Source organism: Pituophis catenifer, unplaced genomic scaffold (assembly GCF_029215685.1).
Source record: "Pituophis catenifer annectens isolate HBS135680 unplaced genomic scaffold, rPitCat1.0.hap2 SCAF_3, whole genome shotgun sequence".
In the NCBI taxonomy this organism is placed as follows: domain Eukaryota; kingdom Metazoa; phylum Chordata; class Lepidosauria; order Squamata; family Colubridae; genus Pituophis; species Pituophis catenifer.
The window spans coordinates 37,763,265-37,907,443 of NW_027256883.1; the positions used below are offsets into that span (position 1 = coordinate 37,763,265).

The following is a 144,179-nucleotide window of genomic DNA, read 5'->3' on the forward strand; positions in this document are numbered from 1 at the left end:
GTGGACCCTCCGTTGAGGGTTGAAACTATAGATGGGCGGGAACTCGTGGCGGGGCCCATCAAAACCGCTACCCAGCCCTTGCGCCTCGCCATTGGAAACCACGAGGAGGCGATCCAGTTTTATGTAACGGCGGATCTGCACTTTCCCTTGGTCCTGGGGATGGCCTGGCTTCGGGCGCACGACCCTCAGGTGGCGTGGTCGAGAAACGCCATCTCGTTCCCAAGCCTGCAGTGTGTCGACCACCTTCGCCACACCTGCGCCGGCCAGGACGTCTCTGCCCCAAACGTCTCCTTGCCTCCGGAGCTGACGCCCTTCGCTGACGTGTTCAGCGAGAAGGAGGCGGACCGCTTGCCCCCGCACCGACCCTACGACTGTGCGGTGGACCTAATGCCCAACGCGCCCCTGCCATCGGGACGCCTGTACTCCATGTCGGAGCCCGAGCTGGCCGCCTTGCGGGACTTCCTGGAAAAGAACCTGGCCCGTGGGTTCATCCGGCCTTCGACCTCCCCGCTCTCGGCCCCGGTCCTCTTCGTTAAAAAGAAGACGGGGGACTTGCGCCTGTGTTGCGACTACCGGCGCTTGAATGCCATCACAGTGCGAAATCGCTACCCCCTGCCGCTGATCCCGGAGCTGATGGAGAGGTTGCGGGAGGCCTCGATCTTCACTAAGCTCGATCTCCGAGGGGCTTACAACCTGGTGCGCGTGAGAGAGGGGGACGAGTGGAAGACGGCGTTCGGCACGCGGTACGGACACTTCGAGTATACCGTCATGCCGTTCGGGTTGACCAACGCCCCCGCAGTCTTCCAGCACTTGATGAACGATGTGTTCCGGGACATGCTGGATCGGTTCGTGGTGATCTACTTGGATGACATTTTGATCTATTCCCGGACCCCGGAAAGTCACCTCCAGCATGTCCGCCAGGTCCTGCAGCGCCTGCGGGAGCACCAGCTCTATGCGAAGTTGGAGAAATGCTACTTCTTCCAGACTTCCATAGAGTTCCTTGGGCACATCATCACCCCCGAGGGCATCGCGATGGACCCGCACAAGGTGGAGGCCTTGCGCAGTTGGGAACCCCCGCGTCGGGTGAAGGACGTCCAGTGTCTGTTGGGATTCGCCAACTACTATCGGACCTTCATCCCGGGCTTCGCCACCCTGACCTTGCCGTTGACCCAGCTCCTTCGAAAGAAGGTCCCGTTCCAGTGGGGGCCCCCGCAGCAGCAGGCCTTCGAGGTCCTCAAGCAGGCCTTCCTCACGGAGCCAGTCCTGAGGCACCCCAATCCACACCGTCCGTTCGTGGTGGAGACGGACGCATCCAACATGGCGATTGGGGCGGTGCTGCTACAGGCTCCGGTGGATGGCGGCACTCTTTTTCCCTGCGCATACTACTCCCGGAAACTCAACCCTTCCGAGCGCAACTACACCATCTGGGAAAAGGAGTTGCTGGCCATCAAGGCCGCGTTCGAGGCTTGGCGACATCACCTCGAGGGGGCCCGACACCAGGTGGAGGTGCGGACGGACCATCGGAACCTGGAGCACCTCACCACGGCACGGAAGTTGAACCAGCGGCAGATCCGGTGGTCGTTGTTTTTCGCCCGGTTCAACTTCCACGTCACCTACATTCCGAGCAACCTCAACCAGAGGGCGGACGCGCTATCCCGTAAGCCGGAATACTTTTGCCCCAAGGACTCCCTTCCCCCCCGGACGGTGCTGCCAGCGGACTCCTTGGCCGCGGTCCAGGAACCGGTGGACCTGCGGGCTCAGGTGCTGGAAGCGCAGCGACGGGACGACTGGTCGCAGCAGCGGAGAGCGGACGTCGGCCCCGGGTCCCCATGGACTGTGGAGGAGGGCTTGCTCAGACATCGGGGTCGGCTGTACGTGCCCACGAGTCCGCTCCGAGCCCTCGTCATGAACCAGCGTCATGACAACCCCGCGGCAGGGCACTTCGGCTTCTTTAAGACTTTGAACCTGGTGACGCGGACTTTTTGGTGGCCTCGGGTACGGCACGACGTGCACGCCTACGTGACGTCCTGTGTGACGTGCCGACAGGCCAAAGCCGCGTCCGGCCCCCCTCCCGGACTCCTCCAGCCGCTACCGACACCGGAGAGACCGTGGGGAGCCATCTCCATGGACTTCCTGACAGACCTGCCCCGTCCGCTACGTACACGACCGTCCTCGTGGTGGTGGATGCGCTCACGAAGATGGCACATTTCATCCCGTGCCGCGGCCTGCCCTCGGCCCGCACCACGGCTCGCCTGTTCCTGCAACATATCTTCCACCTCCACGGCCTGCCGGACCGGGTGGTTTCGGACCGCGGGGCCCAGTTCACGGCTCGCTTCTGGAAAAGCCTGATGGCCGCGCTGGAGGTGCAGGTGTGCCTGTCATCGTCGCACCATCCGGAGACTGACGGGGGCACGGAGAAGGTCATCGGCATACTGGAGCAGTACCTCCGCTGTTTTGTCAACCAGCAGCAGGACAACTGGGCCGAGTACCTTCCCCTGGTGGAGTTCGCTTTTAATAACTCCCAACACACCTCCACCCAGATGACCCCGTTCCATGCCAACGTCGGATACCATCCACGGCTTTTCCCGTTGACCATCATGGACTCCCCTGTTCCCGAGACCCGGGACTTCCTCTCAGAGCTGCAGGCGGTGCAGCAACTGGTGCGGCGGCAGCTGATCCGAGCGAAAGAGGATTATAAACGGTTCGCCGATCGCGCCCGCCGGGCGACGCCACCGCTGGAAGTAGGAGATCGGGTGTGGTTGTCCACGAAACACCTCCCCACGGACCGGCCGGTACGGAAACTGGCCCAATGCTTTATCGGTCCCTTCCCTATCGAGACGGTCATCAATCCGGTGGCCTACCGGTTGACTCTACCCCGCTCCATGCGGCTCCACCCTGTTTTTCATTGGTCCCTCCTGGTCCCTGAGGCCCCCGCGAGCCATCTCCGCCGCCCGCCAACGCCTGCCCCCCCAGCCGCAGCCGACGAGGACGACGCCTCGACGTACGAGGTGGACAGTATCCGGGACTCCCGTTGGCTGAAGGGGCGCTTCCAATACCTCATCGCCTGGAAGGGGTACAGGCCCGAGGATTTCACCTGGGTGAATGCGTCTGCCGTTCAGGCCCCTGACCTGGTGCGGGCTTTCCACGAACAGTTCCCGTCCCGACCCCATCCCGACCGTCAGACCCGGGGGAAGGGCCCTGCGGTGGGGGATAGTGTTGTGGCCCCGCCCTCTGAGCCTGTCCCATCGGAGGAAGAAAGCTCCGAGCATGAGGAAGAGGAGTCAGCCAGGCCTCCCTCTCCAGGCCCCTCACCTCTGGCATTGTCTCAAGTGCCGGCCGAGGGAGAGGAGACAGCTGATTCGAGTCAAAGTGATAATGACACATCATTCCTGGACGCACGCCTCCGAAGGCGTGATAAACGTTTGCAGCAGCTTGGGAGGCGTGCTAGGGATTAGAACTGAGTCACTGGACCACACCCCAGAGACCACACCCCAGAGACTATATAATAGAGAGTGGTGGTCAAGGATCTTTTGTGACGAACAAAGCAAAACCTTGGACAGTCACTAAAGCCTCGTCCGGAACTGCTGGGAGGAATATTATTTCTCTTTGGACTTTCTTGAACGTTCGTATCTTATCTGTCTGTTTGTGAAAATAAAGTAACTTGGCAGACGGTGTGTCTATCGCTGCCAAGTCGGAGATAAGAACTGGGTGCGTTCCAAAGTGTTTCCTTAACCCTCGACTGGCTGTGTGTGTGTGTGTGGGGACGGGGACAGATCAACAACCGCAGTGATTCACTGAACAACTGTGGCAAAAAAAGTGGTAAATGGAGCAAAACTCGCTTAACAATTGTCTTGCTTAGCAACAAAAAATAGCAATAGCACTTAGACTTAACGTATTTTTTGCTCCATAAGATGCACCTGACCATAAGAGGCATCTCGGTTTAGAGGAGGAAAACAAGACAAAAAACTTTCAGGCAGAGCCCGAGAGGACCACAGATAGGTGACTTCTCATGTGCCAGCTCTGCCTATTGACTCCTGCACTGCGGAAAAGAGACAGAAGAGGTGGGGTTCAGCACTGTAAAAGGACCCCGCCGTGGCCCAGCTGCTATTCACCAAAGACGCACAGTGATTTCCACCCACTTTGGGGGGAGGGGAGTGTGTCTTATGGAGCGAAAAATACTTTACAGCCCTTTCTAAATGGTTTACAGAGTCAGCCTATTGCCCCCAACAAAAGTTTGGGCTCAGTTGTGGTCATGGTCAAGAACTACCTCTAGTTTCCCCCCCCCCAATTCAGTGAAGAGTGGACAGCAGTAGGAAAGAGCTATAACTAGATCAACTGGCCTAATTCATCCATTGCTAGCATAGCTCAAGTCAGTAATATTGCTGAGCCGGACCGTAAATGTTTGCCCTTGAGAGAGGTTACTGTATTTGCCAAGGCCCTGTTGAGGGTTTTTTTTCCCCTGTGTTGTATTTTTAAATATTTTTGCTGGATTTTGTAATCTGGAGTAGGCGGCTATAACAATTAATATAGTAGTAATAAGATGCTGTTCCGAGATGTGTTTGCCTTCCTAGCATCGGCTACCAGCTCGTGGAGTTCCAGCTTGCTACCTTTACGAGCCCAAACTGGCCGCCTCTGGAACTACAAGTTCCACAATGCATCGCGAGCCTGTATATTTTCAGGGCCGATCCTACCGCGAGAGGTCGCGCCGTTTTCACGAAGAAACGAGTGGTTGGCTTGTTCGTTAAAAGCGGCCTAAAAGAAATGTCGGAAAGTATCCCATGTCATTTGTGTTTGTAAACTCGTCCTGGACGGCATTAAACTTCGGTGCTATATGGACCTATCAAATCGATGAGGAAAAAAAATAATAAATTCGGCCCACCCAGGCCCGAGGGCGACCCCCCCCGAATCACGTGACCTTCAAAAGGACCGTTGTGGCTCCCGCTCCTCGCGAGACTTGACATGTGGCTTCGCCGCGTGGTGAAGGAGCCCCGCGCGCCCGCTTCGCTTAGAGTCGGCTGCGGTTGAGAGTGCCCTCAAGGACGACCGGGTAGGCCTCACATTCCCTCCGTTTTGGCAGGTTCGTCCCCGGAACCGCTGGGCTCCTCCGTTCTTCTGACCCGAGAAATGTGATGAAGCAAAGATACGCTCCGACGACCTTCTAGCGGACGGCGCCGAGGGCTTGAGAGGTAGACATTTGGCAGAGGCGCGATCGCTTCGCGTTTTCCTCAAACGGTTGCTACGCCGGGAAATGGGTCTTGGGCGGGAGATTCTTCGGAGCCTCTCGGTCTGATGTGGGTGGGCGAACGGAAAAAGAAAGACGATGGCGCCCTCCTCAAGAAACCACAGCACTCCTCCTTGTTCTTAAAAATAGACCGAGCTTTGCGCCATTTTGTCCATCTCGGCGGAGGGGCTAAGCCTCCCGAGCTCGTCGGAGACCAAGTCGTCTCTTTAGGAGAATACTGGTGTGTAAGGAGGAGCACTGAATTAGTTGTTCGCCAAGGTTTAGAAAAAAAGGGCTTGATGCTCTTTTTAATAATTCGCCCTTAAAATCACTAGGCTCCCCCGGGGAGACTTTCTGCCTAATATGAATAGAGGAGTTTAAGCTTTGATCGCTTTTGCATATTGTACTTGCTTCTATCATTACTGGCCTGCAGAATCTCAAAACTTCTTTTATGGAGTTTACAATGTCAGCTCCTTACTGGACTATTAACTAATTTGCTGATTGTACTTTCTGTCTAATAACATGGCCGGGAAGATTGGATTTGCTGAGCTGAATCTGCTTTGTTGTGATGTGCTATTGGGATTGAATGGAAAAATGATTGGGGATGAAGCAGCTGCTCCTTTAAATCCTTCGAGGTTGGGGCAGTGACTATTGGGCTAGTAGCTATTAAATCTACCACATGGGACAACAGATCAGTTTCTCATGTCAAATAGTGATAATCAATTCAAGGAGAACAGATGAGATAATTTAATTGTAACTTCAAAAGAATCTAAGAAAAATAGCTATCTAATCTTGAGTGATTATTTATTTAATCCAACAAAATTTGAAACAGACTGACTTTGACAGTACTGGAATCTGCAAAATATTACTGAATTATGCTGGATTACATTTTTACATTTGCCAAACTGAACAAATTATTAGTGCATTTTCTAGTATAGTGCTACTGTAAATTTGCAAAGTAGCACAATTTTTTTTATGCCAGTGATGAATGTTGAAGTGTTTCCAGAATTTATTGACTACATTATAGGACAGAGGCTGAGATGACAGACTTTGGGGAGAAAGAAGGGGGAAAATCAGAACTGCGGTACTAAATATGAAAGGATAGCTTAGAATAATTGAACCTACATGAAAGAATGACAATATAAAACATGGCGGCAACATTGAAGGTCTCAAGCTTTTTTTTTTGTCTAGAACCTGTATATTTTGTTTAATAATCAGATACTACTTCTGAATTTAGTGAAGTTGTTAGTACAATTCAATATATTTACATGGTTCTATCCATCAGCTAATTAAATAGAAGGAAGAAGTATTGTGTGTGCTTGCCACCTTGAATTATTTACAAAATATAAAGGCAGGAAAGTTCTTAAATAGTACCTTGGTTTGCTTCAAAGCCTCCAACTGTCACAAGATGGAGCTGTTGTGCAAAAGGGGTACAGGTTATCCAGCAATAATATATGATGCTATAATGTATTGTAGTTAAGGTAAATTATATTCTTAGGGTAGTGTACATAGAAAAACGGATGTGATTATCATTATTAGAATGATTATTTGGAAAAAAAATATTCACTTTCAGATTTTTATCTGTGATGGCATAACATATTACATAATTACACATAAGTAATCTTGCTATTACAGAAGCAGTAAAATAGTTTGATGAAACAACATATCTCTAGTGTTACGAGTCAGATAAAGAGTTCTGAACTACTACATAGATTTTAGCAGAGAAACGTATTGATAGTAATTAGGATTTACAGAGTAATTTCTCTGTAATTGATTTTGATCCTGAAGTACAAGTTGAGCTTGTCATAAACCTATACATAATACAAATGGTAACCAAATTCTTGGCTGTGCTATTATGTCAAATGAGGAACTACAGAAAAGATACAGAATTAAATTTGGAACGTTACAGAATATTAAAAAAAAAAACACCTATAAAACTAAACCTGAAAACTCACACTATGCGTGTGAAGCAATAAAAAACTTTCTAGTTGTGCTAAATTGTGAAACAGTAATTTGAAAGCATTTTCCAAATATATTTTGGTAGACAAAAGGATATTTTGAAATATATCTGTGCAAAGAAGATAATCATATTTTTTAAAAATATTATTTTAGGCATACTTCTTACACTCCTTGTAATTACTTCTAGTGCATAATTTGGTTTCTCCAAACTAAAATTAATAAAAACTAGAAAGAGTTTACAGATTCTTCAGAAGAATTGATTTGGAATTCACATTTTTATAGGAGAGTTTTTGAAATTGTTAAAGCTGATGCATCTTTCAGGTTTATTGTATAAGAATGCTTTCCCAGCTTTCTGCATGTTGCATTTCTGTGTGTGGTGAATCACCTCCATTGAAAGATTTACATAACTAATGCAAGAAAGGATCTTGTGACAACACAAATAGCTGCACCAGTATTGAGAGACTACAGAAGCAGAAAAGATATTTTAATTATTATTGAAATAGACATTCACTAGGAAACAAGTTTGGTGATAACTTCTAAGTTGACTGATTTCAAGACAGCCTGTGGCTATTGTTTTCCATCTGCTTAGTGCAGAGAAAAACTATAGAATAGAGCTTCCCTTTCAGAAGCTTAAAATAGCTGTAACACTTCTTGTTTTGCTGCTATCCTCTTTTAAAATCATATCCAGCTTATTTAGATCTTCCTAGGAATTTATTTTGTCCCATTTTTCTTGACCCAGACCTGCTATCATGCTATGAAGTTGATTATGTGCCAAGTTATTTTCAATTATTACTGACCACATAGATTTTCTCTTTGACAATCTGTCTCTAAATTGTTCTTTCAAGTCTGCCAATGGTGCATTCATTGCCATTGTAAGATTTATGCATCTTGCTGCTGGTTGTCCTCTTCTGCTAGGTCTTCTCATAATATGTCTGCAGAAAGATAATTTGAGCCTGGTCATTTGTGCCTTGAGTGAGAACTCTGGGTTGATTTGTTCAATGATATATCAGATTGTTTTCTTGGGTGTCCACGGTATTCTCAGAGTCTTTGTCTATCTATCATGCTATATAGATAGGGACCATTGATAGTTCCATTGTAACTTGTTACCATGGTACTCATATCCTCACATTTATGACCTTTGCAGGTCTGTAAAGCAAAGTAGTAAGTAGAAAGAAAGATCATAAACACAGTAACTGTTTTGTTTAATGACAGCGTTGCTTAATGACCAAGTTAGTCTTAATTGTGGTCACTACCCTTACTTGAAGTTTAATGTGTTGTGTTTATGTTGAGCTTTCTAATTTTTTTTTTTTTTATTTGGACAATAGTGCTTTTTGCTGATTTGATTCAGGCAGAAAAATGACAGGAGTCTGCTATCGTCGTAAATGTAACAAACCATTTCCAATATTACTTTCATTTCCCCAAAACAAAAAATAAAGTGTTTGCTGTGCATGAGATATTGTGTGATGTATTGTAAACTACAGCAGAGTTTCATAAAATTCATAATATATGATAAATATAATAAAAGAATGCCTACAAGAATAAAAAATCCTTTTCAAAAAAGTGCCCATTATAATACATAGGACCTGAGGTTTTTGGTTGGACATAAAGTTTTACAACCCCTAGAGCAGACAATAAATTTCATTTTTGAAGCATATATATGTGTATGTGTAATAGGCATTTTAATGCATCTGTCTTAGTTGTGTATAAAATTGCTAATTCCTGGTTCCATTTGTGTATATTTTCTAGAATTTGGTGGCTTTTAATTAAGATTTTCAAGAAACTGTAGGGAAAATGTACTTCGAGTATTGATTATTTTGAGTTATTTCCACCCTGCCAAGCTGTCTGAATAATGATGAATTGTGCAAGTAGTGATCATTACTGCAGTTGATGTCTTCATAAATCAGTAGCATCAGCTAAGATGTCCCTGTTCTAATGATTAATTGCTTCTTTGTCAGTGCAGGGATTAGCTAGAGAGTCATCTTGGAGCCATGACCTCTGCCCTCTTTACTCTGTAACAGTAAATTTAACCCAAGGAATACCATTTTATTGAGACTTCGATGGTTTTTGGGGGTGGGGGGAGTGTACTTAGCTCTCAGCCTGAACCAAGTCTGTAGGGAATATGTTTTACTAGTTCAGATAGCTGGAGTCCCAAAGAGTGGAAATTGTAAACCTTAACCTTAATTTCATTCTTATTAAACAAGAGTAACTGTAAGATTCATTCATTAGAATAGTGAATGAATAAAATAGTTTAATTCTGGGTTAACTCTTCCTTTGTAGTTTTCCCATAAGTTTTGGAACAGCAACAGCCCAAATCAGTCCATTGTAGAATAAAGGCCTTTTCAGAATTTGATAACTACTTCAACATACTGCAAGTTATTTTCAGTTATTGTCTTTGCAACTGAGATGTTTCATTTGCCAGCACTTTTTTGGGCATTTTGGGTGTTTTAAAGTCATGGGGCATTCAGCTGCTGTTGCCCAGTTTTAGTAAGCTCCTTGTACAGTGTAGCCAGCTCATGACTATTTTCCAGTGCGCTGCTCCTACAATCCATGGATGGGTATTTTCATTAACTCTCTTATGAAGTGGCAACATAGGAATAGTAAATTTAGAGAGTAATGTTAATAATGTATTCTTTTGAGAGAAAAAGCTTCAAAGTACATTCAAGGGGATGATCCAGTGTTTTAGCTGTGCTTTGTTTTTGTTTTTTAAAGATAGTATAGAATGAGATCTCCTACATACTTGCATACCAAGCAATTATAAGCAATAAAATGCTTTTATTCATAAATATATTTTATTCATAAATGCAAAATTTTAAAAATCCTAGATGCTTCCATTTTATTACATGAAAAATAGTATTATACTTAAATATTGCCAACCGTTTGATTTCTTTTTTTGTTGTTTTGTTTTGTTTTGTTTTGGAGCACTCAGTATGCCTCACTGGATCCCATATTAAATGGTGAGTATTGCTCTTACTATATAAAGAGTAAGAATTGTGATTTGGATTAATAAATGCACTTGGAAAGTTGAATACATATTTCTAGAAGATTAAAGTTACATGAATGCTTGTTTGTTTTACTTTTCCCTCTTTAAAATAAATAAAAATATTTGCAAATCAATGATAAAATGGAAAATATTTTAATACATGTTTTTATTAATGGGAAATATATTTTATCGCTGGCACAATGATGATTTCCTTTAGCCGTTTACCCATCTGAATGTGTGATGTGTATTTCCAATTCTGAGGTGCCAGTAAAGCTTTAATTATACCATGTAAAGTATTTACTTAGAATATTTAAATACTGTATATTAAAATGTCTTTCCAAGTGATTTAATTGGCATATTTCCCCAAGTAGTCATGAACTGCTGTTCAGACTTAACATTTGTGTCATTTGAGATCCTTACTGAAAATTATAAACATTTGCTAATTTGAAAATAGCTTTATCTAATTTGAAAACAATATTGACAGCTTTGAATGAACCTTTTTTATTTAATATATTACCTTAATATAACATTTGCTGCTGTTTAATGTGCTGTTGTTTAATGTGATATACTAATCTCCCTATTTCTTTGCAGGATATGACAAGACAAACGGAAGAGTGATCGTTTTCCAATATGAAATTAATTTTAAACAAATACTTTAGTTTGATGTTGATGTAATTCTAAATTAAAAAACATATATAGGACAATTACCACTTCAGCATTTTCCTAAGGATATTTTTCACCATATTTTTTTCTCAGATTTCCGGGAAAGGGTAACTTTTTTTCAGTTAGCTTGTTTTCTTGTTTCTGCATGAAGATTGGGAGAGGAAAGCAGACTTGCCATGATAGATAACATGGTTATACAAAGATTATTTTCCTACATCTTTGTAAAATCCAATCTCACAACCATGGTTGACTTTTGTGTATGTATATCTGTTTTTAATGTTATTGTAAGCCTTAGCACTGAATCAAATTGAAGTCTTTACTAATGAACTGTCATTTATTTATACTATGTGGGAGATTGAATACCAGCCTGTATATTTTTGAATTCCATTAAATTTCATTTCTTGTTTTATATTATAGAACGTGATTTTAATTTTTGGGGGTGAGAGTAAAATCCTATGTGAAGAATTTGAATACAATTTCAGTAACAGAAAATTTGATGAGACAACTAAAACAAATGTATCTATTTTCCTATGCTTGTTATAACATTCAAAATAAGAAAAATCTAATAAGATATAGGGGAAAAAACTACTACTGTACAGCAAGAATAGAATGTTAGCTTTAGCTGAAATGCAAGACTTTTTTTTTAAAAAAAAGGTTAAATTTGAAACATTACAGCAGGGTTGTCAAACTCAAGGTCCAGGGGCCTGATCCAGCCCACGGGGTTCTTAGATCTGGCCTGTGGGGCCACCCTGGAAACAGTGAAGGACTGGCCTGCAGTGCCTCTGCCAGCGAAAACTGTGCTCGGGAAGGCCACACGCTGGCAGAGGTTTGCAGGAGGAGAGCCTGTTTTCTCTGGCAAAGCGCTTGGGCCACCACAGGTGCCCCCGACACGAGTGACGTTGAGCTGGCAATGCTCACCCTGGCCATGCCCACCCTGGCCCCCTGAAGTCAAACACAAAACTGATGCAGCTCTCAATGAAATTGAGTTTGACACCCCTGCATTACAGCATTAATTGAGTCATTACAGCATTAATGTATTCTATAACATAACTTGGAACGGCAAAGATAGGCTAGACGAATGAATTAATTTTCTTGAGAATTGGATTCAGTATTGTGTATTGTTAAATCTCACTGCTGAGAACATGTGTCACAGGCCCATATGTAGCAATGAATTGTTTCAGTTGTTGGTGGCACTCCGTCAAGTAAATATCCCTTTGATTCAGGGAGTTCTCAGAATTGAGTTCATATGGAAAAAGTGCATTAGGAGCCACACAAAATACAGACGCACCTGTATAAAGAAAATTAATCTTTAAATTAATTAATATTTTAAAATCACACGTTTATCTAGGAATTTGTTTTTGAGCATAAATTTGCAAAAGCAAATTATAAATTTGTTATTTGAAAAGTTGCTAGTTAAATATCCTTTTATATATGAAATATAATTGCAAGATTAGCCTTTTGGAAAAATGCCTGTCCATTTATCTTTAAAATTACCTATACCGTAATATCAATCTCTCTATGCAATAGATCAATTCAGACTGCTAATAAGCTATCTGATCTGCAACCTGTTGTTTGGAAGAGAGGATACCAAGAGAGAACAGTAATGATATCCCCTCTTGGTTTTGGATTATCCCCCAGGGAATGTTTTTCATCAGAAAAAAGGTTCCAAATCATGCCTTAAAGAAACCTTACTTAAAAAGCTGTAATATGGATTACATAGTACCTGGAAATGGAAATTTATTATTATAACCACGGAATAAAAGTTATCTTAATGCTTGATGATTCAAATTTTTGCATTTGCTCAATTTCCTATGTCATTAATTTGGAAAGTGATTACTTATATAACTATATTTAAGAATAATACAAACATTTATTTACTTTCTACCTCAAGAATAGGGGCTCAATAGCTATTCAGATGCTAAAGTATTACAGGTTTCATAAAGTTGAACCAGAAAGATTGTTAATAGTTCAGCGATAGCAGAACAGATTTAATTTTCCAAACCAACCCCCCCAAAGAACCCCACACATAACAAGCTGTGTTGAATCAATTCTGAAAATTGAAACATGCTACTAGAAGACAAATAGTAAAATATCTCCTACCATTACTTTTCAATAACATTATTTCAGCCAATTGATAAGAGGAAAGAGGATAGAAATCTCATGAGTAGCATTGTCTGCTATTTGGCATCTTCGGCCTCGTGTGTTCAACTATATGTGTGAAGTCTCCTGTTAAGTATCTTATGTGATCTTACTTGGATTTATGAGCAATTGCTTGGCTTAATTTTTTTACCATATTTTAAAGTAAGAGATGATTCAAATAATAACACTGCAATTAAAACATCTTGTTCGAGTACTTTTGTCCTTAGACTCAGCTTAGCATGCGCTTTAGACAGCGAAATCCTACAAACAAAAATAAAACTTTTAAATCCATTGTACATTTCAGATGACTAATTTTCTCATTGAAAATCTTGCTTTTATGACTCCAACATGTACATAATATACATGTATAGCCACTATTTCACACACACACACACACACACACACACACACACACACACACACACACAACCAATTGCTGAACAAATAAACTGATAAAAGGATTATATGTCTGTCTAGTGGCCTTTTATGGTAACTATTAGAAAACTGGATAGGAAAAATCCAGGGGTCTACTCTGATCACTAGCAGAACGTCTTGCAGTGAAATGACTCATTTGCTTTGACTTAAAAACCCGCTGAGCGGAATCTGAACAGTTACTAGGGATAAACAGCTAAATGCTATCTGAAAAGACATTGAATATGTGGATCAAAGTGGACAAATCTTTTTTGACCAGTGCATGGGACAGCACACTTGTACAAACTAGACAAACCTTTGATGTATGTTCTAAGCAACAGTGCTTTGATGTTTGGACTAATATCTGGATAGAGAAAGCATAAAGATTACTATGCAGTCTGAAGCACATTTATGGATACATGTTTGAATGAGATCAGGAGTTGCTAATTAGTGCATCTCTTAATTTCATCTATTAGTCCAATTTAAAGCCAAAATGGGCAGTATTTAATTAGCATGTGTCAATTTACAACTTACAAGATTTTTAGTGAAGTTGCTGAGAGATTAGGTCCGTTCATGAGCTGTGTTCTGACTCTTCGACTTGCTAGATAGTAGCCATGAATTAACTTTTCTGATTCGGGACATAATTCTACATGCAAATTCTTTGAAAAAGCAAGAAACTGAAATGACAGTATAAATTATGATTTATGAAAAAACACTAATATATTTAGTGTATATTTAATAATTAAATATTAATATTTTAATAAAATGTTTGTAATTAAAAAGTTTCTTTTTTGTTGTAATTTCTAATAACTACTTACTTCCTCATAATCTTGGGTTTGGAACTGTTGGGTGGTAGTATAAATCTCTTCTGAATCAATAGATTTTTTAAAAATGAAATTCGTAACAGGAAATGGAGACTGACAACATGATGCTTCATTGCAGTATATCAAAAGTCCAAATGCATCTATAAGAGTAGCTGAAATCAAGCTTAAATCCTAATTTTAAAAAGTAATTTAGAATAAACTCTTAATATTTTAAAAATATTTAAAAGTAGAGATTCTAAAAATGCAAGATTCAGTGTTTTTCACAAAGGAACATTCAGAATATTACTTGATGCACTTACTGCTATGGTAGTAATTTCTTGGATATTATTTATGCTGTTATACCATGATTTTTATTTAATTTGTTTATGGTATTTGAGTGATACCAGGTGTTATAGAATGATGAAAATATGTTTCTTGACTGGGAAAATTAACATGTTTTAGAAAATGCATGCTAACTTGGCATTTTATCTATAGTGCCTTTCTAAAAGGTATTACTGTTCCTAATCAATATTGTACAATATTGTTTTAAATATAGACTCACCAACTGGCCAATTACAGTATTATCCAGTTGTATATGCTTTTTTGAAGATGAATCCACATCAATAAATGACCAGAAACTTGTTTGAATTGGAAAAATAACTTGCTGATCGCTAGTTTCTCCATATTTCTTTCCTGGAATGAATTTAGTAATTGTCCTGCTCTCTAGTACTAGTCAAAACAGCAAGAAGAAAAATGCTACTCAAAATATGGTGATTTATATAACTTACTTTACTGTATGTGTTAAATCATTGCTTTTAAAGGAACTTGGATATTAATTGCATATTTCCCAATTTTAGAAATGTTCTTTCTATAATGCTTCTCTCTCAAAAGTATCATCCAAAAGGTTTACATGGATTGGATCCAGCCTCTCTTGATGAATAGAAGAATTCATTCTATTTACTAAACGAACAAGCATTGAATGGAGGGCTCCTGTTAAAGAAATCGGGTATTCCCATTCTGTTTCAGATAATTCAACAGATATTATGGGGATTATTTTGGTAATGAAAATAGCAATCTCTACAAGTGAAAATTATTTTAGCCCAGCTCTGCTGGAACTGCCAGAATCTAGAGAAAACAAGATTAGTTTAGGCTCACTTTTGAACTATTGTATGTGTAGTTTTATATGTATATTTATGTATCAGGCAATGAAGCTTGACATTTCTCTCTTACACCAATGTATTTCATTTTGCAATAATCTCATTAGGACAATACAAAAATCACAGTATGTATGTACCCTTCATGCAAGAAATCTCAAGGTCAATTCTTGATTTTAAAATAAAAATAAATAATGTGAAAGAACTCTGCCTCATAACCCTGGAGATCTTGTCAGCCAAACATGCAGTAGCAATTTTAAGTGCTATCATAATCCAACATGAAAACCCAGACACGGTCTCAAGTCTGAAATCTCACAAAAATCACCAAATCGTGAGATGTTTTGCATTTTTATATGGGGCATTGCCAGTATTGCTTCCAGGATACACATACATCCTAATATCTGAAGATGTCAGGTACCAGATTGAAAAATTGGTATAAAGCAGATTGCCATATTTTTAAGAGTGCTGCAAGGAGGCATTATTAGCTCTATGAAAGCTTATTTGTATGTCCATTGTAACTGTCAGCCAGAATATAGTGGAATGAACATACAGCATGATATTTCCAAGGAAATTTTACATATAACTTTGTAATAGAAAAATATTGATTGTACAGTACTAAAATTGACTGGTATAGAAATATCGCTAGTGATTAAAATAATTTCTCTAGGATTTCAAAGCTGCAAGGCAATCTAGCAGAAATATTTAAAGTTACCCTTGGTTTTACAAATACTTGCTAATTGCCGTACCTGCTTGTAGTTGTTCAAGTTTCTCTTTCTTATATGAAGTCAGCTCTCCAATAAAGCATATTCCATTTTTAGCCATTAAAGCACTACCAGCCTGAATAATAGCACTTCCGGTCCCATGTTTATCTTTTGATATAGTTGGAAAAACTTCACCAGATGGAAAGTGCCGAATGCCTCGAGGCACAAGACATATACTATAATTCATAATTCTAGATGATTGAAGAAAATAGATAATTCACTAATGAATTTGCAGTATTTCACCATGGCATGGCATTCACCATGGCATTGAATTTCAGTTGAATAAATCTATGCAGAAAAGGGAGTTATGCATAATTCAGATTACAGCAACATCTGTTACTGATGATACAATAAAACACAGGTTGCTGAATTAAATTGTGTGTGTGTGTGTGAGTGTGTGTGTGTGAGAGAGAGAGAGAGCACTTTCCTACTGGGGAAAACTAATAACATCACCATAAGAAAAAGAATAATTACCTCTCCAGTATAAGAGAATCATTTGTTATTACCAGAAGATCTAAGTAGTCTGCTGTTTTGTCATCTCCATCAATCGTCTGTACTAAGCTCAACATTATGGACAATTTCAGAATATTATAAATGCCAGATGGAAGAACATTTGAAGCAAAGCTATTAGCCAAAAGTGCTGTAAATTTCCAACACGAATTTGAAGTCAAAGAAAGCAGGTACTTAAATTTTTCACTGATGCAAGAAGGCCCTGATACAAAACAAAAATAAGATAGATACCTTAACATCTACAAGGATGAAATTCGGTGGTTGGTAAAGGTAAGATATAAGTGAAACTGCTGCTACCACTAGAACACAACTCTGGATTCAATTCATTGTAGGTACATCAGGAAACAATATAAACAAATAGCACTAAAGGAATATCAGGTTCCAGAATTCTAGTTCAAAGGGAGATAAATTCTCGAATTCTAGTAAGAAAACGAGTGGACCTGAAAGATTTCAATTTCAGGGAATACAAGATGAATATAGCTAAACTAACAAAATTAGAGCAGAAAAAGATTTAGGTATAATTGTCTTTGTTTTTGAAGATTGGGATACTATGATTCTGAAATTGAAATTCATGTTAATATCCCTTCCAGTACAAAACAAGAAGAGATTATTTATTTATTATTTATTATTATTTATTATTTAGTCATTTTTTATTCTTTCCAATCCAATGAAACTGAACACGATGGAGTCAAATTTTGTGTAGGGAAAAAGCTGACTAAAGGAAAACCCAAGTTTGAAAATAGATCAGACGTGGGGTGGGATATCTATGACAATTTGCCATGGCCAACTCACCATGGCACAACTTGTCACAGCCAACTTGCCACAACTCATTGCGGGACGAGTTACACTAATATCAAAGAAATGGTGCAATAGAATCATTAAAGAAAGGATGCAAAAGATGGGAGAAAATGAAATGTGAATGACAAAATTTAAAATATTTTTTCTTTATTTTAAATAATTATTTATTTATTATTTAAATTTTTATACTGCCCTTCTCCTGACAGACTCAGGGCGGTGCACAGCCACAATAAAACACATATATCCATAAAATTTAAAAACAGTTTAAAACATATTAAATAATTTGGCCCTTATATTAAAAAACTAAAACACCCATTAAAATTCATTATTTAAGCCAGCCCAGCCTGTTGAAACAGTAAAGTCTTAAGGGCACGGCGAAAGGTTCATAGGCCAGGGATCACATGTATCTCCGGGGCAATTCATTCCAGAGGGCAGGTGCCCCCACAGAGAAAGCTCTCCCCCTGGGGGTCGCCAGTTGACATTATTTGACCGACGGCACCCTGAGGAGTCCCTCTCTGGGACCGTATTGGCCGGTGGGAGGCTATCAGTGGCAGAAGGTGATCTTGTAAGTACCCAGGTCCTAAGCCATGGAGCGCTTTAAAGATGGTAACCAGCACCTTGAATCGCACCCGGAAGACCACCGGGAGCCAGTGCAGCTCACGCAGGAGAGGTGTTACAAGGGTGCGCCGTGTCGCTCCCATAATCACCTGTGTGGCCGCATTCTGGACCAGTTGGAGCCTCCGAGTGCTCTTCAAGGGGAGCCCCATATAGAGAGCATTACAGTAGTGCAGACGGGAAGTGACGAGGGCATGAGTGACCGTGCGCAAGGCGTCCTGGTCCAGAAATTAAATTGTTAAATTGTTCCATAGTGGTGAGTTCTCCCGTGTCAAGTTGTTGACGTGGTGAATTGGCTGCAGCAAGTTGGCTGTGGCAAGTTGGCCCATTCCGCTCTGGGTCTGCAGAGTAAAAAAAATCCCAGTGCATCTCTACTGGAAGGGCAGTTGAGCAATGTCTCAGAATGTTGCCAAGTGTTCTTATTCCATAGCCCCTCCTTCCTGCTGCCTACATGATTCAGTATGGATGGATTATGTGCCATGAAATCAATGTTGCTTTTAGCTGACCCAGAGGAGAGTTATTACTAAAGAGATGAAAAGAATTCTAGAAGCCATGCTTTGCATGCTTTCTCTACATTGTTATTCTTTCTCAGGAACTTTTGGCTCCTGAACTCACCAGGGATTACTCTTCCTGCCTCTCAGAGAGAGAATGAATGTGCTGAAAATTAAGACATTTTTTTCACAGCAAATATACTAAATAAAGCAGTGATTCTCAAATATTTTAGTTTTAGTACCCATCTTAAAAAAGTTAATAAACCCCAAATAGGTGGGTTATATGTAGCAGTATTTACTGTATTAGAAATTAAAACAGACATTTAAAAATATTTATATATTTGTCTTAAATTCCCCCTGAAAGAGATCCAGGGATCTTCAGAAGTCCCTAGATCACATTTTGAGAACTGCTGAAGAAGAAAATTGGAATGAAAAGAAAGAGACAGTTGCATTTCAGTTGTCTGTTATTGGAACAAGTATGTTTTATTGTCTATTTTCATGGCCTCTTGTCCTACCTGTAGAATTATAAGGATATATGCTGTTAGCTTCAAGACAAATTGTGGCTTGTAAGCAGCTTTGCATACAGACAGGAATTCCTATAACTTTATATTGATTTCCCATTTTCATTTCATTGGATAATTCATCTGGGAAAAATACAAATAGGCAGGTGAGGATTTTCTATTGGGCAGAATAATTCTATGGACTCATATTCATATCCTTTCAACAATGTAAAGATAAGAACCACTTTTTAAAATAATTTTTATATTATTTCCAAAGTTAAAATATAACTTCAACAGGAAAAAAAGGAAACAACTATCAAAGCAAAAATTGAGACAAAAAAGTGTGCAAAAAAAGCAACATACACATATATTGTTCCCCCTTAGTTGAATACTGATAGATATATTTAAAGAATAATAATACAAATATTACAAATCCATAATGTCTTGAGAAGAGTGGCAATGATGAGTTCAGGACAGGAATCTAGTGAGTTCTTTTTGACCATTTCTTGAATGCTCATCCTTCCATATAGTCATTAGGTACTGACCTATATAGCATTATGACTTGAGTAATTAAACACTAGACATGTGACTCATGATTCTTTTTATTTGTTTTGAATGAGAATAATGATATGGAATGCTAACAATTATTGTAATACTGGTAACATCTATGTTTTTTAAAAAATAGGACTGTCAATCTCCTGGTTTGTCACCAAGCACAGACTTCTACATTCAGTTTGGCTTGTGCTGCAGAATTCCTATAACTTGTGTATAATAATCCTATCAACTGGATTTTAATGTTTGCCCTAGGACAACTGATCTCCCATAGCTGATTTCTTCCATTGTTCTATAATCCTAATGCAACCCTCATACCTTTCCAACTGACAGATTCTGTTTGTGTGTCATTTAAACAACAATGTTGGTCTGCCAGCAGATAGTCCCAGTCCCCCACCTTCCAGAAAAATGTGGCTTACAGTAGTGATGGTATTCAGCCGGTTCTATCCGGTTCAGGCGAATTGGTAGCGGCCACTGCAGGAGGTTCCACCCACCTGCCCGGACATCATTACGTCCCATTTTTGATGCTCTGCGCATGTGCGGAGGTGGCACATGCGAGCAAAGCAAGCAAGCGCGCTTCCATTTGTGAACCGGTAGCGAAGGTAAGTGAATACCACCCCTGGCTTACAGGTGTATTCTGCAGAAGCTAATTATCCATTTTCTCTTGCACCCTATATGTTATTAGTCTCCTAGCCCTGCTCTGTTATATGTTACAAAAAGTAATTGGTGACCGGGATGGGAAAGAAAGCACAAGAGTACATCAGTTACTGTTCTGAGATTTTTCTTCAGGAACTCTGTAAGCAGAACACCATATTTTGGTATCATTGCTAAAGCACAGTAAAATTCAGTTGAGGGGCAGTACAATTTATGTTAACTTTTCTGCCAATTCAACAGCAGAAACAATACACAATAACAGCCATGAGAAAGTACTCTAAGTCAGGGTAATATCAATATCTCTAAACTTGGGGGCTTATACAAGCTAGGGTGGAGAGGAGAAGAAGCTTTTTGCTAAAGCTTTTAGCCTTCTTGAAATTAATAGGGGAAGACATTCTTAAAAGAGGTCCAAACAGATATGATTTAATCACAAATTCTGCCAAGAAAATTAAATTGTTTTTTCCCCCAGTTTTGTACCATATATACTTTTACTATGGTGACGTGACAGTTTAGAGTATATAAATAATAAATTCTTTTCACATTATTTTTTTTAAAAATGTTTGTGAATAAACTGCTTCTTAGATAAATAACACAATCACTGATCAGGAATTAAAGATTTTGTTCCTATTATTTAGCTTAGGGGAGATTGTATAATTAGATAAATATATAATTAAATAGGGGATTAAATTCTATTAAGAAAAATATATGCAACTGGATCATAAAAACAAGAAGTGGCAAGGAGAAACAGCTAAATTAAAGAATATTAAAATATGTTAGATTACCACAGAACAATTTTGTCATAAGAAATGGAAAAGAGAAGTCAAATCCCAGCAAGACAAGATACTGCTGCAGTAGTTAAAGTAGCTGTCTTTATTTAATTGAAGTCTTGGATTTTATTTTTATTACTTCCTCTTCATTAATGTCTTATACAAAAATTAAATCTAAAATAATCACATCATAACATTTATATTTTATTTCCAAGACAAATTCACTAAGAATGTCTTTTCCCCTTCTAATCAAATCCTTGTTGAATATTTTCAAAAGTAAAACATGTAATTATGCCTCACTTCTCATTCATACAATAATTTTAAAGTATATAATTATAATTGATGCAGGAAGTATCATTCCCAGGAATTTAACAAATAACATTGTTGAAAATATTGAAACCAAATGCTGAAAATAAGTTCCTGGATTTAAATTCAAATTTCTGACCTGTGAATTGTACCCTATCATGCAAATATGAAGAATTCTGGAAAACAGTAAGGATAATCTAAAAGTCTTTTCTGAAAGGGAACAATGCTATAGTCTTTCCATTGTAACAGCAGAATTTCATAGGGATGTGTCAGTTCATCCAAGGATGGAGTTGACTGGGTGGGAAGTGTAGGAGCTGGGAAATTCTTAAGAGCATAAGTATAGCACAGATGGATAGAGAAAAAGCAGATAATCTTTGGGTGTTTAGACTGGATGCATTATAAATGGATTTGCTTGTAAAATATTTGGAAATATAATGTTCCTGTTATGTATATATGTATCTTCTACTGGCTATTTTGGGAAGACTTTGCCCTGAAAAACAACGCAAATGCTTAAAGCCAACAAAGAAACATATGTCTTACCTCTTAGAAACACTGTAAATGATTGAAATCTGAAATGTGTTTTACTTCCAGAAAATCCCTGAAACACACTCACTGCTTTAGAGTCAATCATTTCAACCATTTGTTTATCTTAAAAACAAACAAACAAACAAACAAATAAATAAATAACACACAAATACACAATTTTTGTTTCAGATAAATCTATTTGCTGAACTGGTCCTAAAACAAATTTAATGGATGATTTATTTTTTTAAAAGATTCCACTTGTATCTATTTTACTGATGTATGCACACTTCGCCATTCATGTACTTTTCTAAACCTAGTTCAGAACTGTGTGTTCTCCTTTTTTTCTATGTTGTCCAGTAGCCATCCCCCTTATATACCAGTAGTATGGAGCCCTTTAAATTGTATCATGTTGAATTAATAACAGCTATTTAGTTTTTACCACCAAGTACTCGATATTTCTTGTCTTCTTTCAGTGGTGACATACATAAGCTGCATACAAAATCATTTCTTAGTGTTGCAGATTCTGTAGCTCCAGCAGTATGTACTCTTATATACTGAAACCCTAGAATCATACAAAAGATTGATTTAGTTTTCTAAAAATTCAGAAGCAGATATTTTTCATTGTATTTTTATCAGAAAACTGCTCAAAATCTATGCACTTTAACAGGATATTTCCATATCATGCTGAAAACATGACATCCTTTTATAGCCCTTGCTCTTCGGCAAGATGACAAGGTAGAGAGCTTGTCGAAATGTTGCCAAACCTTTAAAGTGTTGGTTAGGATTTTAGCCAGAGTTTTAAAAGTCCTTACAAAGTGTTTTGTTGGGATTTTGGAGGATTTTGAGCTGAGATCTTAGCCAGGATTTTAAGCATTTTAACTAACAGACTTTTAAATGACGCTGGAAGACACCCGAGATTTTAACTTTTTACATACACACAAAATTAGAAAGCATTTTTTCAACTTTCAAAAATAAGTTCGTTTCAGAAGAGAGTTGTAACTCCACAATTATTTATTGAACCCTACTGTTCTGTCCCCAACCCCACGCACACACACCAACATACGTTCAGGAGTTAAAGACCAAACCAGCCGGCAAAATCCTTTTCCTTACGATAACGGAACTTGGCAACAACCTAGTGGCTGCCTGCCAAGAGTTTATTATTTACAAAGAGGAGAGATAACTTCTCCCCACTTCTGATACATCAAAGGAAAGCAGCTCAATAATTACAATCAAGTCCAGAGATAATCCAGTCTTAAAGCAAAAGTCCGGCAATGCAGAATGGCGTGGAAGCTTTCAGATTTGTTCGTCACAAGGTTTGACTGGCCACCACGCTTTCTTTTATATCCTGTGGGGTGTGGTCCAGTGACTCAGCCTAATCTCAGGCACGCCCTTTCTTCTGTTGCACACGCTTATCTCTGCGACGCTGGCGTGGGTCCAGCCAAGACTTATTACTCTCATCACTGTCCATCTGTGGCTGCGTGGACATGCTTGGCCCTGGCCCTATCTCTTGCCCTTCGGCGGACACCGAAGGCATTGCCAGAGAGGAGGGTCCTGGAGAGGGAGGCCTTGCCAACTCCTCCCCTTCACTCTCGGAGTCCTCTCCTGACAATGACACAGGCTCCGGTAACGGAGCCACAACACCTACACTGTGGGTCAATGCAGTAGAAATACAGATGTCAATGTGCAAAGCTTTCAAGTTGCCATGAGCAGGACGCAGGAAACTTGACAACAGGCATGTTTCGATGTCATACTTAAACATATTTCCCAAATTTCATGTAGCTTTTTAAAACATCTTGGTTCTGATTCTTTGATATAAGAAATCATTCTGAATTTGTTAAAATTTGTAACAGCTCAACTTATTTGGAATCTATTCTACATAAGGGGAATCGTGTAAGGATGAATATTGAAGAAAATAATTAGTTTCTGCTTCCTCTTGCTTTCTAGTATATGCTGTAGGAAAATAATCTTGACTAACATATGAATCCACATGAGAAATGAAATATAGTATCCAAAACAAAATTATAAACTATAAAGTTGGGCTTCAAAATGAAAGAATTTAAGTTCAAGCTTACTAGCATACCTTCAGAAAATTGACATGTCTCTTCAGAACAAATAAATTTTGCTCCCTGTGTATACTTCGTTATGATACTCATTGCAATCACTATTCCCTCTGCCACATAAAACCTCTGAGTATTATAATCAAATGGAAATTTGCAAAGACTGAGAAGGTAACAGGGTAAGGAAGGTAAATGTGTTAGTTTCAGGACTATGTTCATCTAAAAGAGAATTAAAAAATGATTGAACTGATTACAAATAGGACAGACATTTAAATATTGTCATTATTAAAAATGTTATAATATTATTATATACCGTATTTTTCAGACTATAAGACACATCCCCCCCAAAAAGTGGGTGGAAATATCTGTGCATCTTATAGAGCGAATATTGCAGCGGGGGGAGGGGTTTATTAGGGGGCTAATTGGTGCAGTGCCAATTAGCTGTTCTAGGTGTCAGGGATTGCCACCGCCCATTCGCTGTGATCAGCGGTGAATGTGCGGCGGCAACCCTGCCACCTAGAACAGCTGATCAGTGGTATTCCGGGAGGCAAATCCAATCGCCATTCAGCTGCTTCGCAGCAAAGGCTCCAGCATTTCCTGACAGCGGTGGCAGCTTAGCTCAGTTGACTGATGGTGGGCGCAACGGAGTGGAGCCCTGATGAGCCATGTGCTGGGGCTGTGATAACGTGCTGAAGCTGACCATGCTGTTTTCTGTTTGCTGCAAGGACGCCAGCCAGATGAATACCGGATGGACGCTGGGAGGCAGATTTTTTTTTTCTTGTTTTTCTCCTCTAAAACTAAAGTGTGTCTTATAGTCTGGAGCGTCATATAGTCTAAAACATACAGTAAATAAGTTCCAGGAATAAAACAGGGGTAAGTAATGCTTTTTGAACGAAGAGACACATTTAGGTTCTGTGGTTTGTCAATGCTAATTAATTAAAACAATGATGTGGCCAAATTGACATCAAAATGGGGAAAAATAGTAAAATAACTGCATTACTCCGGCCATGGCCAATTAGACATGCCCAAGAAGTTTACAAAGTGGCATGAATTCTGAGCAGATGACACTATATAGTATAAAGTCTGTTTCCCCCAAAATTAATCAGAAACACAGACACAGAAAAATTACACCATATAACACAAAAGACATTTAACAGGACATTTGCAAATAGGAAAAAGGGTGTATTTTAAAATATTAACTGATCAAACCATTCTATTTCCAAAGTTTAACTGAATATAAAGTTCACCCACAAGCTTAAATGTCAAACTTTCCTGTATATTTTTATATGGCAACTTTTTTTAATGCAAGCACAATTTTTTCAGTAAAACAAGATGAGTCCCGTGTCATCTACTACAGTATCCCATCTAGTTAACTATTTTAGTTGACTTACATTATATAAATAAAGGTTCTTTAAAATGTAGGTTATTTGTATAAACTTTAAAACTTCTGCAGATCAGTTTAGTGCCACATTTTTTGGTAATTTTATTTCTGAGATATATACAAATACATGCGCAGGCAAAATATCCAGTTACGTACAGTGTTTCTGTATTGATCATAGATTGGGAACAAGTCTGCGACTGATGATACATAGAAAGCTACTTTTGCTATTAATGTTAAAAGTTACTACACAACAAGAACTGTCTGTGTGATTGAAAGTTTGTCGGCATGTAGATGAATTCTGTTTTTTCCTGTTTATCTAGTTACCATATATAAATTTATAATAAATGCATTTTTCCCTAAGAATTATATTTCAAAAAAAATATTACACTAAGGAGAAAAAATAAATAGGAGGGTAGAAAGATAGGTAATTAAAACAAATCTTTGTCATATGCTAGCATAATGTAATTAAAATATAAATTATTGCCACTATTTTAGAAAAAATAGGACTGAAATAATGGTGAATACTCACCTGAGCTTCAGTCTCTATTTGTTGTATTAATGACAATGTTTTAACTGCAGTAAAACATACCTGTAATTCAAAATTCAAAATTTATGAGAAAATGATGGCTCAGAATACTCATAGAATATTTGATCAAAATGTGAAAGATTCCTTACTGACTGAAAAATCTGAGTACCCTTCACAGGTTGATGCAAAATATAATTTCCAAGGGTAGCATCCAACTCAGTAATATCAGATGGGTTTACCAATATAAGAAACCGGAAAACAGCACAAGCTTGGCTAGATTCTGTAAGGCCAGATATGAAAAAATGTTAAAACTTCCTGCTTACTGTTTTAAGCTAAATAATTTTGATTACTTAATAATAGTTTTAGGTAAATACCATTACAATATAATTTGCAGTCATTAACAAATTTCTGAAGGCCACCACTCCTGTCAAGATAAATTAAAGCAGCTTCTTTCATTTTCAGAAGATCCAACTTCATTTACTCCAATCTTGTTTCTCTACCCAATCCTTAGATTACAAATGTATGTTGCTGTGAAGAATAAAAAAATATAATTGTGGGATAATGATATTTGTCAAGTGTGCCTGAATACAGGTAGTCCTCAACTTATGACCACAATTAAGATCAGAATTTCCATTGCTAAGCAAGGTGGTTCTTAAGTGAATCGCACCCAAATTTTAATCATGTGACAATGGGGATGCTGCAATGGTTGTAAGTGTGAGGACTGGTTGTAAGTCATTTTTTTTTCAGTGCCATTGTAACTTAGAACAGTTGCTAAAGGAATTACTATAATTTGAGACCTGTGGTAATGTCACTTCAACAGTTTAGTTATAGATACTGTGTTAACCTACCCTCAAACCCAGGCTGTGTGTGAAATGGGATTACAAGAGATTCATCAACTACTCTAGTCAATTAACAGCTTGTATTTTGAAAACTTAAATGGGTCTCAAAAATATAGGTTTAAAACGAGGTAAAGTGAAAGTTGAGCTCAACTCATTCTCTTAATTAAAAAAAAAATTCAAAATCACACCTCCAACTATTGGGTAGGGTAAGTGAAACGATATTCTTACTGCTTCCTGTGTTCTGTTTAATTCTACTTGTTAAAAAAAATCCTGTAACATGTCACAAAGATAAAGCTGAATGGATTTTGTAAATGGACCCAGAAGCCCCTTTAGATGATCATTCCAATGAATGATGTTGACATATTGCCTCCCCCCTCATCTCATGGATTATGGAACACTGTTTTTTAATAAATAAACTTTCTGTATCATCTCTTAAAAATTTATGCCTATTCTCCTCCTTGGGCCTTCTTTCCACTTCCCTCCTATCCTTCATGTATTTCTGCCACTGGCAAGACTGCCTCGTTCGTCTTTCATTCAGCAGCAACAGATCTTCCTCTCTCCTCAGAAGGACCGAAGCCCAACAACAGATTTCCAACTCGCTGTGCTTGGTAATACAATTGCCAGTCTCACAGTGCTGTACAGAAAAGTTATGCTTGACAAGATTTTCAGCCTTGACAAACTCAGGCATAAGATTTACCTCAGATCAGTTAATTCAGGATTTCTCAATCTTAGATGTGTGGACTTCAGCATACTGGCCTGGGAATTCTGGGAGTTGAAGTCCACACAGTTTAAAGTTGCTCAGGCTGAGAAACACCGAGTTTATTCATGAGACATTCATTGATGTTGATTAGCTACTGTTGCATTAATGCCACATTATAAGCAAACCTATGGAAAAAAGCAAATACTCCTTATGTACATAGCCCTGCTCTTAGTAAAATGTTTAACAATTATCGGTTTGTTAGTTTAACTGGCCTTTTATCCATTCACAACTATTGTTTCTGAAGCATTACCATGTGTTCAATATACTCAACCCCTTTTAATACAAGATTTTAGAAAAGTAGTGAATTACAAACTAAGTAGGGATTGTCAGGGGTTGACTGCAAAAAACAGAGCCTGTAGTACAGTGGACTGAAGCACTGTTATTAACATCTGCTGCTTGCAATTACAAGTTCGAATCTCACCAGGCTCAAGGTTGACTCAACCTTCCATCCTTTCAAAGGTAGGTGAAATGAGGACCCAGATTGTGGGGGCAATAAGCTGACTTTGTATAAATATACAAAAATATGAAGGCTATTGCTTAACGCATTGTAAGCTGCTCTGAGTCTCCGGAAAAGGGCGGCATATAAATTAAAGCAAAAAAAAAAAAAAAAAAAAGGCAAATGCAGTTTTAGGCTGTATCATTTCAAATAGTTTCCAAATCAATGATGATCTGTATTGGTTAGACTCCATCATGAGCATTAGGCCTAGTTTAGTGTTCCATATTGGGAGACACTGGACCAAATTCAGAAAATGGCATAAAACAGATGTCCCCAACCACCGGGGCATAGCCCAGTATTGGGCGAACACACAAGCGCTGGGTGAACACACGATGCCAGAGGGGAAAAAAAAGGGCTACACATCATTAGCATATAGGCAGTCTCTAATCCCAAAGCCCCTGATTAATTCATTCAATGGATTAATATAGAAATTAAACAAGATTAGCAAAATTGATGTTTGGGACACCATGGCTTAGTAGAAGTTTGCTGAAGTCACATTCTCATGCCAACTCCGGAATATGGAATAGGATCACTGAAGAATAATGCATCATACTCTAACTCTAATATAGATGTCATTTCAGCAGAATACTATTATTGATGGTGTGAGCATACTGATGGCACCAAACACAACTTTACTAAATGGCTTCATATATTTGCTGAGTGATCCAGGAGGATCAACAAAGATATTCATGGTAGAGGTGATCTGTTGGATGATCAAGGCAATTTTGCTACCCAAACTAGGCCAGTAATACGTTTGAAATTGATCCACATAATCTATATTCTCCAAGGTTTTATGAACCTGACTAGCTACTTCATCGGATATGTGGTTTGTGTGAGAAAACTGAATCTTGTATGAGGAACATAACTGATGTTAGGACTCCAATGAAGAATGCTATGGTGAAGATAAAAGTGGGCTTGTGTATAATATACATCATACATTACAGGTAGTCTTCATCTTACAACAGCTCCTTTAGTAACCATTACAACAGCACTGAAAAAAGTGACATGATTTTTCACATTTACAACTGTTGCAGTATCCTCATGGTCATATGATCAAAATTCAGACACTTGGCAAATTGACTCATATGTATGACGGTCACAGCATCCCAGGGTCATGTGATCACCTTTTGTGACCTTCTGACAAAGTCAATAGGAAAGCCAGATTCACTTAACAAGTGTGTTAATAACTTAACAACTGCAGTGATTCACTTAACTGTGGCAAGAAAGGTCATAAAATAGGGCAAAACTCACACAACATATTTCTCACTTAACAGAAATTTTGGGCTCAATTGTGGTTGTAAGTTGAGGACTACCTGTATTTTGTTTGCTACAGTCAGACTGTTAATCAGTGTAATAATAGAGAGTATATACATCATCTTGTTAAACATCTTCACAGGTTACCATTTTTTTAGCGTTATTCAAATCAGATTTCCTGAAATAACACATCCTTCTTTTATCTTAAATATATATTTAATTTGTATTTTTAAGATATTACGTGCATTTTCTTAGTCAATATTAATTCCATTTATTAGTGACAAAAATAAACAGTAACAATATTACAATTTATGTTGATTGTCTCAAATATGTTCATCCTTTTACTTTGAATGGGACAACTAAACCAAAGAAAAACTTCTTTATATTTTAAAGTTAAATTAATTTGTAAAGCAAAGATTTGATTTATATTCAACCAGAGGCTGTTAAAGCCAAGAAAAAAGTATTCACTATTCAAATTTCACAGAGACTGTTTTGAAGCTCATTCCTTCACCCTCAAATCACTGATTATACTGGGATAAATGTGCATGCATGTCCAAAAATGAACAAGTTATACATTAGTACATTATTTGGGAGCAAATTGTCCAAGTGTTTGTCCAAATAAAAAGAAACAGAAATTAAAATACAGATAACAAGGAAATAATATTTTAATATAATCAAATTGTAATATATTAGCTTTCAACATAGAAGGAAGGAGTTTCTCTTCTACAAATGGCGTGATGCTTAAATTTTTATTTCTTGGGGAGAAAGATACTTAGTTTCTTCTACAAGAAGAGGAGAAATGGTCATTGTGAGATGTATTGTCAACAAATATTAAATGATAATTTGCTCCACCATTATTTAACTTAGAAATTCCTGTGTTTGGTAACTGGAATGAATCAAATTCTTAAGTGAAGTGATAAATGACTTCATTTATATATGCCCATCATGATTTACAGTGGCACAGGTTTACATTAAACCAAGTGATATTGTATATATCCTCTAGTTAGTAAACTAGTATGATTATTGCCAGTTAAGTAAAGTAGTTAAGCTTATTTTTTAAACAGAAGTTTACCAAAGTAATTGCATAGCTGTATTTCAAGCATAGAAATTCAATATATTACAAAGCCCATTAAATGGGTGTGCTGATCATAAAGATAGCTGATATAGATATGTTAATGTAAACTGAATGAAAAACAGCTATTATCTTTATTTTAAAAGTTTCAAGGTTAGGAACTTTTACTTAAATGCATTTTTAAAAATATTTTTGTGCAGCATGTTTAACAGTCTAAAAATGGAATGCAAAATGCCCATTATCCTCGTAATACAGCAGAAAAAGTTTGTTCTTCAGCAGATCAAATGAGGCACTTGTAGCATATATTTCAGAAACTGTTTATAATCATATAGTTTCATCACTCCTCTAGAGATAGTTTCCAATGTTCCAATCTTCAGCTTAATGAAATAAGTCTTCAGAAGGTGGTGCATAAGAAAATCCAATGAATGCATCATCTGCTTCCAGTACACTAGCATTTACAATATTATAATCAGAAGAAATGCAAACGGAGCAGGGTACTATCTCTTCTGTAAATGTTGCATCAAAATTCCTGATGTCATCTGGACCAAACTAGAAAATAAAGCATATGTAAAATATTGCAAGGAAGAAGTCTATATTTCCATATATTATCAATTTAAAATGATTTTAAAGATTTTTTTCAACAAAATAGTTTAGCATATACAGATACTATAATCTATCTTGTTAAGCAGTGAATCCTCCACTTGTACAATAATATTTCTAGTTATTCCCTCTGCTCTGAAGGCAGTGGAGAAAGGTAATAGGAATTCATTCATTCTGATTCTATCAATAAATGGCTATAGTTGTATACAGTCTAATATGCACAATATACTACATAGTCACTTGTTTGTTTCTAGGGATTATGCAACAATCAAGGGATAATACTGGTAATTCCTTGAGATTATGCAATACTATGTTCAGTTTCTATTCATCCCTTCCTTTCATGATTTTTTTCATTCATCTTAGCTATGATGACTTAATGAATAAGGAGTAGGAATTGGACCTACCACATTAGGATTAAATGGTGGTGGAATCTTTTTTTCTAAGAGGTCATTCCAACTGACAGATTCAAAGAAGGGATGCCTTTGAATTTCAAGCTAAAATACAAAATGAAGGTTAATATAAGCTATATAATTTGTCTTAAATGTATCAGAAAACTGGTGTCAACCACAAAAAGTTAACAAATATTCCTGTTCTGATTAAAATCAGGTTCCAAAAGATTATGGATCTTTTGCTGAATTTCCTATGTATGATATTAAACATTTTGGTGACTGTGAATTAACACATAGTAGTGTTAATTTTTGAAGTTACAGGGGCAGAATCATGTATCCTTGATAATAGATTGTGCTTCTAATACTCTGTAAATGTAAATTGTCCCGAGGTGCTATTCATTACCAACAAAGCCAGAGTTCAAAAAGGAAGGATAGGATGGACATAACTGTCTTACAATAACTTGCTTTAATACTTTCTCATGCCAACTTTCTGTTCACTGTATAATTTCAATTTTAGAAATTGCTTAGTTTATTCTTAAAACAGATAAATTTAGAAAAGGAGAAAAAGAAGCAATCTGCAAGCAAAATCAGAAAGAAAATTAAATGGCCCAGATATTTTTTAGAGTTGCTATAAAAAACTCTAAGGGAAGGGAGTGTAATGATGAGTTATTATGAGACCTTTATAGTAATCAGAGGTACTGCTCCACCGGTGAATAGAGGTGAATGCTTATATGTGCATAAATATCAGGGCAGACAATAAAGCTAGAGCTGGTGCTAACCCCACTGCTGTCCAGCAGAGAATGCCCAAAGCTCTTGGATCTCATGTCTGATGGTCTGGTGGGGAGGTTGCCTAGACTTTTACTGCCAGGTAACTTCAGTTTGCATGTCATAGGTGTTGTCTGTATGGATATCAGGAGTTCAAGGCCTCCATGGCACTATGAATATGGGGAGGTGATAATTACTTGAGAAACGGGGAGATAGTGCTTGCCTTGAAGGAGGTAGGAGTCTGAGTTTGTGAATTTTAAGTGGGCAGTATTCGGGAGAATGTCAGTGCTTCCACCATGCCCTTTCTGGTTGGTCATGGTTCCCAGGAGGTTAAACAATGGTTAATTTATCTTTAAGTGAGAGGATCATACTACGTGCATAAAGAAAGTAATGATGGACACCTCCTCAAGATGCTATCACTGGTTTCCAACCTTCCCTTTTTGGATTCTGGAAAAGGCAACAGTTCAAAAACTGCAGTTTAATTACTGTATATTTTACAAGTTGTCCTCAATTTACGACTGTTAATTTAGAACAATTTAAAATTTTGACAGTGCTGAATGCATCTTCTTCCCGAATGCATCTTCCTCCTGAAATTATAACCACTGCAGCAGTCAGATAGTCATGTGACCAAAATTTGGTCACTTGGCAGAACATGTGCCCTTACAATTGCAGGAGTGGTGCAAGTTGGCTAGGCCCACTGGCACACAGAAACCTGCCACAAGCTGGGAGACCTTGGCTAGCTAGGCTCACTATCTTGCAGGCCTTCCCCCTACCCCACCACTCCCAGAAGGCTTGAGTCTTCTTCCTGCCCTGGGCTTGGGCTAACTCCCTAAAATGGATAATGTCAACCTATCCTATGGAGTTTATAAAAACTCATGAGCATATATATAAAATTCAGTACCATAAAAGCTCTGATTCTATATGAAACACAATTATAATGAAGATGGGTAACTTTCTATAAATAGTTTAATTGTTAAAAACCCACATAAACATTTTTATTTGGCAACACCTCATGTTGGTTAACTCTTGATTCAAAGAAAATTAAATCCCATCCAAAGCAATGAAGGTTGAGTTAATCTTCAATGTCATCTTGCAGTAAGATGGCTGGCAAATAAATTTAATAAATAAATATATTCTTCTTGCTGGAATGAAATGCAGTACCCAAATTTGATTATTTAAATTTTTCAGGTCACCTATAATATTTTTAAGAAGGAACAAATATTTGCATTTCACATAGTAACAAATTAATTTTTCAAAATGTTTTTTATTTACTACTTGATTTAAAATCAGGTATTTTACATACAAAGTCTTCTTTAGATCCAAGTCTGTTCTGTCTCTCCTTCTCCAAGAGTTCTTCCAGAATAGACCAAGCTGTAAAACTGACACCTGGCCTTAAATGGAGCGGTTTATGAAGAATGTTTTCATACATCTCAGCAACATCACGGCAGTAAAAGGGCGGCTGGAGAGATTGTAGGGAAAGATAACAGAACAAAGCTAATAGTATACTTGTTCAAGAAATGTAAGGAGAGAGAGAGATTGCAATGATCGCCCATTCTACAGAATATTCATCCTCAAAGATCACAGAGAACCACTGAGAAGACCAATATACTGCTTAACAAATGCATGTCATAAAGATATGAAAGATGATTTGTTTTAGGACTTCAACCATCATTTTAGAATTTGCTTGGTACTCATGCAATAGAACAGTTTCTAAACTGTCACAAGAGTTTTTAGTACCTAGGATTAAATAAACAAGGGATCATTTAAATTAAATATCATATTTTTTGCACTATAAGATGCCCCGGATCATAAGACACACATTAGCTTTAGAGGAGGAAAACAAGAAAAAAAAATCTGCCTCTGCCTCCCAGCATCTATCCGGTATTCATCTGGCTAGCGTCCTTGCAGCAAACAGCAAAGTCAGCCTCAGCATGTTATCGTAGCCCCAGCACGTGGCTCGTCAGGGCTCCACTCTGTTGTGCCCACTGCCGGTCAACTAAGCTGAGCTACTGCTGCCGGTGGGCAACACTGGAGCCTTTGCTACCGAGCAGCTGATTGGCAGTTGGATCAGTCTCCCAAATTACTGCCGATCGGCTTTTCTAGGCTGCAGGGTCAATTGGCGGTGATCGGTGGTATTCCAAGAGGCCGATCCAACTGCTGTCAGCTGCTCATCAGCGAAGGCTCCAGCATTCCCTGGTGGCAGCGAATGGTGGCAGTGGTGTCAGGCGGCGGCGATGACCAACCCACCACTCCCCCGCCACAATATTCGCTCTATAAGACATGCAGATACTTTCACCCACTTTTTTTGGGGGGGGGAAAGTGCAGCTTATAGTGCGAAAAATGCGGTACTTAATTTCTCTATCTCTATCAAATTTGACACCAGATCCTGAAGATAACCTAATCTAAAAATTTAGGAAAATAAAAATTGTTGATAGATATTATGCTATAAAAATAGGTCGATTGTATAAGATTTACCCCAAAGAAGCATGTTCTCAGGTAACTGTGTTTTTAAGAAAGCAACCTCACTCAGAATGATCTGAAATAGAACTGGTAAGAAACATTGATTCTCTGGATCATAGGAGGAAAATAATTTGGTTCTAATTGGCAATAGCTGCTATTATTCTGACATATGATGCTTTTAAGGATCTCAGATCAAAATCCTATTGCATTGGATGTTATATTCCATTTTTGTCCAATATATTTAAACAAAAATGGCTTGTGACATGACGAATAATATTCTCACTCAAAATTATTATATATGCTTTATTGATTTAAGCAAAATGTTTTATAATTGAGACAGGAAGCAAGTCTGATGGTATGAAGAAACAGGCATTTTTCTAAAGACCTAAAAATGTACATTTCAATATAATTACTACAAAAACCAAAAAGGATTTCTGCTATCCTATTATCAATGAGGAATGAAAGGATAAATGAAAAGATGTTAGAAATGTCCTAGATACTGTCAGCTTTTTCTAAATGATTCCATTCACTTTAGGAGCAAATACTATCATTGCTATTTCAGTTGTTTATTCTTTTATGCTTGGTGACATAATCTGTTCCACTACAGCCAGGAAATTGAGAGAACATCAGAAGCAAATGACTAAACCACAAGACTTGGCTGGGAATAAAGTAGCCTATTCACATATATGCATTGTGGATGTTACTATTTTTATGTCAAAAATTAAAAGTTAAATTAAGCTTAATTAAAGTTAAGTTCATTTTGAACTTAATTCTACTAGATCAGAATAAGGATAATTTTAGTCCGTATCCTGTTTCCAACAGGAGCTAAGACGTATTGTAAGAAGTTATTTCCTTCTAGTATCTAGTATATATTTTTAGGCATTGATTAAGGTATGCAGTTTGAAAAATGAGATTACCTACCAGACCATACAGCATTTCATACAAAACAGCTCCAAGGCACCACCAGTCTACAGTGTTATCATAGGGTTGCTTTCGGATTACCTCTGGAGCCAGGTACTGTAAGGGAAAAATACCTCATACCAATCACTATGAGGCACAAATCCTTTTAGTATGAATGATGCTAAGCACAGGCCTATTGCCTTCCACTCTCAACTGTTTAACAGAGTTCAAAATCGATTTCTTATATATATACATACATACATACATACATACATATATATACCCGTGAAAACTTACATAGACATATATATATATATAATTTTCAAGATGTCTTGAAACTTACTTTGCTTTTATGATTTTATGGTTTGTAGACGCTATAGAGCACTGCACACCAGAACAGCTAGACACAAGAACAGTTTTTTCCGAACGCCATCACTCTGCTAAACAAATAATTTCTTCAACACTGTCAAGCTATTTACTAAGTCTGCACTACTATTAATCTTCTCATCGTTCCTATCACCCATCTCCTTCCACTAATAACTGCATGACTGTAACTTTGTTGCTTGTATCCTTACGATTTATATTGTTTGTTTCCTAATATGATTTGATTGCTTATTTGTACCCTATGACTATCATTAAGTGTTGTACCTTATGATTCTTGAAGAACATCTTTTCTTTTATGTACACTGAGAGCATATGCACCAAGACAAATTCCTTGTGTGTCCAATCACACATGGCCAATAAAATTCTATTCTATTCTATTCTATTTTGAGAAAGAGAGGAGAGAGAGAATGCGCAAGTAAATTAACTTACCTCTGGAGTTCCACAAAATGTTGCGGTAGTATCTGAAGTAGCAATTCCTTCTTTACAGAGTCCAAAATCTGTTAAGACAACATGCCCCTGCATTGAAAATTGAAAATCTACTGTCAAACAATGAAGAATTTTAGTGATTGTATTATTTAAAATTTCTTGGATAATAGAAAGAAATATTTACAGCCTACCAATGAATCTAGAAGAATATTTTCTGGCTTCAGATCCCTGGGCATAAATGAGAAAGAAGGAAATTCATTGTAAGTAAAACCTCTAGCAAGAATCATGCTCTTGTGTAACTATTAATAAGAAATACACCAACAAATAATAAAATGAAAAAGCAAATATATATTAATAGAAAATGACTGCATTTATTTCATTTTCCCTTTTAGTCTAAGTCATTACCTGTATACAATTTTTATGGAGTGCAAGTAGCCCAGTGCACTGGCTATTTCAGCAGCATAAAACTTGGCTCTGTGTTCAGGAAAGGTGCGTTCTTTTTGTAAGTGAAAGAAGAGCTGTAAATATGCATGGAGCAGTGTTATTCTTAGTAATAAGATTAACATATTCTGCAGTTGTCTATCAACAGCTATCAAAACAGTGAAAAAACATTGTGCATAATATTCACATCCTTCCTTTAATCATTTCCTTATTTTTTCACATCTGTAGCCTTGGCAAACTACAGCTACAATTGCTAAATATACTATTACAATGGTCTAGTTTACACATAACCACAACCAGCAAATGATTTTGAAGATTTTGGTTTCGGATTATTTGTGAATGCTACCCATGTTTCACTAACTTTTGGTTAATATAAATCATGAATATACTTTTACACTAAATATTCCATATACATAAAGTAGTAAGCAATAAAGCAGCATAGTAGCAAATGAGTCTATATTTGCAATGTGGGAATCAATTTATGTTGAGCCACTACAATTGGTTACTGCAATTTCTCTTAAACTGCAGGCCAAAATTGATGACATTTGACTACTATATAAAGACTGAAAAATATACCTACCTCTCCTCCATTAACAAAATCCAGAACAAAGTATAGTTTCTCTGTGGTTTGGAATGAATAATGCAGTCCAACTAAGAATGGATGTTTCACATTTTTCAAGAGCACATTGCGCTCAGCCATGATATGTTTTTGCTATGAGGAAATGAAGGGTCAATAAGTAAGTAGGAATAATTTTGTAATTGGAAGGAAAAACAAAATCTCTTCCCTTTTACCTCTTTCCTGTTTAGGACAATTTTCTTCTGCAGCACTTTAACAGCATAGAACTTTCCATCCCATTTTCGTTTTGCAAGAAGAACCTAAAGAAGAATTTTCATAGAAAGTCTGTTCAACCCTGTTGAAGAATTCAAGTAATTTCCCCCTCCCCCAGTTCTTACAAGTAGCAACTATATAGAGATAATGCAGTGATGTTAGATTACTTCTAATTTTTAAAAATCACCCTTGAGATTCCAGGGATTGATATCTAAGGCATGCAGTTGTAAATTTTCTTTTCATATCATCAACAAAAATATATATCCCACCCATAGAATAAAAAAAATGCTCAAATGGAGTGGTATGAGCAAGGAGTATTTAATAATAAAAGGAAACCTACCTTACCAAAGCTGCCCTTCCCAATAACTTTCAGGAAGTCAAAGTCTGTTGGTTTAGCACTGGAGTGGTTTCAGGATAAAGAAAAACAGGTAATCAAAATGATAAAAGGTAGCTATTTAGTAGTTGAAAGGCAGTCATGCCACATATTCTTCCTATCTTCCCAGATTTCTCTTCCCCCCAATAATTATTTCTTCAGTGTTCACTGTGCTCTCCATCACAGTACAAATTTAACAATCACATATCTGCAGTATTTCAGTCTTCTAGAGCACCAATTATTCTACATAGTATTTCCTATTTTATGCATGTGCATTCTCATTATCCTTCATCTAACTGTTTCTTTTACTGACTTTCCACAAATTCATCCTTTTCCCTTTTTTATTTGTACTTAATAACGTGCAAGACAATATTCTCTTAGTTCCAAATTGCAACAATTTCTTTCTAAACCTGTCCCTAATTGATATTACATGCAGGGTGCTCTTTACTCCCAGTCCCCCTTTAACAAAGTAACTGCAAAGGCTAATTTATATTTAACTAAAACCTACTGAGGATTTCCAGATGGCCCCAAGTTGATGTTCTGTGAGGTAGAATTTAACTGTTTAAAAATAAAAATTAAAATTAAAATCAAATCAAGATAATAATTATAGATAATTCATTAGTTAGAAAAAAAATTTCAGATTGCATTGTAGTATACTCAAATTAAGTATTTTTGGGGAAAGAAGTCTTTCTTGTAACTTTGTGTTTAAAAAGGACAAAGGTTAATTACTGTAATCCCTATCACTACAGAGACATTCCTGACACCAGTGAGTATAAATTGCTTTTTTTTAAAAAATGTTTCTCAGGCAGTTTTCTATGTTTATGAGCAAAGTCTACGTTCCCCACATATTTCTGTGTGCTGTCCAAAAGAAAAATCCACCCTGTTTTCATAAACAGCTTTGAGATTGAAAAAGCAAACTCAGTGATTAAAAACTAAACTCTGAAAGGGTATTTGGAAGGGACTACACTGAACTCTGTGTATCCTTTTAGACATGTTCTTACTATATCTACAGCTTTTGTTGGGATTAAACTTTCCAGATCCTTTAAAAGATTTTAGAAGTACAACTAATAGGATTAATCTTTCTAGATGTTTAAGACATCTATTTTACGGATTAATTTTTGCCATTTTGCTATCAAATTTTATCAGTAGAATTCTCCAGGACTCTGAGGTGGGGGAAAAAAAAGAATGGCAAGGATGAATATGACCCATAGATTGTCAACCCTACCATAGAAAGATAGAACAAATGCCTGGGTCAGAGACTGACTGATTATGTCTATACACTTTTCACCCTACTCCCTATTCCAGTCCTGGAACACCAAATAATCCTGCTGAACTAAAATGCAAATGAAAAGAGTTCTATACGGAGAGAAGATGGGCATTATTAAAATTTGGGCTGAGTGGATCTGGTCCAGAAGGAAAACAGAAACTCTTTTCTGCTTGGTGAACAGATGTGGTAGAGACCAGGTGACATACTAGAGCTAGGGGTAAACTTGTTACCAATGAAAAATATAGCTGCCACCCAGGGGTGAAATCCAGCAGGTTCTGACAGGTTCTGGAGAACCGGTAGTGGAAATTTTGAGTAGTTCGGAGAACCGGTAGCAGAAATTTTGAGTAGTTCACAGCAAATACCACCTCTGGCTGGCCCCAGAGTGGGGAGGGAATGGAGATTTTGCAGTATCATTCCCTTGCCATGCCCACCAAGCCACACCCACAAAACTGGTAGTAAAAAAAATTGGATTTCACCACTGCTGCCACCCAACATGCCTATGTTACTATGAAAAATTTCAATTTGTAAAATGACAATTGCATTTGGTGGATATGAAGAATATTTTCTATATTTTGTGCAATTATCACATTATACTGTTGGAATAAATGAATTTATTTGATTAATGGATTAATATGTTATAAATTATTGCCATGAAGACAATAATGGTTGTGTTATATTTATTATTAAATAAACTTGTTCATCTCAAATGAATAACAAATGAATGTTGTGAACAAACTGCTTATGCAAGTATACTTACTAGTGTAAAACTAGAGCAACTAATTTACAGGGCACATATTATAACCTGGCCTTGTTTAAATTGTCCGGGCAAGTAGAATCAACATTGTCTACAAGTAAAAACTCCATTTATGACATGACAAAATCACATTACTGAAGAAAATTAACATTCCTCTACCAACTCATCAGATTACAGTTATCTGATTGTTGGCAGGGTAACCACACAACATGTCTTGACATATTAAATCTTCTAATAGGACAACAGTATTAAAGCTGTGAATGATATAAACATGAAAAAGATAAAATGTGGCAAGACACCCTTAATTATGTTCAAAATCAGATGTGGATTAAAGCTGAGGTGGATTTGGGCTCATTTCCTAGAGACATGTTGTATCTTACAGCTTGAAAGCAAAGCTTTATTGATCATTAGACTGCAGAAGTCTCTGACCATGGCTGAGTCAGCATTCAATGCAGCTTGCTTGAGCACTGCAGCATGAAGTAGGCGGTAGTGTTGACATGAACTTTATGTCAACTAGTTGATGGTAGTGATTAGTATTAGTTAATGCTGCTTTAATTGCCAGAGATACTATAGGAATAGTGGCTGTTCTTACATATTTTCTTTTATTACAAAGTATTATAGACGTTCTTGTAATTTCACTGATGAAAGCGCAAAGATTCCAAAACCTATGCTTACTGACATAAAGATTGGCATCTTCACCTGAACAGAGGAAGAGTGATTAGGTATATTCTAAAAATAGTTTAGGAATACAGGTTAAAGGACTCCAAACCTTGAATAATGTGAAATAACAACATTGTGAGGCTACTATATTTGAGAAGAGAGATAGGTTTATATTCTACTGAAGTATAATTCAAGAGAGACATTGGAAAAAGCCAATAGGATTGATGAAATAAAATAACTTCTGTAATTTAAGCACAGAATGCAAAAAATTAGTTACCTTTTGACTATTTCTTTCATCCTCATCTTCAGATGGATCATATTGGTGCTTTGGATTGTCCATCTGAAGAAATGATCTTACATCTGGACTAGAAGAGATAATTTAATTGATTATATAATGCTTTATTATATATTTTCAATGTGAATAATATATACAACAAAACAAAAAAGAAATTATGATCATGACTTAAGGTGAAAACTGAAATCAAACAGGAAATTAGGTAAATTACATCAGAGCTAATTAAAATGAAACTTCTATTTCCATTGATACAATATATACTAATTAGATCACTTGTGATCATCACCAGGAAGAAGCAATTTCCATTATAACACTTTTGATATTGTTGCCATTTTTAACTTTTAATCTGTTAAATTTTAATTTAATTTAATTAATTCAATTTATATGCCGCCCCTCTCCGAAGACTGTTATTAATTTTGTATTAATAACAATAATTACACAATTACATATCACTGAATGAAAGCAGCAGAAATTTGATCAGTTAAAAATATTTTCAAAGGAATTAACAATCCAAACATTTTCCAAAAAAAGTCACAATTTAATAAGCCATAGCAAACCAACAGTGAAGCTGCCAACCTCTTTACCACTGATTATGTATTCCAGAGAAGACACAACCATGGGATAAGTAGAACCTGAATCTGAACTACTCTTACTTACCTTGTGGACAGGACATCACCTACCACCAGAGTTCCCAATCCCCAGGGTCGTGGTGCGTAGTTCGACTTTCTATCTAATTGTAACTGCCAAATTTATTAGGCCACACTGAGCCACCAGTACAGCTAGTCCTCAACTTATGACCACAATTGAGTCCACAATTTTGGGTGTTGTTGTGAAAATTGTAAAGCAGGTCATTCAATGACCAGACCCAATTTTATGACTTTTCTTAACATTTCTTGTGGCAATCATTAAGTGAATGTGGTGTTGTAAATGCTACAGTTGTTAAGTGAAAGCCTCAGTCATTAAATGAACCCATTTACAATGGGGCAAATTTTGAAAACCGAAGTAAACGCCAATTTCCAGCAAAAACATTGTAAATCAAGGACACATGATTGTGGAATGCTGTAAATATGGGCCAGCTGCCAAACACCCAAAATGCAGCAATGCAACCATGGGAGCTCCCAGACATTGCAACTTTGAATCCGGGTCATAAATAGCTTTTGAGGTAGGGGGACTGTTTTAATTTTGAATGGTTGCTAATCAACTGGTCTTAGCAAATGATTGCTAAGTGACTGGTCATAAGTTATGGAAGAATTATTCAGAAGAATTATTTTAATCAGCCATACATTCCTTCAATCAGAAAAACTCAAACTTTGTGTGAATCAAAGCATAGGATCAGGCTACCAATTATTAAAGGCTTAAGTAATGATTTTAGCAACAATTCTTCAACAATTCTGCAGTGGTTTAAAAAAATATCAAACACCACATCTGAGAACTCTAACCTTGACCTGCCAAAAGCATGCCTTGGTGATCACTTTCCATGTCATTTTGTCCAGCATCTGGTAATCAAAAGTTATAGACATTCTCTTACAAAACAGATAGTCCTTGATTTACGATCACAACTGGGACCAGAATTTTCATTGTTAAGCAAAGCAGTTGTTAAGTGAGTTGGGCCCAATTTTACAACCTTCTTGGTCATGTTTGTTAAGCGAATCAATACAGTCAAGTGAATCACATGGTTATTAAGCAAATCCAGCTTCCTCCAATGACTTTGCTTGTTGGAAGCTGGCTGGGAAGGTCATGAATGCTGATCACATGATGCAGGATGCTGCAATCATCGTAAATACATGACAATTGCCAAGCACCTGAATTTTGATCATGTGACCATGGGGACACTAAGATAGTTTTAAGTGTGAGTACCAGTTGTTATTTTTCTCACTGCTGTTGTAACTTTGAATGATTGCTAAATGAATGGCTGTAAGTTGAGAACTACCTGTATATCACTTAGAAGTTATATGTGGATTGTAGTTTCCAGTATATAGTTTACCACATAATTTTATTCTCTTGAGGGTAAAACAAAGTTTCACTTACTGATTGCAAAGCTCAGGCTGTCGAACTAAATTCTGAATGAATTCATTCAATCCTGCTCTTCTTTGTTTAATAAAATCTGAAAAACAAATGAGAAAAGATCAGATATTAGAATGCCTGTTTCAAAATTTAAATGTATACATTTCTTAGTTTACCTCATTAAAAAATAGTAAAAAAACATTGCTCTTGTATCTGTAAACAGGGCTGCTCTCCAGCATCCCATAAACAGCAGTGGACAAGTAAAAGATTAGATTAGATAAAAATATACCTTTTATTTTAAAGTCTTATTTTTTACCAGAATAACAGAAAAACAAGAGTTGGAAGAGTCGAACCCCCTGCTATATCATTTCAGACAAATGATTTTCCAATATCTTCTTAAAAACCTCCTGTGTTGGAATACCCATAACTTCTGGAGGCAAGTCATTCCACTGATTGTTCTAATTGTCAGGAGATTTCTCCTTGGTTCTAGGTTCCAAATCCTTTAAACTATAGATTTAATGCTGCAGTCACTTAAAGAAGAAGAATGTGATGAAATGGATACTACTGAATACTTAATTTTTTTAAAAAAATATATCATTCCTATACAGCTTGTTATCTGAGAATATGATAAATACACACACATTTTGATTAATACTTAATTACATTAATATTAATTACATTAATAATAATGTAATAATTACACAGTAATACATTGTTCTGTGTAGGAAATCAGAGATAGAAACCAACCTAAGTAAAAGTAGCTAGTAGGAAAACCTAAGATGGCAGATTATCTCAAATCAGAAACTAGTTATTCTGTTAAACTCAGTCCTAAATTACACTTGGAAAAACTGATAATAAGGGAAACAATAATATATAAAAGCGGCTTTGAAACTAGATAATGTTTTACCTAGGCTACATAGAATTCAGTGAAAGAAGTTCTATGTAATCAGAGATAAACTGGAATTCTTTTCTATGAATAAATATACAAATATTTTAAATTTCCTTATGTAATATTTCCTAGTTTTAGCTTAAATTTTCTTCTAGCTGAACTAATGCTTTTCTTTGAATATGATTGGTAAATACTGGTAAGCCTATTACATCATTTGGATGGTACAAAACAAACATTCATATTCAGTCTATTTATATTTGCATGTTAAACTGACTAATGGGGAAAAAAAGAAAGACTTTAATTACAGAGGACAAATGCTCCAAATCTAGGATATGATTATATGCTACATATAATCCATCAGAATTTAAAACATATTATCTATATGTACTAGCACTGACAGGTATAGACTTTTTCCAATGACTGCTAATAGATTGCATGTAATGCAATGCAATACAGTAAAATACAATATAATACAGGTATTAACAGACCTTCTCGTCTCAATTGTGGTTGTAAATTGAGGACTACAATACAGGTAATCCTCACCTTATGACCACAACTGAGACTACAAGGTCTGTTGTTAAGCAAGGTGACTGTTAAGTGAGTCACACCCAATTTTATGATCTTTTTTTGCCATGGTTGTTAAGTGAATTATTGTAATTTTTTAAAAATTTAATTTATATACCGCCCTATTCCCGAAGGACTCAGGGCGGTGAACAGCCACAAGATAAAAATATATCATACAAAAGTTAAAAACCATTTAAAAGTACATTAAATAATTTTGGGCCAAAAAACGAATTTAAAAACACCCAATTTGTATAAAACTTAAAAGCAAATTAAAAGGGAGAGTCAAGCCAGACCAGCCTGCTGGAATAAAAATGTTTTGAGGGCGCGGCGGATTGTCCAAGCGCCATCTTGGACATGCGCAAACCATGATTAAGTAAATCATGTGTTCATTAAGTGAATCTGGCTTCCCCATTCATTTTTTTTTATTGGAAGCCAACTGGGAAGGTTATAAATGATCACATGATCCCAGCATTCTGCAACTATCCTAAATACACACCAGTTGCCAAGCATCCAAATTTTGATCGTGTGACTGTGCGGGGTGCTGCAATGGTTGTATGATGACCAAATGTAAGTTACTTTTTCAGTGTCATTGTAACTTCGAATGCTAAATGAATGGATGTAAGTTGAAGACTACTTGTACAGTACAGCACAGCACAACACAACACCACACCAGTTTGGACTACTGATTAAGGCATCAGACTAAAAAGCAGGAGAACATGAGTTCTAAACCTGCCTTAGCAGACTATATATATTTAAATTCATTCATTTAAAGACCAAATTATTCTGAACTTTGATTACAGTAATTACAATTTATCATTCACAGAATGCAACTCAGTCTGTCTGTTAATTCCTTAGCCATGAAAGCCAGCTGGGTGACTTTGAGCCAATCACTCTCTCTCAGCCCAACTCACTTCACCGGGTGTTGTGGGAAAAATAGAAGCAGGAAGGTGTGTTTGCCATCTTGAATTATTTATAAAAATAATAAAAGTGGGATACAGATAAATAAATAAAAATAAAAAATGCAATATGTCTCTCAGCAACCAGGTATGTTGTATATAACCCCCCCCCCCCATATTATCAAATTCTGCACATCAGATTCAAACAAATAAAAAACCCATTAAAATAAATCAAAAACTCTTATTTAATGCAAGTGAAAAATGTTCAAATACAAATGTTCTGGATGATGACAGAATTACTTTAATGGAGAATTTATATCTATATTTATCAGAATTACACAACTTTGCAATTGATTAGAATATATCTAATTGGCATTAATGACCATAAGCAGAATTTAATATACTAAGTAAGCATCATTCCTTGTTTTTAGAAGTCTGATGCTTAATGCACTTGTGTTTGCAGAGTTCCATGCCTTGATTTAAACCTGTTTTCACAATCCCTTTTCTCTGATCATACTGGCTACAACAAAATGGAGTTGGAATTGTAAACATTTGGAGGGAATTAGATTGCCTACAGTTGATTCAGATGATAAATCATATTATTGTACATTTATAGCCACATACTCTTCTATGTAAATTTATACATATTGATATATAGGGAAAAAACCCTTAAAAAATCTTAATTCAAGTTGAAATTATTGATGCAGAAACAGTTTAAAGATAAAATGAGAACTAAATGAGATCTGCTTACCAGGATCAAAATTATCTCCAAATATTCTCTTAGCAGGAATTCTCAAATTCATTGTAGGAAATTGTTTCCTTAGCTGAAACACATAAGTCATTTGATATAATTTAACATCAGAAATCAGTTCAATTCTCAATCATGATGTACCAACAATATAGCAGAAGAAATTGGTTCAGAGGAATTTTCCCACTAGTTTGAGCAGAACTTCTCTACTTACTGTATTATACAGCTTGTCAAACTCAGCATATCGCCTGAAGACAAACCATTCATTAGTGCCAACTGAGACCAAGACTTTGTAGACCTGTTGATACAAACAATTTTTAATGAAAAATTTTATTAAAATGTATCGGATTATTGTATACTCATCCCATTTGCTTAATTACTATTTAATATTTCATCAAAAGAGTTTTGCATTCTCCAGTATGGGTCTGCTGAACACATTCATTTTTCTTCTAAATGGATTTATAGACATGCTTTATGAAAGAAACGGAGGTATGTGCAGGAACTCATCAATTTATAAAATCTAGGAAAAACAGTTCCTATAAATTAGTCAACCAACTGAGAGCAAATTTCATACAGGTATGGAATTAAGTGATCAGTTTTTTTTCCAAACAACTGCATTAAGAAACATTAGTAACCATCTAGATTAAGCAAAGATTAATAAAATATGGAATCCTTGGTGCTCTGTGTTTGATTGTTCACAGATGTTTCATTAATCGACAAAGTAACTTCAGCAATGCTCGTGAGTGCAGGAATCACTGTTTATATATAGTAGCTTGCTCTGTCAGTGCTTATTTTATTTATCTTTATTCCATCTTTATTATTTTTATAAATAACTCAAACAGGGTGGATAAAAATCAATGATTTAAAAAAAATAAAAAAAAATCAGATTTTTTTGATTTAAATCGGATTTTTTTGATTTTTATCGAATTTATTTTAATAAAAAACTTTTGGGGTAAAAGCTATCATAAGATAGTTTTCTATTTAAGATACATAAATAATTTGATTTATTCAGCATGAAATGGAGCTTAGTTATGTAGCATGAGGCTGTATATTCTGCAACACTGGGACTATCGGTGAGTCAATAATGGGTCAAAGGAGTAGCAGAGATGACAGTTGCTCTTTAAAAATTATGATTTAAATCGAGTTGATTTAAATCAAGCCTTTTTACTAGTGATTTAAATCATGATTTAAATTGTGATTTAAATCAACTCGATTTAAATCAAATCCACCCTGGTTGCAAACATATCTAATATTCCTTCTTCCTATTTTCCCCACAACAACCCTATGAGGTGGATTGAGCTGAAAGAGAATGACTGACCCAAAGTCAGCCAGTTGGCTTTCATGCCTAAGGGAGGACTAAAAATCACAATCTCCTAGTTTCTAGCCTGGTGCTTTTACCACTAGATCAATTGGCACAACTGGCACTCAGACAAATCAGCCATCAACAGGCACACAGAGGCAAAACAACACTTACACATCATTCAAGACACAAAAAATATTAAAAAGGAAACAAAAAGATCAGCAATCAATTCCCAGATAAACAAGGATTAACACCTGAATAAACAAATAAACAAACAAACAAACAAACAGCAAACAAAGAGAAAACTATACCTCTACCAATACTAGCAGGGCAAGCTACTATATATAAACAGGGAGCAAACACCATACTCACTAATATTGATGTTACCTAGTAGGGTAATAAAACAATTGCAAACCAATAAGCAGGCTCAAAGACACCAAGGACTCCACAGATCAACCCTGAGCTACAGATATTCTTTTCTACTGGAGTTAATAAACTGGAAGGTATTAGAATGCTTTCTTTAATAACCACAGCACAGTTTCATATTTAAAGACAGTAGGAACCATGTCCTTTTCTTATTCAGGCTTTTACTACTTTCTCATATCCAGAATCTTCTCCTTTTCTCTTATTGGTTTTTTGCAGAAGTAGCATTTAAGTAAAATTTGAATGGTGCTAGTGTTAATAGCAATAGCACTTAGACTTATATACTGCTTTACAGTCCTCTCTAAGCAGTTTACAGAGTCAGCATATTGCCCCCAACAATTTGGGTCCTGATTTTACCCACTTCGGAAGGATGGAAGGCTGAATCAACCTTGAGCCTGGTGAGATTTGAACTGCCAATTTGCAGGGAGCCGGTAGTACTGTACTCTATGCTCAATTCAGAAGTAGCCTGCAGTACTGCACTCTAACCACTGCGTCACCATGGCTCAATAATAATAGGCCTTAATCTTAAAATCTTAAAGGATATTTAAGGTTTGATCTGAATCTAATTCTATCTATAGAACTGTGCTTGGGTTTATAGCAAACTGCATTACTGATATCATGCCCTTTAAGAGCTGGGCCCAATATTTAACCACCTTCATACATGCTAATAGTTTCTCCTGTTGCTGTACAGGTTTTTGTGGGGTTTTTTTTTCCAGAGCAGGGAATACTGATTAATGTAATATTCCTTTGCTATAAGTGTTTACACTGTTTATGATGGGACCTGAATTTTGCTCCAGGTTCTCAAAAAAAAAAATTATTTAACCGACTTTATTGATACTATCATTTTTATTCATCTCCTTCCAATTGTAAAGATTTGCAAGGGAGAAAAAAACGAGATGTAGCTTAATTATACAAAGATAAATAGGAATAGACAATCTTTTCCAAGCAAAATCACTGCAACTGCTTCTCCTAGTTACCTTAAAATTGTAATACTAAGAAAATTATCTGATTTATTCTAAAACCAATTTCAGACAGATAAGGGCTGTAATGCAGTAACAGAAAAATCAATGTTACTGGCATCATGATCCTTCACGAAGCTATTCATTTAAATACAGTGATAACAAGTGAGCATTATGTTGTCATGTTTACAACCTGAAATATTTACAAATTCTCTCAATAGACACTATAAAACTAATTTGCTCTATAGATGAAATTAAAAAGAAAACCCAATGCCAAAATTAAACACGAAAAATAGAAACCAGATCCATACAAGTTATTGAAATGAGGTCGGGAAGGAAGAACAGGCAACAATGAAAGGAACAGAAAAACATAAAATACCAAGACTAACAAAGAAGGGAAATAGTCTAATGTAATGTATTTGTATTTAAAGGAGTTTTTTTCTGATTTTTAAATAAAGTCAATGCAGTAAATTTGATATGCAACATAGAATATCAACATGCTTAAAGCCAATAATAAATATATGACAATATTTTTACACTGAATTTGTTTATGTACATTACATCATGCCACATGCATAATCATGAAATCCTTTTATGGTTCTGGGTTATTCTAAATATTAATAGATTTGACTGGACCCCAGTTTATAGATATGTGAAGGCATAAAAGTGAATCTGAAGTTCTGAAGTTATTAACTTTTCTGTTTGGCATGTCCATATGGAAACAGATCTAAGTTTTAAATGACCTGGTTTTTTTAAAAAAAAAAAAAGATTACAATTTTTATTGAAAGTTTTAATTATAATAGTAAAAACAAATACAAAGTAACCTCAGAGAGAGGACAAATAAAAATAAAAAGTTCAAAGGAAGGGAAAAAAAGAAGATAAAGAAATAGGAAATAAATACATAGAGAAGTTATTTTTGATCTACATGACAGGTATAAATTAATTTAACAGCTCTTTATGCCCTATAAAGTTGCAAACAAATATATTTACTCATAATCCCTTATCTAGATAGAAATCAGTCCTAGTTTCAGCAAAATGTCTTTAAAGGGTTAGCAGAATTTTATAGAAACATGTCTTATTTTAACATTGTCAAATAAACCAACTTTATATTCCTTCCTTTTATTTCTGGCAATCTTGATCTTTAATCAAATTTGATCTTTAATCTTTAATCAAATGTTGTCATCTGATTTGGTCTCATTTCTTTTCCCATTCCAAACGTTTTTTCATGGCTTTAGCCATCCTCACTTGTAAATCCAATAAAAAGTCAATGCAGATGGTCCTTGACTTACAACCATTTGTTTAATGACCAAAGTTACAACAGCAAAAAAGTGACTTACAACCAGTCACTTTTGATGGCACTTATCATTGTCACAGCATCCTTATAGACAAGGAATCAAAATTCAAATTCTTGGCAAACACCATGTATTACAATGGTTGCAGTATCCTGGAATCATGTGACTGCCATTTGCAATTTTCTCAGCCAGCTTCCAACAAACAAAGTCAATGGGAGAAACCGGATTCATTTAACGAGCAAATTTCACTTAACAACTGCAGTGATTAAGTTAACTGCAGCAAAAAAGTTTGTAAAATTGGGCAAAACTCATTTAACTGCCTTTTTTAGCAACAGAAACTCTGGTTCCAAATGTGGTCATAAGTCAAAGACTATCTATATCCACATGATTCTCTTGATTTATCATTTGTATTTCTACTTTGATATTCAAAAGTTTAGCCAACTTCTTTTATATATCCAGTAGAAAGTCTTTATCCAGGTCATTCTCTTGGTCTGTCACTTGTGTTTCCACTTTAGCTTCCTTCTCTGTATTATAAATCACATACTTTTATTATCCAGTATTTCTGATTCCAATATTTCTGCATCAGGTCAAATTTGTTTCACATCTCTTATTAATATCTTTTGGACATAATCTATCTATAGAAATAGATTTTGTATTGAGAACTGAATGTAAAGAAAAAATGACTTTTCTTTTATGGACAAAGAACTTGAAAAAAATGGAACTTTAATGTTATATATGCTGACAGCAGCAAGAAATGCTGTACATGCTCTACAAAAATGGAAAGATACTTTAATTCCTACAATGGATAACTGGCTGCAAAAGCTGATGGAGCTAGCAGAGATGGCTAAATTGACTGCTTTAATTAAAGACAAATTCAACTAAGTTTGTTTTAATTTGGAAACCACTTCTGGACTTGGTGCTTAAGATGGAAAAAAATGAAACTTAGATTTTGGATTTTACTAATTAGATAGATTTATTGTTATAGAAATGGCTAATATATATTACTATGTAAAAGTAAAAAAAATTGAGTTGTATGTTATTATCTTATTCTACCGTGCTAAAAAAAGTTGGAAGTCAACACTTTCCTTTTCTCTCTCTCCTTTTACCCTATTGTTCGGACCCAGCTCCCAAACATGACAAGCCTTTTATAGTTAATGAAATGTTCCCTTTATTAGGAGCGCCAGCAGCCGCTCTCTCTCACAGCAGGCTACAAAGTCTCTAAGTCCTGTGGAAAGTGACGCTTGCTCCCTTCCCCCCTGAACTGGCCCAAGGCACACCAGAAGTCTCTCTCTCTCTTCCTACACTTGCAAAGGAAGTCCTGGAAGGTGTGCTCGCTCACTTTCTTCCAGCAGCAGACACACACACACACACACACACACACACACTCTTAGACGGCCTGCAGATTCCAAGAAGAATTCTGATAATTTCCAGACAGGATTCGGAAGTGCAGGCTATCAGCAGGGAGATGAATAGTTGTCTGCCACACCTATTCATCTCTGCCCCCTGCCTTTTATCCCCAGAGCTAGGGTGGAGCTTCGCTAACAGAGGTGACTCTTCCATCCCAAGGACCGGCCCATAGATTTCTTTTCTATGCCTTCTGTACATCCGCGCGTCAGGCACTGGACCCAGCTGTTCCTCATCTTCCTCATCAGCCACCTCCAGACCTGGGAGCTGTTGACTCTCCATCAGAGGGTTGATGGATAGCCCAGGCTCCGCCTCTGTATCTCTGACAGCGCCATTCCCTCTTCCCCCTGGGAGCTCTCAGATTGCCTTGATGCTGGCCCTGACTACCACATCACCTCCTCATCTGACTTGGCTGCAGAAGAGGCCGGCAGCCGATAGGCCACAATACCTATACTTTCCCTCCTTCCTTTTTCTTCCATTATTTTCATTTTTTCTTTGTATTTTGATAAACTAATAAAAATTTGAAATATCATACCTTAGTTATTTCTAAAACATCACCACTATCATTATGGGAGGGAGCTGACACAATTCATAGTACCCCCTCCCTGTTCAGTACAGTTGTGGTGCTCACAGAGTAACTAAATGTTGGACAGTGCCTTGGAGCCAGGAGGTGGGTTTCCTGCTAGTGAGAATGCAGCTGGATTCCCAAGCTATATGGAGTTCCAGCACTGCAGGCTAAAACCAACCTTGTAATATATGCTGCACCATGGTTGACTCAGAAGTGAATGGTCCCAGCTGCCTAATGGAGAATAGAATGGGATTATAGGAATATATAGCTGATTTGGAATTGAAGCCAAAGCCCTCTGTGGCACAACCCTGAGAGAGATGGTTAAATTAGGCCTGTTCTCATTTGTGTAGCATTGAAGTCTTCTCAAACTGAACAAGGAAGAGAATATGAAATTGCCTGTACAATGAATCACTTTCTCTTTCTATACTTACAGTAAATCTTTTTTTCTTCACTCTGTGTTCATCAGAGCTGGGGATGCTAACACTTGGACAGCTTTCCTTCAGATCCATTTTATGTTGCTTTCGAGCAAAAGCTCAAGACCACCACACCAGGACGTAGAAAGTATCATCAGCATTGACTTAAAACACATAGTCGTTCTTGTGTAAACTTAAATTCCATCATGAAAACCTTAAATAAAACGAAATGTTAGAAAGGAGCAACAAGAACTGATGTGGTTCATGAAATCTGACTTCCCTTTTTAAAAATTCACTCTCAGCCCACATTTCTATAAAGTGAATATGGAACAAGAGTATTCATTTTTTAAAAAGGCTTGGAGATTATGCATGCAGACACAAGAAACATATTTTTAATATCTGACTATAAATTCTATAGAAGACATTTAGAACTCTGAAATATTTCTGTCACCTCATGTATGTAAACTGCAATATGAAATAATTATGTATTTTATTTGCTCTACTAGCTCTTGGCAAATCTCACAAACCCTATTGAAAGAATAACATATAGTCACATATTGTCATACCATTGCAGGTAAAGAACAGAATAATGAAAGTGGATTTTTATGGTTGAGGTTTTATGGTCAAGCAAGAAATAAATAGAATCTCACATAATTCCAAAATGATAAATGTAGAATTATATTTATGTTATTTCTTCTCTTATCTGTTCTTTCCCACATAGCCCAATATCTTTAATTTGGAGAAGGGTTACTAAGACTATTTGCATATTTTCCAATGCAAATAGGATAAGATGTGACAGGTATCACCTTGCAGTGAATCACTGCAAAAATTTCTCTTTTATATAATTATGCTAGAACATAGAGTGGGCTTTGCATAATGTCGTCATTGTGCATACTCAGATGCTGTGAAAACACATCTTGTTCCTTATTCTGCTGGCAAAAAAATGCCAACCAACCAAGCTGAGTTGTTTTCTAACATTAATGAAAGGAGATTGGCTGCAGCCTATTACTGTCAGCCTATATATTTTTTGCTGTATTCTTAAGATAGTAATTCAAAATAATAGTTGAATTTGTGTATAACATTATACTATGAATATGGTTTATAAACCACCATGGCTGAGCTTGGCCAACACAGTAGCCCCAAACAAACCACACTATGGTTTACTATAACATGTGAACCAGAACATTCTTTTCAGAGTAGTTAATTTCTGCCTAATATAAAATATATGTTATCTTAAAGGAGCTTGGGATTTTTCTTTGAAAAGCTAGATACTAATTAATTCTCTTATCAATAATCCCCAATGGATAGGATCCTAATGTATGCACAGATCAAAAGAAAACATGGCAAATGTAATAAGACTGGTACAGTTTTAAGCTGCTAATTTAAAATATGTAGCTTGTTGATGAACATAAAATATAAAACTTGGCTGTTGAATTACAATATTTATGCAACCTGGCTTGTGACTGTGTCTGTGACTCGGAGTTTGATCTGCTCAGAAGCTTTCAGATGCACCCAGAAGCTTAGATTTTGGAGATTCTGTTCAAACATGTTGGAATAAATAAATAAATAATCTCATTTATAAAAAGATTTATAGGGCCTCTGTTTTATCCCAGGAGTAGGCTTATTTTTGACAAACATAAGCTTTTGCTCTAAATATAAGCAATAATCCTCCTGCATTTAAAATTTAAGCATCAAATGATGAAATGTAAGTATCAAATAATGGGCAAAGAAATACATTTGATGATTCTGGCAGATTAAAAAGAAACTAAAACAAACTGTTCAGGGAAAGAAAAACATATTGAGAAATTCATTTCTTTATGCAGCCAAACTTCCAACTTGCAAAGAGCAAAACTAACCAAATATTTCAAAAATAAATTACTTCTAATTCATAAAGAATAGGCATACAGTCTGGTATGTAATTATAATATTCTCATACAAAAATACACTGACAGAGCAGAAAAGAAGTTTCAATTTGTCCAACCTTGAATGCAAAAATATGGAACTCAGTGCAAACAACACGGGACAATTCAATTCCAGGATTACACATTACATGTTGAAATCACATACAGTTATATACCTATGTATTTATTTGTGTGTATGCTATTAATATACAAAGCAAAAGAAGAGTCTTTAAACACATGTGCTATTTTCTTTCCATGTTACAGGACAGACGTGATTTAAACAGGTGCTTCATCACTTAATCCCAATATATAATAGATGCCTAGACTGTTTTCTCTTGTAAATCTTTCAAATATAAGCTATCAAGTTAAATCATGAATCTGTCCTGCAAATAATAATATGCCTTCCACATTCATCTAAGTTGGACAGAAATAGACAAATGGAAATAAACATACACATTCCAAATAAAAACATTCCATGTTTTAGGAATGATCCACAAAAGACTTCCTCATGTCCCTAGTAAAGAGCTCCTTGAAAGTAGGTGCATCTTTAGGAAATTTATTCTGCACATGAAAGCAATTAAATAAAATACAAGAGAGGGTCCAGTTCTTGCAATTTGGATCAATAGATGAAGCCAGGCAGAATAATGTAGACTGCCAAAAGTGGTCTCAATTGTGTGTAATAATTGCTTTCCCATCTTCATGTTAATATAATGGAAATGTTAAGGATGAGGCAAAATTTTACTTGTGTTTCCCACATCATTGAACTCTATAGATTTATATTATTCTTTCCAAACAAACTATTTCAAGATTTCAGAGCCAGTTGGGGAATAGCCTAAATACAAATGAAACATGAAATATAAATAAATAAACTTAATGATTTCACTAACCAGCTTACAATGCTCCAACAATTTCTTTTCAAATAGATTTTATTGCAAATGTAGTGTTACACCAGCACCTGCTTTTTGGTTTCCAAGGATAATAATATATTTGAAAACAAGATTAGAAAGCGTTGTTCAGAGAGGTAGCTTTTGCAATGAACAGCTTTCTTCCACTCTTATGAATACAAACACAGCACTGTTTTCACCCACACGTAGAATAATTCTGGGATTCATAGTCATGCTAGCCTAAACCTTGGACTGAAGACAGGCTTTGTTTTCAAATTCAGTGGTATTTGGCAATAAATGAAGGCATGGGCATGAAATATCCTAGTCATCTAACATTACAACTTCGGACATCTCCCAAATGATTGAAAATAAGGACATTTCTTTCTTAACACAAGCTCACCTATAATTGAAATGCAATATAACATTTGGTTCAAGTTTTTTTTTCTTTGCTGTTTCTGGCAAGAAATGAGGAAGTGTTATGTTTATATGTGTGCCTTCAAACATACGTACAGTATACGTCTGTAGTGTAAGTGTATGGGAAAGAGAATAGGTGAAATTTGCAGATAAAAATTCAGTTTATAAGTGTGATATGTTGTTTACAGACAACTAGCTTGAATTAATCACTATCCCTTTCTCCTGACTTTCCTAATTGCAGGTGAACTTTCTGAAAAGTTACCCTCTTAATTTGGCAAGGTGCCGAAAAATGGCTTTGCACCAGATTTTTGTCTGTCCATATATACTTTTCCTTGTGAATACTTGTTAAATTTAAGGTTATCTTCTTTTTGGGAAAGGAAACCACCATAAGCACCACATGGAATTTTAAACTAAGACTGTTGTATTAAATATTTCAGTCTTGATGGGTCTCAAAAGAGCACTATCATTCTAATTATTGACGCTCAGTTTCTTTGTCATTCATTCCTGTGGAGTCCTTTGAGATATGTTTCAGCTCTGGAGATACAAAGCAGTCACATCCCTGTAAAGCCACCTTCAGACACCAAGCATTACAAATTAGTATCTCTGTTGGAATTTGTTTTACCTTGACTTCCTGGTGTGAGTCATCAGTCTAATTCATTCAGTGAATTCTAATGATTTGAATCAAACTCCTACTTTATAAATGAATTTGAGTTTCAAAACCAGCATCAACAGGTGCCCACATTAAGGTGACTATAAATTAACCTACTGAATGTTATTACATATTTTTCAACTGCATGAAGAATTCTAAGAACAAGACAAAAGCTTGCCTCCAGAGTTGTTCTCACAGTTTCTGACATGTTTGGGACACTGCCTCCAAAACAATTATCTGAACAAAAGAAATAAAGTTACAAGAACAGAAAAACATTAAAACAAATGTGAGACAAATTCTTTAGTTGTATGATACAGTCACTAAAAAATTCTTTGGTTAGTTCTTCATATACTAAAAACCTTTCTGTTTGCATGTAATAATGCTAAGTCACCATTTCCTTTTATAATGCAAGAATGCTTAGTGCTACTTTCAAGGGTCTTTTATCTAACTCCTGTCACTTCTTTGTTTCAATGCTGTTTCACTTCCCAGAAATGTCACAACCACCCTTTAAAAAGAAGCAAAATGTTGCAATTATCTCTGGCCATATCATAAATTGAGCAAGACTGTAGAAAATCTGAACTCCTAATGTATTTATCCTACTCCTATATGTAAGCTCTCTTTTAGAGCTCCAACCTGATCATAAATAAGCTTCACCATATTTAGTAGAACATATTTCAAAGTCAGCATTCAGAGTACTTATAATCCTATTTATGATTAGTCCTCACATCAAAATAACTTTACTTGTAAATAGTCTTAGGTTAGTAATTACTTCACAATTTTTTTTAAAGAGAAAATGAACCCACAAGCAACAAAACTGCAAAACATTTAATACTTCAAAAATTCAGTACTAATAGCAATAATCTCAATAATCTACCCTGTTTTCCCCAAAATAAGACATCCCCTGATAATAAGCCCTATTGGGCTTTTGAGCGCATGGCAATAAGGCCAAGCGCTTATTTCAGGGTTCAAAAAAATATAAGACAAGGTCTTATTTTCGGGGAAACACCGTATATAGAAAACCACAGTGACTGTTTTATGATAAAGTTGAATCCCAGCTCTAATAATGATAAAGTTGAATCCCAACTCAAATAAAAATGAAACTTTTTACTATCAGAACACAATTGACCAAATTGAGATGTCAGCTTAGATTTCTTTAGGTCCTAGGAGTCATGTTATATAAAGGAAAAGGTTCCCCTCGCACCTATGTGCCAGTTGTTCCCGACTGTAGGGGGTGGTGTTCATCTCCGTTTCAAAGCCAAAGAGCCAGTGCTGTCCAAAGACATCTCTATGGTCATCTGGCCAGCATGACTAAATGCCAAAAGCGCACGGAACGCTGTTACCTTCCCACCAAAGGTAGTCCCTATTTTTCTACTTGCATTTTTTATGTGCTTTCAAACTGCTAGGTTGGCAGAAACTGGGACAAATAATGGGAGCTCACCCTGTTATGCGGCACTAGGGATTCGAACCACTGAACTGCCAACCTTTCAATCGACAAGCTCAACATCTTAGCCACTGAGCCACCGCGTCCCTCTAATATTATATAAGAGAATAGTAACTTCAATATAACAGGACAGACAAAGATTTCTCAACTTATTTCAAATTCTACTTCTATTTTATGAGTGCTGAACGTTTCCCAGTCATCCTTTATAAAAAAAAGGATGAAACGTAGTTTTTGACTTTCTGAAATATTTGGTTCTAAGAAACTTAAACTGTGTCACTAGTTTTTCTAATCTTTAAAAAATCACAGGCAGACATGCCCCTTTCCCATTTTATTTTTTATGACAAAAAAACATATTTTGTACTTCCCAGAAAATCACTAGTCAGTTACATGTTGTCCTTTGGAAGGTAATAAGAGGTAAAGACTTTGTTTACTCCTAGGGGAACTGAAAGATTGCCTCATCCTCCAAGAACAGAGCAGAAATAATACACTACTACACAATAACCTCTTGAGGTAACTTCATTCTCCTAAAGCCCACTCCTGTGCACAGTGAGCTGCATCCTAGAATACTCAGATGTAGCTATTGCTGGCTCAGTAGCTTTGAGCATTAATGGAATGTATACAGTACATATGACTGAATTGACAGAAGTCGTATACACCATGTGTGCAGAACTCCAGAATCATGAATCAAGTCACATTTAAGTACTTGGGTAGTAAAAGAAAGAACATGGTAAATTTGTTGGAGTACACTGTAAAAATACATCTCTAGAATAATACCATATTTATACAATCACATGCCAATGTTAGCCATTTAAAAGTACATTTAAAGTTTTAAATTTAAAAATCAATGAAAGACAAATGAAAAATAAAATAGTATTAAAAGTATGTGATTGTATGAACATGCTGTTGTTCTAGAGGTGCATTTTTACATGGTATTGTTTTAGAGATCTATTTTACATAGTCAGTTTGGTATAGTGATTAAGGCACCATGCTAAAAACTGGCAGATTATGAGTTCTAATCCTGCATTAGGCACAAAGTCAGCAGGGTGACTTTGGGCTAATTATTCTTTCTCAACCCCAAGAAACAGACAATGGCAACCCACTTCTAAAATCTTGCCATGAAAACTGCAAGGACAAGTCCAGGTAGTTACCAGGAGTCAACAATTATTTGAAGGTGCACCCACACAAAATCACCTAAAATTAATCTCCAATTTTATTACTGCATGCAACTGATAGACAGATATTTTTCCTTTTCTTTTAACTGAACAATTCTTTTTTCTAGAAGACTTTAAAACTGAGAATGTTTTGATTATCATATTAGCATTTTTATATATTATTTTTAGATTTACTTGGTGAGAGAATATGATCAACTAAAAATCTACCATGTTTCACTGCATTTCTGTTTTCTACCTAACAAGGCTCCCATGTTCTTTATTACCTACAGATCTAGGTAATTTTTGAATTGCATATTGTTCAGAAAGAGAAAAAAACCACAAATAACTGTTGATCCTATCAATACTAGATGCAACATGAAAGCATCATAACATGTAGTAGCTTATTAAAAAATTCTATGCATTTACTTACTGTTCATAATTCCACATAGGTTTATTCAAAAGTAAAATCTATAGCTTTCTGTAATGGTTAGTTCCCTCACTAACCATTTAGTGAGATTTAGGACATAGGTATTATATGTAAGCACCCAGCTGTAAGCTTTTCTGTTATTGGTGAAGAGATTTGCCTCCCTGCCACATCAAAGAAACTCTCAATCTTAAATTGGTTCTAAATGCATCATGGGTTATATGTTGTTGTAGTTTTATTCTTTCTCCATCACCCAATTCTTTTCATCTCAATTCATGTTGTAAAGGATGTTTTCATGACAATGTTGCTTGAAAATAATTACTTATAATCTGAGGAAGCTGCTAAAGAGCTGATACCATTATGGGTCTTATTTCAAGGTAATAGAAATATAGATTGCAAATTTCTCTTGGACAGTCTTAGAGCTACTATACAGATGGTCCAATGTCATAACCTCTCATTCAGTGAGAATTTGAACTTCTAAGGCCCTGAATTAAGTGGTACTGGGGAAGCCAGATTCATTTAATAACCATGTTACCAACTTAACAATTGCAGTGGTACATTTAACAAGTATGGCAAGAAATATCGTAAAATGAGGCAAAACTCACTTAACAACTGTCTTGCTTAGCAACAGAAATTTTGGGCTCAATCGTGATCATCAGTCAATGTACCCATAATGTTGCATTTTACTACCATGTCACTTAGCAATGGCAATTCGAGTCATTGTGATCTGCAAATGCATCATTTATTGCTACATCAATGACACAGCTACCTCCTTTTTTTTTCACTTGCCTTTTTTATTTGATGAAAAGTTGTAAAAAATCTGAAGGCTTGTTCATTACTCATTACAGTTTTGGTTTTTTTAATTACATACTATTATCTTCATTTATTAGTTACAGTGCATTTCCGATTACACTTAATCTTTCTAGACAATGAAATTCTGGAGAAATTGTGGATTGGCTAATTTCCCTTAGTGAAACTCATCTGTTCCTCTTCCTCCCAATTTCTGGACATAGTTTCTCTTCCCATTTCCTGCAGTGGTCCATCCCATTTAACATTTTCCCGAAGTATCATTATTTTACAGGAGTTCAAAGTGCAACAGAGTAATAGTATCTTGGCAACTTTTACACCCTTTCCCCACAGTAGCAATTGTTTAGATATTTGGGATACAAGAAATTAAAAATGGATCATGGTGGGGCATTGAATGGATACCAGTTTTTGTAGAATTTGATTGGCCAGCTATGGATTTCTCAGCATTTTAAATCTGGCAGTAATGATATTGACTGTGAGTTAATTTCATTGTTTTTGAAGGACTGGAGAGTGATGAAAATAGGATTAAACTGTTCTTAAAAGTTGTAGATTGTATTTTAAGCTACAGCTGCCACATCTTCAACATTAATTCAAAAAGAGCTCAGCAGAAATGTAAACATTTTGCTTCTGAATACTTTAGTTCAATATGACAAATACAGTCAGTAAGAAATAGGACATACTTTATTATGTCTCTAAAAAAACAACCCAAAATTACTGACATCTAATTTAAGACCTGCATAAAACAGTACTCCAACAGAGAGTTTCCTATCGATTCCCAATTACAAATCTCTTTTAAAATATGTCTTAAGAAACTTGAATCTGTACCTGCTACTTTACTACCTGCATAATTATCACCGGAAATATTTCAGAAAATCTATTGTAAAAAAATAAAACGAAATCACAAATAGCTTCTGCGCTATTGATTTTAATGTGTCTAAAATATTACAGTGCCACATTCTGTAAATAGGCTGTCTCAAAAATCAAAATATGTCCATGAATAATTTTAAACACACAAGAAATTCAAAACTAAAGATCAGTAATATAATTATGCATTTATACTTCATAAGAAAGTTGGCTTCTTTTTGAATTCTCTTGATATATTAATATACTAATTTGTTTCTAAGAACTATCAAAAAAGAACCTATATAAAAAAGCTAGATCTCACTCAAGAATAATTTTATCTGGCAATTAATCAATAAGCATAAATGTGGAAATAGATTTACAAAATAATTTTCAATACACCTTTCTGTACTGCACATACAGAAAGTACTGTATATTTTTTCTTACCTAAACTAAATTTCTTTATGCTAGTGCAATAGTGTCATATTGACACAGACAAATATATTTCCTAAGGCTACAAAATATCCCGGTTAAAGCCCGTCAGACTTGTTATGACAGATCTTCTCTTTTTTTCTTACCTTGGCAACTTTTCAAAATCCATTTTGTAGTATCTTTTTTTTTTTTTTTAGAAATAGTTCTTTATACAGAGCGTCAGCTGAAAGAAAAGAAGGGATAAGATAAGAAAAACGGACACTCGGGAGATGTAGGGTCAAATATATACTTAAGTGGGTTTTTAGGGTCAGTAAAGAATCAAACATCTCGCATCACTAATTGCTGAGACTTGTTTAGCAGTAAAAAAAAAAGAATCACTTGGCATTTACACAGAGTTCTACTTCTTTTCAACCAACGGAATGACCTTACCGGCGTGCGGGAAATTTTGAACAATTCAAATCCTTAACTCACAGCGAAAATTAAAATAACTCGGTCCCGTGTTGAACGGGATTCTTTTTACTTCGCTTCTTCAAAAGCAAGCAAGCAAACGGTGGGGTGGAGGGTTGCGAGACCTTGCATGTAACTCGGTTGCGACCTAACTTCTTTCCTCTTTCCCAGCCCCAAAGCACGCTGGTTTACCGCAAGAGACTCGTAGCGTTTTCAAGCTGACATCGCTCTCGCTTCCTTGTTCCGATTATTATTATATATATATATATATATATTTTACTGCGCGCGACTGGCCGCTTGGGGCTGTTTCTCTACTGACGTGGTAAGCCGAGAGGGCGCGCCTCAAATACAAACCACCCGAGGCGAGTCCGGCAGCTTCTCGGCTTGATGAGGTTTCCCGACTCCAGGCAGAGACGTTCCTTCCCTCCCTCACGCGGTCGTCAGAAAGCCGCCGTAACCCGGGGCGCCGTCCCTTAGCTGGTTTGTAGGAGAGACGCGCCCAATCGCTCCCTAGCCCCGTGCCTGCGCAGGGTGGAGCCTTGCTTTCTCCACCCTTTGGAGTGGGGGGGGGGCAAGCTTTCGCTCACCGCGGTTTCTGGTCAGCGCGGGAACAAAAAAAAAAAAAAAAAAAGACCAGCAAAATTCTGCCCCTGCATACGAACCTCTCTCTCCTTGCACCGGGCCGGGAAGTGGCGGCTGCTCCTCCTTCTCCGGCTGCTGTGGGAACAACAGCCAGAGACGCCATGAGGTTTCTTTCTCCCAGTACAAGAGCCGCGCCAGGGTCACTCGAGGACGCGTTCCAACGTTGGATTCATGTGACTTTGACATGAGCTCGGCAGGACCTTTCGCCCCCTGGCGGATACCTGCCACGACTAAGGCGCTCTTGCTTTTGTTGGCAAAAGCAGAAACTGCTGCGAAGTAGTTCAGGTTCAGAGCCTGGGAAATTGGTATCTTTTTTTTAAAAAAAAAAATCTGTGTGTTTTTAGTACGGTAAGCACCGTCAAGGACCGTCCCATAGGCAAAATGCAGTAAGTCCATAGAATAGCTTCATACAGTATCAGCAATGATTGTCAAAAGCGCAAGAGCCCCAGCAGAAATTTTAAAAATGACAAAGAGAATTCCATGTCTTACGTTTTTTATTTTCATTGATAAACACCTAATCCGTTTACATATATTTTAAGGCAGTTTGCATTAAATAGCACCAGAAAAAAACTTGATAATTATCCAGATAGATCATTTTAAAACAAAATTGCAAGCAACAAATAAAGGCACTTATTCATTTGTTTTATTACCATTGAATTGGGATCAACTCCTGTTGGCAAATGCTCCCCATTTTGTTTCATCTTTAATAATAGCTAGTATCTCTTCCAAGGACAACACATTAATCTCTTTGATCCATATCATCCAACTTAACCATTGTCTTTCCCTCAACCTTGCCAGCATATTTTTTCTAGACCATCTTCTGCTGGCATCATGCATCCAAAATACAGCATGTGGGTTTTGCTTGCTGACCATTCCTTGAACATTTTGTCTAGGACTTGACTAATAGTACTCTTATTATCTTGGAATCCATATGGCAAAGACTTTCATTTGCTCTTTCTTAAGGTCCAAGGCCTAGACACAGCAAGCTGCCTCTTGGGTGAAAAGTCCCATAAATATTACATTTCTGCAAGTTCTTCATCCCACCTACTTTGCTCAGTAGTGCTGACCAAAGAACATCTGTACTATGAGATGGACTCTCTCTACCTAAATCAAACTGGATAATATATAAGCCTAGTTTGGGTGCTTTGGTATCTGAAGCAGAATATTCAAACGTTCTTCCCCATTAATTGTTCTTGCAAGATACAGTAATAATTAAGACATAATGGTTTAATGCCATGCAAAATGAGCTGCCTAAAGTAGCTGTGCCACTGCTCAAAGGTAAAGCTGGTTTCTTAGTTGTAGGGACAGACAGAGGAAAGCTTTTGAAGATGGTCTCAATTAGTAAACTGAAAAACAGGAAAGAGAGCTTAAGATAATACCTCTTCGCTCTGTGCTAGCTTTCCCCAATTTACTTTCTGACCCTCTCAATATGGTCTCTTTTATACAGGTAAAAAGTTTGAGGTAACGCTGGATTCTAGATGCTCTCTGATTTCTTGCAGATGTTTTTGTTACCAAGCTAGTAGATAACATCATAGTGAGAGGGAGAGTTGAGTTTACTTGCTGCTTATATGCTGACTGTTTGAGGTATGTTAGATAGTAACTGAAAAGTATATATTTTTATATATAGACTCATCACCAAGTAGTTTGGATCTACAAACCTTGGGGAATGCTTTGTATATGTACAGTATAACTGGATGTTGATCCTTTGAGCCATGATAATTCTTCATTTCATTAGTACTCGCACGTCCTTTTTTCCCAAAGGACAAAACATTTCCCTTAAGCATCTCAATTCATTTTATGTGAAACCAATAAGCTATAGTTTAATAAACTATGATAAAGCAAAAAATAGATTCATATATCTGAATCTGAATTACTATATCTCTGAGCCATTTATTTAATTGTGAAGTGCCAATCTGGCAGTCAATATAGGGAAAAAGCTAAGTATAAATATATTTTATAAATTAGAATATAGCATCCTTATCACTTTGGATCAGTTCAGATCATTTATTGTATTCCATGACCAAAAAGCAAATTAACCTAAAGAATTTTATTATCCCAATTTATAAGCAATTTGTATCAGGTAGTTAATAAACTGAAAACAGTTTGATAATAATCAACAGCAATAGCAGACACATTGAAAATAATAAAAAGAATTCGATAAATTTCCAGGTTTCATCATTTATTTGCTAGTAATACAGGCTACAAAGCAGAGTTTGGCAACTATAAAAATACTATCATGATTAAAATTGTGAAGAAAATCGATATATATAATTTATCTGATTTACAACAAAGTTACCTTGAATTGGAATTAGGATATTACCCAGTCCACAGTAAACTTACCTCAAGTTGGAAAGCAATACAAAGACAGTATAACAGTGCACAACACATTGTTTCAACTGCTTCCAAATGGCAAGGGCAAAACCTGTCTGCAAAGGGAGTAAGTTGATATGTTTCTTCTTTTAGGACTGAAAACAGAACACTAAACCTTGCTAAAATGAAAATCGTATGGTATTTTTCAATGTCAAAAATATACAATTATTTAGCTGGGGCAAAAGCTTTTCTCTTTTCAAAGCATCAATCAGTCTTGCCATAATCCTGCCTCAAGAGCAGGGCAGCATTGGAAGCACAAAGTTACTCTTTGAAAACTTGGGCTGAATACCTCCACGAGGAAGACTTTGCAAGTGCAATCCTTTGTCATATTATAGCATAGCAATTGCCTTGCCCTGGAAGACAAGGCTGTATCAAGGCTTGTAAAGCATTTCTTTGATTGGTCTGTCTGAACAGTGCAGAAAAATGGGCTTCTCCATTTTGGATAGCAGAAGTTGCTTCAGCAAGAGTTCTCCTTTTGGTATTCTTCCTATCTTAATATTTACATAATTTTTCATATCTCTCGTTTTTCACATAACCTGAGATTATATAATCTTTTCCAAGATTTAAAATATTCTTGTTTCAAACACCTCTATTGGTATATGTTCTCCGGAGATATATTTATATAGAGAAATCATATTCCCAACATATGGAATAGCTGTGCAGTGTCTTCTTTAACAAGTTGTGTTATTTTCTGTAGCTTAGCTCATCCTAACAATTAAATAAGGATTTTATGACTCTAATAGATTTTAGTCTTTCCTGTCTTTGGCTTCTATTGATGCAGTGTCACCAGATACCAGGGTTAGAGTAAACATAATGATGATTTTTCTGTCCAAATTGAGTGGCAAAGGTAATACTGTATCTGCCATAGCACAGTTATAACTTGTAATATGATTGAGTGTGGCTTCCTTTATAGAGTCATTTTTACGTCTTCAAGATACTGCCTTTTCTCTTGCTGGGCACTTGACACAAGAGTGAGAAACTATTATTTGGAGGCCTGTCTTTAGCACACTTTTGAGAATACTTTTCTTTATTTACATTCTTGAGGATGGGAGAAGATTCAGCCACTCTTCATAATTTCCTAATGGAATTCTTGGCTCTTTTGTGTCCTGGTAACAGAATCTGCCAGCTAATTCTCTTGATTATATTGCGTAAAACAGAAAAGCAGCAGAGTGGGAGTTGGGAGGAGAAGGAAAAGAAATAATCTATATGAAAACAAACAAGGTCATTCAGAGATAATAGAATCCTTATTTCTTGAGATCACTGAATATATTCACAAAAGAACCCAAAACAGAGATTTGTATTATTACCTTGAAGATTACTACTTCAGACTGCTGATTAGTACATTTAATTTGCCTCTAAGAAAGAATTTGGAATATAATAATGTCCCTTACCTGCACATACCATATTCATGTTTGTCATATTTCTATTAAGTAACTTGCATTGATACATGTTGTGGCTTATTGTTGTTCTTAATACAGTACCACTATGCTCAGTTGGTTGTACATTGTGCTTAAAGTAGCCTTGATAAAGTTAATAACATTATTTTTCTGTGTGTGAATAAGGAGTAGAATGAAGTCCATCAAGTGCATAGTATGAACACTATGGCGTGGATTATAACTGTTTTATAGCCACTTACGTCTAATCCTTCTGTTATCTAGAACTGTATCTCTGCTATCCTACAAAGAAACATCTGTATATTATTTCCAGGCAAACTGGCCTAGATACTGCCAAAGCAAATGGCCTCATTGCCATGATACTGTGAATTGGCTTCATTTGTAAAAAACTCAGATGCCTCATGATAGATCAATTGCTTCCTGTAAGCGAAGGAATCACATACCTCGGTTTTAATTTACATGAAAGCTGGGACATGATCAGTGAAGTAAAGACAAGGATAGAGAAAGCTCAAACAGCATTCTTCAGAATTAAAAAGGTCTTCTGCAGTCATGACATAAGCCTAAGATTGAAAGTCAGGCTTGTCAGATGTTACATCTTTTCTATCCTGCTCTACAGAGTAGAGAGTTGGTCTCTGACAGAAAACCACTTGAAGAAACTAGAAGCATTTGAAATGTGGATTTACAGACGACTGTTACGTATAAGCTGGGTTAACAAAATCACAAATGAGGAGGTAAGAAGCCGCCTGGGAAAGCAAAGGGAAATAATCAAAGCCATTAAAAAGCAAAAGTTAGAATATTTTGGACATGTGATGTGATACCCAGAAAAATACGGCATCTTTCACTTAATCCTCCAGGGAAAGATTGAAACAAGGTCCAGGCAGAAGAAGAACATCATGGCTTCAAAACCTAAGGGACTGGTTTGGACAAAACTCAGCAGCATTTTTTCATATGGCTGTTGACAAAAATAAGATTGCCAACATGATCGCCAACGTCCGATGACAGATATGGCACAAGAAGCAGCAGCAGCAGCAGCAGCGACGGAAACAAACATTTTTGCTGTCATTTTGCATTCATTCACTTCTTACAAAAAGAATAAGCCGAAGGGGACCCAGGGATAACATCACAAGTAACACTACCTGTACTAAGCTGAGTTTTCTCCAGTGTGATGCTTCCAAATCTGTTAAACTTTCATAATTCCCAGCCAACTAGTGGTGGACACAGATGGGAAGGGCAGTCTTTAATAAAATTATATTAACATACACAATAAGAGGGATGAATCAAAAGACTTTGAAGAACTAACACAAAAGTAAAAGTACTTTTGCAAAAGTAAAACAATATTTAAGTAAAAGAAACAAAAAAACAGGTTAAAAAGGATAGCATGCAAACAGTAACTCTACATTGCTGAGTGTTGCACAGGAATGAGGTGGAGACATACTGAAACTGGAAAAAGGCTTAAATGGGATTTTTTTGAATCTTGAGCTGGAGCTATACATCTAACTAAAAACCACAATGTTGCTGGAAAACAGTATGATTTGTCAAATATATGGAGAAACATAACTGAAAAAGCAAAAAAAAACCCAACTCCATCTGAAATATTTTTGAAAGCCATTTTATGACATCCCTTTTTAAATTATTTTGAAAAAATACTTTCCCATTCCTTCTTAAAGTATGATATTGGCTTTTTTATTTGTAGTTAATACTTTATAAAAATATATCCCGTCAAACTGTGTCTGGTTCCACTGATGTTTGTCTGGCTAAGAAAGTTGCCCATTCCTAACCTAATTTATTCATCATAACACTGACACCAATGGCAGCATTTGAAAGAAAAACTATTTTGACTTAGTAATGTCCACAAAAAAGACAATGTCTTAAGGATGGCTCGCTGTTTATTATTCAGTTTCAACAAATAGCATCTAAATCTATAGTTTCAAGGCTTGCTGAGAATTTTGAACTGAACAGAGATGAATGTGTATCATCAAGCTGGTGTCAACTCTTAGCAACTTCATAGATTTTTTTCCAAAACCATCTGTTTTCAGCCTGGTCCTTCAAATCTTCCACTGTGCATCAACTACTACTATAATCCTCAATCTTGATTTTGGTTCTCCTTTTGTCTATCCTCCCATCTTTCCGATCTTTATAGATTTCTCAAAGGGTGCATAATGCCACTAAAATATGATAATTATGTACGCCTTGAGTGAGTACTCTAGAGTGACCTGTTCCATAATCTATGTTTATTTTCTGGCTAGCTGTGATTTTCTTAAGAGGTTTCTTTAACACCAATATTCAAAAGCATCAATATTTTTTCTATCCTGTTTCAAAATCCAACTTTCACTTCCATAATGGCACAGAGAAAGCCATTGCCTGCATGATTCTGGTCTTCATAAATATAGGCACATTATGACATGTGAATAGGAAATCAGTTTGGTTTAGTGGTTAAGGAATAGGCTAGAATAGGTGTCCTCAAACCCCCAGTCTATGGACCAGCACCGGTCCGTGGCATGCCAGAAACTGGGCCACACAAACAAGGGAAGCCCCATCCATGGGATGCAGGCAGCACACGAAATCACGCCCCCTCTGGTCCCTGGAAAAATCTCCACAGAACTGGTCCCTGGTGCCCAAAAGGTTGGGGGCCGCTGGGCTAGAAACTGGGAAACCCTCCTGCCTTAGCCATGAAAGCCAGCTGGGTGACCTTGGACTAGTCACTTTGTCTCAGCCCAACTCAGCGTTGTTGTGGGAAAAATAGGAGGAAAATGTATTGGAAATGTTCGCTGCTTTGAGTTATTTGTAAAAATAATAAAGGTGGGATACTAATAAATATCTTTTTTAAGGCCTTCATTTCTACCCTACACTGCTTATCAATCTAATAAACAGCTTTGTGGAATATCTCTGTGGCAGGATTAATATATTATTGCATATGCTTTGACTGACTACCATCTACTTCATCAACTGTTTCCTGAGTACCGGTATTATAGTATATATTTCTGATGGGAACTGCAATAAATACTGGAACTAAAACACACAAAAGGTAGTACAAAAATTATCTTTGCCTTAATAGTGGCTGCTGAATTCAGTAAACAGTTCTTGAGTGATTGGTAAAACAGTTAAGCCGGTTTAGATACCCTTCACATCGATTGAGGAAGAGAAAAATGTTTTTCGTACTAGCTAGACAACTTTTTCACGTCAAATTACGATTCACGAAAAAAAGTCACGAGACAACAGCAAAGCATTCTAGGAAACATTCATTTCAGTTTCCATTCTCGTAGAAGCTCCAATGTTTTTTTTGAAACGGAAACACTACATTTCCCAGTCATCTTTGTTGAAAAACATTTTCTTTCTCTCTCTCTCCCCTCGAGTTTTTCCTGTACGGTGTTGCATGCCGGTAGTAGTAGTTTCCGACTACCCCCATTCGATACCACGCCGCTTGGTTTCCTTGGAAAAGAAAACTACAATTCCAATCTGCCTTAGCCAGTTGCGCTTGCGCCGTCTGCATGGAAGGAGGGAGGGGAAAGGCCGTTACGTCGCGGGCAACGGCCACGGTAGTGAAGAGGCAGTAAGCGGTAGTACCGGAGGTTTACGTGTTCGCTGCTGGATTTGTCCCGAGTAATAAGAAGAGGGCGAGTTTTGTCAGGTTCTGTGCGTGCTGGTGGAAAAACGGGGATGAAGCTGTGAGGGGCTGCGTACCGAAAGAAGTGAAAAAAAAGAGACGAGCCGCAGGCAGGCAAAGGAGGAGGCGCGAAGCGATGTCTCAGCCGCCTCAGCAGGAGCAGCAGCCGGTGGCAGCGCTGGTCCCGAAGAAGAAGGACCGGCGTATCTTCTCGGGCACTTGTCCTGACCCCAAGTGTCAGGCGCGCCTGTTTTTTCCGGCGCACGGGCCTCTAAGCAGCGGGAGCATCGAGTGCACGGACTGTGGGCAGCGTCATGAACAGCGGCAGCTGCTGGGAGTGGAGGAGGTGACGGATCCCGACTTGGTGCTGCACAATTTGCTGCGGAACGCACTGCTAGGAGTGAGTGGGGCGGGGCCCCCTAGAAAGAACACCGAGCTGGTGAAAGTTATGGGCCTGTCAAACTACCACTGCAAGCTGCTCTCGCCCATTCTGGCCCGCTACGGCATGGATAAACAGACGGGCAAAGCTAAACTCCTAACTGAGATGAACCAAGGAGATGTTTTTGACTGTGCTCTTCTTGGGGACCGTGCCTTTCTTATTGAGCCTGAGCATGTTGACACTGTAGGATACGGCAAAGATCGCTCTGGTAGCCTCCTGTACTTGCAGGACACCTTGGAGGATATTAAGAAGGCTAATAATAGCCAGGAGTGCCTCATCCCAGTCCATGTGGATGGTGATGGCCATTGTTTAGTCCATGCAATTTCCCGAGCACTGGTGGGTAGGGAACTCTTCTGGCATGCTTTGCGGGAGAACCTCAAGAAGCACTTTATGGAGAATCTCAGCCGCTATAAAGCCCTTTTTCATGATTTTATTGATGCGGCAGAATGGGAAGACATAATCAATGAATGTGACCCCTTATTTATTCCTCCTGAGGGTGTACCGATGGGTCTTCGAAACATCCACATTTTTGGACTAGCCAATGTTTTACATCGGCCCATCATTCTCTTGGATTCCTTGAGTGGAATGCGTAGCTCAGGGGACTATTCTGCCACATTTCTCCCTGGATTGATACCAGAAGAAAAATGCATGGGGAAAGATGGCATGCTGAACAAACCAATTTGTATTGCCTGGAGTAGTTCTGGGCGTAATCATTATATTCCTCTGGTTGGAATAAAAGGTGCTGCTTTGCCTAAATTGCCTATGAAATTACTTCCTAAAGCTTGGGGAGTGCCTCAAGACCTTATTAAAAAGTATATCAAATTGGAAGACGATGGTAGCTGTGTGATAGGAGGAGACAGAAGTTTGCATGATAAATACTTGATGAGGCTAGTTGCAGCCATGGAGGAAGTTTTTATGGATAAGCATGGCATTCATCCCAGTTTAGTAGCTGATGTACATCAGTACTTCTATCGGCGGACTGGTGTGATAGGAGTTCAGCCTGAAGATGTTACAGCAGCTGCTAAAAAGGCAGTTATGGACAACCGACTTCACAAGTGTCTCATTTGTTGTGCTCTTTCAGAACTTCATGTTCCTCCAGAATGGCTAGCTCCAGGAGGGAAGCTGTATAATCTTGCAAAAAGTACCCATGGTCAGTTAAGACCTGATAAAAATTACAGTTTTCCTCTGAACAGTTTGGTATGTTCCTATAATCCTGTAAAGGATGTATTAGTACCAGACTACAGTTTGAGTAGTCTGACTGCCTGTAACTGGTGTCATGGCACATTGGTGCGTCGTGTGAGAAGTGATGGCTCTGTTGTATATTTGGATGGGGACAGAACTAATACTAGATCAACAGGTGGCAAATGTGGCTGTGGATTCAAACATTATTGGGAAGGCAAAGAATATGACAATCTCCCTGAAGCTTTCCCAATTACTTTAGAGTGGGGTGGGAGAGTGGTAAGAGAGACAGTGTATTGGTTCCAATATGAAAGTGATCTATCTCTGAACAGCAATGTATATGATGTTGCAATGAAGCTTGTTACTAAGCACTTTCCTGGAGAGTTTGGGAGTGAGATTCTTGTCCAGAAAGTTGTCAATACAATTCTGCATCAAACAGCCAAAAAGAACCCTGATGATTACACTCCTGTAAACATTGATAGTGCTCATGCCCGAAGAGCTGATGATATGCAACAAGGACAAGATTTGGCATCTCAGCTTCCAACCAAAATTATTCTTACTGGACAGAAAACAAAAACACTGCACAAAGAAGAACTGAATATGAGTAAAACTGAAAGAACTATTCAACAAAACATTGCAGAACAAGCACCTCTAATGCAAAAACGAAAAACTGAAAAATGGAAGCAAGTACAAAAAGGCCCAGCTAGAACTGTGTCTCCCGGTACTATTCCTGATGGGTCATCCTCTGCACCTGCTACTCCCACCAAGACTCCTTATTCTCCAATATCTACGAAAGAAAAGAAAATTCGTATAACAACAAATGATGGGCGACAGACCATGCTCACTTTGAAATCCACTACAACATTTCTAGAATTGCAGGAAAGCATAGCTAGAGAATTTAATATTCCTCCACATTTGCAATGTATTCGCTTTGGCTTTCCTCCCAAGGAGCTACTGCCACCTAAGGAAGGGCAAGAAAATGAACCTGTTCCTCTGCTACATGGAGATAGAATAACCATAGAGATTCTTAAAGGGAAGGAAGATAGTAACCAGGCTAGTTCAGTACACTCAGCTCATGTTGTGAAGCATGATGATATTGCTGTTACTAGCAAAATTTCTTCTAAGGAACTTCAAGAGCAAATAGACAAGGAAATGTACTCTTTGTGTCTTCTTGCAACATTTATGGGTAAGGCAATACTAATCTCCTTCTTTATAAGTATAGAGTATAAGTATAAAAATATTTGTACAGCTAGAAATTTTCAGTGTCCAGATAAATTCTTTAGTGATAATAAAAACACTTCTTTTCTATCTTTTACCATACTGGTTACTGTAGGTTAGGAGCATTTTAATATTAAGTAATGTGGAAATCCTGTATTGATTGAACTCATTGAAATAATTCTGTTTAGAGAAGGACTGCCTTAATGAAACTTTGAAAAACTATTAGTTGCAAATTTAGACAAAACCCCCTATTTTATTTCATTTTTTCTTGAATGCTGTTTATGAAGCACTGATATAATGCTCATAAATGTCAGGTATTGAAATATTTTCTGATATATTCAGCACAAATTTTCTCTGTTTAAAGTATAATATTAATGTACATTGTACATTGTTGTTCATTGTACAACATGGGGCATGTTTATTGTTTATATTATTTTTCATAGGGAATTCAACTCCATGGGAATTAAGAATTAGTGTTCTTAAAATATGTGTTTAAATCTGAAAATTGCTTTAAATTTGTATTCACAAAATTGATATATTAACATAAGTTATTTGTTGTATTAAGCACTATCTGCTATTTGGCCAAAACTACTAGGAATTATGTTTTAGAAATCTTTTCACTTAAATTAATTGGTGATGTTAACATATTAATTTAATGTTTTGCAGCTCTTATAACTGGTTGCAGGCTGCATGAGATATAGAAAGCTGATTGATATATGTGTCTTAAGCATTATATTACTGCAATAAAAAAAACACCTTTGGATAATGTTAGAATGGCCTCAGGTTTCTAGAAAACCCTCCAAGAATGTTCTTCCTTTTATTACCCCCCTTGTGACACTGTGTTCTTTAATTTAAAATGGACTTTCCAATCCAGGCAATATAAATAAAGCAGTGCAATTATTTTTTTAAGTGAAACTTCATCGTGTAATGAATTGAAAGCTTAACAATTTGTCTTGTATATGAGAAGAACAATTTTATTCTTTCAAATAAAATCATATTTTCAATGACCTGGATGACTGAGAATCTCCATAGACATATTGTCAATAAAAATTCAGTCCTTTTCCTGGAATCAACTTTTCCTCTTGAATGCAAGTTGAAAAGATATAAGGAAGAGAAAGTAATTTGCTTGCTTGCTTGCTTGCTTGCTTGCTTGCTTGCTTCATTCATTCATTCATTCATTCATTCATTCATTCATTCAATTTCTATAACTGTCCATCTCAGCCAATGACTGTGAGCGGCTTAAAATTCAAAGAATATATTACAGTTAAAAATACTAAAAACTTTTTAAAACAATAAAAACACTAAAAACATTGAGATTAAATATACATAAGACAAAGATACTTGGCCAGTTAGCAATACAGCTTGGAAATGGGGCCCTTAACATATTCAGCACCGCAGGCAGGGGAACATGGACAGGTTTGGGTGTCTTACAAAAGTCTAATAAGGTTGGGCCATTCTAAACTCTGAAAGAAGAATATTTCATACAGCAGGGCACTGCAGAAAATGCTTGTCTCTAATCCTTGCCAGCTGACACTCTTTGGCTGATGGGATCTGTAGCATGCCCATTCTGCTCAATTTAATTGGATGGATAGAGACCCTTGGAAAAAGTTAATTCCTCAGGTATCCTTCCTTATTCTAAATATGGTATCTAATGTTTCTTCCTTATCCTAATATTTCTAAGTGGATAAGAGAGAAACAAAAAAAGTCTGAAAATTGGGTTAACATAAATTGCAATACTTCGATATATGATAGAAAAAATGGAGAGGAGGAAGATAAATAAGTGCATCTAATATATGTGTGGCTGTATGCATTTGACTATGTATGAAAAGTGAATGTACTATGATAGTTTTTTCCAATCTGGTTTACTACTGTCAGAATTGGAAACATTTATAATAATTATAGAAATAGAAATAGAATAACAGAGTTGGAAGGGACCTTGGAGGTCATCTAGTCCAACCTCCTGCCTAGGCAGGAAACCCTACACCACTTCAGACAAATGGTTATTATGTTGGGTCCGATGCATCTGGAGGCATCAGACTGGTATATGTTATACCGAATGATATATTTTGGAGTGGCCTGACTCAAACATTACAAATCAAGCATAAGTAAATACTTTGTACAAAACTCAATTTTGTATGCTCTATTTTTTATATATGAACAGGACTTATTCTTATTATTCATTATTCAAACTAACAACATTGACCAATTATATCTAAATTTTGGATTATTAAAATTGGATTATTTCAAATCATGTTATCAAACCATTATTTAGTTAACTAGTTTCAAGTAATGCTAATTTACTAAAGTTTGGACAAAACAGGAAATTGTTCAAAAGCAGAAACTATATGTCTCCTTGTATGCATCAACTAAGAAAAAGGCAAGAAAGAGTCTTAAGTTTGAAATAAATACAGGCATGCTGACATTCTTTTCTCATTACTTCTGAACTGTGTCAATTGTGTTAACTAATTGCATACAAAATGTTGTCAAGTTACTTAAATGTGAGTTTTAAGACTTGGTGGAAGGCTTGGCAATGATTTTTTTAAGTGGAATACCATTGTGCCACAGAAATGGCAAGTCATGCCCTTGATCTGGTTTTCACTACAGATTGGATTGGGAATAGCCTAACAATGGAAGGGATTATTGTGACCTTTTTAGGTCACAGTAGGTCAGGGGTTGTTTCCTGGATTAATCAGTATCTCCTTTTACAAATAAGTATCTCCTCTTACAAATGTGAAAGTGTTCCATATGTATCTGAAAAAGAATTTTATAAGAGGTCATCTTAGATTGAGGGTGAATGTAATATGGAGACACGAAAATAACTTCTGTTTAATATTTTTAGAGGAATGAGAGATTTGTTTCAAATTCAGAATCATATTCCTTTCAAGTAAATATGGTATTAAAATGGTTCATCTCCAGATGTTTATATATTTTGACAGATTCTTGAATTGCCTGACATTGTAGGAGGAGAGTCTATAGTTAGTCCTTCATAAACTCTGGAAGCTTATGCCTTTTAACAAAACTTGTTAGTTAAATTGCCTGGGACAACTAGTAAAGCTTTGTTTCCTGTGAATAGTCTACATTTACTGTGACATGTTAAGTAATCTTGAAGGCAGTTTCAAGCATAGAATCTAACTAGAGAAAGATGGAATTTTTGACTGAAGCCATAGACCTTGATGGTGTAGAATGGCAATAATTTGAAGACAAAGATATGGTTTGGTTTTAAAACACTGTTAGAAGATAATAATATTCTTACTTATCTGTGATAGAAGACAAACGCTTATTCCAGTGCAATCAATTTTTCTTGAATTTTTTTCTTGAATTTTTTTCCAGAAAATTGTTCTTATTGTTTAGCCCTGTATGTGGTGAGTTTTAAAATATAGTGAAAGTAGGAGAAATGGGGTAGGATAGAATTAAAATGGGCTTTATTGTGATGGAATATGAGTATATTAAAAGTAGTGTCTCTTTAAATTGGACTCATGATTTTAAGGACATAGTCATTCAGTTTTCTTGGAAGCAATATAGAAATGATTTGCCATTCTCTTTTGGGATGTTTCTTGATTTCCTTATCTAACTTGTAGCTCTAGTAGACAAAGTGAACCATGTTCTGCATCTTCTAACTTTGAGACAGCCACATACAGTAAGCACTTCAAGGGTTTTCTCAGGTAATCTGTTAATATACAAAAGATACTTCTCCTGGAATTGCTGGTCTTGTTACAAATGCCTCCTGGGCATGCCTGAAATAGCTGTGCTGAACCTTAGTAGCATATAGCAGCCATGACCCTTCAAGAAGTGGCACTATGGTTGCAGTCCTAGTGTGTCTGTAGAGTGTTGGGATTTACAAAGTTCACTGATAGAGAATGGAGTGTTCTGCAGAACAACAGAATGTTCTGTCCTCTCTCTGAACCATGCTGAAATTTAGCTGGACTGTACTTCTGGATGATGTTTGACAGCATTTGGAACTCCCAACAATCCTGGGCAGTTTGCAACAATTAAATAAAGAAATTGTAATAAAATCAAAAGGTAACAGGTGAGACAGATGAGATGGGGTGAAGTAAAGGGTCTTCTTTTCCCTTGCCAAATGCCTCAGTGAAGAAACACTTGTTCTGAATAACAACAGAGTAGGGTCCAGATCTCAGAGGAAACATCAAGAGGGCAAGTGCCTAATCAAGACATTTAGAAGTGGAATTCTTCTTTACATATCTGTATCATGCATTAATTTGAAATATTTATGTCTTCCTTTTTGCAAGGTTTTCGAAGGCAGTCTGCAGTTAAAATACAGTGTAAGACACGATTTCCAATGTTACTTTTTTTAATAAAGAATTAAGAGAGCACATCATCCTGATTTTTAGAAAACATGGTATAACTGAAAAAGTTATCCGTATTCTGTTTCTTAAATCAATTTTTACTTTGTATTCACAGGGGAAGATGTTTGGTCTTATGCAAAGGGGCTTCCTCATCTGTTCCAGCAGGGTGGTGTATTCTACAATATAATGAAGAAAACAATGGGTATACTTTCTAATTTTATGTTAATGTATCTTTTCTACCATGCTGTGCTTTATATATTTAACACTTTGGTGTTAACTACCTTAGACTGATATGTCTAATTATATGAATGCTGAAGTTCTTGATCTAGAACCAAAATCTGAAAAATGAATTCAAGTCAAGAACTGAAAAGGACTTTGTGATAGAATTAAAATGGAAGACAAATTTACTGTAAAACTTAAGGATCTGAAGACTAGATGTGCTGATATTATTTGGTAATAAGATTTATCTGTCACTTCTGCTATTGCTAAGGTGAGAGAGACATTATATGTCTCTCTAATGACGTATAACGTCCAAGATGGCATAAGCTGCAAGATAATATTGTCTGCTTTCCTTAGCCACATTGCTTCCTATCCCATAAATATATTTGTCTACAAACTTTATAAGGGAAGAACAGGAACTGATTTTTTTTTTTTTGATTTATATGCCACCCTTCTCTGAAGACTCAGGGCGGCTTACAATGCGTTAAGCAGTAGCCTTCATACTGTTGTATATTTTATACAAAGTTAGCTTATTGCCCCCACAAACCGGGTTCTCATTTTACCTACCTTAGAAAGAATGGAAGGCTGAGTCAACCTTGAGCCTGATGAGAATTGAACTCGCAGTAATTGCAGGCAGCTGGAAACTAAATACTATCTTTAACAGTAGCATTAGTCTGTTGCGCCACTCATTATGGCGCTAGAACTGGATTTCCCTGATACTTTTCTCCCTCTATCTTTTCTCTGCTCAGAAAAAATGAAGAATCCATTTTTAGATGTTTTATTTTGATAATCTTCACCTTAATTTAATGGACACAATTTATTAATTAAAATTTATCCATTTCCAATATTGCATATTGTTATTGTTTTGTAGAGGTTGTCTATCACACATTCTTAATAGCCTCTTATTGAAGTTTAGACTATCATTGTGTTCTTTCTGAAAAAGGAAAAATGTAAAATAGTAATTTGCTCAAGAAGACATACTTATCTGTTTTATTAAGATTTATTTATATTTGTTCTGTTATGTGCTGTACTTTTTATGCAAAATACCCAAGGATTTAACCGAAGTATGTATTTTTATATACTCTTTATTGTGGCTATATAAAATTTCCAGATTTAAAGTCAATGTTAAAGAGCAAAGTCCGCATGCACATTTCACTAGGGCATTGAATCTTATTTAGCCAGTCTTCTATTCTTTTTCATTTTGTATTTTTTGAATGTATTTGGGGTATATAAATAATATCTTACTTTTTATATTTCATAATTTGATAAGTTTTATTAAAAGTCATAAATATGCATTTTTTATTACACTTGCAGGTCTGGCTGATGGTGAACACTGTACTTTTCCACACTTGCCTGGCAAGACCTTTGTATACAATGCAACGGAAGATAGATTGGAACTTTGTGTGGATGCTGCTGGTCATTTCCCTGTAGGTTCTGATGTGGAAGACTTGGTTAAAGAGGCCCTAAATCAAGTACGAGCAGAAGCTTCTTCAAGAAGCAGGGAAGCAAGTCCTTCGCATGGACTGCTAAAATTAGGTAGCGGTGGAGTAGTTAAAAAGAAATCAGAGCAACTCCACAATGTAACTGCATTTCAAGGAAAAGGCCATTCTCTAGGCAGTGGAGCCAGTAGCCAGCAGCTTCATCCAAAAGTTAGGGAAACTCCACTTGGAAGAAAGCAAAATACAGGTACAGATTTCAATACCAATTCTGCTAAATTGGACCCTTCCATGTATACAGGTGATTCTGGAAATAGTGAACTTATACGGATAGCTCCTGGAGTAGGAACAATGAGAGATAGTAGACAACTTGATCCTAATTTAATTGAGGCACAGCGGAAAAAATTGCAGGAAATGGTTTCTTCAATTCAGGCATCAATGGACAGACATCTTCGAGATCAAAATACAGAGCAATTGGCAACAAACGATTTTTCTCAAAAGAAATTAGAGGCAACAAGTTCATCAGTTAAAACAAAGAGCCCTCAAATGAGTTTAACTGAATCATTTACTTTATCAAGTGGCAGTGGTCGTTTGAATACAGAAATAACTGATAGTAACATGTCAAATGCATTAGCGGCATCATTCTCCACAAGATCAAAAGCCCAAAAAGGAAATTCTGTTGAAGACCCTGAAGAGATGGATAGCCAAGATGCAGAAATCACTAATACAACTGAGCCAATGGATCATTCATGAAAAGTCTAACAGCTGATATCAACAATAGATTACTGTGCAAATGTAGTTTGTTGGCTGGACCACATTAATTTAGTCATTGAATCTTGTATGTTTCAAAGATTATATGTTACTCATTGCATGATAGCAAGTGTATGATAGACAGTAACCTTTAATTTGACATTCTGCTGCCAGGTTAGCTCTCAGTTACCTGTATATTAGTTATTAGAACAAGCACTGAGAAAAAAAAATATCTGCTGTAGTTGTGGATTATCTCTTTTTTTTTTGTAATTTTTATTCCATTAAAGTCTTAATCCTTCAGCCCCTATGAAATCATTAAGATATTTTTTCAGTTTGATATGTGAAAATAAAACCTGACAATGTACTTGTTTGTCAGATAGTGGTCCATATTTCATTAAACAACATTTGCTTATACTTGACATTTGAAATCAAATTTATATCTGTTAGATAAGTCAAAATGCTGAAGTACATTTACTGATAGTTCTTTAAAATTGTAAAGGAAGATATGGAAGATAGTATATAAGAAACATAAAATAAAGATATCTGAGCTATAATTCCTTGCTTTATTGGCAAGTGATAGTATGTTTTGTTTTGAGTTGCTAAAATGCTATAGTATGTTTTTACATGGTCAAAGACAATAAAATGCAAGCATTTTAAGAACAGAATAATAAGAATTTGATTTGATTCAGGAACATTTTACAAGTAGGCGCTGATTATCTGTGATCCCTTCCTATGTTGGATTAATCAAATTTAACAGAACTTTCATCGGGTTTTGCAGTGAATTAATAAAAACTTCTTTTAAATTCCTTACACCTAAGACATACTTAAAGCTTTTATTGTAATACATCACTTTACTTAAACTGGATCCACTTTAAGCAGCATGTTCACCAGATCTATTTTTTAAGAAAGAGACACTGTTTGTTTCAGTAAAGCAGAAGTTTATGTTGATACTAATGTTGCACTTTTTGCCTCTTCGCATATTTCTATTTATGTGCATTATTACTACTACATCTGATAAAAATAAACTTGAAAGGGTGAAAGACAATATAGAAAAGTATAGGAAATAAATCTTAAGTTCATAGTTATTATCCAGGGCTTGGGCACATATGACTTTTTTCTGTCTATAAGTTTATAGTATAAATACTTGTACTCTTAAAGTATATTTAAACTTTTTGCAGTTACAATCACACAAAATTACTAAGGAATGCTATGATTAAATACCCCCCAAAAGGGAAGGCTTATTTTTTTATGTGGGAAAGTTACTTAGAGATAACAATTGCCTCACTTCACTTGAATATCTTATGCATTTACATACCACTTGTCTTTTCTCCTAAGAGGGAATCCTCCAGATTTTATCTTGTATTGCACTATTTGTGTATAAAGCCTTCAAACCATACTTTCATGAATGAGTAATTTTAAATATATAATTTTGCTCTTTAAGAAGTAAAATATGTCAACATACAGTTTTAAAATTGATCCAGGCCATACAGAATAAGATGCCTGCATAATCAGAAAACTACTACAAACTGCTAGCAAATGCACAACCATGTGGCCATGACACCAAGAAACCAGTTGTGCATTCATAAGGGATTCATAGGGTGAGAAGTATTTCTGACATCGGCTAAGTTCATAATGAATTTCAAAACTAGCATGTAACAGAATATAAAGCTGGCTGATATAAACAAGAAAGCAGCAGCGCTTTTTTTGAGCAACAGGACATCAACACTGGATATCCTTTTTAAAAAATATGGCTTCTGTTATACAATGCTTGGAATTATGGTGCTAGAGCTGTTGTGAAGAAAATACTTTTTGGCAATGAGCATTTCCATAGGGCTTACATTTCTAGGACTGAGTAAAAACTGGCAATTTTGTATTGATTTGAATGTAAATTGTTGAAATGGTTTGACAGTTTAGTGACTTTTTTGGTAATGAAATAGAATAATGATTCTAGGGAATAAACAGAATACGATCAGTATCACTTACTGAAAATTCATGTATGAATAGGATAAGTTGTGAAGCTGGAAAGGCACAAGTAGCTTTTTAATTTTAATCTGGTTGGTTTGACTAAGTTAAGAATTCTTTCTGTAGAAACTTTTCTTTAGGGAATTCTCTTAATTTTTTTTCTAGGCAGAGAATACATTCTTCATTTTTGTATCTTTTCCTTTGTGTGACAACAAATTTTTGAAACGCCCAATTTAAAAAAATTAACTATTAAAGACTTAGGAGCTATGTGAATTTTTCTGCTGCATCTGTAAATGCTTGGTAAACATTACATATTAAGGTTTAATATTACAACTGTGCACACAAAGTGTAGGCTGATTCCTATCAAAGTTAATGAGACTGAGGTGCACAAATATATGCTCAAAACCATTGACTGTAATAGCATCTTGTTGCAGCTAAACTGCTGAATTTCAGTAAGCTTACGTTCATATAACTTGCTGTAGTATTGCCTGTTTCATGATTTAATCAAATGCAAAAATAATTAATGGAGAAAAATGGTGGATCTGGCAAAAGAAATAGTAATGATGTCTGAACTGAATTTCCTTAAGAAATAAGTAGCATAAATATATGTGTATCACAGTTTTCTTGAAGGGAATGGTATCCAGTTTGATAATTGGAAGATCATGATTTTTTGAAGTCAGACTGTTGTTCCTTTCAGGTAAAACAAATTTGTTATTAAATAGCAAAGCAATTTTCTTTGTAAATAATAATATAAATATTAGTACAACAGAAGCTTGGCAGTATTCAATGTACTGGTTTACTAAGAGAATAGCCTCTGTGTTACCAGAGGAAAAAATGCAAATAAAATAAAATGCATTTTAGAAATTGCTGGCATTAAGGCATTTTGCAGGTTTTAATTTAAATGTAAATGATTTTATGATACATTATATCCCCTTGTTACATTTCTGTATTTGTTGGAAACTTAAACATAGACCATGTGCAATTAAAAATAACATCCTATGTGCTGGAGTCGGACTATGTCTTCTTTAACTTTTGAAGATTTGTACTCATTATTTACAAAATAAAAAAAAAGTAACGAAGATTCTGATTTAAAAAAATGCAAAATATTTCTTATGTTCTATTTTTCTTCTGCAACCTTAAACAAAAATTCTAGTCACTTGGTTGAAAATAACAGTATGTTATAGGAAATAAAATATAGGATTTCCTGAGTTATGCTTTCTATTCACTGTTTTAGTAAAGAACACAGAAGAGCATTGTTATACTTTTATTGTAATAATGCTATATGGAAAATGTAGCTTTTTGAAGATCAAAGTGACTATTTTTTTCCCATCAGAAAAGAATTTAATTATGATACAGAAGTCTAGCAAAGTGTTTTGATGATTGTTCCACCATATCCATATTCAGCTCAGCGTACAACACAAGATCTCAATCTATACTGATTTTTCTTTTAGATAAGTTTGATATGCTGGTTGTTAGAACTTCATCAGTAGCCTGATAGGTGGAGTTGTGTATTCAAAAATATTTCTTCCAATAATTTTATTGATATCTCACAGTCGTTTACATTTTAAGGTGCTGCATTTAAAATTCTTTAAGTCAGAATTCTTACTTTGCCCCCATGATTGTAGCAAAAGATTGAACTGTAACTGATATTTTTAGATTTTATTTTATTGAGGATTATTGCCAGAAAAGAGTGCACTTTTGGAAGTAATTGGATTTCTAAAAAAATGTATATTAAGCATTAGCACTGTATATATTTAGGATATCTTTTAAAATGGCAAGTGCTTTACATATTGAATTAAACTAGAGTAGTAATGATACCATGTTCACAATGCTGGCCATTCAGCACATTTGAATTTTATTTGTGATTGCTGTACTAATTTGTTTTTTTAATTTGTAATGTAATAATAGTGTATTATAACTGTGTATTATATTACATTTTACTGTACAGTATTTTGAATTTTCTTTGATTGCAATATTAAAAATCTAAGCCAAACAATTTTTTCCTTGTCCTTGTATCAAGTTATTGTACTGAGGTGATTATTATAGGCCAACTTTCCATGCCTTTCATCAAGGCAAATTCCTTTGTATATGGGAATGACCTAAGTAGACTTTTCAGTTTCTATGTTTCAGAATGCCAGTTATTTAGGGACATTTTAATTCGGAAATTTGTTAGTTGGACAATACAATCACATGTATTATTTTAAATTCATATACATTATAAATTGGAGAGCACAGATATACATATAGAAGTTAGGTAGATTAGAATAACTTTTTCGGAGGACTGTTGATGTGTGGTCAAAAATAGGCCTGTGGATTTGTTCATCTAGATGTATATCCTACTTTTCCTTTTTGGAGAATCATACCTAAAATAATTTCTAGATTGTCTCCACCCATAAAATACTTGTCAGATCTTAAATTTAACTACATTCAATAATAATAAAGTATTACTGAATACTTCATACTATGCATGAAGAATATGCGAGAGAAATTATAGGATTGTGAACTAAGGGGCTATTTACCATTGTATCACGTCTTATTAGTGGAAATTGGGGTGGAAGGTTTTTTGGGAGGGGTTTATAATATTTTTAAAAATTTGTTTAATTTTAAACAAATTTTTAATTTTTTTAGTATGATGACCTGAGCTCAAAGAAAAAAATATACATACAACTAGTCCTCGACTTGCAACCCTTCATTTAGGAACCGTTCAAAGTTTCAAAAGTACTGAAAAAAGTCACATGGCTGGTCCTTGCACTTAATGACCATTGCAGTGTCCCAACAGTCACGTGATCAAAACTGGGGCAATTGATATGTTTTTAGGATGGTTGCATCTCCCACCTGTGCCCCGTTTTGGGCCTGGACGGCCTCCTGCAACACTGGCAGCCAAAACAGGATGCAGAGGGCCGCACATGGCCCCCTTGCGCCCTGTTTTGGCTAGCAGAGGCACTGCAAGCCTGTCCTTTGCTATTTCTAGGCCAGCCCCGCGGGCTGGAACTAAGCAACCTGCGGGCCGCATCTGGCCCACAGGCCTTGAGTTTGACACCCCTGGAATAGCAGATGCTTTCTGTGAAGAATAATGTATTTTGTCAGTGGTATTATACTGCAATATTAAAATACTTAATTAGCTTTCAAATCTAATTTCAGACATAGAGAGTCATTAGTGTCTTTAGGGTAGCAAATTAAAAGATATCCTATCAAAAAGCAAATGAAGGAACTGCTAACTTTTCTATTTTGGAAGCAAAGGCAAATATCAATATTCCGTATAAATCATATTTAAAATTAATATTTATATCACTTATGTGCAGCCACTTCACTAAAAAAAATTTCTAACAATTTCTGTGTAGACCCGAAGGCCACCACTTAGTGAGTCTGTAATAAAGATCCTAACAGTAAAGAAAACATGTAGGTTTACTCTACTCAACATTGTATATATGTTGACTTTGGCATCACTGACATACTTCCTTAAAATAGAAAAGTATACCAGCAAAGTGGATAACACTGACCTAGTTAGAGATTACATGTCCATCTCACCCATTGCCTCAAAATTGTAACAATCATTAATTGATTAATCGGGCATAATTCTTAACCAACATTTTTTACAATGTACATAACATTATAGATTTACCGGCATACATAGGGAGATCATTTTAAAAACTCAGAAAAATATATATTTTTTAAAAAAGCTATGCTCTGTATTAGAAATATTGCAACCGCTCAATCACAACTAAATGATAACTGGGTTTCTAAATATAGGTTTAGAAAAAGCAGTAATTTTTAATGGGTGATTTCTTCCTTCTTCTTTAGGTAGTATGTAGTGTATGTCAATTAAACTTTTTTGTTCCTAAATAACAACGAATATCAGATATATTTATTGGGAAAGACACCTTTTGTTTTATATATCTGCTTTTAGAAAGACAAAAAACCGGTCTTCTTTAAAATGTACATTATGGATCTGGGAATTGTGCCGCACAGTTTTGAAGCCAAATCGAGTGCTTTATCTGAGGCTGCTTTATTTGACCCCCAGTCTTAAAAGCGGAAAGGGTGAACTAAAGCCAGGGATATTTATTTCGGCTTACATGTCTAGATTTAGGGTCGTACGCTCACTGGAAAGCAAATCTTGTCGAGTTCAGTGGTTGATCAGCGTTATGTTGGAATCGAAAAGTTGAAAGCTTTACAGGGAAGATACATACTTTTCGTCAGGAAATATATTTTCAGGTGCCACAGAACAGAGATTAAAGATAAAACTGTATCCGTGGCCTTATCTTAAAACTTTTATTCTCAACATTATTAATGCCAACGCACATCTGTATGCCAGGCATTAACAAGCAAATTCCATGTCCCTTCGATAGCTCAGCTGGTAGAGCGGAGGACTGTAGAGGCGGAATTTCGCACGGGAATCCTTAGGTCGCTGGTTCGATTCCGGCTCGAAGGAGGCTTACTTTTCTTTCCATTTGTTAATTTTTAAACTGGCATTTCAGATGGGTGAAACTTTTGTTATCCTCCCTGATTAAAATTAACGTTTATTGGGAAAGCATACTTTAAAATGAAGCGGTTCTCTTTATACAAGCCAGCGTAAGAGGCCAGTCCGAAAATAAACCAAAAATGCGCCTCACCTTTTTCTTTTAAAACAAGTGCGGAAAAAAGGAAAATAGCGCATTCGCTAACGCAATAATGCTGCCCGATGGAAACACGTGGAAAACTCTCATGTTCTCTCGCCCTCGGTGAGGCAAGGACTCGCCTTCCCAGCAGCCCTTGAGCTTGAGCCCGCCAGTAGCTCCTCCTCCCTCGCCAACCTCTCCAGTATCCCGCCACCTTTCTCCTCTTACTGGCCGTTCCCCCTTCCTCCCTCGCCCAAGCTCCCCCGTTTGGTCGCGTGCTTTCTGCAGCAGCCAATGGGGTGTCAGTCCGCGTGCGCAGATTCAAACGGTGGCTCCGGACAGAGGCTGGGCGCGAGATTCGGCGGCAGAGTCGAAAAGGGAAAGGGGGAAAAAAAAAAACAACCCAACCCACAACAACAACAAAAACCCCGCGAGCTCGGTGGCGCATCTGGGAAGCGTTCGAAGCGGAGGGCCGAGCAGTGGCAGCCGGACAAGGGGCTCCGCTCGCTTGGTCCCCGATCCTTTCGCCTGCCGTTTTGGGCTGGGTGTGGGGCCATGCCCCCGGTGCGGGGAATGGGGCGGGGCCGGGGCTAAAAAAACAGCGCCCCCGCTCCCCGGACTCCCCTGTCGGGCATCGCCCGGCGGCTTCGATTGAGCGAGCGCTCCTGGTCGGCGGGGCCATCCCCGTTCCTTTCTGCTTGCTTTATGGTGCACGCGAAGGATGGCGAAGAGGCCGCGCAGGTGAGTGGCCCCGTACACTCTCCCGCTCGCCGCCTTGGCATCCTCCATGCCCGGCTCTGCGTTTTCCTCTCTTTCTGCCGCGGAACAGGCCGTGCCACCCCCACCCACTCTAGGCGAAGGCTTCTGACCCAGCCCGCCTCTCCTCTCCACTCCAGATCATGAAAGATTTTCTGCTGCCGCTTCCACGTGCCCCGCCAGCTCTGACCCGTTCTGACTTATGCCTCGGCCTGGATCTTTCTAGGGATGGTTTAAGGTTTTGTTAACGCTGCTTTTACACAGGGTGAAATTCCTATTTCATTTATATTCGGTCATTTCCTCACTTGATGCCAAACCACATCTTTGTGCGGAAAAAAGTATAAGTACTGTACCGAAAAATATTCCTGCTATCCTGTCGTGTTATTTCTTTAGTTTTTGCTTCTTGTTTTACTCTGTTTTTATGTATGTACCATAAGTAAAAGTATGTGAGAGGGAAAGTCTGAAAGAGAGTAATGTATGTTTGTAAGAACCTTGTATGGTTCTTGCTGAATTCGTTTTCTCCTATACATTATTTAAATATGGGAGTATGTAAGCAAAAATAATATTTAAGGATTGCAGAAGGGAACGATAAAGTATTGGCCCTCGGTCAAAACTTGCACATAAACCAAGCAGTTTTTGCCTGAATATTGAAATCTTTTCTTGCTTGTCTACTCATTTATTAGAAAAATAAATAGCTAATAGTTGTGATTTGTTTCAAACTGACATATTTTCAGGATACATTTCTTGTAGTTTAATCAATTTCTCAGAGGATAGCATACAAAAACACAAAGAAAAATAACATTAAATGCAAAGGGAGAAAAGCAGGAAAATAATAAATACAGAACAATCTAAAACTGTGGTAAAAAAGATAAAACATAGCACTAAAATATACAGAGGAGTAAAAGATCCAAGGTACAGAAAGTTTATTAGTAATAATAAGACAGTAAAACAAGAGAAGGCATTTTATTGAATGATTGAAACAGCTGGCTACTAAGCAACAATGTATGATTCTTCAGCAAGCAAGGATACTTGGCTTGAAGCTTCTTATAATGAATAGATAATATACAGTATGGATTTCATTGGTTAATTCCATGATTTTAAATTGAGCCTAAAGTGGAAACCAAAGTATATAATATTGGTATCATATCATTATTTTGTCCAGTTCCAATCAGTATCTTAGGTGGATTTTTCAGTTTACCTTCAAGGACATTCCTACCTACATTATGATTTGTCTCCTTTATCTGAATTAAGTTTTTCTTTTGTCAGCTATGAATTGTGAATATAATTTTGTAAATCATATGAAATTGGCAGAACTTATTTCCAAATAAATAGAAGGTATAGAACTAATGTGATGGGCTTTTGAAGATTATAATTTGGGAAGTTGATCCATTTTAATTATAGTTTATATAACTTAGTTTTGTTATGACAGATGATAATGTCCAACCCACTATTGTGCCAATCAGAAGCAGTTAGAGAACTGCCAAATAAAGAATTGAAATGGATTCAAATCAAGAATTGACCTAAGATGACTGAAAGAGTTGGGAATTGTAGATCAACCATATTTGGAGAGTCATGACTGCTGTCTCTGATTCAAAGGGAGATAATCAACTGAAAAAATAATATAATAGTCCTGTAGACTGTGATCTTACCAATATATTCTCTTAGAATATTTTAAAATGAAAATATTAATGACTGAGAAATACTTTTTAATATGATACAAATAACTGGACACAAATAAACGTAAAGGAGTTGAGCAAAAAGACTGTGAAAAAATGATTTTGTCTGTTCTCTGTTTTATATGATAATACTTAATATCTTGCTTAAACCATTTGCAAAAAAAGACTGAAAAAATTGTAAATGAAACACCTAATTTGGTAAATATTACTATGGTTCTCTATTAAACCAGTAGATGGCAGACTGTTCTAAAGGAAACATAAAGGTGAAAACTTACTTGTTTTCATTAATAGTTCTGAAAATGAATGCTGCTGTTTAATTATTGTTTCCTAATGTTCAATATTTGTATAGAATTAACTTCCATGTAGAAAAATATTTTTTTCATTATATATATTATTTTGATCTAGGAAAATGCCATGTATAAACTAGCCTAGGCATTTGTACAAATATACAATGAGTGAAAAGTAGTGCCTTCACTTCCAAAATTTAATTTAAATAAGGATATTTTAATAAATAAATTGGAAAATAATTCTTGAAATGAGCACTTTTGGTATTTGTATTCTCCACATAATCACCACTATTTGCTATACGCTTCTGCCAATTATGGGCAAGCTTCTTAAACTATCATGAAGGAACTCCATGCTTTGTCTTCTGACAGTCCTTTCTACTTTTTCATTTGAGTTATGAACTCAAATTGAAAGATGTTTATTCAATTTTGGAAAAAGTTAAAATTTGCATGTCACCAACTCTGGACTATGGTGGATAGATTAAGATGATGAGATGCCGCTTATAAAATGCCTCTTGGGTGACTTGTGACTTTAGAGGCCTAGGGTGATCAAGTTGCAGCAAAAGTTCCTTAAATTTCTAAACTCTAATAATTATTTCAAAATTCTGAATATTGTAGTGTAACACTCTGATATTGGTGCCTAGTTCAAGGAATTCTAGTTGAATAGTACCTTCTGCAATGCCCAAAATTGTAATCAGTTTTTCTGCCAAAGCACAAATTTTGAACTTTTTTCCACAGTTAAGATTTGTGATAATACCCCATGAACTAATGCTTATTTTTTGGTTATAAGAATGGACCTATGTTTTCTTTACTATCATGATGCTGTCAAGAAATTCTTCATTCTTGTAATGTGATAATAATAATTGGAAAATTTCAACTCTTGAGATTTTCTGCAACCAGCATGTGAGGAACCCTTCTTTCAGAACTCTTCCAATTTTGAAGAGTATCAATAATGTGACCCAAATGTTCTTAACAGAAATTTTCCCTTGTGTGTTCTGCCAGTTATCCTTAATCAATTCATGAAATTGGTGAGAACCAATCTCAAAATAAGATTTACTACACTAGTTCATGGGTTTTATCACAAATCTAAACTTTATTTGATTATGCCAGTATGAGAACTGTCTGTGTAATACATATGATATATTATATACAGATACATTTGCTTTCAATTGGTGTCAAGCATACTGGGAAAACAGTATGTTATTGTTGGAACTAAAGTCATCTTTCAGGGTATGCTTAAATTCTCTATTTTCCTGAAAACACTAAAATTTTATCTTGACATAAATCAAGAATGTGAAATAGGGGACAATGTAATTTGGGCATGCCCTGAAAGACAAAATAGTGTAAAAGTAAAAGACAACTAAGAAATATTCCAATTAGGACATTCTTCCCAGGTTGCTTTCTGTTTAAAAAATGTAGAGACATGTAAACATAGTGTTCCTATACATACCGTAATTTACATTATGCCTACTATAATCCTGTGTATTTTAAAAGCGCAAATTTATTTAAAGAAATATTTAATTAATATTTAAAGAATTTGATTTGGTTGCTTCTTAAAGTTTTACTTAGACTTTAGCTGTTCAGTCAGTAATGGTGTATGAACAAATGCCTAAAGTTTGCGGTACCTTTTAGTTTAAAATGTTGACTATAAGTCTTTAAAGCATGTGAGACATGGGCATAAATTTACCGTCAATGTTAACTTAATAATAGTTTGCACTTTGCAGTGAGGAAGATGATGATGAACTTCATTATGCAGATCATGACTATGAAGTACCACAACAAAAAGGGGCAAAAAAGATATGTAACAGAGTAAAATGGACCCGTGATGAGGTGAGCTCAACTGTAACATGGCTTATCTTCCATTCAGTTTTGAGTTTAGTGTTGAAAAATTATTCATGGAAATTTTTATCATTTATTACAGGATGAAAAACTTAAAAAACTAGTAGAACAGCATGGTACAAGTGACTGGACATTTATTTCTGGTCATTTACAAGTAAGTGAAAAATGATTTAGGTTTTTCTTATTTAGTATTCAACTGTTCAGAAGTTTCAGCATCATTGTCTGAATAAACAATAAGAGAAAAAAAGACAGCTCTCTATATACATCTGTTAGAATTCCTAGTTTTATAACAGAAATGCTATATTAGAATCCTATAGCATCTTCAATCAGGATGACAAGCTACACAGAATAATTATTTTTCATTTTTTGCAGAATCGTTCTGATTTTCAGTGTCAGCATCGATGGCAGAAGGTCCTAAATCCAGAACTTATTAAAGGCCCCTGGACTAAGGAAGAAGATCAGAGGGTATCGGATTTATATTTATATTGCTCCTAAGTACTAATTTTGTTTCAGGAAGGACAGTACTGTTATTCAGGTATCTATTGTCCTCTTTTGCCATATGTAGTTCAATACAAAGTAGGATATAAATAAGAACATTATAAATGTTTGCATCCATATTCTTTGCTGCTTAAAATAGAGATTCATCTCTTTTTTAAGCTTAGGAGCTGTGCTTGGCCTTTAATTAGAATACATTCCTATTTAATATGTTTACCCGATACGTCTTAACATTCCTATGCTCTGAGGGATCCTATGCTCTGTGAGCTTGGTTGTTTTCTTACAGATGTTTCATGAGCTAATCTAGGTAACATCATCAGTAATGAAATGTCTGCAAGAAAACAACCAAGCTCAGAGCATCAAAGACCCCTCATTTCAACTCTGAGCTACAAATATTATTTTATTCCTATGCTCCGTTATACAGGGTAGTTAATGCCTATAATTGTTCAAAAATTTAAATATTGATTAACACAATTCCCTCACAGAATTGTTAATATTGTTCCTTTTGGAAAGAAATGTTAACATATATACCAAATCAATTATATATAAATGAAGATTTCCCAAATTAATTCTATTTTCTATCATTTGTTTTTTCATATTTTAAGCCTCTTCATTATTCATAAATTTATTATAATAAATATAATATAATTTGAAATACAATATTAATAAAAGACAAAAACAACATTTAAAATGTTCCTTAAGTGGGTTGCAAAGTTACAACTTAAAAGCAAAACAGTAAAGTACAATAAATAGTAAGGCTATGGAACATTTTGGGTTTAATTCCAAATAGGTTCTTTAGGGGTACTCACTGTTGTAAAGGTAGCATATTATAGTATTATAATATTATAGTATATTTTTACAACTGACCCATGTCTTTTCTCTGGATTGTATGAAGTTGTGGAGAGATGCTGTGGATTCCCAGAAAGGATGCAGTGGCTTTAACAAGGTGTAGTCTGATGCTGTATATATGTCATTGCCTATCCTGAAGTACATTTTGGGGAATAAGTCTGAAGTACTGCATAGCACTAGAAACTGCATAAAGAAGATAATATAAGACACAAATGCCACTAAACGTGCATGGTATGGGCAGTTATAAAGACACTTGGGAAAAGAGGAATGTTTTGGCCTGGGGCAGGCATGTCTCTATAGAAAAGACATTCCTTCCTTACAGCTATCTGCCAAATTTTATGACTTTGTAGGCACTCTGAGGACATACCTGAGATGCTGGAGGTAAAGGGTAGATATATATATATATAATATTTTATTTCCTTACATTAAATGTGTCATTTCACCAATATATATTTGGAAGAAAATGTTATAATTTAGCTTTGTAACATTATTTCAAACTATGTTCTGTATCCTACCCTTTAGATATTCTATTTTATACTGCACTCCACTAGCTAGCTTCTAAATGTGATATTAGGTCTGGTTTATATATAATGCTACATCATAATGTGAGATGTATATGTGTGTGTACTTAGATCAGTCAACCTATTACAGAATAATGTGAGCTGCTATGGCTTTTTAAACAAAGTATGCTATAAAAAATCCTGGCTTAGCATTACGTGGGATCTTATCCATTGTATTTTTACACTCCCCCTTAGCACCAATGTCCTAAATGTAAGCCATTTGAAGTCAGAATGATTTTGTGGCTAAATAATTAAATAAATAGAATGAGATCCTTTGCTTCTACTACATGGGTGCTATTTTTTCTTAAAACAATGCTGGAGAAAATGTGCCATTCAATTTGTATTCCAGGTGATTGAACTTGTTCAGAAATATGGTCCCAAGCGCTGGTCTTTGATTGCAAAGCACTTAAAAGGAAGGATAGGGAAACAATGTCGAGAGAGATGGCACAATCATCTTAATCCAGAGGTAAAGAAATCTTCATGGACGGAAGAGGAAGACAGAATCATCTATGAAGCTCATAAACGTTTAGGAAACCGATGGGCTGAAATTGCAAAACTGCTTCCTGGAAGGTAAGTTTTTTTTTTAATTGCCTGTTCGTTCAAAAATGTGGCCTTTTTTACAATATACTAATAATTTTTCCATTAACCCAGTTAGAACTTCTAACTGTTCATTCTGGTAGAAAACCAGCACAATTAACTGGATTAATTCTTCAATTTGAGAGTTTTTGCCCATTTTCTTCAGGCAGTCCCATGCTAGGAAAGTGCTGACAGGGCTTTATAATATTACTGCTAAGGCAGCAACAGTGCTTCAAATCTAATTCATCCCAAAATGAAGAACACTCACCCTTTTTTCCTAGTTTTCATCAGCCCACATTTCAGTGATCCTATGCAATCTTGCCCCATCCTGCAGCATGGACACAGAGGACTTGAAAGGCTCAAAGGACACAGATACAGAGGAATGTTGAAAAGCTCACCAGACATTTTTAAGACCAGTGCTGCCCCCACCGCGCTCCCCCCCCCGGCATGAGAAGCAAGATATGTTTACTTTCTTTGCCTCAAAATCAGAGCCTTTGATAACTGAAACAAATGGTAGTGAAGAAGGCATCTTCAACTACTAAAAAAGACCTAAAGGCCATAGGACAATTTAGAAAGTGAGAAGGTTAGGGTTTGGGCGTAATTCAGGAAACACTCCTGGCTTCTGGAACATACTTGTACAAAACTCTGTTAGAAGATTACTATTGTGATTTCTCCTTCCACATTTTTGAGAAGGGATAATATAAAAGTATCAACCTTTTAATACCTCTTTTAGAAACATTTAAACAGAAATTTTATTTTAGGAAATTCTAGAAAAGTAATTTTTCATTTTAACATTTGTAACTTATTTCTTGCTGCTTAATTTTCAATTCTATGCAATACATAATAAATATAATGTTTACTTTATGGACATAGTACAACTTTTTAAACACTTATTGTCTTATTCAAAAAGAATTCATTCTTTTCCACTGAAACTAGTGTAACTATGGAGAACTTGACTTTGGATTATGTCCTATTATTTGTTTAGGACTGACAACTCAATAAAAAATCATTGGAACTCTACTATGCGAAGAAAAGTTGAACAAGAAGGATATTTACAAGATGGAATCAAGACAGAGCGCCCTTGTTTATCCAAACTTCCTCACAAAACTTGTGTATCTGCAGATCATCTGCATGCCCAAAATCAATTTTATATACCAGTTCAGACACATGTAGGTTCCCAATTTTTTATAACCATATTTTTTACTATAGGAGAATATGAGAGCTTCATGCTGCATATAATTTAAAATAATTTAGGTGAGATACTTGAAGGAATCCAGAATTATTAATACCTTCAGTATTGTTTTAGCTTTTCATATTGATTTAATTTTTGATATATTTTTAAACTTAAAATACTTTTTCATTGTAAATATATGGTCCTGAAAATATTTGGTATCCAATTTCGTTCATCTTAATATTCTTATTTTGTCTCGAAGTAGTAATTCTTTGAAACACGTGTTCAAATTATTTTTTTCTAAAATTAAATGTTTTTAAGTTATTCTGTAGAAATAATTGATTATATTTGTGTAAATAACTATTGATTTGTTAGATACCAGGTTACCAATATGTTTCAACGGAAAGCAGCTGTTTAGATGTTGCAGCTCCTTCAAACTTTATTCAGGTAATTGTTGGGTAATTATATTCACCTTTTACTCTTTCTCTGACATCATGATGACAGCACAAAAATATTTCTGTTTAATTGTTATATGAAAAAAATAGTCTTTAATAGGGACTTTATGACCAGGAATAATATCAAATTCAGTTATTTTGAAAGAGTTGACATATGGCACTTTTTCCATGAAGAAAATGGAACTATTCTGATTAAAAAAATCATATGTTAATGCAGCTGAATTATTTTTAGATCTTGGATAGCAGATAAAATCCATGTGCATAAATCTGGGAGGTTTTTTTAAGTAGCATCAAATATATTGGTCTACTGTATGAAATTTCCATTACTTGCCTCTCCAAAATTTCAGCTTATTTTGTTTTTTAATGTATCAGTTTGATTGGATGGAAATTGGTTTTCAGTAATACTTGCTAAAGAATAATGTATTTAAGAATTCAAGGAATAATTTTTGTCACTGAGCAATTATGAAATAAAATAATTACTTATGGTCATCTTATACATCTATATCAACACTAGTCTACAAAATTGATGTGTATTTTAAAATACTGCCAAATTCTGTTTACTTTTTTGATTGTTATTCTGCAAGTCCTATAGCCTAATATATAAATATGACTGTACAAAGCTAAATCAGACTGATAAAAAGTGACAGTAAATTAAAAGAATAATAGTTCCACACTGTTTGATAATAATCAGGTCCAGTTTCAAATACTGTGCCAGTTCAGGTTTGATAGTCCTCAGGGCAGTTTCATCATTGTGATAATAGGCTTCCACCAACAATGGCAAGGCAAGCTACTTGTATATAAACAGGATGCAAACCCCACTGTCTTCTACCCCTGATGATATTACCTAGTCAGGGATGAAATGTCTGCAGCAAACAACCAAGCTCAGAGAGCACCAAGGACTCTATTATAAGTCTGTCAGGATTTCAACTTTGCTCTGAAATTATTCTGAAGCATATTGTTGGAAATTAGGTAGCTAAGTTCATTTTAAGAACATGTTACCAGCTATGTTTCTACTATTAAGACTATTTACTTACTGCTTGAGCATTTTAATTATAACAAAAGTCCTGTTATCATTTCATTGTAATGCTCCTTATAAATTATCTCCTAGTGATGTGTCCTAAATTTAATTCTATCTCTTTGTGTGTTCTTTTTCCCCTCAATGTCCATTCTAGCAGCCATTTGATGATGATCCTGACAAAGAGAAAAAAATTAAAGAACTTGAATTGCTACTTATGTCAGCTGAAAATGAAATCAGGCGAAAGAGAGTGTCCTCAGTAAGAACTGCTTGCATAAATGTAACATTTTTGCTGATTGGCAATTAAGTCTTTCTACAGCTTTACAATTAATTAATGAACAAATACACTGTAATGGTATTTGAAGTATAATTGAAAAAATCATGTTTCACTTCTCAACAAATGGGCTATGGGGAGCTGAGAAAGTTTGGATGCCATAAAATATTGCTTATATTTTTCTTGTGATGTTTAGAACAAAGGATTACATACTACTTTCTGTGCTTTTTATATCTCCTTTGATGGCTCAGGGAAAGCTAAACAAGTGTAGAGAGAGAGAAGCATGAGGATCACTCTGCATAATAGAGGATTATATATTGCATGCTTTCTCTATCATTTGGCAAAATTATTAAGCCAGCTTTTCTTCTCTAGGAAGGGGCAAGCAATATTTTGATGGCTAGCAGCCATCAAAAAAGTCAAGTTAAGGGCACAGCAGGTGGGGTGAAGTACTCCATGATGTCATGCAAGTGTCTGTCTGGTGCTTTTGATAATTCATTTTCATTTATTTTTGGTTTAAAGGAATGAGTATATATCCTAAAAATAGTGAAATGAAACACCTCTAGTTTTTGATAGTTGCCACTGAAATTTAGCAGTATGATTCCTTGGACCACAATAAAGATGGTTGACAGATTAAAATTAGACACAACTGCCATTCTTGTGAGATTGGTCAGTATGAAATGATTCAAATATGTATCTCTGATTTAGATGGCTTAATAAGTAGGCGGAAGTACTCATGTTTTGACAAAATAGTGTGACTTTTAAGAATGTGCCACATAGTTATATCAGCAGCATAACCCTTTGTAGTTTTCTTTTTTCCCTTTTTTTAGAAATAAGCCACTTTATTAAATGGGGCTTACTTCCAGTTAAGTGCATTATAGACTAATTAAAATCATTATATTGATTTTCTGGCCCATTTTTATACCACAACTTCCATAATTGCCAGTGAGCTTAATTAATCATACATCTTCTATAGTGAGTTTGAATTATCTTTCATGCTTATTTTATTTTCAATAAAACAGCAACATTTTTTGTGATCTTAGCAAGCCAGAAACTTTTCTAACTGGTCTGGAAACTTCATCATGGAAGATAACATGGCAAATACTTTAAATAGCCTTGGGGAGCAAACAAATGACTTTTATGATATAGATGATACACAAGCTTCAATAAATCAGCAAACCTCACCTAGCAAATATTTGGCTGTGGAAGCAAATGCAGTGCTGTCATCTCTACAGACTATACCTGAATTTGCAGAGACACTAGAACTCATTGAGTCTGTAAGTCTTAATCATAAAATTAATGTAATAAATTAGAAAAAAATATTATTTTTAATTACTAAGATTATTAGTAGTAATAATTTTGTTCAATAAAACTGAGATATTAACTGTTTATTAATTTTTGTGAGAGAAATAATACACAGATAGTGAACATCTGAATTGTTGGGATTATCTGAGAAGATACAGGTTTTCCTTTAATAAACACAACTCGGACTGGAATCTTGGTCATCGAGTGAAACAGTAATTAAGCAAGATACCATGACTGTTTCGGTCAGCGACTATAATCTCGGCACTCCTAGTTCCAGTTGTTAAGCAATCTTGTGGGTCTGAAATAGATGGAGTCTCTGATAAGGAACATGGGTTGCCTCGGTGAGGGGAAGACTGGGAGGTCTAGTGCAGGGCACACTTGAGTGTCTGCTTAGGAGCTGAAAATGCTTCCTGTCAAAACCCAAGCAGGATTTCCAGCCCCCAAATGGGGAAAGAGTTATGCAGCCTGCGCCGGGCCTCTCCCTCACCTCCCTAAGGCATCCTGTTCTCCTTGCCTAACCATGCTGCATCTTTGAGGCTGTAAATGTCAAGAACTGAGGAAATCGGGAAATTCAGGCAGTTTAAATGAGTGTAAAGATTTATTGGAAGCTTAAGCGCTCTGTCTCTAAGAATCTGAACTACTAATGGTCAAGGGGAATTAGCGGAAGTTAAGAAAAAAATTCAAGGTGTGCAGGAACTCATGACTGATGATGAGTTTGACCATTTCCACATGGTCATCTATAGTAAACCTCCATTGCCAAAATCCTGCTAGGATTTTTCAGCCAGCCTCCAGAAATGAGAGGAAATCCTCTAATTCTGGAGACTGGCTGCGAACGCACTGTGTTGCAAACGCTCCATGCCAACATTCTGCTTGGATTTCAGGATGTACCTTTTCAACCAGACTTCAGGAACCAGAGGGTGTCCTTTTGGAAGGCATCAGCACCTTTCCTGCTAGCTTCCCCACTGATGAAGCCAGCAGGAAAGATTCAAAATGGTGATCACATGATCACAGGGTGCTTGGCAGTCGGTCATAAGTATGAATGGGTTGCCATGTTTCCAGATCACAATTACGTGATTGTGGGGGTACTGCAACACCAGGAACTTTGAGCATGGGTCATAGGTCCCTTCATTCAGAGCCATCGTAATTTTGAATAGTCACCGAACGAATGATTGTTCAGCAAGTACTATCTGTAATATTATAAAAATGGATTAAAAGTACTGAGAACTAAAATTAAGATCTGTATATATTAATATGATAAATATATAGCTGAATCACTGATATCCCCAGTTCAATTGGGGATAAATAACTCTTATTTTAAAGAGATGTGAATATATTTTTTTCTCTTCTGTTGATGGATATTGGAGGATCCTGTAGCATGGAGTGATGTCACCAGCTTTGATCTTTCTGATGCGGCTCCTTCACCTGTCAATCAAGCTCCAGTAAAATTAATGCGTATTCAGCATAATGATGGGGCCATGGAATGCCAGTTTAATGTAAGTGTTGTACTTGATGGCAAAAAAATACGTGATGAAGAAGAATCAAGATCTCCAAATGCAGCCAAATTCAGTACTCCTCCTACAATTTTACGCAAAAAGAAGAAAATTAGGACTGGTCAGTCACCAGCCTATGAACAGAATGATGGACTCTGTAGCAACAATACTATGCTAAAACAAACACCAGTGAAAACACTACCTTTTTCCCCTTCTCAGGTAAATAAATATATTGATTGCAACTAGTGATGTTTTGTAGGTTTATTTATTATTTATCAAAACACAAAACAAAAGTATGAAGGAAAAAATAAATGGGTTGAGAGAAAGAAATAGACCAAAGAATTATGGTTTGGATGGAAGATGATATTCTCAAGAAGCATAATGTGAAAAGTTTAAAGAACAGAAGATATGAAGTGTAACAATCCAGAATGTTTTGCAAGGATAGAAAGTATAGAAAATGGAGGTTAAACTAGATTTAGCTGTATTTCTTTTTATTATCTTATGTCTTTGATTTCTTTGACTTACTATTTTGTGCTCCTTTCTGTCCTGTGCATAATGTTGCTTATCCTGAAGCGGAATAGCATGATGGATGAGTATGTATATTGTATTATTTTTTACAATTAGCTGAAGCTCTTGGAATAATTTTTAAAATCAGAGGGAAAACATCAAATGCAAAAACATAATATAAAATCTGAAATAAAAGAACTGCAGAATGATATCCAAATAACTGAGGACACCAGACATAGAGTTTAAAATGAAGAAAGCTACTTAACTAGAAAATGATTTAAATATTAGTTCATTGGAAGCAGTTAGAAATGCAGTTTTAAAAAATAAAACTTTTTAGTTCTTCTGATTACAATGCACTTTAAAGTATATTGAATATCTGGAAATGCTGTCTGTATTGTTGATGGTGTGTATAATGTGTACTGTAGATTCTTTTACCCTACCTTACACATGGCTTTAAACAAGAATATGAAAATGTAAAGACAAAGAACTACACAGAATGAAAAAAAATCATATTGATTATAAAGACAATTGATAATTTTGCTACAAACAAATTAAATTGTCCTAAGATTGTGAATAATATTTGGGGGAAATTATTTCCTTTTATATAAATATTAATGTTTTTATGAGAAAATGCTATATGCAGTTATACAAGCAACTCATTAAAGCAGAATTCCGCAACCTTTCTGGCTTTATGGACCGGCCGGGGTGGGGGAGAAGGGATGATTCTGTGCAGGTGGCGGGCAAACATTCAGGCACATGGAGTGTGTGGGTGCTTGCCTACTGCTTGTGCAAGTGGGGATGTGCATGCACGCTCGCCCACCACTTTCGTGGCCTGGTTCCAAACAGCTCAAGGGCCAGTAGGGGTCGGGGTTTGGGGACCCCTGCTTTAAAGTATATAATGTCATGAAAAGTTGATCATATTAATGTGTGTTTTTTACAAAGGTCTCATGTGCCTGTTTAGCTATGGAACAACATTTTTAATTGTAATATAAGATGGAGAATAATTATCTTTCTATAGAGCTGTTCATAAATACTGCAGACATTAAACAGCTGGAGTTAAATTGTATAATTTATATTCTTGCTTTTTATACAGTTCTTCAATACATGTTCTGGAAATGAGCAGTTTAATCTTGAAAATACTCCATTTACATCAACTCCAATTTGTAGCCAAAAAGTTCTTATTACAACTCCCCTACATAATAAAGATGTAACACCCAAAGATCAAAAGGAAAATGCTGGGTAGGTACATAATTTAATGTGGATTAGGAATTAAATATCTTTTTGAAATAAAGGGAAATAAAAAGGGAAGTAAATCTAAATGAACTAAAAATGACTGCCAAAATGTAACAAGTTATAACAGATTCTGCATAAAGCTTTTTTATTCAGAACAATTTATTTTAATTATCATATAAAATTGCTTAGACATCTTTGGGATTTTATATAGTTTTAGGACACCTACTATTAGAAGATCACTACTGGGCACAACACCAAGAACTCCAACTCCATTTAAGAATGCTTTAGCTGCTCAAGAAAAGAAATACGGTCCTCTGAAAATTGTAGTATGTACCATTTTGATTCATATCCCTTATGTATTGTGACCAACCTAATTTTAGGATTAAAAGTTGATGGTTGAGCAATGCTACATAATTTACATTTGGAAAAGGTCAGACATGTTATAATACCTTGTTTGTATCTATTTCAAGCTGTAACAGACTAGTCAATCCAAGCAAAGACAGTTTGAACAATGTATATCTTGAATACATTTTGTATCTTTTATATATTTTACATATATTAATTAATTAAATTTGTTTGCTGCCCATCTCACTTCAAAGCGACTCTGAGCAGCCTACAACATTAAAGGCATTAAAAGTATACTCTAAAACTTTGGTCTCCAAGAGAAATATTGAATGTTAGCTATTATTACTACTACTATAGGTAGCTCATTTAAAAACTGCCTTGTTTTGTGACCAATGGCACTGAAAAAGTAATTTTAGGACTGGTCCTCACACCATCATCACAAGTGTCTCCATGGTCACATGATTGAGATTCATGTGCTTCACAACCCTTGAACATTTACAACCATTGCAGCATACCACAAGCATATGGTTGCCATTTGCACCCACCACAGCTAATCCAAAATAAACAATTTCAGTGGAGAAGTTGGCAGTAAAATTGCAAGTCGCAATCACATAGTGTCTCGCTCAACAACTGCGGGTGATTGCAGCAGAAATGAGATCATAAGTCTTTGCAATCATGTAATACTTCATCTAACTATTGTGTTGCTTAGCAAATGAGTTCTCAGTCCCAATTGGTGGTTAAGTGAGGACTACCTGTATTGAGGTGTTCCCTCATTTTATGTTCCTTAACTACTTAGGCTCAGAATTCTGTCTACTTAATTAATGAAGAATTGAATGTAATACTTAGAAACAGAGTTGGAAGAGGCCACTTAGATCATAAAATCTAGCCACTTGCTCTTGAGCATTTAATCAGAATATTGAAAGTTGAATGTGTAAATATAAAATGTGAGCTTAATATCAATGGATTACAGTTACTAAAATTGATGAACTTTCTATTTTCTGTTATTTTAATCATTTAATTTCAGTCACAGCCTCTTGCCTTTTTGGAAGAAGATATTCGAGAGGTTTTAAAAGAGGAAACTGGAACAGATATATTCTTCAAGGAAGAGGAAGAGTCTGTCCATAAAGGATGCAAACTAGAGGTAAATTATACTGCATGTAGCTCTGGAATTTTAGGAACAATGGAAATAATTTTAATTGCTTCTTTTTTCTGTAAATTATTGATCATAGAACACTTCTGTAAAGAAAGTCAGGAAATCATTGGTCCTGGATCCTTGGGAAAAAGAAGAACTTGGTGACCCTTTTTTTGCAGAAGATGATGTTTCAGATATGCAGGTCAGTACCATAATATCAGAAATTCAAATATTTCATATTAAATAGAAACAGATTAGAATATGCTATAGCAACAAGAACTTTAGCCAGTGTTTTTCCTGTCAACAATTACTGCAAGAAAACATGATTTTAGTATTTAAAGGAACGGATATTAAGAACTATAATGATCAGTAATTGTAAGAATAAGCAGTGGCCTAACTTTTTTCATTTCAGCAAGTGTAATGTTGGCAGTCCTTGCTTAAAAACGGAAATTGGGACTGGCAATTACATTGCTAAACAATGCGATCATAAAGCATGACTTCATGTGATGGCACTGACTTACAAGGGCAGTTGCAGCAGTTCCAGTTGCCATTATTGGATGAATCCTACAAAGTCACAGCATTCCATAGTCATGTGATAGTATTTGTAACTTCTTGCAGCCTTCCCCATTGAATTTGCTTGTTGGAAGCTGGCAATGAAGTTTGCAAAAGACAATCTCTTGCAAACTTTTAAAACACTTGATGGTTATAATTGCAAACTGATTTCCAACTGCCCAAATCACAATCATGTGACTATGAGAACCTTGCAATAACTGCAACTACTAGGAATAGTTATAAGACTCCTTGTTCGGTGCCATCATCATTTTGAATGGTTGCTAAATGAGTGGTTGCTGAACAAGTACTACCTGTAGCTAGTTTTATATTTATATTCTAGTCTGCTTTGCTCTAAGAAAGGGAATACAATGGAATAGGAGTAGGAATGGAATGCTTTATTGGCTAAGTGTGAATAGACAGACAAGAAATTTGTCTCCAGCATAGAAGCTCTCAGTTTCTGTTTCAGGTTAATGATGCTAGAATAGTTTCACCGAGAATTTTAAATATTTTAAGTTTGAATTCTTGGAGTTAAATCAAAGCCTCTTAATTAATGAAAGCCTATTTTTAATGTTTTGTGCTGGTTTTTAAAGAATGCTTGTAAAGCTTTGCCTCAGAATTTCAATATGAAAAGCCTGAAGGATGGTATTCTTCAGCTGCTTTAACTATATACACTTATAATTCTCCAGCAAGATACAGGTTGCATTAAGCTTTTTTTTTTGCAATATAGTCAGAGAATATCTATACTACATCACTTCTAATGATACCATTATTGGAAATACATGACAATAGAGACAACACAACTCCAGAGAAACAAGATTCCAATTCAACAAAACTGAATGTAGCATGGAAAAAAAAACTGAATACATACACTTCAAAGAATATTAAAGCAGAAAAACCTCTTCAGGTCAGTATTTACAAAATCTTAATATTTAACTCTATTTTGTCTTTGAAAGGTAATTTTATAGATTATAATATTTCTATTATTTATTAATGTATTAAAAATCAAGGGTTCTGGTATTAGAATATCCTATGTTTGCAAAATGTTTGCTCCTTCAGATTCAGGACTCAAAATTAGGAGAAATATGCTTTAAGTTAAAAATTGCTGTTGCCGTAAAATATCCTTACCACATCCTTAGAACACTGTTGCTGAGTGTTCAGTTGGTTGCATAATTCATTTAATGCATTACATAGTTTCATACACACATAATACATACTACACCCTCACTGTCTTCCAATTTCTGAGTAAATTAGATAATGAAGATTGGATAAATTGTGAAAAACATACACAGACCTTAATGGTCTCTTGCAATGCCTAAATATACATGCTCATGTAGCTCCGTTGGGAGGGGTTAACTGGTTCTAAGCATGAGTGTTACATCTTCAGTATCCTGGTGTTCAAAGTGCTTTACATGATTTTATACATGTTTATTTAGGCTAGTCAGGAAACCAGTACTATTTTCCTATATCTAGTTCATAGCATGGGACTAAGGATGGCAGTCTTTTAAATCATTAAGTGAAACCAAGAAATGTTGAGTTCTTGCTTTTTTATTTTAATGGTTGGGTATTTTAGCCCTTGGCTTTAAGACATTTAATTGATTTGATTCTGAATGTAATTATTAACTGGACTATGTATAACAGGTGAATTGTGAATGGGAAGCTGTTGTTTATGGGAAGACAGAAGATCAACTTATTATGACTGAGCAAGCAAGAAGGTACCTGAGCACCTATTCAGCTTCTGGCAGCACTTCAAGGGCTCTCATCTTGTGATTGTTTTAAGAACATATCGATCTACCTTTCCCTCCTTTTTATTACAGACTTTAAGCTGAAATATGTTTGCAGTACTTTTTTGAAGCTGCCTTCTAAGGGGACAGTAATACCCCTTTTTTTGAAAAATAACAAAGGATGCAAATATCTCCCCCATCCTTTTTTAAAAGCAATTTTTAAATGGTCTTTTGAAAGACCACTAAACTAAATGGTAAAAGAAATGACTGCATATTTTTTTCTACCAGTTTCCTAAATTATTCTTTAGTATATCTATCTAATTTTCTTCTAAAGAAACTTTTACTATAGATTAGATTTAGAGGTATTTGGTAATCTATGAAAGAAAAATGTACATACTCTTTGAAAATGCTTTTGCTAATGTAGCAATTTTGAATATGAAGAAAGGGGCTAAAGGAAGAATAGACAGTTGCACTACTTGTATAAGGTATGCTGCACAGAATTAACTACAGTGTTATATGTATTTATTTGAGAATGGTACTTCTAGTACGAGAAGACAAAGAGATGAATTTAATTTTTAATAGGATAAAGCGTCAGTATTCATTAATCTCAAACTGAGACCTTTGTTGAATGTATTGTACAGCATGTGGGAGCAGAATAGCTTTTGTAAATTGTGAGACGGTTTGTGTATAATTTAGTTTCATTTTAAAGCTTGAGGCTGCAATTTCATCTAGTGCCCACATAATTCCTGCTGTTTTGCAAAGCAACATAAACTTGCTCTTGGCTGCAATAGAGAAAGGAGCAATAGTAATTTACCACCCTCTGTTCAAAAATTATATAGATGTGCATTTTGCCTCTCCTACTTTGTTTAGTGGAGCCCTAAGTAATATATCAGTTCAGTTCTGTCTGGTTCATTTGGAGATAAATTATATTCCCCTTTTGCATTCCTGTCATCCATATACCATTACACTTTGCTTTTTACTGCCAGTCTTTACTAGGTTACTTGATACACAAATCTGATGCTGCCTCCTATATTCTTTGGCTTTTAAGGCTTTGGGATTCCATTCATTTTGATGGATCTTTGCAAAATATACCAAAGGCAGTAAGAAAAAAAGATGTATGGTTTTGGAAGATCAGAACAAAAGAAATGGATCAACCCTGTCTGAACGCCATTATGAAAGGGAAAAAAAGTTATCTTTATGCCATTAAGATAGGAAGTGAAGGGTTGTTTTCTTTAATGGCTTATTCTCAGTTTATGAGAGAGTGTTGCTATTCCATAAATATTGAGGCAAACATTAGGGAATATACAAACAAACTGCTTGTGGCTCTTGATTCTACAATTATCATTAGGCAGTTGGAAAGAAGAAAAGCCAGCATAAGAACAATTTTGAAAAGTTGGTAGAATGTTCATGGCAGAAGTTAATAATCTAAAAACTTGGGGAGGAGCTTCAATTCAGCTGGTCATTCATAGTATGCTCTATTTTGCTCCTTGTCCATAAACGCATGGCAATTCACATAAAGATAATGGAACAAGTTGTGATACCTAAATTAGCTGACAGAACAATGGTATTTTTTAAACATGAGTCCAGAACAGATCTCAAAGAGAACTTGTTCTGGACTTGGGCTGTTCTTTGAGGATAGCATAGACTTCACTGTGAAAATGAAAAAAGAAAGGAGAGAGGATGAGCACTTTCACTGAACTATTGTAATGGAGGAATATATCTGTGACAGGATGTTTGACTTGATAGGGCTGCTCTGCAAATACCAACACCTGAAATGGTATGTGGTCACAAACAATAAGTAAAATTTCAGTCTCTTTGCATATATGTGTATGTACACATAAACACAGTGTCTTCAGAGCTTGTAATAAAATAGCTCCAGTTGACATGAAAGGAAGAAAGAGTTAACTTGGTGCATTGAAATACAGCAGAATTACAATCTGTGAAGTACATTAATTTGCATTTCATCTATTTAAAGATTGCACTATTCCCTTTTCAATCATGTAGTTTACATAGTCATTTTAAAATCCGCCTGCCTTTAATTTCACATACTCCATAAACTGAACATTAAAGGGACAAATCTTTATGAAGAAACAGAATGTGATAAGACACAATTTGGCTTCTTGTGGCTTTAATGAAGGCATGAATCCCAATGCATTTTATTACAAATGTGAAAGGAAAAAAAACTGGTTCACTTAGTTACTTTTCTTGACACAAGCAGCCATGGGCCCTGTTACATTTGGGTCTGTTTTGATGTGGGGAGAATTTAACTTAACTGACTTATAGATGAGCAACTGCTACAGCTGTCTCTGTGATCATGCTTGATGAATTGCTGCCATAGTTGTGGCACATGCTGTTGGTCTATTTCTATAGTAGCTTAGCTCACTTCAACATTTCCCCATACCTAGGCATATACAAAGCTAAAGAGGGAGTGTCCATGGCTGTTTGTTCTGAAATTTGGAATTGCCTCTAAAATAATTTATAGATGCTCTTGGGAGCTCTAATAACATAGTTACAAAACTGCTTAAAAAGCAAAATAGTCTTTTTTAATTTAAGAGTTGTTCATGATTTTAATCTTCACAGGTTATGGGAGTTGCTTCAATTTACTTGTTTTAGACACTTGCACTTATTTTTGTCCTATTTGAAGGAATGTCTTGGTTTTGTTCTTCTTGTAGCCTTTTTTTTTTAGTGAATTTCTTATAGAACATAATGGTGTGCTGTCAACCTAAATACTGACAGATAAATAGAATTCTATACTGTAGAGTTGTATACTGTATACTATAGTTTTTAGCTATTTATATATCTGACACTCTTCCTCTCCACTTCTGGGTGTGCTGCTATAGCTAGTAGCAGAATCTGCTTGCTGCTATGAGAGATGGAAAGAGCGAGCATCATATGCACTGTATGTAAAATGACAAATAGAATGATGGCATGTTCTCAAGTTATATTGATATCAACTGTTGCTGTGCAGAGAGAAACACAATTATTAGAAAGAAACTTGATACCACATACCACCAAGAACTCAAAAAAGGAATTTTCCCCTTATTTTAATATTGTATGTGGTATGTGAAACAATCTATACTTTAAAAAATAGCTGGAGACCCCTATACCATAGTTATTTATTTATTCTAAACCAATATTTATATATAGAATATTCATCTTGCTATCTTTCATAGGCCAGTTTTAAAAAATGTTAGAATTTTTCAGAATAATTTGGTAGAAAATGGATTTCTTCATCAACATGTGAGAAAGCAGTTTGGAATACTCTTCGGTATTGTTCATTTTGTTCTTTCTTTAAGTAAGATTTTTAGAATACTCCCTCCCTAAAATACAAAGGAGCTCAGTGAATATGATTTGCATAGCGAGACTATTACCCAGATGACTATGTACCAGCATGCCCAACATTTTCTCCTTATAAAACATATTAGTCTAACCCTAAGTAAGCTGTTTCAGCTTTGATGAGAATTCATAAAGTAGTGTGCACGTGTATGAATCCCTTTACTGCTGGGTATATGTAGTTTCTTAGTTGTACTTAAATGGGCTGTCTCAATTGCAATCAATATGCCAAGGTCCAAAGGGAGTGTGTGCATTTGTGTTGCCCTAAGCATGCTTTTTGGATTTTTTTTCCTGTCAGACTATAGCTTCCAGGATTATTCTGGAAGTACTCTGAAGAATTCTCTGGTGGGTTTTTTCTTTTTTCTTCCTTTTGGAATGGATGTTAGAAGAAAGGTATAGTGGTGGGATGAGAAAAGGAGTGAAGATGATACAAATCTTGCAGTACACACACTAACAGTGCCTTGCAGTTTCTTGGATTCTATTCCATGTTATTTTTTATATCTAAACTATATATACTGCTTCGCACAAGGTATGTACATTTACAAGTAGGGTTTCTTTAAAGGTACCAAAGTCACCAGTGTCAAGACTTAACATAGGTCTCTGGTTAGTAGCACAAAAAGGTATTGGTATTGGTTGACAATTTAATTTAATTGCTTGTTTGTTGCTTTTAGCACAACACTTCCCCATTTCCCGTTTTAAGCCATTGATGTGTTAGACATTTTTGTACTTTTTTCAGTTTTAGACGCATTTGCATTTTTATGTTTAAGTGGAATATATCTGCAAGAGCCAAGCATGCATGTTAGGGAGTAACAGCATTTATTAATATGTGTGTTTTAAAATTTTAGCTTTAATTATAAGATTAAAATATTGATGAAGTGCTGTTTGGGGATATTGTTTGGGGATTGTTATTGTTAATTTACTACAGATTTGGTTTCACCAAACAGATTTTGCATAAAATGCAGTCCCACATCAACACCATAAATAAAACATTTATGTACATTCTTAATGGATATTTATTTTATTTGAAGGAAGTGTGTGATGTACTATTTATTTCCCACATAATCAATGATTTGCCTTCTCTAAATTATTACCATTACTCATGACTTTTATTCTTTTATCAATGTATAAAATACAAAGAAAAATAAAAATAGGAAATTAAGGGAAGGAAAAAGAGAGGGGAAAGAAAATATGAGGTATAAGGGAAGAAAGAAAAAAGTGTTGACTTCTGACTTTTTTTGGTGCAGTACATTACATCCTCAACTTTTTACTTTTACACATTGGTATATAACGAGCCATTTCTATAACAACAAATCTATCTAATCGGCAAAACCAAAGTCAAAGTTTCATTCTTTTTCATCACAAGCACAAAATCCAGAAGTGATATCCAAATAAAAAACGTAATTAAATATATTCTCCTCTTTGAATAAAATAATAAATTTAACAATTTCAGCTTTATCTTTCTTGCTGTGGAAATCCATTTTAAAACATTAAACTTCTCTTTAAAAACATTTCTAAAATCAAAACATTCTAATATATCTTTTTAAAACTTCCTCTTAACATATATACTTTAAAGTTCACTTTCAGACCAATAAAATCCCAACTAACTCCAATTAACTCATTAAATTTAAATCACTTCCTTCAAATTACCCTCATAGAATATTTTTTTCTTCTATACATCTATACATTTGTAAAACTTTGTTTTTTAACATTCTTGGAGCATAGCTGATTTATGTACTGATGGATTTTATTCAAAGATTTTTCAAATGCATCTCTAATAATTTGCTCCTCTATCTTCTTAACTCCCTCGTTAACCTTTTAACAGGCTGTGGCTAAAGAGACCTTCTTTTAGCTTAATAAAAATTAATAGTCCTTAAAAAGATTAAGAAATGAAAGGAACAACTTACCGTCCCGTTTGAAAAATAAATACCAAAACGGCTGCTTCTTCAACAATGAACTGATTGCAGCCCTATTCCTCTCCAGCTTTCGACACAGTTCCTGAAACTATTTGCAGATCTTTGCTGTATTGGAGGATCTTGTGGGATAGTTCTAGGACTTTCCCAAAGCCAGGAGTCATATAAACTAAATGAATGCCAGTTCCTTCTGTTGGTAAGTTGAAAAAGCTAAAGTCCAGGGAAAACTCTTCAGGGATCCTTCCCTAGGCATGTTGTTAGTTGGCCATCTTTTCACCGGAAGTCCATTACAATAATCCTCTACTTACTTAAGTTACTGTCTTTGGAACAACCAAATACTGGAATTGTTGGAAATACAATTTTGCCTTACTACTTTGGTGAGAACAGAAGATGGGAAACTAAGTTGACAGACAAGGATATTTGGGGATGAAATCAAGGGACAATGTTGGAGAAAGACTTGAAAGATAAAGAGAAATTAGAATTAGAATTACAGTATTACTAAGAGTGGGAGTAGAGTTAGCAGATGGGAATATATAATGAAGAACCTATATGTGATTGGACAGAGTATGATACCTAAAAATGAAAGCCAGAACAGAAGCTTTAAATTTCAGCAAACTTTTTGAATTCATAGGAGAAGAAGTGTGGGTAGAGAGGTAGGAGAGGTTCCGAGATACTATGTATAAGCAATATAATTCAGCAAATTTGAAGCATAAATATCTGGAAGTGAAAGTTTTGTAGTAGCTGTGGTAATGTATTTTTTATTATTTCCCTACAAAAATGTCTCCCCACCCCATGGAGATCCTTGGTTCTTTTCTATCACTGGTTTTACTAATAAATCTGCTGCTAATTTGTTCTTGTCACTGATTTAAGCACTTTAAATGTTTGTAGAAGTAGGATGGTTATCCAAATTCCTGTAAGTTAAGGAAAGGTGGCTGTTCCTTTCTTTAATGTGTACAGAAAAGTAAATTGCCTTTTCTACATGATACCATTGCTTTTCCTCTGAGGAGCTCAATGTGGGATTCAAGGTGCAATGGAAAATAATTGGTATGGATTGTCCTTAAATGGAGATCGGAATCTAGGTTTTGCTAAGCTTAATCTAACATTCTAATTACAACTGTACCACACTGGCTTTTAACTATATTTTGTATGCAGGGACACATTTGGCATTTGCAATATGATGATGTAGAAAACAGACTGATTCCAATATAATTTTTCTGGGTGCAGCTATTATTTTTTTAAATAATATATATAGTAAGATGCACTACTTTTTATCTTAATGAATTTTGAAAATGTTTGTCGCAAGCTATACGGGTCGAAGACAGACTATTTCATTGAATCTTTAGGCCCTTATATATATTGTTAACCATGTCACAGAACCATTATGCAGAAGTTAACACATATTAACACAAAATTTCCCGTCCCCCAGTGTCTCATCTATGTCTGATTCATAACAGAAAAATCTGTCTAGAATTGAGTAGGCTTTACTTATAAATAACACTCAACAGACATTTCTAAGTGAATGCAGTGCATTCAGTTGTAGGAGAGTAGAGTTCCCCGAAGCTTGCCACAACAGAATAGATTGACTCAACGTCTGGGAGGAGTCCTCTTTGGCAAATGGCCAAGCATCATTTGTTCTAGACACCAGATGGCGTGTCATTATAACTGCAACAAGCGGGTCATCTGGCACGGTCTCTGGGATTATTGCTACTGCATAATTGTTGGCCTCGAAAAAAAAAACCTTTTGTATTTTTAGGAGGGAAAATCCCTTATGCAGTGATTGAGTTTCACCAGATGCCTACCACCTCCCTTTTAAAAAATTATCTGGTAGAGCCATGAAAAGCTTCTGAGTATATGCATTGTACAAAATTGATTCAAGAAAAGAATTGGAAAGATCTTGATAGCTTTGCTGCTTTTCAAATAATTCTTTTTAGAAAACATTTAAGCTTATAAGTGCTCATACTAATCAAGAAAGATTTTTGCATACTAGGAAGGGTTTTATATCAGCCTTCCTCAATCTGACACTCTTAATTGGTTTGGGCTGCAATTTCCAGAGTTCTAAACCTATGTGTTAAAGAAAACAGTATAGGTGGTTTTTGATTTAGGACTACACTTGAGCCCAAAATTTTGTTGCTGAGTGAGAAAGTTGTTAAGTGAGTTTTGGTCCATTTTACGATCTTTCTTGTTACAATTGCAGTTGCAGTTGCAATCACTGCAGTTGTTAAGCTGCTAATATGGTTGTTAAGTATATGCACATGCGTGTGTGGCCCCATGCACACGTCCCAACCCTCGCACATGTGTGGCAGAGACCCAAAGACTAGCTGGCCGGTGGGAGGTGTGTGCACATGCGCGGAAGAGATGAACTGGGGCGACGGTTCACGTACCCACAGAGAGGGCGCTGCATGCCACCTCTGGCAGGCGTGCCATAGGTTTGCCATCACGGGCACAGGGTATAGCCTAAATATTCAAGGATGTGGTCATGAAAGCTAAAGCTCAGAATGATCTGCAGCTTGCAACGAATGCCCAAAATAACAAAAGGTGTTATTTGGATATGTGCAGAACAAGAGGAAAGCCAAAGAATTGGTAAGTGTAATGGTTGGTGCAGATGATGAGATGGCAATGAACAATAGGCTGAACTACTTACAGTAAGTCCTATTTTACATTTGTCTTTGCCAAAGGAAAAAAAAATAGTCCAACTTGCTGAAGTCACACTGCAGTGAGGATGGAATGCAGAAGAGAAATGCAGGTCAAAATTAATTGGTGAGAGAATACCTTGCTGTTTTGAAAGAAGGAGTGGAAACCGGGTAAAAATTTCTAGAACTGTTAGGTCTAGTGATGGTTTATTGAGGAGAGGGACACCACCACTTTACTCAATGCAGACGGAACCACCTCCCAAATATGAATTCATTTCATGGAAATATCCACATGTCATATCTTGGCAGGCCTTATATAGACAGGAGGGACATGGATGTACAGGACAGAGAGGCAATTAACAGTCCCAAGTAGCCATTAATTTTCTCAGGAGTTACAGAGTGAAATATTTCCCAGGTAAGAGGATAAGATCAAGCCTTACTCAACTAGATTTGCCACATTCAAATGGATTTAAGTGACTTTAGTTGTTAGAAGCCTGGAATATTACAGTGGCCCTGAAGATAATCTTGTGAGCTCTTTCCCCACAGCAATTAATGGGTCACCTCAAAAAGGGTCAGCAAATGCAAGAAGTGGAAAAATAAATATGTCCAATCTTCCAATAACATTTACAGATCTAATGAACAATATCTGCTGAGCTGAACAATTTATGAGCATTGAGATACAAACATTCTACTCAGTTAATGGTAGGAAATATTTATACCAAAGAAGAAGAGTTTAGGATGACATAGCTCCCTAACTAGAGAATCAAAAACAGTAAATTGAACAAATCTAAATACATAGCACATGTCTGTGCACCCTCATAAATATAATGTTGAACTATTTATAGACTATTCAGACTTTACATTGAAAGTTCACTGCACAACAGTTCAGTGCAAATAATAGTTTTCAAGTCATCTCTTGTCATAACAAGAATGAAAGAAGATACTACCTGGGTTGTGCTTTTAAAGGAAGAACTTGTGACAAGCAACCCTGGACTCCAAGGTTGCTTGTCACAAGTTATTTCTCTTTGCTACGAAGCATTCAAATTTGCAGTACTCTGAGTTTTACTAAGGGTATCCAAGAGCTTTCTCCAATTTTTATTTAAATGAAGTAGATTTCACTTTTTTAAAAAAGAGGCACATAATTAATGCAAGTATAATAATAGTCCAGCTATTCCATTAAATAGTCTTGGTACAATATTTTTCTGTACAACAGAAGGATTGTGGACAGGCTGCAGAACAATAGGGCAAAAACACAAAGAGACTATTTTGAAGATAGAGACTTGGAAATAAGAGGCATGTATCTCTACCTTAATGTCAGCATGTTGAGAATCTCCACCTGCCAGAGCTTGAATCACTGCCTCATTTTGACTAAAATTGACGTTTTCACCTTAATTGCATCCAAGCCCAGCAGGTGGCTGCCCCAAAAATATCTCCAAAGCCATTCAAAAGCAAATCAATCTGGCACCGAATCTCCCAAGCAACAGAAAAGTTCCTCCTGTTGACAGAAGATTTCAAGTTCCAATTTTTTTGGTTCCTGTAGTTCTATATTCCATTGTTTATACTGATCCAAATAGTTCCACAGCTCTTCAGAAAAGTTTTACAGAAAAATAGAGGGAAAGGAAAGAAGGAACTGTGAAAATCATTTGTCTTACTTCCTTCTTTCAGCACAAATAGAACAACATGAATTCTATATTTAATCCAAGCTTGAGATCACAGCATTCTATTTATTACAAGCTCCCATAGCACTTTCCATGTCCAATAGTAATAAGTTCACCTTCACCTTCAAGAGATATGTGAAGGAATGCCTGAAGCACCCCCTAATTAAGCAGTAAAACTAGAAGCCTCTTGCACAGAAATAAAACTTATGAGAAATTTCAAGCCGATCATGGCACAGCATTAATTGTCAGCTTTCTTTACAGGTAATAGCTTAGTTCAGGGCTGTCAAATTCCCGGCCCGTGGGCTGGATGCATCAAGTGCTGGCCATGCCCACTCCCATTTAGCAAAGGGGGGGAAAATCCCAATACATCATGTGACGCCACTGTGACGACATGAGTTTGACACTTCTGGCCTAGCCCAATGTTTCTCAACCTTGGCAACTTTAAGATGTGTGGACTTCAACTTCCAATTCCACAGAACCCACCCACAACATTGGCTACCTGGCTGGTACTCGGATTTGGAAGAATCCACATTGAACACTTCTAAATTTTCATCACTGAAACTGTAAATCTGGTGCAATTTCATCCACCTTTGGCTGCCTTCATGAAATAGTTCTGAATTTCTAGTTAATAATGACTGATTGACTGCAAAGAGTTTAAGTCCTTCCACCTGCCACCAGTTAGAACTGAAAAAGCTTCTTGGATGAGAAGTGAAATGTTTTCAAGAAAAAAACAAGAAAGTCCGTTTGAAAAAAGCACCTTTTGGGACAACCATGACCTGGATGACTGAGAACCTCCATACACATTCTGATCAATAGGGTTTGGTAATCTCATCTGGCTCTATGATGAGTACCAAAACGTTTTGATCAGAATGTCCAAGTCCACAAAACAGAGTAATGCTATGATTTCATAGTCTTGTAACATTTTCTATTTTCTATTCCGATCTACCTGGGTATGAATTCTACTAGACTTTGGCTCTACTATTCATTAAAACTACAGTGCCATTCTAGTAATATTTTATTTGCTAACCCTGATTGTTGTTATATAATTTACAGCTGCCCACAGGCATAGTAAGTAGAAGCTAAAGGAATGCTGGGCTGTATTTGTGTAATTATTTGTATTTTAGAGACATTTTCAGTGAAAAATGAAATCAGAAATATTAAGTTATTAACAAATAAAAAGGCATATAATTAATACATGTTGAGACCAAAAAGCATATTATTATTTGAACATGTTAGATTTTCCAAACTACTGAGCTAATGGCTCTATATTTCTTAACTGATTAGTACCAAATTCAATATTTTCAAATATAAACATTTTGCTTAAAGCACTCAAATCAAGAGAGAGAGAAGCTTTAGGGAGCTTTTCTTCTGATATTCTATGATTTGGAGTTTTAGGTCAGAAATACTGACATCATAGAATTATAACTTAAGTGCCCTAGAAATGGGAGATCAACATTCTGTGAATTAGCCTAAATTGAAAACTAGAACTCTTGCTTTTAATACCTGAATCATTGTGGCTTAAAACAAAAGAAGAAAATAGAGCATTTGCACTACTTGACTTTCCTTTGAGCAACCTGAAACTCTCCTATGGCATCAAATCCTATGACAACAAATTGGAATGAAAAGAAAGTTATTGTTCTAGAGCCTTTTGGAATATTTAAAATTAGTAGTCAATACAATCAACAGAAAGTTCAATTAGCTTTTGATTTATGATGCCACATGTTCTTTTTTTCATGAATGATGTCATTAACATCAGACTCAGCTGGCTTGTTCATCTGTCTCCATCCAGTTTTTTGTTGAACACAAACTCTCTAAACAGATGGGGAATTTCGTGGCCACAAATGGAATTGTTAATCCTTCATTGTTCTTGTGTCAAACAATCAAAAGAAATTTATTACCAAAAACTAAAAAAGACCACTTTCTGGTCATCAATTAGCAGAGGAGGGGAGATGATAGTTATTTTGCTGAAAAGTAAATCAAAATAATAAAAAACTGCTTTGAAGCATATACAAAAATGGAAAGCTATAGTGCATCTCATCTGTTTTCTCCAATTGCCATTCTCAAATATTCAGTAAAGAAATGCTTCATGTAACACATCCACATACCCTAAAACAAAAGTTAGTTTTTGTACTGTAATTAAGCTATTATATTCCAAAGGGTTTTCTACTGCCAAATCCCAGATTTTATCATGATAAATGTTTGGTTAAATAAATGTTCTAATTCCCTGCAAATTTAAGAGAAACATGAGAAATACTCTGTTTAAGAATAAAAGCTTTTCCCACAAGAATGACATCACTTTTTCCTCTTTTTTTGGTACACTATTTTTTTACTTTGTTGTCTTTGTTAGGATTGACTGTATGCTTTTGTTTCATTTTGTTTTTGTTTTGTATTTTACTTTTTATGATAAAACAATAACATTACAGAAAAAAAATGACATCTGTTGATCACAAAGATGTTCAATTTTTGTTTATGTTCCTGATGACTTTTCAAAGTCTGATATGCTGAACATTTTGTGAAGTGCTCCTTCCCGTGCTCTGGCCTAATAAGAGATGAAATCCAACAACTGGAGAGCCATAGATTTGCATCTGTATTCTATCTGCTAAGAGGAACATTTTAATTATGTCTTCTTAATAAAAACTATATCTGCAGTATGTGTCAACAAATACTCTTATCAAGGAGCTGGAATTGGTGACTGCAGCTTTGGGAACACTACCTTGTTCATGCAACTTGCACCCATTATCAATTATACAAAGATTACAGTCGGTTAATTTTAGTTTGATAGTATGCAATATAATACATGAAAAGACTCTCTATACCTTGTTACAGATTATAGACAGGATGTATATGTGTATATCTGTAGTAACACATCTCCATAAGTGAAGAATACAATATATATGCCATGTCTCATCAAGCAATATAACAGGCATGTTTTTTTCCTAAAGAGCTTTAATTATTGCAATTTTGCAAGGTGGGTCAGCCTATTCAGTTAAAAAATCCATAATTCCTAAATGTCCACTTCTGAAATCTTGTCAAGAAAACTGCAGGGACTTAGCCAGGTAGTCTAGTAAAGGAACAAAAGAGGGATAAGGAAATCGGGAGTGAGAGAGAAAAAAATTGACATATTACCACACATCTTATAGTATTTTATTATCCTGGATAGAAACTGCATTGGATCTCGGTTGAAAAAATTGGATTGGATCTGGGTTGATCCAGACAAAATCCAGACAATCACTAGAGGACATCAAGGAATTAAGAGTTTCTTCAATCATCAATCTCTAATGCATGGAGATCAGATGTAGTAGCCTTAGTGGAGATAAATGCTGTCCACGATTTCTTCTGCCATCCTCTTTTACAAGCAATAAATATCAGAGGACCTTCAGACTCACATTTAAAATACTACCGTAAAACAGTCCTAGTACAAAATCAATAGGGTGCAATATTACAGAGCCAAGAGTTCAAGGCAATTATAAAAACTACAAAGCATTCTTGTTTAAATGGGAATTATGAAGAGAAACTGCTATATGCAACAACCAATAATAATAAAAAACACAACAGGATGTTTTGAACTTATAAAAGTTTTATTCTTGTATCCCTGCTTGATCCAGTTGGTGTGAAATGGCAAACCAGAAAATTCTTTAATGTATTGTTCTCATATGATAAAACTATCAATAATTAGTTCCAGTGATCACCACTAGTGAATGAAATCTGAATATCTCCCAATTATTTATTTATTAAATTTATATTTATTTATATTTAATTTATTTATAATAATTATAATCATGTGTAAAAATAAACATGAATGCTACAGCTCTTAATAGGAAATAACATTTACATATAATCCCCATATAATATTTTGAATTGATTCATCCCCTGAAATTATAAAACACTGCTTAAAGTTAAAAAAAAAAAGAAAATCAGAAACAAATTAATATAATTTCATAGATGCTTCAAACAGGGCTGACAGCTCTTCTTCTGTTTGAGGACGAGGGGATAATTTAGTCACTCTTTCCTATAAGAAGAAAAAGACAGTACATTCTATAAAGTTCTAGGCAAAACCAATAGTTAGATAGAATACAAATCACAGATAAGATCTGGCACAATGAAAACTTTACTAGGCAACCTGCCTTGTGCTAATATACATTCAGTAATTTTATGGTACACAATGTTAGTATTTCAGTACTAAGGGTGCAATCTTATTTCTTTTGGAATAAAGACCTTTTTAATTAAGTTTTGAGTAAATAGAGAAGCCAGGACTCTGTGCTTTCAGCAGGCTTATTATGACGTCATGGCAGATGATGCAAAAGATGGAGAAAAAGAGATCATTGGAGAGGAGACGACGATTTGGGGCATGTTTTATTAAATTTCTCATAATGCTTGTTGCTGTTACTAAGTATATAAATATATATATATGTATATATAACGCTTTTTTTGATTATTAGATTCTGATGCATGTCCATAGTTCAGCAGCTTTATTACTGTTCTTTTTTAGCCATGTGCTGAACAAACAGCCACCTACATTGGATCTAAAGGGCTATGTAACAAATCTGAATGTTCAGTAGAAATACAGACTGTGTTGTGAACTTTCTGAGACTCTGGAAAGTTTGAAAAGTAAGTTGTGACAAAATATATGTGATGTAGAAAATATCTCAGATGTCCTAAGGAAAATTTTGCCTCATATTAGCAAAATTTAATGATGATCTGAGTGTTGGAACAGGAGAAAATGCAAAAATAACAACAAAAAATCTCACACTGCAGCTAATCAGTTTAGGGAATTTGAGGCCCTTCAGAGGTTGGTGACTTCTAACACTCAACATCCCAGGATACACTGCTAGTGATCAACAGTGATGGTCTATAGATTTCCCATTTGTGACCCGGAAAGAATAATAATAGCTTCATGCCTTTTTTTTTCATAACTTCATTTAACTCATGCATACATATACACAGCTGTTTGTTATCAAATGTTGCAATGGAACAGCCATTTTCTGAGAATAAGTATGATTATCATTAAATGTTCCTGAATAAGCAAATGTTTACTTTTTTCTTTTTACTCTCTTTTTGAGACAGAACTTCTATGCAAGAAAAAAAAAAAGAAGCCCTATAACAACTTGTTCTTTATTCGCTGCTGCTAGTAGAAACAAAAAAATATTCTCAGAGCCAGCATGGAAATCTGACCAATTAAGACTTGGTGGTTATTTTCAGAGAAACAAATCTTGCAATCTGTCCTACCTGAGGCAGGGTGCCTTTGACTAAAGCGGGAATGTCAGCTTTTGAATAACCAAGGGCAGATAAGCCATCATCAACACTGAGATCAAATAAAAATTTTCGGAGAGTGTCTGCCAAAATAAACCCAGCATCCTTCATCTTGGCATTACTGATGTTAGCTCCTAAAAAGAAACATCAAGTCTGTAAAGAAATAGTGTTGTAACTTATCATAACATTGAATATCTCATTGATGTATATCTTTACACATTAAAGCAGTTATTTCGCTAAGAACAACATCAACATAAAGTTCATGAAATCACTTCTCAATTAAAGTGGTTTAAAGAATATAGTCTGAGCTAAAATGGGGAACAAAATGAGAGATCAACTTAGCTGCTGTGAAAAATAGTTTGTTTGCTGTTTTTGCATTTAGTAAGACCCATTATTTGGAAGCTGTCCAACCCAAGTTAAAACTTCCCAGATATTGAGAATTTTCATTCTAAATCAGGTATGCTAGCTGGAGATAATGGCAGCCAGACAGGTGAGCAGGGACAGCTGCCAGTCTTGTTTAGAAGAGGGACCACATTCAGCATTCCATTGTGGTTTTGTTCTGTCACTTTAGAGAATTTAATTCTAAAGTAATTGAATTCAACTCAATTCTAATTTAATTGAAATCTAACTCCTGTCAACATTCTCAAATTAATGTTTTCCCCCTTGCTTATTGGACCTATCTTCTTTCATGTCTTATTTTTCTTTCCCAAGGCAAGCTAAGGCAAGCTCAGTGCTGATATAAAGCCAGATGGAAACCTGTGTTTCTTGTACTTTACTCACACTAAACTTTCTGATATGCACGTGAAAAGAGTAGCATATAATTAAATTATTAAGTTCAAGACTATCAGGAGATGTGTGGCCAACACAAATTTGAATTTTAAAAGTGAATTAGTCATACCCATGGAGGTTGACCTGCTAACATTGCAACGTAACATGCAACATAGATTTATATGGGCAGCATATTTTAAAAACTTGGGAAACACTAAGGAGCACAATCAAAGTGGGCTACTCTCTTCCTGTCTTACTTGTGTGCTTCTGGAATATACCGGTACCTGGTTTTCTAGGCTGGATGAAATGAACCATTGATCTGACCCAGCCATTCCATTCATACATTCTTAAGGCATTGCAATCAAAAGGAGTGGAATGTTTTTACATAACATCAAAGTTGACCAGGCTAACTTCTGTTACCAGACTCAATATCAATGATCTTCTTTATATCAGTTCCAGTAACCTCCACAGGTTAAATGAGAACAGCTTTTTCTTTTCCTAGACAGTTTCCAAAGTCAAATCGCCAGGAAGGGCAAACATTGTCTCCATCTTCTCTGGCAGATTTTTTTAAAAAAATGTATGACTTTTATCAACAGACTCATACCCATTATTTGGGCAGCCTCCAAGTGGCGCTCTGGACACATTGGTGCTGTGAAGGTAAACACTGCTGGAGAGGTGAGGATGACCGAAAGGCCATGTGGCTGAAGCAAAACAAAACAAAGCACAGCACATTTTATTTAGACATATTACCAGAGGTGAAATGCTACTGGTTTGCTCTGCTTTGGGCGAACCGGTAGTGATAAAAACTACCGGTTCGGGCGAACTGGTAGTTTAAAAAAGCTACCGGTTCCTTAGAACTGGTAATTCCGACGATCAACTGTGGTGTGGGGTTTAGCTTTGCTAGAAAACAGGATTTCCTGCTTTCTAGCAAAGCTAAATCGCGCGCCACAGCTGAACCCCCCCTCGCTGTTGTACTTACCTTCCCAAGTCTCCTTTTGACACGTACTGTGCATGCCAGCGGTATCAACCGGTAGCAAACCGGTTCGGATTTCACCACTGCATATTACCAATAATCATCAACAGAATTCACTGAAAAATCATAGTAACAAACTTATATCATTATGGACAAAGGACTAATGGGTATATTAAATTGTTACCACTAAAGAATGATCCACATTATAATCCTTTGCTTTATAATTCTTCACCAAACCGGAAATTGGATAAGACATGCCATGGCTGGAAAGAACAAAGAACTTCAATTAGTACCAAAATTATGGAATAAAGAAATCATATAAACAATTTGAATAGATACAAGTTAATAATAATGTAATTGTCCAGAAAAAGGTTACAGAAAAAATATTTGTGAGTGCCTCACCTCCCAATTTTCTCAGCCAAAGTGTGTCTTCATTTCAGTTGTACAAAGGAACTGTTACTAATGGTGATATACTGTATTTTTCGGAGTATAAGACACACTTTTTTCCCTCCTAAAAGAGGCTGAAAATTTAGGTGCGTCTTATACTCCGAAAAATACGGTAATCAAAACCCAACTGAATTTCCCTACATTGTTTATTTTGAAGCCTTTTGATTTTTACCAAGCATTTGTTTTGTTAGTGCAAATAAAAATGACTTACTTAACTTACCAAAGATGTACACCAGCATTTCCAAACCCAATGCCAGCAAAAGCACTTGCCAGATGCATGTTAAATCTTGCTTCTTGATCTTCTGGATTCTTTATGGCTCTGCCCATAATAACAATATTTTATTCAAGAAAGCAGATATGTTCATATGTAGAAGATAAGTTCTTGTAGCATGTTAAGTGTTAACAAGTTATTACTCTTCATTTTTTCATAGAGAATAAACCCTTTGTTTGTATTTTAGCAGAAAGCGTATTATTTTTCATGCAGAAAATCCCAGCTTCAGTTTGCTCAATCTGATGGCTTCCAGCTGCATCATGCTACAATTCTATTACTAGCTTTGCTATGTAGGAATGAGGATAAGTGACTGTTGTAGGACTGTTAGGTACCATAGCTTATGATGGGAAATGCTCTGCAAATAGAATGGACAGCAGCAGACTATCCAGACAACTTGTTTAATCTACAGAAATATCTTCCTGGTTTCTCATTTTATCAGAAAATGGATAAAAGAAAGATCCTATCTCTTTTATATACAGTGAACTGAGGATGCTGCTTCATCTGTCTACAAATATTGATAGAATTTTTTGAGGAATCCTTGAGGACTGGAAAGGAAGATCATTTACATTCCTTGTTCCCTGAAGAAAGGATATGACAACTACCAATATCAGTATTCAAAATGTACATGTTGGAAAGAAACTCAAACTATCTTGATCAAGAGTGTGATGCATTGCATTTGTTCCGAGTTAGCATCATAAAGGTTTGTGTTCTTGCTTTAGAATAACAGGGTTGGAAGGGACTTTGGAGGTCTTCTAATCCAACCTCTTGCATAGGCAGGAAACCCCACACTACTTCAGACAAACGGTTATCTAATCTCTTCTTAAAAACTTCCAGTGTTGGAGCATTCACGACTTCTGGAGGCAGGTTGTTCCACTGATTAATTGTTCTAACTGTCAGGAAATTTCTCTTAGTTCTCTTAGTTGCTTCTCTCCTTGATTAGTTTCCACCCATTGCTTCTTGTCCTGCCCTCAGGTGCTTTGGAGAATAGTTTGACTCCCTCTTCTTTGTGGCAACCCCTGAGATATCGGAACACTGCTATCATGTCACCCCTAGTCCTTCTTTCCATAACAGGAGGACTGTGAGTATCCAAACTTTGTGATGTGTCAGATTTCCTTAGTTGGACTTTGTAATTGCTAGTCTTTCAGTAATGGGATGCCCTGCACAATTCCTCAAAAATTTGGCTGGGAACAATGGGATTTGTAATCTAACATATCCAGGTAGCACTATTTTATGGCAAACTGTTTTATTTGTTCCTTATAAATTTATTTCAGGAATTAGCCTGATTAACCCAAATCCTAACCCAATAGGACTTAAAAACCCATACAACACAGATAGTATATTTTAAAGTTTAAGTATTAATTTGGATACTGAAAGGGAAAAAAAATTAATACAAAGATAAAAGGTCATTTGAAGACCTGTACCTCTTTAAGTATTTAGAAACAATCCGTAATGCATGGACAGCCCAGACGTCACTGATGGGGTTGCTTCCTTGATAAGCTGGCCGATTCACTGGGTTTGAAGGACAAGGGCTGCGCTGGTTGTAGGGAAGAGCAGTGTAGGATTCAAGAGCATGGCTGGCAGGTTGAATGGGGAAGTGGGAGAAATACGGTATATAAGAATTTGACTTTATGATTATTTCCTATAAGGATTTACAAATCAATATTATTTGGAAAGCAGAAGGTCAATTACTGTTCCTGACCTTTTCAAAATGGTAAAATGTTAAAATACCTTCGTACCTAGACTTAGTGCAACTTTTTCCCAAATATATTGAGCTACCAATAAATTACATACAGGGTTTGGTTATGAGAGGATGAATGTTCTCCTAATGCTTCTTTTATTCCTCCTCAGGACCAAAAATATTCCCTTATAATTCATTAAGGTCAATTTAAACAAAAAAAGTTGAAGTACCGTTATGCTTCAATAAAAGATAACTAGGGCTTGTCCTGATGAGGTCAAATGGATTACTTATTCCACCTTTTTGTCCTCAGAGAGACTTTTGGCTGAATGCATAGAAAAGCAGGGAACTACAGTTGGAATTGTAGCTAATGAGGCAAAAACTAGACCTCATTCCCAATTTATTTGTTTGTATGTAAGGCAAAAGCAATAGACTTCAGGATTCCACAACCTGTTGGGTGTACTAACTATATCCAAGGGACAGCCAACCTATTTCACTGAAACTCTATGTCGAGCCCCGTCCGCCATGTCTGGCACTCAACACACGAACCGCAACTAAGGAGGACTCGGGCGGACGGATGGTCTGGACCTCAGGAGGTAACTGGTTCCAGAGAGCTGGGGCAGCCACAGAGAAGGCCCTCCCCCGCGGGCCCACCAGCCGGCAATGTTTAGCTGCCGGCTAGGATACGGAGCTTGGCAAGGATACACGGGTGTTCATAGGGGCAGTGATACGGATGGTGATGGTAGCACTGGGTCATAAACATAAGCAGAAGGTGTGGGAGGTGATCGGAGGAGGATAACGCAAGCCGAGACTCTGCTTTGCTTCTCTTTTGAAATGCTTCCTATGCTTTTCCCCTACCTGTGGACGGAACTGCCTCTTATCAGACCATTGCCCAGGCTATATATCTTCCTCATGTCTCCCAACATCATTCCCACATGCAGAATCATCCCAAATTGTGAAGTTATCTAATGTATACCAAAAAAGTGTATAAAATGTACTTACCAAAGCACATCAAAACCACTATTAGCTGCCACCCGCTCTGGCATATGGAGAGTATGTAATGGGTCAATAATACCCAAAGAAGGCTTAATGGATCTAGATGCAATTCCTAAATATAGAAAAATATGTATGTATACCTAGAAATGAGAACTTTCTAAATAGATTTTGCAATAATGATTAAAAATGATTTACACTATGCAAAGTATTAGACCCTTTCAAATAATTAAGAATGTTATTGAGATTTAAATAAAATTTCAGAAAAGAAGTTTTTTTAAAAAAGCCAAGAGTTATTATAAAATAAAAATAAATGCATATGTACAATCCTTACCAGTTTTTACTTTTAGTTCTTTGTAATCAAAAATAGCAACTCCAGTGGTTTCACTTCCAGTTCCAGCTGTTGTAGGAACTTTTGAAAAGAGCAAATTAAATTCAATAGTACATTTAGCTACACATCATTACACACACAATAACATTCATCAGAGGTGGGGAATGTGCTGCCCTCAGCTACTGATGGCTTATTATATTACAACTTTACTTCAAAAGCTGTAGCAACTTCATCTGGAATTCAGTAGCACATATATGAATTTATTACTCATCATGAGTTATTTACTTATCAGTAAACCAACCAATTTATTGTGAACTGTCAAATAGCCTGTACAAGGTTGTCAGCTGCTATATTATATCCCAGTATCTGCCTTAGGAGCAATAAAATGTCATGACGTAGAATCATTCTGGGAAAAATGTTGAAAACTAGGAAAAAATAATTGTAAAACAAGAGTGAGAAGAAAAACTTGAGCAGACTCTATTATAATGAAAAGTATCTGTTATCGTTAGAAAAGTTCTCTAGCTATGCAAGTATTTCCAGGGTGTGATTTCCCCATATAGCTCAGAGATCCAGTCAGCTCCAATCCAGTGGTGAAATCCAATTTTTTTTACTACCAGTTCTGTGGGCGTGGCTTGGTGGGCATAGTGTGGCTTGGTGAGCGTGGCTTGGTGGACGTGGCAGGGGAAGGATACTGCAAAATCTCCATTTCCACCCCACTCCAGGGGAAGGATACTGCAAAATCCCCATTCCCTCCCCACTCCTAGGGGAAGGATATTGCAAAATCTCCATTCCCATCCCACTCTGGGGCCAGCCAGAGATGGTATTTGCCGGTTCTCTGAACTACTCAAAATTTCCGCTACTGGTTCTCTGAACTGCTCAAAATTTCTGCTACTGGTTCTCCAGAACCTGCCAGAACCTGCTGGATTTCACCCCTGATCCAATCAAATTAGTTTACAAAACCAATTCAAGTAAGAGAACTTAAACCTATCACACAAGCTCTATTGTTTTACAATCACCCCCCCCACCGCAGTCCATAGATTTTCCTTACCTGCTATCAGAGGTTTGAGCTGGACTGTAATAGGCTTGCCTTTTCCAATAGGAGCATTGACGTAATCTAAGAAATCTGATTTTGGACTTGATGCATAGAGATCAGCAGCTTTACAAGTATCTATGACTGAACCCCCGCCTACGGCAACATAGGAGTCAAACTCCCCCTTTTTGGCAAACTCAATGGCATCTAGGAAACTTGAAATGAAAAAAAAAATCATTTCAATTGATTTTATACTTATCCAATTCACAATTTATAAAATATTGTAATGTGTCTAAGAGTCACAGTAATATCTAGAGTGCACAACTTCTCCATCTCTGCCTAATTATTCCTGTAGGTTACACAAACGTAGGGAAGGATAAATACCTTTGGTCTGTGGGCTCCACTCTCACATCATCATAGATTTGGAAGTTTATGCCATTGACTGTCAGAGAATCTAACACTGCTGTCATGGGAGGAAGCTGACAAAGATTCTTATCTGTCATCACACAAACTTTTTTAGCACTCCAATTCTTCAAGTCCTATAGTAAATGAAAATGTAGTTAAAACAAAGAAAGTGAAAGGGGAAAAAGACCAATCTGAAAATGGTGTTCCATCATAAAACGCCAGATATTCAACTTGGTAGTTGGCTGCCCATTCTAGGGCTCCCAAATTATCCCTCACTAACTTGTATCTTTATGTGGATTTCTGAAACGGAAAGAACAATTAACAGATTAACACAGTCTCAAAAGATATCTATTGTAACATCTTTTCCAATTGGATCCAGTTGGAGGAGTATAATAATTAATTCCTTGATTGCAACATTGCAAAAACCAAAAGAAGTCTTTCCAAATCAGGGTCTCTCCATATGTATTCGATTTCAAATCTTGCAATCCTTAGCTGACCTAGCCAAAAACAATGGCAGACGCAGGATATTTTATAATAATTCTGTTTCATATGATATAGATATAATGCATGTAACATTTCACAGAAGAATTAAGTAACCACTTTTTTGAAATATTAGAAACTAGTCTATACCATTCCCACTTCTTTAGTAACTCCCTCTCCATATCGGATATTGGAAACAGCCATCTGGAAAGTAAACAAACAACAACATTTCAGTAAAAATAGTTTATGAAAGTATGCACACAAGTCACTTTTTAATATAACTAATGGAAGTGTGCCTTTCAACAAGTAGCAATTTGTTTACTGTCTTTACCTCAAAGGCATAGTCTGTTTTCCCCAAAGCAATGTCTTTAGTACCTGGAATGAAAACAATGAAGTTAGCTTGCTGTTTAGTTTATGGAAAACCACAGAAATTCTACAGGAATGGTTATTGCGTTTGGGGTTCTGTAATGTTTTAAGAATTTCACCATAGAGATGAAGGCAAATCTATAAAATGCCATCCTTGTCATGGAAACTGAAGAGATATATAACAGCTATCATAAAGGCATTTCCAATCACAAAGCAAGCATTTATCAGAAAGAAAATTGGCATGATGACTCTCTACTACCTTTTTAAAATTTTCTGATACTCTAATACTCTTGGGGTTCAACTTTTTTAGGTACTATTTTTAATTTCAAGAACACCTCTAGGCCTAAGGCTGGCACTTTGCATTCTGCCATCTTCCTGTTTAATTTCATCTAAATTTAAAAGAATCTTTAGAAAGATCAGGGAACAGATTCATTTTTCTCTCCCCTTCCCTTCCATATTTGCACTTCCGTTCCAAATATGGCATTATTTCTGGACTTAGCAACATTAGAGTAGGCCTATTGAAAAAAAATAGTACTCACCTTTATAATAACCAGGTTATTGCTTTGCTATCTAGCTAAGTCTAGAGCCAATCCAGCCATATTTTTTTCCAGAGTGCAGCACATATATCCATCCATCCATCCATCCACCCATCCCTTCCTATACAAAAAATGAGACATTGGTTCCCTTGCTCAGTCAAACCACTTCTGTCTGGAAGCAGCATTCAATATTTAGTTTCTGAATTTATGGCCAAGCAATTAAGCCATGACAATAAGTTTACTAATAAGCCTTGGGATGCAGTGATGCACCCAACAATTAATATAGAAACATTTCTGTTTTCTCTGTCTGCGCTTAAACCCGCTGTCTTTGGGTTGCTTGTTATGCTCTCTCTCATCGGTTCTGCTCACGGTCGACTTCCTCTAATGTCTGAATCTGCAATAATTTCTGTGATTAATTTGACATCCCAACAACATGTCAAAGCCACTTCTACTATTTTCTTTGGATGGTACAATAGAAATCCTGCTGTTTTATTATCTGGCAGAGCTAAGCTTTTGTTAAAGACTTTATTGGTCTTGCAAAATTATATGTATTGTTCTCTTTGGAACATGTGTATTTTTGAAACATAGAATGGTTCTGAAGAGGACTTGCAATAAAGCCACTCTTTTACCATTTCATTTATCACTGTGGTTTAATGTTTATTTTTTTGAAATTTATATAGAATTCTTTTTCATTAAATTATGCAAAGTGGCAAGAAAAGTAAAAACAAAATAACATACCCTTCACTCTCTCAGCCCAACCCACCTCACAGGATTGTTGTTGTGTGGAAAATAGGAGGAGGAAGGTGTATGTGGTATGTTCACCACCTTGAGTTATTTATAAATAATAATAGACAGAATAAAAAAAATTAAAATAAAATAACCAGCAAGTTTTGCTTTGTAAATGACCAGGTTCAATTACTCCTATTGCTTGAACTGTTTTAACTGTAACCTACTTTCAGGTTTTATTTTTAAGTGGAAGCTGTATAGAAATTTTTCAAATAAACAAATTATTAAATTCAACAGTACATGAATCAAACAAGAGTTATTGTAATATATATGTGTTGCTCTTCCTCCAGGCAGTTTTTTTTTTTTACTACATGTTCTGTGGGCATGGCTTGGTGGGCGTGGTGTGGCTTGGTGGGTGTGGTTTGGTGGGCATGGCAGGGGAAGGATACTGCAAAATCCCCATTCCCTCCCCACTCCTGAGGGAAGGATATTACAAAATCTCCATTCCCACCTCACTCTGGGACCAGTGGTGGGTTGCTCCCGGTTCGGCCCGGTTCTACCGAATAGGTAGTAACTTTAGGAAGTAGTTCTCCGAACCGGTAGTAACGGCAGCCAGGCCACACCCCCGAACCGATTCCCCGGTCGCTGCTTGCTCGCCACCCGAAGCTGACTGGAGCAAAGAAGCCTCTCAGCCGCCTGGCCACAGGGTGTCGAAAAGTCCTTCAGCCGGTGAGAAGAAAGCTGCGCATGCGTGAAGATAGCGGCAGCGACTGGAGGTCTTTCTGGCACTGTGCGCCAGTGGCTGGGTGTAAAAGAAGCCTCTCGGCTTCCAAGTTTAGCAGCAGGCTCAGTCCCTTCACACAGGGTCGCTTTTCTCCGCACCTGAGAAAGATCAAAAGGTGCGGAGCAGCCTTTAATGACAAAGTCGCCTAGACGAGGTAAAAGAAAACAAACCACTGAAGGAAGGAGCCCACCAAAGCTGCCAGCATTACAGCCACCACCACCCCTCCCCGCAGCTTGGAGCTCCAAATGGAAGAAGTCCTCGGCTGTTGCGAAGAAGGTACAAAGCGACTCTCAAAGAGAACAAAGCGGGCGTGGCGCACCCAGAGCTGCCACTTCTTCGCAACAGCCGAGGAGCGATGCCAGCAAAGAAGGCGGCTAGATTGGAGGGAGGCATAGCCCCAGCTCTCTGGGACGAGTAAACAAGTGTGGGGAGGCGAAGGGGAGCAGACTTGGCTCTCTGCGTGTTGCACCCCCCCTCCCAGCCTTCGCTCGTGCCTCTGTGCCACCAGCATCTCCCGAAGCTGCCGCCGTTGGAGCCGTGATAGGGACTGGGGCAGCTCGGTAGCAGCCATGAGCCGTGCTTTCCTCTAAGCACTGGGGGCGGCAGAGGGAAACAGGTGCTTCTCTCTGTGAGACTTGGAGAAAACTCATGGCTGCTAAAGCATCTCAATCAGCTACAGCCCAGATGAGCTGAGGAACTGCAGGGAGCCTTCTGTGTGTTGCATCCCCCTCCCAGCCTTCGCCTGCACCTCCGTGCTGCCAGCGTCTCCTGAAGCTGCTGCCGTTGGAGCTGCAACAGGGATGGGGGCAGCCCAGTAAGCTGGGTGCCCGAAAATGGTGCTGAGGTGCGGGGGGAAGGCTGGGAGGGGGTGCAACATACGGGAGGCTTCCCGCAGTTCCTTGGCTCATCTGGGCTGCAGCTGAGTTCGCTGCCCTGAGCTGGCAGAGTAGGTTGTTCCGGCTGCAATCACGAGGAAGGACCGTCAGAGGCGAGAAGGGGCACTTTTCGGCCAGGAAGGGCAATGGAGGGAAAGCAGAGACGACCACTGCCACCCCACGTGTCCCAACCTGGATATGGTGCCGGAGTGTCAAAAAAAAAAAAGTTTCAAAAAGTCCCAAAAATTTTAGCCACCTTTTCAGTGGGCGTGGCTTGGGGGGGGTCATGTAACTGAATGCGTGAGTGATGTCATGTTGGCCACGCCCAATCAGTCAGCGCCCCCCCACCTAGCCACCCCCACCGAACCGGTAGTAAAAAATTTTAGAACCCACCACTGTCTGGGACCAGCCAGAGGTAGTATTTGCCGGTTCTCTGCACTACTCAAAATTTCTGCTACCGGTTCTCTGAACTACTCAAACTTTTCGCTACTGGTTCTCCAGAACCTGTCAGAACCTGATGGATTTCACCCCTGCTATCACAGTATCTCCCGGGATCAGGGGATTAGCATTTGAGAGTTTCACAGCTGACTTCTAACAAGCAAAGTCAGTGGAGACCACAAGTCATAGTGACATGACGTCTCACTTAACAACTGTTGTAAGTTCAGCACAATCACGTGATCTTTCACTTAACACCTGCATCACTTAATGAAGAAGTTGCTGGTCCCAACTATAGTCATCGAGGACTACCTGTATATTATTATTATTACATGTAACATTGTTATACATAAAACATAGTATTTTTATATATAAGTAAAAAATAACAGCATTTGAGGAAACAGAGTTAGTACATCCTACATGTATTTCATCGTATGAATATACAATCAGGAGTTACCAAGGAGGGATTGTTTCTTCTGTTTTGACTCAAAGAAACACATGTTCTAAGATTCCAACCCGCACTCCTCCAAACTCTTAGATACTTTGCAATTCATCTAAAATCTGCTACCTATTAGATAATTGACCATGGGGAATGAAAAGCATTCTCTCCCAACCAGGCTAGGCCTTCCTATACAAGCGTTGTCCCCAGACATAAAAGTTCTGATACAGCACCAGACACAGCATGACAATATGCTAACAGTATGCTGTCCATCAATCCTTAGATTTTAACTCTTGAAAAATATATTGACCAAGTTTACTTGGTAAAATAATTAGTTTGTAATGATCATTTAATAATTAATGGAATAATTAATGTACTGACATAGATACACACACAAAATAACAGTTCACCTTGACTGTAAGTGTGAGAATGAACTGGACACATGCATCTATTGAAAAGAAAAAGGAAAATGATTACTGTAACGAAGTATTGAGAGGAAATATCAACTTTGTCGATAGAAACAATTGATAACTTTAAATCACAAGCATATTCTGCCACCTAGTGGCAATTACCTTTTATTGAAATGTCAATAATTGTATAACACCACAATCTAATCTGAATTAAATTTAAACAGGCCTTAAAATGAGGCATTTTACATTCGTTTGCAATGTAAGATTTCAATCCCAGTTATTTATTACATCTATTAATGGCAGTTTATCTTTGCTATGTTTTATCTTTTATTTTATAAAGTAGTCATAGGGGCAACAAACTATTAAGACTTTAAAGAAACTTTCTAAGGCTAAGAGTATGCTTCATGTTCACTTTGCCTAGCCCTTTGAACCATGTTTATCGAACAATTTCATTGGCTCCTATGGCATGTGTTTACATTTAGTGGTGCATATAATTTAAAGCTACTTATTAAATTACTGAATTCTCATGTGTTTATTATTTTGCATAGGCTCATTGCTCCTGGTACTACCTACAGTCTTTTAAAACTGAGGCAATTTGAACATTTTATACAATAAACATTAATTTGTGGTCCATTATTTTAATAGAATTCAATAAATATGAATAAATCTCTCATGTCAACGCTTTCCACCTACTGTCTCTAATCCATTTATACCTACACATTTTTTGAAATATCATTCAATTCATGTTAAAAATGAATTGCTCTCCTCCAAAAGATATGTTTACATGGATTGTTTTATTTATATTTTTTAACAGGGAAAACTACATAGGAAAATACATCTTTATTCCAAACAATTACTAATTGGTTTCATTTTTCTTCAGTGAAAAAAATGTTAATTTGAACATTTTAATTACTATATTTTATATTTCAATATTTCACCCCCTTCCCAAATATTGCAATTCTATCCAGAGTGCCTATGCTGCAGACAATAGCATTCAGTACATGAATAGTATTAAATAAATAAGTTTTGATTTGATTTGTAAATTACAACTTTTCTCTGTGTTGTTGCTCAGTTTACTATGCACCGAAGTCCATTTCTTTTTCTTTTCTTTTCTTGGTTTTTTTGTATTTACTTGAAAAATAAGATGTATAAACCAAAGTCCATTTCTGAGTTTGAGCAAATAATTTTCTGAAACAGAGACTAGCATTCTCTTTGTCTCTCTCTTAGCAGGACGCTAGATGGAAATAAGTAAATTAAGGTTATCAGCTTCCAAAGGTAATTATCCCCGAACTTGGCTTTAGGACCTGTGGGATTCTCAAGTCTTTTCTTACACGGAAGGATTGCTGCGGTTTTGTTTTTCCTAACGCTAAACAAACGAAGCTTCCAAGCCCGATTCCAATTTCGTGGCAAGTAAACCAAGTAAACCAAGCTGCTTTTGCCAGACGCTCCCAAACGAAGTTTCCAAGCCTGATTCAAATTTCGTGGAAAGTGAGCCAAGCTGCTTTTGCCAGGCGCTCCCATAAGAAGCAAGAAACTAAGGCACAAACTCACGCTGCCAGCTGCAGCTGCTTCAGCAAACGAGCCACCTTCTCGCGTCCTCCTCCTGCCATGACTTCTGCAGCTCTGTTTGAGATAGCAAGGGACGACGGGAAAGCAAAGTTAGGACAAATTGAGTAAAGAGCTTTAAAGAGAAAGGAAGAAATGGCTGTTCCTATATTGGGCAATCCGCTGCAGCAGCTCACTGACAAGGGGAATAGGCTTGGGTTCAAGGTCCGGAAGAGTACAGCGATGCGTTTACCTTTTTTCAGGCTTTTGGGACATTAATTTAGAGCATTAGCCCTAGTTGGTGGATATCTTACCTGATTTCTTCATCCTAGCGTTTTCTCACAGGTGCGGGGTCCGAGGCTGACTGCATTGCTGTACCACGACACATATTGAATCACAAACTAGCCAGCCATACGTCTTCATAAACTCTGCTGGTTTCGTTTATGGTTCATTATGCTGTGTGACCACAGCAAAATTGGATTGCATAAACCATGGTTAAGCATGGGTATGAATGCTGTTAACAAAATCTTATTTTCTTTGGAGTTATAGGCTGTTTCTTAGCTCATGCAAAAAATTATGTCTTTGCGTAGGTAGAATGTGTTGATTCGCATGAAGATAATAGAGGCCAGAAAATTGGACTGCCAGTTTTCTAGGTCCTTATTTGGGATGTGCAGTGCTTTTAGCATCTCTACAGTAAATGCTAAGCACTCTGTATTCAAGTATACTGTGCTTAAACGGCATATACTTTTTGGGTATAAAGGTGGAATATAAATCAAATAAATAATGGACATGTTGGCTTTAAAAACACCATTTTCCTTATATATATAGAAATGAGAAAAGCTATTGGTACCCTTAACTTTGCAGGTACATTTGCTGCCTTGCGTTATATATTACCAACAGTGTGTGAAAAGCTGGCATAGTATCCCTAGGAAATCTACAGAATGCATGACTTTTTAGGCAAAGTATGAAATGTCTGTTATTTTAATATGCTAAATACCAATTGTCAACCTTTTCTTCACTCCGGACCCTTTTTCAATACCACAGCATGGCCACAGATCCCCAACACTTAACTCAAAATTTAAATCATGACATTTCTTCAGGCCTTCGTGGACCCCCTGTGATGACATTGTCCCCCACCCCACGCCCTTGGGAATCACTGCTATATACTGTACTTTCTCTAGGCTAACCCTAAGCCTTTACTGAAGAGACTTCATTTTCATTTATATGAAAATGAAAAAATACAAAATAAAGTACAGGACTTTCTTACTGAAAAAAAAAGAGAGAAAAAGACTAAAACTTGTTGCAACAAGGAAGGCTAGAATGGCATTTTAGCAGTATTTTATACTTTGCTGCTTTGCCTTTTGGCAAAAGTGTGGGAAATAGTGTTTCATATTTTGATGTCCTATTTTTAGCATTCTATAGATTTTCTAGACATTCTATAAAATGCCTAATTTCACAGTGACAGCAACATATAAAAAATAGCATATACCATTCTTAATTCCGTAGAACACTTTCTCATACAACAATGTAGTGTTGTAACCAATAAAATTAGGTCCCACCCTCCACGGAAAGTATCACATAAAGTGGCATATTTTTATGTTCACTGAGACAATCTGTGTCCTGTTTGTTTAAATACTAATATTTAAATGTATGACCAATGTTAGATTCATGTTTAATGAGAAACATAAATCCAGATAGGTAATGTCAACAAAGTGATACAACTACCGTAGATTTAATTTTTTTTTTTTTTTTAAATCCTTTTAGGCCCTGGTCACCAAAAGTGTCAAGATTAATTTGCAAAATGGGATTTTTAAAGGCCAAAGAATATTCTATTTCGAAGTATAAAAATGGACATGAATAGTTTAAATATCTGTATTTGTTACTTTATGGTTCACTTGAATCCCCACTTACGTAAGCAGCAGATGAGCATGTGCATGCGCACTCTATTTGCGTGAGGGGTGGGCATGCTTGCTGTCCGCTTGCACAAATGGGAGCCACGTGTGCACATGTTTGCCACTCACACGAAACCATCCTCCTACCCCCACCACCGGTATGCAAAGCCGGAAATGGGGAATTAGGCTAGACTACTGAATAGAATTTCTTAACACACACACACAAAATTTGTTTTCAAATAAAATTAGCCAGGTCTAATCTAATTGTCAATTATAGCGAAACAAGCCTTCTGTGTCGTATTTGCTGTGATACACTAGGCCCTATTATTCATACCTTTAGTACATCTTTTAAAAACATATAATTTTTTTTATGCTGACCTTTCCCAACCATTGACTCCATCTAACATTTGTTTTTAATAGATTTTATATTCCTATAAATCACTTTGGGATTTTTAACATATAAAACATATACATGTTTTTAATAAAGTTGGGCTTGTTGGGAATCAGAAGTTTCCATTGTGGTGATTAAATTTAAGATTTTATGACTCCCTGCTGCTAAGAGCAGCAGAAAAACAACTTACAGAAAAAAACATAGGGTTTTTATTTAATGTCTTCAATCTTGCTGTAAGAACAGTGGGCAAGTACATACATTTATTTATTTATAAATAAATAAAGTACATATATCCACAAACATACCCCCATACAGAATTTAGTTTTACTGAAATCGGGATTCATAGTGTCAAAATAATGAAAATGGTATTTTGATGGAGACAATTTGACATTTTATATGCAGACTTATAATCTCAACATATATATCAGCCTGATTGTGCTTATTATCAGGGAACGTCTTATTTTGGGGAAAACAGGGTAAAAGAAAGTCAGTTACCATGATATAAACACAATATTCTTCTAGTGATTTGCTTTCAACCTGGCTGACAATTGAGATACTGTAATTCAGATACATGCAAAAGAAATACAGAAAAAATTAACACTGCAGCTCACCTCCTGAGAGATGTCCATTTCAATTCTCATTTAAAAGGCTTATTAGAACTTTATTATAAACAAAGCAGGTCCTTCTATATATTTTTATATATTCTATATATTTCAAGTCCTCAAGTCTTATTCTTTGAAGTCACTCCAATCCCCAGTAAAGTCATTGTCTGAAGTGTACATCTAAGGTGTTTCTTCACCTTAGTTGTATAAATCTTTTTTTATAAACCTTTCTTTATAAATCATTTTTATTTATTGCCAATGTCTTTATACACTCTTTAGTCAGGCCCCACAAAGTTCTTTGGGGGTTAAAGGCCAACGTTAAGTCACAATAGGTTAAGTTAGAATAATGTTTAACTTAGCAAGTCCACATTTTGTTGCAGCATTGTGTAAAATAAACCACTTGTCTGCTATTTAGCTGGGATAAATAGCAACCAAAGCTCATTTTCTTTTCCTTTTGCTGTTGAAGCTTCCAGATCCCCCCTGATTCCCTCTGCGACCTGCTCCTGCGCTTTTCTTGCCCCTGGCGTTTCCGGACCTCTGCTGCTGCCGTCGACCCCTCTTGCCCCGCTGGTCGCGCTTTTTGCCTTTGCCTCTGGCAGCTTCGGCCTCCTCTTCGCGGAGCTGCTTGTTGACCGCTCGGGTCAGGTCCAGGGGCGGCTTCTTGCTACTCAGGCTGCGGGCTAACTCCAGGTGCCGCTTCTTCTCTCCTTCAAGGTCTCCCAGCAGCGGCTGGAAGCGACGCTTCTTTCCGCGGGCTGTGTTGGTCTGCGCGACGGCGGGCTCCTTGGCAAGGCGAGGTTGGAAGCGGCCGCGGGAGGCGGTGGAGACGCGAGCAACGACGGAGACGCGGCCCATCTCGGCCCGGTCTTGGTGGCCCGTCGGGTGTAGGTCGGCCGCCGCCCGGCCCCGGTGAGCGCGCGCCAGGTTCCTCAGGCGGTTGAGCTCGTTGCGCGCCACCCGCTCCCGCTTCTCCTGGAGCCGCTTGGCGAACTGGTCCTCCATCGGGTCGGCCGACTCCGGCACTTCCAAGAGCCATTCGCGGGAGGGATCCCCGCCGGCTCGTTGGTAACCCCAGCGCCGCCGCCACTCTTTGGCGGCTTCGTCCCAGACCAACGTGCCGCGCTTCTTCCGCGTCGGGCGGATGCCTTTGAGGCGCGCGAATTGCTCCCACTTGGTGGGCGGCCGAGGTTTGGGCAGCGGCTTTTCCCTGGGCAACCGCGTGGAGGGTTCGGGCAGGCGGCCCACCACGGGCCCCGCGCCCCCTTCCGCCCGCTCCGACGGCAGCGCCCACAGCTGGCCCACCAGCAACTGAGTGTTATCCCGGGCCAAAGCGCGCAGGAGGGGCTCGCGCTCCGAGGAGACTCGCGCAAGGGCGCGCGGAGCCGGGTTTTTATCCACCGCCAGTAAGTTGCCGACGTCGAACTCCAACTCCAGCTCCTTATGCACCGCCACGCTGCGGTGAGTCTCCGCCTCGCGCTCTTCGGCGCGCGCCAGCAAATCCTCAACCAGGAGGGTAGCCATAGCCACGAGCGGCTTCGCACGTGGCGGAAAAAAAAAAAAAGGGCACTCTCCTTTTCCTCGCGCCGGCTCCTAAGAAGGGGTCAGGAAGACTACTTCCGGGGCGAGCCTACATTAAGTTCCGGTTGTGCCTTTTCGCGGCGTCGTTTGTATTTCAAACGTCGGAAACCAGGGCTCGCGACTGATAATAGTCTCGTAGGGTATGGGTGGGTGCGTGCATGGTATCCTGGGGGATGTAGTCCTCCATTGATCGGGAAGTTTGCTAAAAGAAGGGCTTCTCATTCTTTCAATGGTCACGTAATTCCAGATATAACGAGGGGTTTACTGTATCCTAGTCTCGCTCGTAATTTTTACAAAATAACAGAGTTGGAAGCGGGGGTGAAATGTAAAATTTGTTACTACCAGTTCTGTGGGCGTGGCTTGGTGGTGGGGTGACTGGGTGGGCGGGGCCAACTTTTTTATCCTAATGCTTTGAAAAGCCTCTCTGCCGATCAGGCAACTCAGCTGGGATCATCAGAGACTTTTCAAAGCATTTTTTTTTTTTACCACCTCTTCGGCCAAGAGATTGCAGAAAAAAATGCTTTGAAAAGCCTCTGACGATCCCAGCTGAGCCCTGCGATCATCAGAGGCTTTTTTTTTTAACTTTTAAAAGCATTTTTTGGTGGAAAGAGGTTGTAGAAAAAATGCTTTAAAAAAAAAAAAAAGCCTCTGATGATCGTGCGGCTCAGCTGGGCATGGTGGATGGGGGTGGGGTGGGGCAGGGATTTTTGCTACTGGTCCTCCGAACCACGCCCGCCACCATTGCTACCGGATCGGGCGATCCAGTCCGAACTGGGAACATTTCACCCCTGGTTGGAAGGGACTTTGTAGTCCAACCCCCTGCCCAAGCAGGAGAGCCTACCTACACCATTTCGAACAGATGGCAGTCCAGTCTCTTCTTGAAAGCCTCCAGCAGCCGCAATTGCTGAAGGCAAGCTGTTCCATTGGTTGATTGTTCTCACTGTCAGAAAATTTCTCCTTATTTCTATACTGAATCTCCTTGATCCGTTTCCATCCATTGTTCCTTGTCTGGCCTTCGAGTAGCTTTGAAAAATAGATTCTCCCCCTTCTTTCTGTGGCAGCCCCTCAAATATTGGGACACTACTAGCATGTCACCCTCGTCCTTCTCTTCATTAGGCTAGCCATGCCCAGTTCTTGCAACTGTTCTTCATATGTTTTAGTCTTTAGGCCCCTATTCATCTTTGTTTCTCTTCTTGTGCACTCTTTCTAGAGTCTTGATTCAGCCGGTTTTATCCGGCTCCGGTGAACCAGTAGCAGTGGCTGTGGGAGGGTCCGCCCACCTGCGTGGATATCATGATGTCACTGTTTTGTGACATTTTAAGCCTCTGGGCATGCGCAGAAGGCTTTGCACATGTGCAGATGACGGTGCACGCACATTGGCGAACAGGTAGAGAAGGTAAGTAAATTTCACCCCTGGTCTCAGTATCTTTTTTTATAGTGTGTATTCTAGGTGTGGTCCAGTGGTGGGTTGCTACTGGTTCGCTCCAAATCAGGTGAACCGGTAGCGGCGGTGGAAGGCTCCACCCACCTGCCCGGACGTCATCAAATACACTCTGTGCATGCACAGAAGCTTCTGCGCATGCGCAAAAGGGGTGCACATGAATGAACCGGTAGCAAAGGTAAGCAAAAACCACCCCTGGTGTGGTCTTACTAAGGCTTTATAGTGTGGTATTTGTACCTCACACAATCTTGATTCAGTCCCTCTGTTAATGCAATTTAGGATTGCATTGGCTTTTTTGGCTGCTGCCACATACTGCTGGCTCATACTGTATTTAATTGACTGTCCACTAGGACGCCAAGATCCCTTTCACAGTTACTGCTATTAAACCAGGTTTCACCTAGTCTGTACGTGTACTTTTGGTTTTTCTTGCCTAAGTGTAAAACTTTACTTTTCTCTACGTTGAATTTCGTTTTGTTAGATAGGGCCCAATGTTCCTGTCTGTCGAGATCCATCTGGATCTTAAGCCTATCATCTAGAGTGTTGGTTATTCCTGCCAGTTTATTATCATCTGCAAATTTGATAAGTTCTTCTTCTATTCCTTCATCTAAGTCATTTATGAAGATATTGAAGAGTACTGGGCCTAAGATGGAATCTTGTGGTATCCAACTGCTTACTTCGCTCCATGTAGATGTAATACCATTAAGGATTACTTGTTGAGCATGGTTTGTCAGCCAGTTACAAATCCATCTGGTAGTAATGCTATCTACCCCACTTTTTTCTAGTTTACCAAGAAGCAGGTTGTGGTCAGTGGTGGGATTATTTTTTTTTAATAACAGGTTCTGTGGGTGTGGCTTATTTTGGTGGGCGTGGTTTGGTGGTCATGTGACTGGGTAGGCGTGGCTAGCTGATCATGTGACTAGGTGACCGTGGCTATGTGTATAGGGTCTACTCAGAGGGCTGAAAAAAGTCATTTCTGACCAGTCCTCGCACTTTTGACTGGTCCTCACACTTATGACCATTCTCACATTTATGCCCGTTGCAGCATTCTTAACAACCGTGTCACTCATTTCACAACTGCTTCTCTTCACCATGGTGACAAGATAGGGCGAAAAATGTAAAATGTGAGGACAGTCGTAAGTGCAAAGACCGGTCAAAAGTGCGAGGACCGGTCAAAAATAACTTTTTCAGCCCTCTAGAGTAGCCCATATGCGCAAAAGGACTACCCAGAGGGTTGAAAAAGTGATTTCTGACAGGTCCTCACACTTTTGACCGGTCCTCACACTTATGACTGGTCATCATTTATGCCTGTTGCAGCATTCTTAACAACCATGTCACTCATTTCACAACTGCGGTGCTTCATGTGACCGGGTGGCCGTGGCCAGATGGTCATGTGGCATCGCTTCTTTGCCCTAATGACAGTTTGCTGCAATGGTCATAAGTGTGAAAAATGGTCATAAATCACTTTTTCCAGTGCCATTGTAACTATTTTAAGTCAAGGATTACCTGTACAAAAATACAAAAAGCTTCTTTGCTTGCAAAGCAAAGAATACCAATCCCTAAATACCAATCATTAGATTAGAAATATTTGCAAACTGGAGTTACAAATCAGGGAGAGTACCAGAGCACCTTGAGGAATTAAAATAGTTAAAATGCAATGATAACTATCAGCAGCCAACTCTTGCTCATAAAGTGAAACCCTTTAGCAGAGAGGTCATTTAAGCTCTCCAGAATGAAGCAAAGGAGCAAACAGAGTATCTGTTGCTTGTTAAACCAATTACCAGAACAAATAGACACAGAACTAGTCAGATTTCCGAAGCTACTTCTTTTCAGGAACAGAGATTAACATTTTTCCTTCCAAACAAAGCTGAATAGGGAAAATTATCTCATCACTAAACACAGGATTAAACATCACCAAGCACAGAATTAAACTTCAGCAAAAACCAGTTTTGACCAAAAGTCAGAAAGGGTATGTAAACTCACATTTGAATGTCAATCTTTCTAGCTAGCCAAGAAGCCTTGCTGAATGTCACTCATCTTGATTCCTTGTCATTAAAAGCTTCTGCTCCGTTATTCAATTATTTCTTCAAAATGCTGATCATTGCATCCTGGCTGGAAGAACTCCAACAGGGAAGTTTTTCCTCCCAACAGCGGTGTAAAATGCTTAAAACAACCATTCCCCTTTAAGAAAGTCAAGCAAAAAAAAAACAACCTCCGGAACCGGAAGCAACAGTAAGTCTAGGCATACTGCCGGAGAGGCAGTTTCTATAAGCAGGGCAATAAAGATTAGGCTAGGAAACAACACCGAATGTTGTAATTCCTTACAGGATTAACCCTGTAAAGTGGAAAAAAACAAAAGGAGATTTCTTTTAACAACCAGTTCTCCTAACTACTTAACAACTGGTTCTACCGAACCGGTGCGAACTAGTAGAATCCCACCACTGGTTGTGGTCTACTTTGTTGAATGCCTTACTGAACTCTAAGTATACAGAATGACAAAGCCTAAAAAAGGTGTTGAAAAGAATTAACACTTTATTTTGTACACTACATTTCACTATGCTATATTATACTAACAGCTTGCAGGATCTTTGGTCTGAACATAATTCATTTTTCAGGAATTTTAGAGATTTGCTGCACCCTTAATATCTGTGATAATATTGATACAATGATACAGAAAGGTTCCTAGAACAGAGGAAGAATGGTACATACATTTGAAGTAGAAAAAATTTTCAGAACAAGTGTGATCATCTTATGAATATAAGGCCCCACTGGCTTCATACTATGAAGATTATATCACTGTATTTTTAAAGGCTGGTAAGGATCCTGCCCATTACCATATTTTTTGGACTATAAGACACATTTTTTTGTCTCCCAAGAGGGTGAAAATGTCTGTGAGTCTTATACACCGAATATTGCCGAAGCCCCACCCACCTGCCGGCCATTTTTTGGCCTCTGTACGGCCCGTTTCTGGCCTTTTTCCGGCCTTTTTTTTGGCCTGTTTTCAAAAATGGACCAAAAAAACCCTCAAAAATGGACCAAAATAAGCCTCGAAAACAGGCTGAAAAGGCCTCAAAAATGGGCCAAAAATAGCCTCAAAAACAGACCCCAAAAAACCCTCAAAAATGGACCAAAAAAGGCCTCAAAAACGGGCCCCAAAAGCCCCCAAAACGGGCCAAAATAAAGCTGAAAAAATGGGCTGAAAAAAGCTTCTAAAATGGGCAGAAAAAAGGCTGGAAAAGAGCCGAAAAAAGACCTGAAAAAAGGGCCAAAAATGGGGCGCGTGGAGGCAAAAAACTTTTTTGTTGTTTTCCTCTTCTAAATATAGGTGCGTCTTATAGTCCAAAAAATATAGTATATAAATTGATTATGTGCCATGAAGTTTTTGATTCCTAATAACTACATAGGTTTTCTATCCCTAACCTGTTCTTTCAAGTCTCCCAATGGTGTACTCAAATCTTGCAAGTTTAGTCTTCCTATAGAATATTAATCCTTCAGCTCATGCAATTACCTGATTGGAGGAGGAGAAAGAGTCTTCTTTGGGCAAAATTTTCAGTAACAAGGAGTGCCTTTGATTAATGTTTCTATTTCTTTGAAGTAAATAGAAGCAAGAATTTGGATCCTGATAAGAACAGAAGCAAAAATGTGCATTCTGATAAGAACTGGTTCAAAGGGACTAGATGCTAGAAGTGCTCAGAAGGTGAACTCAAAAACTCATAATAATGTAAAAAACACAGGATGGGTTTTCTTCACTAATAATTGAAATGGAGGTAGAACTCAACAAGAATATTGTCTGTTTTCTCTAATTTAATAATATGGTTTTGGAACTTCTATCATACCTAAAGAGACAAATTCATGGAATTTGGAGAATTTGTGTAACTGAATTTGTCTGTAAGATATTGGATAAGAGGGTTTTTTTTCTCCAGTGAATATAAAATCTTTATTTAAAATTTATAAAGTACAGTTATACGGTTGATTTCTGTTTAATAAATACATAAATTGGGGTAAGTAGTAGTATGTCAAAATTCTGACAACTGTTTAGGTTTTTTATATTGTCCAGAAGTCATACCCACAGAAAAGCATCCAGATTGGTAGATAAATACATTTGAAAACATTGCCCACGTGAAAGATTTGAAACAATTTTTTTTTAACAACCCCCTCCAAATTTACAAAACTGAAAAAATAAATATGTCATAGATTTAAGTGCACGGTTTCAAATGGTCTTGGTGATAGTTCTAGTATTTTATTCAGGCTTGTTTTTGGAATAATACTGTTAATTACCACAAGATGGTACTGTGCCTTGATAACTCATATTTTCTTTACAACTAACAGAATTGATATTTTAAATTTAAGGAGTTAATTAAATTTTAAGAAGACTGAAAGATTCCTCTGGCCAGATCAGTTTAATGGGCAGTATATAGTTAAAATGCTGCCTGTCTCAATATGCCCTCATGGTCTTTTGCAAAATGCCAAATGTATCCTTTTGGGACTAGTTTATACATGTTTAAGTCCAACTGTATTTAGCAAAATGTTGAACTAGAATTGAATGCTTGTCTTCTATTTCATCTTGAAAGACTGATTCAAAATAACTTACAATACTGATGTTAGTTTTTGTAAAGAACCAGGTTATGTAAGTCCTTCCTCTAGGCCAGTGGTTCTCAACCTTCCTAATGCTGCGACCCTTTAATACAGTTCCTCATGTTGTGGTGACCCCCAACAATAAAATTATTCCTAAAACCATTGAAAATATGTGTTTTCTGATGGTCTTAGGCGACCCCTGTGAAAGGGTCATTCGACCCCCAAAGGGGTCCCGACCCACAGGTTGAGAACCACTGCTCTAGGCTGAGAAGTGGGTTACCTGCAGAATGCAAACACAAAGGAATGGAGGGGACAAATGGAGCTAAAGCAACCTATAACCTGTTAGAGTCCTTCTCATTTGTTGCCTAGCATTTTTAGCCTAAAATTAGATCTATTCCTTCAAGTGGGTTACTTTACATTAGCACCTCTACTCCTTTTGCCATTAAGCACTGAATAATCCCAGTCAATATATATTGCTGAGGTTATTTGTACTTCTTTATGTATAAAGATTTAATGGATGGATTGTTTTTAAACTCATTCACAATAATACATATACAATAATACATATACAAATTTAGTTCATAATTTACATGATTTTTAAAAAATCATGTATGGTAATTTTGATCTGGAATGCTACATACCTTCCCACTGTGGATAATATTAACTATAATGTTAACATTGTAATAGATTTATTTGGAACCAATATCCTAGTTTTTTAATATTTCAATTTCTCTGCTAATCATGATTTGTGTGAACCAGTCTTGTAAAACTAAGAATTGGTTCAATATCTGACTTGTCCAGAGGCTAAAATACATTTTCCAAAGAAGAGAGGAAGAATTTGATGAGTCAAATCTATTCACCAGGACAGTGTTTCTCATTGTCAGCAGCTTAACGATGTATAGACTTCAATTCCCAGAATTCCCCAACCAGCATGCAATAGAGACATAATCTACCGTTTTTAGGGGATCTGTGTGTGTATGTGATGAATTATATTTTCACAGAAGCAGCAGGTTGTAGATGCAGTATTAGTTTCAGGAGAAATGGAAACAGACCTTCTCCAGTGAAATTGTCCTATTCTATGGAATTATTTTATTATTATGGTATTCCTAGCATTCTTTCCTCTTCTATTTTGGCTTCAATGTTCATATCTGCTGCTTATTCAGGCATATCCACTATAGTTTCTCTTCAGGCTGAAACCTAGAACTATAATAAGTGAAACCACCCCAGAACTTGAGTAGCTTCAGAAAAAGAGATTCTGAGAAATAAATAAACCCAGCCCATGAACTATGCTTTAAATATTCTTGTAAAAATAGAAATTCTTGCTTATCTACACGCCCACTCTCAAAAAGCTCATGACATAAGTATCATTGCAAACATGCATGTTTGGGAAAGCAGAAAAAAGAGGAGGCAGGGAAAAGTACTTCATAAAAACTTTTGAAAGGATTAAAAAGCGAATGAGGACGAGGATATTTCATAGATCAAATTGAATTATTACATTTCCT

The 144,179-nt window shown here is 36.7% G+C and overlaps 6 protein-coding genes, 1 long non-coding RNA gene and 2 other non-coding genes across 15 annotated transcripts; 5 read left to right on the forward strand and 4 right to left on the reverse strand.

Moving 5' to 3' along the window:
- The first annotated feature begins 4,985 nt into the window (after positions 1 to 4,985).
- Positions 4,986 to 11,237, forward strand: LOC139315776 (uncharacterized). Its single transcript, XR_011600300.1, has 3 exons — positions 4,986 to 5,186; positions 10,100 to 10,134; positions 10,752 to 11,237. It is a non-coding gene; the product is annotated as an uncharacterized lncRNA (long non-coding RNA).
- On the forward strand, positions 10,352 to 10,429 carry LOC139316085 (small nucleolar RNA SNORD87). The gene has a single exon (XR_011600335.1). It is a non-coding gene; the product is annotated as a small nucleolar RNA SNORD87 (small nucleolar RNA).
- Positions 11,238 to 11,944: 707 nt separating the features above from the next.
- On the reverse strand, positions 11,945 to 26,250 carry MCMDC2 (minichromosome maintenance domain containing 2). The gene is made up of 14 exons (XM_070942241.1): positions 26,148 to 26,250; positions 25,923 to 26,053; positions 25,777 to 25,836; positions 23,890 to 24,085; positions 22,249 to 22,371; positions 21,825 to 21,932; positions 19,021 to 19,149; positions 16,566 to 16,803; positions 16,077 to 16,282; positions 14,739 to 14,905; positions 14,192 to 14,368; positions 13,908 to 14,050; positions 13,114 to 13,223; positions 11,945 to 12,111 (listed from the first exon to the last, which is right to left on the reverse strand). Exons 1-14 carry the CDS (start codon positions 26,248 to 26,250, stop codon positions 11,945 to 11,947), a joined length of 2,058 nt encoding a protein of 685 aa, XP_070798342.1.
- Positions 26,251 to 29,763: 3,513 nt separating this feature from the next.
- Positions 29,764 to 62,354, reverse strand: SGK3 (serum/glucocorticoid regulated kinase family member 3). Of its 3 annotated transcripts, none has more exons than XM_070940505.1 (18): positions 62,250 to 62,354; positions 61,287 to 61,363; positions 52,216 to 52,411; positions 46,053 to 46,136; positions 45,842 to 45,914; positions 42,766 to 42,841; positions 40,720 to 40,807; positions 38,270 to 38,319; positions 37,729 to 37,786; positions 37,352 to 37,435; positions 37,140 to 37,271; positions 36,524 to 36,636; positions 36,310 to 36,346; positions 36,122 to 36,208; positions 35,330 to 35,425; positions 33,252 to 33,407; positions 31,199 to 31,288; positions 29,764 to 30,743 (listed from the first exon to the last, which is right to left on the reverse strand). In XM_070940505.1, exons 3-18 carry the CDS (start codon positions 52,291 to 52,293, stop codon positions 30,573 to 30,575), a joined length of 1,473 nt encoding a protein of 490 aa, XP_070796606.1. In that variant the 5' UTR covers positions 52,294 to 52,411; positions 61,287 to 61,363; positions 62,250 to 62,354; the 3' UTR covers positions 29,764 to 30,572. The 3 variants fall into 3 exon arrangements, with proteins under 3 accessions (XP_070796606.1, XP_070796607.1, XP_070796608.1); XM_070940506.1 differs by lacking the exon at positions 62,250 to 62,354 and adding an exon at positions 61,570 to 61,811; XM_070940507.1 differs by lacking the exon at positions 31,199 to 31,288.
- A 7,139-nt stretch (positions 62,355 to 69,493) lies between these two features.
- On the forward strand, positions 69,494 to 79,556 carry VCPIP1 (valosin containing protein interacting protein 1). The gene is made up of 3 exons (XM_070940508.1): positions 69,494 to 72,401; positions 76,853 to 76,939; positions 78,271 to 79,556. The coding sequence occupies exons 1-3, from the start codon at positions 69,734 to 69,736 to the stop codon at positions 79,143 to 79,145; spliced, it is 3,630 nt and encodes a 1,209-aa protein (XP_070796609.1). The 5' UTR covers positions 69,494 to 69,733; the 3' UTR covers positions 79,146 to 79,556.
- A 5,884-nt stretch (positions 79,557 to 85,440) lies between these two features.
- On the forward strand, positions 85,441 to 85,533 carry TRNAY-GUA (transfer RNA tyrosine (anticodon GUA)). Its single transcript has 2 exons — positions 85,441 to 85,477; positions 85,498 to 85,533. It is a non-coding gene; the product is annotated as a tRNA-Tyr (tRNA).
- Positions 85,534 to 86,362: 829 nt separating this feature from the next.
- MYBL1 (MYB proto-oncogene like 1) lies at positions 86,363 to 104,043 on the forward strand. Of its 2 annotated transcripts, XM_070942242.1 has the most exons (16): positions 86,363 to 86,440; positions 90,140 to 90,245; positions 90,337 to 90,408; positions 90,627 to 90,719; positions 92,508 to 92,728; positions 93,720 to 93,903; positions 94,281 to 94,352; positions 95,533 to 95,634; positions 96,690 to 96,923; positions 98,316 to 98,660; positions 100,042 to 100,187; positions 100,393 to 100,507; positions 101,551 to 101,667; positions 101,756 to 101,860; positions 102,938 to 103,114; positions 103,849 to 104,043. In XM_070942242.1, exons 1-16 carry the CDS (start codon positions 86,421 to 86,423, stop codon positions 103,975 to 103,977), a joined length of 2,238 nt encoding a protein of 745 aa, XP_070798343.1. In that variant the 5' UTR covers positions 86,363 to 86,420; the 3' UTR covers positions 103,978 to 104,043. The 2 variants fall into 2 exon arrangements, with proteins under 2 accessions (XP_070798343.1, XP_070798344.1); XM_070942243.1 differs by lacking the exon at positions 102,938 to 103,114.
- Positions 104,044 to 117,021: 12,978 nt separating this feature from the next.
- ADHFE1 (alcohol dehydrogenase iron containing 1) lies at positions 117,022 to 132,579 on the reverse strand. Of its 4 annotated transcripts, XM_070940510.1 has the most exons (15): positions 132,516 to 132,579; positions 132,208 to 132,279; positions 130,657 to 130,694; positions 126,417 to 126,460; positions 126,236 to 126,289; positions 125,585 to 125,739; positions 125,219 to 125,415; positions 124,174 to 124,251; positions 123,849 to 123,954; positions 122,593 to 122,745; positions 121,121 to 121,219; positions 120,638 to 120,716; positions 120,085 to 120,181; positions 118,689 to 118,846; positions 117,022 to 117,471 (listed from the first exon to the last, which is right to left on the reverse strand). In XM_070940510.1, the coding sequence occupies exons 2-15, from the start codon at positions 132,264 to 132,266 to the stop codon at positions 117,388 to 117,390; spliced, it is 1,401 nt and encodes a 466-aa protein (XP_070796611.1). In that variant the 5' UTR covers positions 132,267 to 132,279; positions 132,516 to 132,579; the 3' UTR covers positions 117,022 to 117,387. The 4 variants fall into 4 exon arrangements, with proteins under 4 accessions (XP_070796611.1, XP_070796610.1, XP_070796612.1 ...); XM_070940509.1 differs by lacking the exon at positions 132,516 to 132,579 and having other exon boundaries at positions 132,208 to 132,314; XM_070940511.1 differs by lacking the exons at positions 126,236 to 126,289; positions 126,417 to 126,460; positions 132,208 to 132,279 and having other exon boundaries at positions 132,516 to 132,543.
- A 2,099-nt stretch (positions 132,580 to 134,678) lies between these two features.
- On the reverse strand, positions 134,679 to 136,913 carry RRS1 (ribosome biogenesis regulator 1 homolog). The gene has a single exon (XM_070942244.1). It carries the CDS (start codon positions 136,605 to 136,607, stop codon positions 135,525 to 135,527), a length of 1,083 nt encoding a protein of 360 aa, XP_070798345.1. The 5' UTR covers positions 136,608 to 136,913; the 3' UTR covers positions 134,679 to 135,524.
- Positions 136,914 to 144,179: the final 7,266 nt, after the last annotated feature.

Excerpts from the sequence above, each read along its gene's own strand:
- MCMDC2 (XM_070942241.1), bottom strand. The coding sequence starts at position 26,250 with ATGAAGTTGGATCTTCTGAAAATGAAAGAAGCTGCTTTAATTTATCTT. Across the intron at positions 21,933-22,248 it reads GAAATATCGAGTACTTGGTG|ATAAACAAATGGTTGAAATG; the intron begins GTAAAAACTAAA and ends TTTGTTTTTAAG. Across the intron at positions 13,224-13,907 it reads GCAACTTCACTAAAAATCTT|GATTTCGCTGTCTAAAGCGC; the intron begins GTAAGTTGTAAA and ends TTTTGTTTGTAG.
- SGK3 (XM_070940505.1), bottom strand. The coding sequence starts at position 52,293 with ATGGATCTGAAGGAAAGCTGTCCAAGTGTTAGCATCCCCAGCTCTGAT. Across the intron at positions 45,915-46,052 it reads TTGACAAGCTGTATAATACA|CTAAGGAAACAATTTCCTAC; the intron begins GTAAGTAGAGAA and ends TATGTGTTTCAG. Across the intron at positions 36,209-36,309 it reads ATATTCTTCTAGATTCATTG|GGGCATGTTGTCTTAACAGA; the intron begins GTAGGCTGTAAA and ends TTTTCAATGCAG.
- VCPIP1 (XM_070940508.1), top strand. The coding sequence starts at position 69,734 with ATGTCTCAGCCGCCTCAGCAGGAGCAGCAGCCGGTGGCAGCGCTGGTC. Across the intron at positions 72,402-76,852 it reads TCTTCTTGCAACATTTATGG|GGGAAGATGTTTGGTCTTAT; the intron begins GTAAGGCAATAC and ends TTGTATTCACAG. Across the intron at positions 76,940-78,270 it reads TATAATGAAGAAAACAATGG|GTCTGGCTGATGGTGAACAC; the intron begins GTATACTTTCTA and ends TTACACTTGCAG.
- MYBL1 (XM_070942242.1), top strand. The coding sequence starts at position 86,421 with ATGGCGAAGAGGCCGCGCAG. Across the intron at positions 94,353-95,532 it reads CTCCTTCAAACTTTATTCAG|CAGCCATTTGATGATGATCC; the intron begins GTAATTGTTGGG and ends TGTCCATTCTAG. Across the intron at positions 98,661-100,041 it reads TACCTTTTTCCCCTTCTCAG|TTCTTCAATACATGTTCTGG; the intron begins GTAAATAAATAT and ends CTTTTTATACAG.
- ADHFE1 (XM_070940510.1), bottom strand. The coding sequence starts at position 132,266 with ATGGCAGGAGGAGGACGCGAGAAGGTGGCTCGTTTGCTGAAGCAGCTG. Across the intron at positions 125,740-126,235 it reads TTACTAAAGAAGTGGGAATG|GACTTGAAGAATTGGAGTGC; the intron begins GTATAGACTAGT and ends CATTTACTATAG. Across the intron at positions 125,416-125,584 it reads GTGGAGCCCACAGACCAAAG|TTTCCTAGATGCCATTGAGT; the intron begins GTATTTATCCTT and ends TTTCATTTCAAG.
- RRS1 (XM_070942244.1), bottom strand. The coding sequence starts at position 136,607 with ATGGCTACCCTCCTGGTTGAGGATTTGCTGGCGCGCGCCGAAGAGCGC.